The sequence below is a fragment of the Pinus tabuliformis genome, chromosome 8 (assembly GCF_031772625.1).
Source record: "Pinus tabuliformis cultivar Carrire ecotype Pingquan chromosome 8, CPIR1, whole genome shotgun sequence".
In the NCBI taxonomy this organism is placed as follows: Eukaryota; Viridiplantae; Streptophyta; class Pinopsida; order Pinales; family Pinaceae; genus Pinus; species Pinus tabuliformis.
Genome location: NC_142294.1, coordinates 2,063,734,057 through 2,063,878,235, shown reverse-complemented (window position 1 = coordinate 2,063,878,235; position 144,179 = coordinate 2,063,734,057). Strand labels below are relative to the sequence as shown.

The following is a 144,179-nucleotide window of genomic DNA, read 5'->3' as shown; positions in this document are numbered from 1 at the left end:
CACGTGGTTTAAATGGCTCAAAATCAAAATTACACAGTGAAAATCATGAAAACCCTTTAGAAAATGTTGAAGAAGATGAATATTAATATGTGCCCCTAATGGCCCACGGGGTTTGGATTGACGGTGAATGGGTGCGCTGTTAAGGCACTCCTTGCGATAGGTCACCGGTTCAAATCTCCCGTGGGTACGTAGGTTAGTCTTAATATAGAAAAAAAATAAAAATATGTGCCCCTAATGATGCAGGGGTCGTAGGGAGCTTGCACTTAGATCCAAAGCTTTTAAGTCCTGGTTAGATCAACCTTCGTTATTTCAGATTACCCAGATCATACTTTTTTGCAATAAAATGGAAAACAATGTAAACTTTGAAATGAGAACTATAAACTCAAAACGGGAACTCTGGCCAAAAAACCCCTAAAAAACATCAAAAACAGTGCTAAAAACGAAAAATGTGTATACGGGAACGATGTTTTTTTTTAGGGTCAGTTATGAACATGTTTTAAAAATGGTAGTGAAAACGATTTTTTCGTGCAAAAATTGTGCAAAAAACACCCTTAAAGCTAAAAGTGTTGACACTGGAACGATGGTTTTTTTTTTATGGTCAATTTTCAACATTTTTAAAAAATGCGAGTAAAACCGAATTTTTATGTGCAAAAAAATAACTATTTTTGAGGAAAAAACACACTAATGTTTTTGGTAGAAAAACATTTTTCTTTCCTAAGTATAAATTCAACATGTTTTAGCAATGACGATAAAGATAAAATAATGGGATTCGAAACACATTAAAATTTTATTAGTTTTCATCCATGTTGTTAAACATATAATAACATCACACTAAAGATCGCTAAAATTCTAATTGTTTTCAACCATAACATTAAAGATACAAAAAAATTGGAATTTTTTCAACCATAAATTTAGAAAACCATGACATTATGAACAAATGACATGACTAAATTAATCAAATGTCATTATTTGTAGATTGAATGAAACATACATTATATCTCTAATTTATTGTTGCATTGTAGATATTCTAAACAATAAAAATCATCATAAATAAAACATATAATACAACAACATAAAAATGACTTCTAACTTCGGATTTAACACCAGATGGAAATCAAAATTTTTATTTCAAGATATGATGCAAACATCAGTTATATAAATTGTCTTAGACCATTATTCAAACTCACTCATATTTTCTTGCACACCATTAGAATTCACATCTTCAGATGAATGACTAGATGAAGACGAAGATGTTCCATATTCTTCTCTTTCATCAACTAGTGCCCCATCTGAGTCCACATGCATGCCCACCATTTCAGGTTTCAAAATTCTTCTAGATCTACGACTAGTTTCAACAGACTCTCATCTCAACATTGTTCCCTTTGATAACAACCTTTTCGGAATCTCTATCATCTTGAAGCGAAGAGTTCCTCTCTTTGTTAAATTGAAGCCATAAACAAGTATGTCAACATCCTCCAATTTTAAGGGGTCTGTGTGGTGACGATTTATATTTGTACCCTTTCTTTTTCTCTTTCTGCCAATTTTTTATTATCAACCACCATCTCTGGCTTATACACACCATTGAATGGGTGTGTATTTTTGGCATACCAATGTACTTCAACACCTGTAACATCTTCATTTTCTGTAAAGACCTTTATAACCTTAGCAACCCAGAATGGATAACCATTGGGATCTCCATCTACTAGTACTGCGATCATGCAACCCTCCTTAATATCATGTACTGAACCCCTGTAAGGGTATTCCATGGCTTCACATTGTGCACGAGACCTTTTGGAACCAATATACATCTCTCTTTTCTCTGCTTGTGAAGAATTAATAATACCTTGAGATTGTTGTTGTTCAACAATGTTTATTTCCTCATGTTCATTTGACACATTTTGTGGCCAAATAAATGGATTTTTCAAAGGTATATCTTCATTTGTTGTTCTTGAAATGATATCACTTTGATTATTGAAAAATGACTCCCACCAAACTGAATCAACAATGTCAAAGTACTCATATGTATATCTAATGCATTTTTTAATTCTTCTAGGAAATCAGAATAATTTATATCTCTATTTTGTTTGTGTGCATTATGAACTTCATCAAATGATTATAATAATAATATTTTTGATGCAAATATTGGATGATCTAGAATGAACTTCAAAAATTCCAAACCTGATGATCATGCCCATTCTGTTGTAGTTGAATACTTCTTGCCCATATTCGTGTTTTCCCAACAACTTTTTTGATACGAAATTGATGTTGGAAGCTAATGTCATTAAGTTGTTCAATGCATTTCTCCTCACCATGCAATCCGAGAATAAACCTTCACATGTGATCTAAAAATGGGGCACTTAGGCTTCTTGTCTAACTTACAAGAACCTTTGCCACTTCCAAAGGTTAAATATTCCCAAGTCTTTATGATTAAACAATGCAGAATTAAATATGTGCTTGACAATAAGGTGTATGCTTATGTTTGTTTTAAAACTGTCTATGTGTTGTAAATTGATTTTCTTAAACTGATATAAAACATATAACAATGGAAAAATGCAGCGAATGAACATCACACATAAGACAACAAGTTTAATATGGACTTCACCCAAAACTCTTGGGTTACATCTCCTTGAGCTCTAGTCAACTCAACTAGGCTCTCTGGGATTATGGTCTAAGTTCTTTTACAAGCTCCACGCTCAACTCCACTAGTTTACACAGAACACAATGGGTTTAGAACACCATCTTATCCCCGAGCTCTGAAGCTTTCGACTTTCTGGCTCTAAGCTCTCGCTCTAGCTCTCGGCTCTGGCTATAGCTCTGGCTCTGGCTCTAGCCCTAGCTCTTGGCTCTGGGTTGTGGCTCTAGCTCTTAGCTCTGGCTTTGGCTCTGGTTCTAGCTCTGGCTCTTCGGCTCTGGCTTCTTTGGCTCCGACTTTGGCTTTCCGCAACTTTAAGCTCTCTGGATTTTCACTTGACCTCCAAGTGACCCCAAAGACTCCCTCAGCTGCTCTGCGTAGTAGCTTTTCGCTCTCTCTGCTCTCTTGCCCCTGCCTTGCTCTCAATTGAGCTCTCTACCTCCTTTGAGGTACCTTTCTAGTGTTTCAGTTACCCCAATCATTTATTTGTGTATCATCATCTCTCTATGCCTCTGCGGCTTCCTTGCTCCTTGTTAGTTCGACTGGCCATTTGACTCTGCAGCTATGTGGCTTCAAAATGCATCATTGCTTGTAAAAACACTTACTTGCAGCGTGGCATGATGATCGGGAGCGGTTACAGAAGTTTCGGGGCCTTCTCTTAGGTAAAAACCAGAAAACGGAGAAAATTTCATGACACAGAGAATGTCTGCAAAATACACTATCGGGCGTGATTTTCGAACTTGAAATCCCATTCAATCGCCCCTAAAATCCATATTGTGTCTGCCATTAGGCATTATATCACACCGCATTAACGTATTGGGCGAGATCCCAAATACATGGGAAAACATTCAAAAACCCAACAAAATCCTTTTTATCAGACTTCAAATTATATCGAAATTACCCTAATATTGCATCGGGTCTGCCTTTGGCTGCTATCGCAATCCCCACCGTTGATCTGGGTGATCTCCGATCCAATGGTCAATATGCGACTTCGGGTGGCTTAAGGGTACGGAGGTTACCGGCCCAAAAAGGTGGTTTTCCTCTCTCCTCCACTAGCCACGCGTCGTTCATTGTATGGGATCAGGCGGAGCTGGCCCAATACCATTTACTGCTTGAGGCCTGCCCAAAATCCCACTTATAGAACTCAAACTTTGTAAATTGCGCATATAATTCCCCTTCGGGTCTAGCTTTATCTCTTCGGGTGTCTTTCCTTTGTAGTTCGGTTTTTACACCGAAAAGCTAATACACAGAAAATCCCTTTTACTCGAACTCAAATTTTATGAATTGTGCTTATAAAATCCCATCGGGTCCGGCGATCACCGATCACTGATTTAATCCTGGCCATCCATTCCTTTCTCGATCCGACAACTGAGATTCCACGTCGCGATCGCTATCGCATATCGCATCGCATATGGCCTAGGGGTTATGTATATTGTCGATGCTGATCTGTCGATCCAATCATCAGCAATCGGCATATCACATAATTGCAATTACCAAATCCGGGGTCCCGATATTGCATACATGCTTGTCTCCAACCTAATACATCAGATCGACCGATCGGGGGTCTCCCGCCTTCGGCCTAAGTTCTTCCCTTTTTCCTTTTTCCGATGCGATTTCCCATTATAAGGTTTTTTGCCATTTTTAGGGGATTTTGCCTCTTTTTCCAAAGAACAAAGGGCATCTTCTTTCTGCGATAACTTCTGCATCCTAAGTCCATTTTTGCCCATTCAAGTTGTAGTAGATTCAGTTTGAAAAGATCTCTGCCATATGGCTATTTCCAGGAACTTCCTTGGACTTTCATTTTCCTTTGTGAGGAACAATTAGACTTAGGAGTCTATCCAAAATCCATTTTGGATCACGCCTTCCCACTAAAAGAACTTTTGGTCTCCAAAAGACTGATATACTAATCTGAACAGTAAATGAGAGTAACAACACCCTCTTCTTTCAGCCTCCATAGACTTGCCTTGCATAGTGCCTCTGAACCAAAGTATCTAACCACTTTCCTTCTTGTATGTGTTGGTTCTCCTAGGAAGAATTGTCTTCCTTCTTGACCTCATGTAGAACTTCTGTTGAAATGGTCACAAAAGGTAGTTTGAACTTCTCTGCCTTGATCATTGATCCAAGGTGGCTCAAACAAAAGTGAAGTACATCTGCTTCACAAAAATGTTAGGTCCATATAATACTAGTGATTACCCCATTACTATTGTAGTTGTATCCCTTATTAATATTGTTGTGCCCCCATTGTCTCCATATTGTTATTACTGTGCCCCATAGAATCCCTCTATTGTTATTTTTGTGCCTTTATATTATTATTGTTAGGTCGACTGGGTTATATTGTGACTCCTTAGAGTTCTATATATAGAAAGGAGGTTTTTTCATTTGAATCATCAAAGAATCATTCATTTGTGTAATGTAAAGGAGGTTTCCCCCTCGAAGAGGCTGAATTCTAAGGCGTTGATCTATCTTTTCTATCTTTTTGTGAGCTGGTTTCATAACATTTGGTATCAGAGCTTTGGATTCTAGGGTTTCGCTGCTCCAAATAGGTCATCGTGGCATTTTCGCCATAACTGTTTTCTACGACATTTCAAAAGCGCAAAAAAACCCATTTGAGACAAAATCGCACTGAACCTTGGGTCCAAATTTCAGAGCTTTTCGCGCTATATTTGTGGAGATATGATCTGAGGAAGTTGGTTTTTTTGCAGACTCCTAAATTACATTCCAAACAGGTGACTTGAGGAAAATCGTCATAACTTTCTCTCTGAGCCTCGGATTGAAATTTCATAAAAAGGTACAGAAATAGGACAGACTTTAGTTTCTCGTATATATTTTTTAGAGCCAAAGGTTGAAACAGGGACACATGGCACATCGTACAAGTTCGCTCTACTGAACTAGTCTATAATCAGGTCACTGTGGGAGATTTGGCATAACTCTTCCTTGGAGAATCCAATTTGGATCAGACTGGTGGCATTGGAAAGAGGACATAGAGGGCTACTGTAGGTCGCAATTTCAGAACTAGATGATCCGAAATTACAGAGATACATCAGAGGCAATATCGAGCTCCTACAAAGTGAAAAAAGGTGTGTAGATTTTTTTAAATTTTTGCTTAAGCTTGGTTTGAAAAATTATTTTGAAGGAATTCAAAGGGCATATTAGAGCATTATTATCAGTAACTGATGCCCTGAGGAAAGAAAATGCAAACACCTAGTAAGCAACCTGAAAGCTCTAGCATGACTCATGAAGAAGAGGAAGAAATGCTACATGATATATCAAAATTACAAGACCAAGTGCAACACATGTCACTCTCACAAAAGCTAACAGAAGCTAAGATAAATGGCATGGAATCTAAGATGAAGGGCGTGGAAGCTAAGATGAATGGCGTGGAAGCTAAGATGGGCGATTTGAAGATAGATTTGAAGACAGGCATGGCAGATTGAAGACAAATTTGACAAATTTTCTACAAGAAATACTTACTAATGGTGAAAGGGTAGTAAAGGAAATTCATGATGCGAACAAAAGAAATGTTAATCATGATTTCATAGAATCTAATGTTGGATCGAAGACCCACCATATTACAAAAATTGATATGAGGAAGTTTGATGGCAAGGATCCCGCAACATGGATGTTACAGATGGAGCAATTTTTCGATCTCAATAATGTGCAAACCACACAAACGGTACATATTGCAACTTTATATTTGTAACCAAATTAGTTTGTATGGTATCAATGGCTTTGCTCTCATAAAAAAATTATCACTTGGGAAATTTTTACGGAAGAATTGACAGCACATTATGATGATACAAAAAACAACACTTTTTTAGCCAATTGATAAGTCTCAAACAAAAGGGTTCAATAATGGAGCACATTGAGGAGTTCCAAAAATTGAACATAAGGGTAAAAAATATTCCAGATGAGCATAGGATTGATGTGTTCATAGGGACTTTAAAGGATAATATCTAACATGATGTTTGCCTTCGGGAACCCGATTCATTATAGAAGGCATTCAAGTTAGCAAGAAAAATGGAAAGCAAAATTATGGCAACCAGGAAGCATACCACTCACAACTATAAAGATGGAAGTGTTGTTGCCCCTAGTCTTCCACAACCTATAAGGTTGACACCGCAACAATTGGAAGAAAAAAGAGCAAAAGGGCTTTGTTACAGTTGTGATAGCAAATACACTAAAGGTCATAAGTGTGCTGAGAAGAAATTATTCTACATAGATTGTGAAGAGGAAGAAGAAAATGAGCAAGAAAGGTCAAAAGAAGAGGATATACTCCAAGAACAAAGCCTAGATAAAGAAGAAATGAATCTGATCATATCTTGTAATGCATTGGCTGGAATTACCACTCCTCAAACCATCAAGTTAGAAGGACAAATCAAGAAGAAAAAGGTAATAGTGTTGACTGATTCATGAAGTACCCACAATTTTATTCACTGTAAGATAGCAAAAGAATTGAATTGCTTCCTATATCCAGCACCAGAGTGTCAAGTGATTGTTGCGAATGGAAGAACGATAAATTTCTCTGGAAAGTGCCATAATATCAAGCTATCCATGGGAGAATATGTATTGACTAGCCCAATGCTTTCCATTCCAATGGGAGGTGTTGATGTTGTATTAGGAGTCCAATGGCTACAATCCTTGGGTACAATAGCTTTTAATTTTCAAGAACTTTTTATGAAATTTTCTGCAGAAGGAAAGGAAGTTGAATTAAAGGGTATTGCAGGGAAACCAGGAAAGATAATCAGCTCTAACAGTATGACAAAGCTTCTAAAAAAGGAACAAAGGGGTGTAATTGCACAATTATGTTCGCTAGATGTTTCCACATCGAAATCATCTATTTCTCCCGATCTCCAAAAAGTCTTGGACAATCATTCCAAGGTATTTGAGACTCCCAAAGGTCTCCCACCTATTCATGATCATGATCATGCTATTCATCTGATTCCAGGAAGTGTTCCTCCAAACATCAGGCCGTACAGATATCCCTATGCCCAAAAGAGTGAAATTGAACGTATGGTTGTAGAAATGCTAGAGGTCAGTATAATTCAACCTAGTCAAAGTTCTTTCTCTGCTCCAGTAGTATTGGTGCACAAGAAGGATGGATCATGGCACATGTGTCCGGATTATAGGGAGCTCAACAAGTTCACTATCAAAGATAAGTTTCCCATTCCTGTCATTGATGAATTACTGGATGAATTGCATGGATCAATTTACTTCACCAAGTTGGATCTTCATTCAGGATATCATCAAATCAGAATGAAGACTGAAGACATTCGGAAAACAACATTTAGAACTCATGAGGGTCATTATGAATTTTTGGTCATGCCTTTTGGCCTTACCAATGCACCTTCTACATTTCAAGGTTTGATGAATTCCATTTTCAAACCCTTCTTTAGAAAGTTTGTGTTAGTATTTTTTGATGATATACTAATCTACAACAAGTCTTGGAAGGATCATGTTGAACATGTTGACAGGGTGCTACAACTATTGGAGGAGAAACAATTATATGCAAAAAGATCCAATTGTTTCTTTGGAGTACAAGAGGTGGAATATCTAGGTCATATTCTATCTCATGAAGGATTTAAGGTAGACCCTAGCAAAATTAAAGCCATTAAGGAATGGAAAATCCCCACATCCATAAAGCATCTGCGAGGATTTCTCGGGTTGACAGGGTATTATCGCAAGTTTGTTAAGAATTATGGGAGAATAACAGCACCTCTAACAACATTATTGAAGAAAGATGCATTTTCATGGACTCTAGAAGCAACAAAGGCCTTCTAACATCTTAAAGAGGCAATGTGCCAAGCACCAGTCTTAGCTACACCGGACTTCACAAAAACCTTTATTGTGGAATGTGATGCTTTAGGAAATGGAATTGGTGTTGTTTTAATGCAAGATGAAAGACCCATTGCTTTTGAAAGTTGTCCAATCAAGGGAAAATTTTTACACAAAGTTATTTATGAGAAGGAAATGTTGGCAATACTACATGCACTTAAGAAATGGCGACCCTACCTAATGGGAAGACACTTCAAGGTAAAAACGGATCATGATAGCCTTAAATACTTTTTAGAACAAATATTATCCTCTGAAGAGCAACAAAAGTGGGTCACAAAGATGTTGGGTTATGACTTTGAAATCATCTACAAAAAAGGGAAGCAAAATGTGGTGGCAGATGCACTCTCAAGAAAGGATGAGGATGTGGAAGCATTTTTTTGCGCCATTTCTATTATCCAACTAGATTGGATAAATGAAGCAAGGGAGGAATGGAAGAATGATGAGGAAGTGTGGGCACTTATTCAAAAGTTACAACAAGATTCCAGTACATCTGATACATTTAGCTAGCAAAATGATTCGTTATGGTACAAAGATCGCTTATATCTCTGTAAGAATTCCCAACTCAAACGAAAGATTCTTATGGAATTGCACACTTCTCTGTTAGGAGGGCACTCAGGATTTTTAAAAACTTACCACAAGGTTAAGAAGGAATTTTTTTGGGATGGCCTTAAATCGGATATTCAAAAGTTTGTGGTGGAATGTTTGGTTTGCCAACAAAATAAAGTTCAAACAATTAAGACCTCGAGTCTATTACAACCTTTATCCATTCCAAGCCAACGTTGGGAGGAGGTTTCAATGGATTTTATCACAGGCCTACCCAAGTCTGAGGGAAAGAGTGTCATCATGGTGGTAGTTGACAGACTTGCCAAGTATGCACACTTTTGTGCATTATCGCATCTATTTAAAGCCAGTACAGTTTCTACTGCATTTATGGAAACAATTCAAAAGCTACATGGAAACCCAAATATTATTGTAAGTGACAAAGATCCCATTTTCACTGGAAATTTTTGGATAGAATTATTTTCTTGTCTCGGTACTCAGTTAGCTCATAGCTCATCTTATCATCCTCAATATGATGGGTAAACTGAGATAGTAAACAAATGTTTGGAAGGATATCTTCATTTCTTTGTATCTGATAAATAGACACAATGGGTCAAATGGTTGCCTCTGGCTGAATGGTGGTATAACACTTCCTTCCATACAGCAACAAAAATGACCCCATTTATGGCACTTTATGGATATCAGCCACCATCCATCACATCATATTTAAGAGAAAATTCTAAGGTTCAAGCAGTGGAACATCACATCGAGCATCAACAACAAGTCCTCCAACTCTTAAAGGATAACCTCGTGTTGGCGCAGAATAGAATGAAACAACAGGCAAATCAACATCGCAACGAAAGAAGTTTTGATGTAGGTGATTGGGTATTCCTACGGCTACAACCATATAAACAAATGTCCCTCAAGCACGCTAAGAAGGATAATAAATTATCACCAAAGTATTAGGGTCCGTACAAGGTGTTGCAAAAGATTGGTACTATGGCATACAAATTAGAGCTTCCTGCAGCTTCTCGAGTGCACCCAGTTTTCCATGTTTCATGTTTAAAGAAGGTTATAGGCGACAAGCTCCCAGTTCAAACAATATTGCTAGAACTTGACGAGGAAGGAAAAATTATATTGGAACCAAAAGCAGTCACAGAAACAAGAACTCGATAGCTACGAAATCGATCAATTTTAGAGTATCTCATCAAGTGGAAGAACTTATCCATTGAAGATTCCACATGGGAGGATGAGAATTTTATACAGAAGCATCCAGAACTACTCAAGTGTTGAGGACAACACTTTTTTGAAGGAGAGGGGCATGTTAGGTCCCTATAATACTAGTGACTACCCCATTACTATTGTAGTTTTATCCCTTATTAATATTATTGTGCCCCTATTATCCCCATATTGTTATTATTGTGTCCCATAGAATCCCTCTATTGTTATTTTTGTGCCTTTATATTATTATTGTTAGGTCGGCTGGGTTATATTGTGACTCCTTAGAATCCTATATATAGAAAGGAGGTTTTGTCATTTGAATCATCAAAGAATCATTCATTTGTGTAATGTAAAGGAGGTTGCCCCCTCGAAGAGGCTGAATTCTAAAGCGTTGATCTATCTTTTCTATCTTTTTGTGAACTGGTTTCATAACAAAAACTTTCATTTGTACCTGTTTGACAAGTCGTCAACAACAACTATTAACAACAACAGAAATACAAACAACAACTGGATGGCCTAAACTCCTGCTTCAACAAAAGAAACAGATTTCACATCTTGTGAACACCTCCATGTCTTACATCTGCATACAAATGATGGACTAGATACCAAGCCCACAAAACATGCCTTTAAAACAAATGACCCTTCAAGTCAAGCATGTAGAAAAAGACCATTAGGAATCCTTTTCAAAAGATGAAACACTTCATCATTATCTCCATCTTGGAGACCAAGTTAACTTCTCCCAAGTCAACATTGCATCACATGCATGTCAAAGCAATCAACCTTGCAAGTTAATTACACATACATGTTCAAATACAAGGAAATCATCAACATCCTCGTGTTCATGCATCTCATGCACATGCATGCATTTCATCCTTCAACTTTCACTTAAGCACACTGTACTTTCGAAGCTGAAATGAAATATAATGTTGTAGCAACAAAGTGAGTCTCCTACTCAACTTCTTCATTCACCTTCTTGGTAAAATCTTGCAACTTGCATTCCATTAACAAAGAAATGCAAATAGATGCATCAATAGACATGCAATCTTAATCGGATAAGAACTCTAACTGTTTCTTACCAATCCCTTTCAAAGGTACTACCTTTGTTTGCACATCAGCATCATCATGTGAATCATCCTGAAACACATCAATCATGGAATCTTTACTTCCATTTCTGCCATCCTCTCTTTCCACTTTCTTCAGATTTTGTGGAAGCGGTGTTGGATTCAAAGTCCAACACCTTTAAGCAAGATGCCCTTGCTTATGGCAGTAAGTGCACTACATGTGCATCCTCTTGACAACATGATTTGCCTTGTCCAATGGACCTTTGGCTTCTTGCTTCTTTTCCTTCAAAAGTTTCTTGTATGTGGCCATTCTCTTCCAACATCTAGAAACATTATAGTTATCCAAACCACAAAATGAACATGCAATTCTTTTCCCATATCTATGTGGAAATTTATCATGCTTTGCAAAATCAAAAGGAAGATGATTAGAACTAGATTTATACCTTTCCCTTTCACCTTTATTTCCTTCATGAGGAGGTGAACTGAATGAAGAAGTGGCTCCCTTTGGAACACCATCACTCTCTTCAAGGCTGTTAGAGTTTCCACAACTATCTGGTTCAAGTGTGTGCTTCTGAACACCTGCATCCTGCAAATGATGTTTCAAGCTATTGCATTCATCCTGAATACAATCTTCACACTCTTGAGGTAGAGGACTTGGAATGAAACTCCTTGGAACTGTTTCAATGGCCTTCATGGTAGCTTTGGAACTCTCTCCATAAGACTGTCCATAGCCAAGACCCAAATACTTAGGCCTTTCCTCAGCCATTATTGGTTCAACAATACCTTGTGCATGCTTACCCAAGCCTTTTCCCTCATAACCCATCTTGGACATTAGCTTGGAACCTATGCCTTTGGTATGCTTTTCAAAAGAACCAATATAAACATTCTTAAAAGAATTTGAAGACAAACTTGAATGGTTTACCTCTTCTTCAAGCTGATACTTGACTAAGGCTTCTTGGGCAACAAAGAGCTGTGTCTCCAACTCATGCATCCTTCTCAGGTTCATATATGCAATATGAAGTTGCCTCTCCATTTCCTGTATTTTATCAGAAAGAAACTGCTTCTCTTCCTCCACAGAATTCAACTGCTCTCTAAGTACGTTGCTCTTCCTTCCATCCTCATACATTTCTCTCACCATGTCCATCATGATGAACAAGTCTTGCTTCATGTCTTCATCAAAGGCTCTTGTGATGAAGGGGGAATTTGAGGACTCACTTGTAGAATTTGTCATTATGCCAATGAATAAAAGAACTTCAAACAAGATTAACAAAGAGCTTTATTCAACAACCTTTTGCAACAAACCTCTTGTGCTTCAAGGATTGCTTTGAGGTCCTTTGGGATAAGAAGAATGCCTTTAGCCCTTCTTCCTTCTTGTCCTTCCTGGACTGAGCTATCAATAGCTTTCCCTTCAGCTCTGCAAGTCAAATAATAGTCAGTCTGCAAACAAGCATACAATCAACCTCTGACTATTTAAAAACCTTTCAGACAAGCAATCTTTGCTCTGTCAATCAAGCATTCTGATATAACCTTCTTGAAGGTGAGGTTAATCAATCTCAAGCTCTAATACCACCTGATCTGAAAATGGGGCACTTAGGCTTCTTGTCTAACTTACAAGAACCTCTCTCACTTCCAAAGCTTAAATATTCCCAAGTCTTTATGATTAACCAATGCGGAATTAAATATGTGCTTGACAATAAGGTGTACGCTTATGTTTGTTTTAAAACTGCCTATGTGCTGTAAATTGATTTGATTAAAATGATATAAAACATATAACAGTGGAACAATGTAGCAAATGAACATCACACATAAGACAACAAGTTTAATATGGAATTCACCCAAAACTCTTGGGCTACTTCCCTGTTAAGAAACCAGCTCAAGAAAAGATAGAAAAGATAGATCAACACCTTAGAATTCAGCCTCTTTGAGGGGGAAACCTCCTTTACATTACATAAATGAACAATCCTTGGATGATTCAAATGACAAAACCTCCTTTCTATATATAGGAGTATAAGGATTCACAATATAACCCAGCCGACCTAACAATAATAATATAAAGCCACAAAAATAACAATAGAGGGATTCTATGGGGCACAGTAATAACAATATGGGGATAATAGGGGCACAACAATATTAATAAGGGATGCAACTACAATAGTAATGGGGTAATCACTAGTATTATAGGGACCCAACATGCCCCTCTCCTTCAAAAAAGTGTTGTCCTCAATGCTTGAGTAGTTCTGGATGCTTCTGTATAAAATCCTCATCCTCCCATGTGGAATCTTCAGCGGATAAGTTCTTCCACTTGATAAGATACTTCGAAATAGATCGATTTCGTAGCTATCGAGTTCTTGTTTCTGTCACTGCTTCCGGTTCCAATATAATTTTTCCTTCCTCGTCAAGTTCTGGCAATATTGTTTGAATTGGGAGCTTGTCGCCTATAACCTTCTTTAAACATGAAACATGGAAAACTAGGTGCAATCGAGAAGCTGCAGGAAGCTCCAATTTGTATGCCATAGTACCAATCTTTTGCAACACCTTTTACGGACCATAATACTTTGTTGATAATTTATTATCCTTCTTAGCTTGCTTGAGGGACATTTATTTATATGGTTGTAGCCGTAGGAATACCCAATCACCTACATCAAAACTTCTTTCGTTGCGATGTTGATCTGCCTGTTGTTTCATTCTATTCTGTGCCAACACAAGGTTATCCTTTAAGAGTTGGAGGACTTGTTGTTGATGTTCAATGTGATGTTCCACTGCTTGAACCTTAGAATTTTCTCTTAAATATGATGTGATGGATGGTGGTTGATATCCATAAAGTGCCATAAATGGGGTCATTTTTGTTGCTGTATGGAAGGAAGTGTTATACCACCATTCAGCCAAAGGCAACCATTTGACCCATTGTGTCTGTTTATCAGATACAAAGCAAAGAAGATATCCTTCCAAACATTTGTTTACTATCTCAGTTTGCCCATCAGATTGAGGATGATAAGATGAGCTATGAGCTAACTGAGTACCAAGACAAGAAAATAATTCTGTCCAAAATTTTCCAGTGAAAATGGGATCTCTGTCACTTACAATAATCTTTGGGTTTCCATGTAGCTTTTGAATTGTTTCCATAAATGCAGTAGAAACTGTACTGGCTTTAAATGGATGTGATAATGCACAAAAGTGTGCATACTTGGTAAGTCTGTCAACTACCACCATGATGACACTCTTTCCCTCAAACTTGGGTAAACCTGTGATAAAATCCATTGAAACCTCCTCCCAACGTTGGCTTGGAATGGATAAAGGTTGTAATAGACCCAGTGTCTTAATTGTTTCAACTTTATTTTGTTGGCAAACCAAACATTCCGCCACAAATTTTTGAATATCCAATTTAAGGCCATCCCAAAAAAATTCCTTCTTAACCTTGTGGTTGAGTGCCCTCCTAAGGGAGAAGTGTGCAATTCCATAAGAATCTTTTGTTTTAGTTGGGAATTCTTACAGAGGTATAAGCGATCTTTGTACCATAAAGAATCATTTTTCCAGCTAAATGTATCAGACGTACTGGAATCTTGTTGTAAATTTCGAATAAGTGCCCACACTTCTTCATCATTCTTCCATTCCTCCCTTGCTTCATTTATCCAATCTGGTTGGATAATAGAAATGGCACACAACAATGCTTCCACATCCTCATCCTTTCTTGAGAGTGCATCTGCCACCACATTTTGCTTCCCTTTTTTGTAGATGATTTCAAAGTCATAACCCAACATCTTTGTGACCCACTTTTGTTGCTCTTCAGAGGATAATATTTGTTCTAAAAAGTATTTAAGGCTATCATGATCCGTTTTTACCTTGAAGTGTCTTCCCATTAGGTAGGGTCGCCATTTCTTAAGTGCATGGAGTATTGCCAACATTTCCTTCTCATAAATAGCTTTGTGTAAAAACTTTCCCTTGATTGGACGACTTTCAAAAGCAATGGGTCTTTCATCTTGCATTAAAACAACACCAATTCCATTTCCTGAAGCATCACATTCCACAATAAAGGTTTTTGTGAAGTCCGGTGTAGCTAAGACCGGTGCTTGGCACATTGCCTCTTTAAGATGTTCGAAGGCCTTTGTTGCTTCTGGAGTCCATGAAAATGCATCTTTCTTCAATAATGTTGTTAGAGGTGCTGCTATTCTCCCATAATTCTTAACAAACTTGCGATAATACCCTGTCAACCCGAGAAATCCTCGTAGATGCTTTATGGATGTGGGGATTTTCCATTCCTTAATGGCTTTAATTTTGCTAGGGTCTACCTTAACTCCTTCATGAGATACAATATGACCCAAATATTCCACCTCTTGTACTCCAAAGAAACATTTGGATCTTTTTGCATATAATTGTTTCTCCTCCAATAGTTGTAGCACCCTGTCAACATGTTCAACATGATCCTTCCAAGACTTGCTGTAGATTAGTATATCATCAAAAAATACTAACACAAATTTTCTAAGGAATGGTTTGAAAATGGAATTCATCAAACCTTGAAATGTTGAAGGTGCATTGGTAAGGCCAAAAGGCATGACCAAAAATTCATAATGACCCTCATGAGTTCTAAATGCTGTTTTCGGAATGTCTTCAGTCTTCATTCTGATTTGATGATATCCTGAACGAAGATCCAACTTGGTGAAGTAAATTGATCCATGCAATTCATCCAGTAATTCATCAATGACAGGAATGGGAAACTTATCTTTAATAGTGAGCTTGTTGAGCTCCCTATAATCCGGACACATGCGCCATGATCCATCCTTCTTGTGCACTAATACTACTGGAGTAGAGAAAGAACTTTGACTTGGTTGAATTATACCAATCTCTAGCATTTCTGCAACCATACGTTCAATTTCACTCTTTTGGGCATATGGATATCTGTACGGCCTGATGTTTGGAGGAACACTTCCTGGAATCATATGAATAGCATGATCATGATCACGAATAGGTGGGAGACCTTTGGGAGTCTCAAATACCTTGGAATGATTGTCCAAGACTTTTTGGAGATCTGGAGAAATAGATGATTGCAATGTGGAAACATCTAGCGAACATAATTGTGCAATTACACCCCTTTGTTCCTTTTTTAGAAGCTTTGTCATACCGTTAGAGCTGATTATCTTTCCTGGTTTCCTGCAATACCCCTTAATTCAACTTCCTTTCCTTCCACAGAAAATTTCATGAAAAGTTCTTGAAAATTAAAAGCTATTGTACCCAAGGATTGTAGCCATTGGACTCCTAGTACAACATCAACACCTCCCATTGGAATGGAAAGCATTGGGCTAGTCAATACATATTCTCCCATGGATAGCTTGATATTATGGCACTTTCCAGAGCAATTTATTGTTCCTCCATTTGCAACCATCACCTGACACTCTGGTGCTGGATATAAGAAGCAATTCAATTCTTTTGCTACCTTACAATGAATAAAATTGTGGGTACTTCCTGAATCAATCAACACTATTACCTTTTTCTTCTTAATTTGTCCTTCTATCTTGATGGTTTGAGGAGTGGTAATTCCCGCCAATGCATTACAAGATATGGTCGGATTCATTTCTTCTTTATCTAGGCTTTGTTCCTGGAGTATATCCTTTTCTTTTGACCTTTCTTGCTCCTTTTCTTCTTCCTCTTCAAATCTATGTAGAATAATTTCTTCTCAGCACACTTATGACCTTTAGTGTATTTGCTATCACAACTGTAACAAAGCCCTTTTGCTCTTTTTTCTTCCAATTGTTGTGGTGTCAACCTTATAGGTTGTGGAAGACTAGGGGCAACAACACTTCCATCTTTATAGTTGTGATTGGTATGCTTCCTGGTTGCCATAATTTTGCTTTCCATTTTTCTTGCTAACCTGAATGCCTTCTCTAATGAATCAGGTTCCCAAAGGCGAACATCATGTTGGATATTATCCTTTAAAGTCCCTATGAACACATCAATCCTATGCTCCTCTGGAATATTTTTTACCCTTATGTTCAATTTTTGGAACTCCTCAATGTGCTCCATTATTGAACCCTTTTGTTTGAGACTTATCAATTGGCTAAAAAAAGTGTTGCTTTTTGTATCCTCATAATGTGCTGTCAATTCTTCCGTAAAAATTGCCCAAGTGATAATTTGCTTATGAGAGCAAAGCCATTGATACCATACAAACTGATTTGGTTCCAAATATAAAGTTGCAATACGTATATTTTGTGTGTTTTTCACATTATTGAGATCGAAAAATTGCTCCATCTGTAATATCCATGTTGCGTGATCCTTGCCATCAAACTTCCTCATATCGATTTTTGGAATATGGTGGGTCTTCGATTCCACATTAGAGTCTAAGAAATCATGATTAACATTTCTTTTGTTTGCATCATGAGTTTCCTTTACTACCTTTTCACCATTAGTAAGTATTTCTTGTAGAAAATTTGTCAAATCTGTCTTCAAATCTACCATGTCTGTCTTCAAATCTGCCATGTCTCTCTTCAAATTTGTCTTCAAATCGTCCATCTTAGCTTCCACACCCTTTATCTTAGATTCCACGCCATTTATCTTAGCTTCTGTTAGCTTTTGTGAGAGTGACATTTGTTGCACTTGTTCTTGTAATTTTGATATATCATGTAGCATTTCTTCCTCTTCTTCATGAGTCATGCTAGAGCTTTCAGGTTGCTTACTAGGTGTTTGCATTTTCTTTCCTGGGGCATCAGTTACCGATAATAATGCTCTACTATGCCCTTTGAATTCCTTCAAAATAAATTTTCAAACCAAGCTTAAGCAAAAATTTAAAAAAATCTACACACCTTTTTTCACTTTGTAGGAGCTCGATATTGCCTCTGATGTATCTCTGTACTTTCTGATCATCCAGTTCTGAAATTGTGACCTATAGTAGCCCTCCGTGTCCTCTTTCCAATGCCACCAGTCTGACCCAAATTGGATTCTCCAAGGAAGAGTTATAAGAAATCTCCCACAGTGACTTGATTATAGACTAGTTCAGTAGAGCAAACTTGTAGGACGTGCCACGAGTCATTGTTTCAACCTTTGGCTCTCAAAAATATCTACAAGAAACTAAAGTCCGTCCTCTTTCTGTAACTTCTTACCAAATTTCAATCCGATGCTCAGAGAGAAAGTTATGATGATTTTCCCTAGGTCACCTGTTTGGAATGTAATTCAGGAGTCTGCAAAAAGACCAACTTCCTCAGATCATATCTCCGCAAATATAGTGTAAAAAGCTCTGAAATTCAGACCCGAGATTCAATGCGATGTCTTCTCAAATGGGTTTTTTTTTAGCTTCTGAAACATCGCAGAAAAAAAGTTATAGCGAAAATGCCACAATGACCTGTTTGGAGCAGCGAAACCCTAGAATCCAAAGCTCTGATACCAAATGTTATGAAACTAGCTCAAGAAAAGATAGAAAAGATAGATCAACGCCTTAGAATTCAGCCTCTTCGAGGGAGCAACCTCCTTTACATTACATAAATGAAAAATTCTTGGATGATTCAAATGACAAAACCTCCTTTCTATATATAGGAGTATAAGGATTCACAATATAACCCAATCGACCTAACAATAATAATATAAAGCCACAAAAATAACAATAGAGGGATTCTATGGGGCACAGTAATAACAATATGGGGATAATAGGGGCACAAAATTATTAATAACGGATGCAACTACAATAGTAATGGGGTAATCACTAGTATTATAGGGACCCAAAAGTCCCCTTAAGCTCTAGTCAGCTCAATTAGGCTCTCTGGGATTATGGTCTAAGTTATTTTACAAGCTCCATGCTAAACTCCACTGGTTTACATAGAACACAATGGGTTCAGAACAACATCTTATCCCCTGGCTCTGAAGCTCTCGACTTTCTGGCTCTAGGCTCTCGCTTTGGCTCTCGGCTCGTGGCTCTAGCTCTGGCTCTGGCTCTTGGCTCTGGCTCTGGCTCTAGCTCTGGCTCTTCGGCTCTAGCTTCTTTGGCTTTGGCTTTGGCTTTCTACAACTTTCAGCTCTGTGGATTTTCACTTGACCTCCAAGTGACCCCAAAGACTCCCTCAGCTGCTCTGCATAGTAGCTTTTCACTCTCTTTGCTCTCTTTCCCTTGCCTTGCTCTCAATTGAGCTCTCTACCTTCTTTGAGTTACTTTTCCAGCTTTTTGGCTCCCTCAACCATTTCTCTGTGTATCATCATCTCTCTGTGCCTTTGCGGCTTCCTTGCTCCTTGTCAGTTCGACTGGCCATCTGGCTCTGTGGCTTCAAAATGCATCATTGCTTGTAAAAACGCTTTCTTGCAGTGTGGCATGATGATCAGGAGCGGTTACAGAGGTTTTGGGGCCTTCTCTTAGGAAAAAACCCGAAAATGGAGAAAAATTCATTACACAGAGAATGTCTACAAAATAGACTATTGGGCGTGATTTTCGGACTTGAAATCCCATTCAATTTCCCCTAAAATCCCTATTAGGTCCGCCATTAGGCGTTATATTGCATCACATTAACGTATTGGGCGAGATCCCAAATACACAGGAAAACATTCAAAAACCCGTCAAAATCCTTTTTATTGGACTTCAAATTATATAGAAATTGCCCTAATATCGCATTGGGTCCGCCTTTGGCTACTATTGCAATCCCCACTATTGAGCTGGGTGATCTCTGATCCAACAGTCAATATTCGACTTCGAGTGGCTTAAGGGTACGGAGGTTACTGGCCCGAAAAGGTGGTTTTCCTCTCTCTTTTGCTAGCCACATGTCGTTCATTGTATGGGATCGGGCGGAGCCAGCCCAATGCCATTTACCGCTTGAGGCCTGCTCGAAATCCTGCTTACGGAACTCAAACTTTGTAAATCACACCTATAATTCCCCTTCAAGTCCGGCTTTATCGCTTCGTGCATCTTTCCTTTGTATTTTGGTTTTTACACCGAAAAGCGTTAATACACAGAAGATCCCTTTTATTGGAACTCGAATTTTATGAATTGCGCTTATAAAATCCCATCGGGTCTGGCGATCGCCGATCACCGATTTAATCTTGGCCGTTTGTTCCTTTCTCGATTCGATAGCTGAGATTATACATTGTGATCACTATCGCATATCGCATCGTATACGGTCCAGGGGTTCTATATATTGCCGATGCCAATCCACCGATCCGATCATCGGCAATCAACATATCGCATAATCGAAATCGCCAAGTCCAGGGTCCTGATATCGTATACATGCCTGTCTCTGACCTGATACATCAGATCGGCCGATCATGGGTCTCCCGCCTTTGGCCTAAGTCCTTCCCTTTTGCCTTTTTCCAATGCGATTTCCCATTGTAAGGGTTTTTTTGCCATTTTTAGGGGATTTTGCCTCTTTTTCTGAAGAACAAGGGCATCTTCTTTCTGTGATAACTTCTGCATCCTAAGTCCATTTTTGCCCATTCAAGTTGTAGTTGAATACTTCTTGCCCCATATTAGTGTTTTCCTAACAATTTTTTTGATACGAAATTGATGTTGGAAGCTAATGTCATTAAGTTGTTCAATGCATTTCTCCTCACCATGCGATCCCAGAATAAACCTTCGCATGTCAATAGTTTCTTCCAACACATCAAAAGTAGGCTCTGACATGTATGATTTCTTAATACATTCAATTAATGATGGCAAGATCCAAACTTCCTTCCTCCTCAATGTGACTGAAAAACGACTGAACATCTAATCAATATGGTCATGAGTGTGCCAAAAAAAAAACGAAACCAACCTTTACCTTCTGAAAAATTCTCAATTCAACAAGCATGTTTAGATATCCAAAAACAACCTGATTTTTGTTCTCACGGCAAGTGTTGTCCAATTGTAGATACAAAACTTTAGGAAGATTACCATATCAATGAGAAAGCACATCATGAATTATGGTTATTGTCAGATTTGCATCATTATGAATATTTGGAGCTATGAAGTACACCCTTGGCAACATTTTCCCATTGAAGACCATACAACCGACCAAGTGATACTGAATAAAATTTCCCTCCTGTAAATTTTTGGGTATGTGAACAAAATGTGGTAAAAGTGTTTTCTTTTGGTCCATACCATCAATTATCAAACCCAAATATTTATTTGGATTATCATAACACTTATTTCAATGCTTGTACAACTTTTTCCTTTCACTTGTTTGTGGTTCGTGATGCTCCTGAAGTTCTTTGACAATGGAATCTACACAACATAAAAGAAAGTCATTAAGAAATATGCTTTCATAGTTGATGACTATACAATTTTAAAAGTTAAAGTTTTGAATGCTTACCTCTTTTTGACCCTTCACATTTATCCCTTTTTTATTTAAGAGAAGCACATGTACTGCAAATCCCCATCTTTTTCTTCTTAGGAATACATAAATTGTTGAATTCTTTCTTCCATATCTTCACAAAATATTGATATGTAATAAACCGATCATGTCCCTCAGAACCTTCTGCATATTCCTTGTACAAGTTGTAGATTTATCGTCCTGAAAAATTATCTGGAATATGTATTGTGTCTCTATTTTTCATACACTCTCCATGCTTTGAAAAGAAATCGTTCAACCATGATATTGCAGCATTTGATAATGGCCCAAACTGTCTTTTATGACGTACTTCTAAATAAAATGTAGGATCCTTTTCCAAATTTTCTTGGATTATTGAGAGATGAAAATTACCCATCGAATGAAACATTTTGAAAGCCTTTCTACAGATAAATAAAGACACAATATGATAATCATAACCTGACAATGTAGATTGCATGCACCCAACTAAATATGAATTTTTCATGATTTTATTCATTGACAAATATCTCTTCTTTTTCTCTAATGAAAATTTGAAATCCATATGTTTCAAGCAATCTTTTTGACAACATTCACTTGAAATGAGAGTGCCGACAGAACTTCTTCTCATCAGATTTTCTGTTCTACCCCTTTTATAACTAGAACATATTGGATTGATACGAAAAGGTCTGCTCCTACTCCTTGATACAATATTTCCTGGCAACATCTCCATCGTTGGATCATCATTTGTATAATCATTTTCATCATCATTCTGAGGAATGTTATCCTCACTATGATCAGCTATGCTTTTGAAATACTGACTTGGAGGATATTCTTCATCTTCCCCTTCTTCAGTGCTACTGTCATAGTCCTTGGAATTAGGATTAAATGGAAAATTTGACTCGATGTGTATTGGATATTCTTCCTCATGTGCATTGTCAGTGCTGCTCTCATAGTCCATAGAATTAGGACTACATTGAAAATGTGGTTGTTTACTTGCTGAAAATTCTACATCCTGTCCTTTGTCTCTACTACTCTCATAGTCCTTAAGATTAGGACTAAATGCTTCATCATGTCCTTCATCGCTACTGCTCTCATAGTCCTTAGGATTAGGACTAAGTGGAAATTGCGACTCTTTATTTATCTAAAAATCTTCATCATGTTCTTCATCACTGCTGCTCTCATAGTCCATAGGATTACGACTAAGTGGACACCGTGACACTATTCATTTGAAATTCTTCATCATGTTCTTCATCACTATTGCTTTCATAGTCCATAGGATTAGGACTAAGTGGACACTGTGACACTATTCATTTGAAATTCTTCATCATGCTCTTCATCACTACTGCACTCATAGTCCATAGGATTAGGAATAAGTGGACACTGTGACACTTCATTCTTTTGAAATTCTTCATCATAGCTACTTTCATAATCCATAGGATTTGGACTAAGTGGACATTGTGACACTCTCTTCAGTTGAAATTCTTCATCATGCTCTTCATTACTGCTACTCTCATAGTCCATAGGATTAGGACTAAGTGGACATCGTGACACTCCATTCGTTTGAAATTCTTCATCATTCTCTTCATCATTGTTGCTCTCATATTCCATAGGATTAGGACTAAGTGGACACTTTGACACTCCATTCTTTTGAAATTCATCATCATGCTCTTCATCACTGTTGCTCTCATAGTCCATAGGATTAGGACTAAGTGGACACCGTGACACTCCATTCTTTTGAAATTCATTATCATGCTCTTCATCACTACTTCTCTCATAGTCCATAGGATTAGGACTAAGTGGACACCATGACACTCCATTCTTTGGAATTCTTCATCGTGCTCTTCATCACTGTTTCTTTCATAATCCATAGGATTAGGACTAAGTGGAAACCGTGACTCTTTATTTATTTGAAATTCTTTATCCCGTCTTTCATCAATGCTTCTTTCATAGTCCTTAGGATTAAGACTAAGTGGAAGAATTGACTCTATTCATAGTGGAAGAATTTCCGTTGTATTCATTAATATGAATAGAGTTGTTACGTGATGAAGATGTTGATGCTTCACAAAGCGAAACTTCACTATCAAAAGAAGCCATGCCTTTCAAATAGAAGAGGTTGAATGATATAAATGAAAACTCTCCTAATGATAATATATAACTTAAAGAATGAACATTTCCCTCCAAAAAATTTCGCCAAAAAATTTCCCTCCAAAAATTTCGTTTCATGTATTTCCTTCAATTATTTTCTTCTACAATTTATTGAAAAATTTTAACTAATTTTTTTTTATGAAATAAATCTTTAAAATTAAATTGTAAATTAAATCTTTTACATAAATTTCTCATGTGGTTAATTATGTGTTTCTTATTGATCTAGTTCAAGTTCCCAACAAAGAAATATTTGATAAGTCAAAATGTTTTGAATACAATTATTATGTGCTTGGGGGGGGGACCATTCTGTAGAAGCTCAAAGATAATTTATGGATGAATATCCCAATAACCCACGTTTTGAAACAATGACATGTATCATTTATGTTGGTTTAGCAGATACAGAAGCAAAGTTAGTGACATGGGATCATAATTCAAATAATGAATATAGGATGTCTATGACTTTCATTCAAAGGGTTAGATTTATTCATAGTGAATTTGAAGAAAAATGTGGTGGGGATAAGATAAATGTTACTGTATATTTCCGAAAGGAATGTTGTATGGAAATAGGCTATCAAATTGAGGAGAAAATCAATTCAAAAGGCGGTAGAATAAATACTGATTTATTCAGAGGTATTGATAACATTTTCCAGTTGGCATTTAGAACTGGAGAGATATGGGAATTGATTAATGATATTTTTAGCATGTGGGAGAACATTGGCATTAAAAACCAGAAGGTCAAAATGTAAAAAACCATTGATATGTAGCAATAGTAAATTAGGTCCTGAAATGAAGCAATTTCTAGAAGATATGACTATCACACATTGGAGAGCATTGCAAGGAGTGAAGGATGAAAAACTTATCAAAGAAATATTATCTCGTGTGAGGTCAGGGGAATTATCATTGGAGGAAATGTTCGAGGAATTTCAAAAGTAAGTTTGTTGAATTATTTTTACTTATTTATAGATTATAATTTTCTTTTAAATATAACATATTGTTCTTGGTAGTATTTGTTATACATATCATTATATTAACTTTTTTTACTTTATCTATGCAGTCACAAAGTTTACATTAAAATACAAGAACAAATGGTTACATTGTTGAATGAAGATAGTTGGGATGATGTTATACGTAACTATCCATATTCAAGTTCTACATCAACATTGAGAAAATTTATCTTGCATTTAAAAAGGTATGTTGATTTATACATTCATTTTTATTCATCTGTATACTATTTTTATTTTTTAACTTACACATATATTTGTTTATTTTTATTAAAGATGAGGAATGATGCAAATGGAGCACCAGATGTTAGGATATTCCGACACATAGGAAATAGTTAAGTACAACTTGGTCTAGTATAGAGTTAGGTAAAGTGTGTTTCTTTACCTTGTATATTTTGTAACTTACAATCCAACGATCACGATATGTAGTGATCCGACGGTTCATTCTCTCCTCGGTATTACCGACACTTGATCCGTGGCTTGACACCCGATTGGTCCATGATTTCTATTTAAAGCGCATGGAGGGTCATTTGTAGGGTAATCCGTCTATGAGAGAAGCTTATGTAAATTTTCATTCTTTTATTAATAAATTGCCTGAAGTGGCCGCGTTGGCTCAGGCCATGGACTGTTTCCCTCTTTGAGGGTTTTAACCACGTCAAAAATACTGATGTATTGATTTGCGATTTGGTTGTGAGCGGTGTCCTTTGGTGTTCTGTCTGAGGAACTTACCCTGTAAATTCCTACATGGTATCAGAGCTATTTGAGGGCCGCGTCCGTTGGTGATCCAAATCTGAAGCCGGTAGAACTGCATCCGACTGCCGTTTCCTAGATCTACTGTTTCTGACTGCTTTCGGGCCGAGAGGACTGCTCTGTTGTGTTGGGAGCATCTGTTCCAGTGAGGAACCCCTTTCGTTTCACGCGAAAAGGTTTCTGGTAGCCCTAGCTGCATCATTTTTAAGATCTGGAGGTATACAGTGTTTATTTGCAGTTTACAGTTATTTTCTTTCTATTTATTTCGGTTTCGGTTTATTTAGCTTTTTTATTACCGGATCTATACCTTTCATTTCTGCGTATGCTCTTTTCCCTGCGACTCTGTGCAATCTGGGCAAATAAAAAACAGAAAGGAAGGATTTTTCTCATGCGTATGCTCTTTTCCCTGCGCCTTAGTGTGATCTCGGAAAATCAGAAACATTGAGGAAAATATTTAGTTTCCGGCTAAAGCTAACTTTGAGCCGCAAGGTTTATTTTTGAAAATATTTAGTTTTTCGGCTAAAGCTAACTTCGAGCCGCAAGGTTCGTTTTTTTTTGTATGTCCGTGTTGGGTTTTGTGTTTTTTGTTTTGTAGGGAAAAAGAGCCTTCTCAAAGCAAGCACGCAACCCAAAGCATCAACCCCCCCCCCCCTCTCTCTCTCTCAAATTTTTTGTATAGCTCAATTGGTTCAAAGCTATTCTAAGAGAGTATAGGTCTTGGGTTCAAGTCTCCATTTTTTGGGGGCGGATTTTTTCATTTCCGCACATTCCCACACTTCGTCGGCGACTTCATCAACTTTTTTCAAAAAGCCATAACTTCTTCATTCGGAAGCCGTTTTCAGAGCCGTTTTTTTTTAAACCAGCCTAATTTTTCGAGATCTATCCATTGGAACACTTATTTTCAGCATCTTTAGCTTCAGTTTCCGTTGAAATGGAAAGTCAATACCAAGTTACCCTTGATAGTACCAACTACTTCCAATGGTTGTCCTACATTGAGGATTTACTTAGAAGTAAAGGTCTCTACAGAATAACCTCAGGCCAAGAAAAGAAACCAAAGGATGAAGATAAGGCTGCTAAATGGAAAAATAGGCAAGATCAAGCACGTGGATTGATAGGGATGTCTATTTCTCCAGATCTTAGATTCCATATTGCAGAACTTGATACTCCTGATGAAGCAATGAAACAAATCAATAAAGTTTTTGGGATTAAAAATGAACTTAGAGCCCATCAACTTGAAAATGAGTTGCTTACATTGGACCCTAATAATTTTTCTTGCATTGAAGATTTCTTGTCCAAGTTCAAGACCCTTAGATATCTCTTGGAAGGTGTTAAAGTTAAGAAAGAAGATAGTAACCTTATCTATTCCATTCTTACTAAGTTGGGCCCAGCCTACTCTGTGTTTGTTTCCACCTTCCATTCTACAAGAGAAGCCTTCATTTCTCAAGGAACAGACTACAAGTCCCCTTCCTTTGACTCTTTTTGTGATTCTTTAATAAGTGAACAAGAAAAACTCTTACACCTTGGTCTTCTTAATCTTGGAAACTCTTCCAAGAAAGCGTTAGCCGCCCAGCAACAACCAAATTCAAAGAATCCTAAGAAGTCATATCCTAAAAAGAATGGTCCTAAACCAAACAAGGGTCCTAAGCAATCTCAGCCTCAAAATGAAAAATCATTTCAACAAAATGATAAGACAAATAAAAACAAATGGAAGAAGACTGATAGACATTGCAACTTTTGTAATCGAGATGGCCACTTAGAATCCAAATGCTTTAAGAAGATGGAAGCCTTGGAAGCAGCGATGAAGAAACATAACATCCATTTGGGGCAATCTTCAACTTCAACTTTATCTTCAGGAATGGCACTTTCTGCATGTGGTTGTCAAGCATCTCGGTCTGGCTATGCACTAAATGTATCTTCTTCTTCTCATTCTCATGAGTGGCTCATTGATTCTGGAGCTTCTTATCACATGGCCAAAAACAAAGCCATGTTTTCTTCTTTAAATGATTGTAACACCAAAAATATATATGTTGGTGATGATAGATCTCTTAGTGTTGTAGGGACTGGAATTGTTCATCTAGACAATGGTCAGTTTAATGATGTATTATGTGTTCCAACCTTATCCTGCAACCTTCTATCTGTATATCAGATAACTCATTCAGGTGAAGGTAAAATCGTTGAATTTTCACCTCATGATGTTGTAATCAAGGACCTAAGAGATCCTAAAATTTTTTTAGCTACTGGCATTGCTGATGATTCTACAAGGTTGTATAAGTTTCACAACTTTGGGTCATCAAATCTTCCCTCAGTATTTGTTGCTCATAACGATGAAGTGAGCAAACTTTGGCATGAGCGATTTGGTCACTTAAACTATCGCTCCCTTCAGCACCTATGTAAAGAAAATATGGTGACAGGTCTTCCTATGGTATCTTGCAGAGATGGTGTTTGTTCCGGATGTGTACTCGGAAAACATCATCGGGACAGTTTTGAAAAACGTGCCTCTTGGCACGCCTCAGCCCCTCTACAGCTTGTGCATAGTGATTTATGTGGTCCACTTCCAGTTGTGTCATTCTCTGGCTGCAAGTATTTCTTAACTTTCATTGATGATTTCTCCAGACGCACTTGGGTATACTTCTTAAAACTCAAGAGTGAAGTATTTAACACATTTTTGGCCTTCAAGGCCTTTGTTGAAAAACAATCTGGACATCAAATTCTTAAGCTAAGATCTGATAATGGCGGAGAATATGTTAAAAACACATTCATCAACTTTTGCACTGAGAATGGAATTCAAATGCAACATACTGTTCCATATACTCCACAACAAAATGGTGTAGTTGAAAGGAAGAATCACACCTTAAAGGAAATGGCTAATTGTATGCTACAATCTAAAGGACTTGGTCTTAGTTTTTGGGCAGAAGCAATTAACTGTGCAAATTACATAATAAATCACACTCCTACTAAGGCTTTAAAGAATATCACTCCAGAAGAAGCATGGAGCTCAATCAAACCAGATGTAAGTCACTTTCGTGTTTTTGGAAGTGAAGCGTGGGCCCATATTCTAGATGAAAAGCATAAAGCTTTAGAACCTAAGAGTGAAAAATGTACTTTTGTTGGATATTCTGAAGATGTCAAAGGCTATAGACTTATTCCATTAAAGTCCAAAAATGTTATCATTAGAAGAGATGTAAAATTTGATGAAAATATATCGGTCTGCGAGCCTAGTCCGGCGGATATGCCACCTCTCCCTATCTCTTCTACTTTTGAAAACATTTCTTCTTCAGATGATGAAAGTGAGGATGGCAATCCTCCCCCACCATCTCAGGATCCTCCTTCAGCTCCTCAGCTTCCAAAATGGGTTCGTGCTACTCGAGATGTAGCAGGTGATCTTGCCGGTGATCCTACAGATCAACGACGCACACGTTCTTAGTTTGACAGAGCCTCTTCTTTACTGGCTCAAGCTCCAGTAAATTATGATCCTGACACTTTTGCAGAAGCTTCAGGCCATCCAGATTGGGAAGCAGCTATGAATGAAGAATATCATTCATTATTGGCAAATGATACATGGGATCTTGTTCCTCTACCAAAGGGACGAAAACTTGTTAGATGCAAATGGGTTTACAGAACCAAGTATGGACCAGATGGGAAAGTTGATAAACATAAAGCTCGTCTTGTTGCTAAAGGTTTTTCACAGGTTGAAGGCATTGACTACGCTGAAACCTTCTCCCCTGTTGCCAAAATGAACTCTATCCGCCTTGTTCTTTCCCTTGCTGCCTCGTTCAAATGGGAAGTCCATCAGATGGATGTTAAATCTGCCTTCTTGCATGGGGACTTGCATGAAGAAATCTACATGGAACAACCCATTGGCTTCATAAAAACAGACTCCAGCCTTGTATGTCGGCTTAAGAAATCCCTTTATGGTCTCAAGCAAGCTCCTCGAGCTTGGTATGCCAAAATGGATAGCTTTCTTTCTGGCTTTTCTAGGTGTCATTCTGACAATACTGTCTACACCAAGAAATTGGGCAAGTCTCTTATCATTCTTGTTCTTTATGTTGATGATCTTATCCTTACCGGTAGTGATCCCAACCTTATAAACCATGTGAAGTCCAGCCTTAAAAAGAAATTTGAAATGACAGACTTAGGACACTTACATTATTTTCTCGGTCTTCAAGTCTTGCAATCCAAGGAGGGTATTTCCCTTTCCCAGTCCAAGTATGCCTGTGATATTCTACGCCATTTTCACATGGAAGACTGTAAGCCAGTCCCTTCTCCCTTCCAGTATGGAGTCAAACTTTCAGTCACTTGTACTTCTCCTGAAGTTGATGCTACCTTATACCGTCAACTTGTAGGAAAACTTCTGTATCTAACCCATACTCGACCTGACCTTTCCTTTGCCGTTGGCCTTGTTGCTCGGTTTATGCAAAACCCACGTGAAAGTCATTGGAAAGCAGCTAAAAGAATACTTCGTTATGTTCGAGGTACATTTCAGTTTGGGATTCATTACAGTGCCGAAGCATCTCCTCTATTGGTTGGTTTCACTGATTCCGATTGGGCTGGTGACCCTGATGATCGGAAGTCTACTGCCGGTTATGTGTTCACTCTTGGTTCAGGACCTATTACATGGGCTTGCAAGAAACAAGGTGCCATTTCTCTTTCATCAGCAGAAGCAGAGTATCGTGGTGCCGTAGAAGCTAGTAAGGAATCCTTGTGGCTTCGTCAGATCCTGTCAGAGTTTGGCTTTCAGCAGCAGCATCCGACTACACTTTGGTGCGATAATCAAAGTGTCATTCAACTATGCAAAGATCCAGTCCAACATCAGCGCAACAAACACATTGAACTGCACATGCACTTCATCAGAAAGCTCATTCATGACCATGTTCTTGAAGTGCAATATTGTTCAACAGATGATCAAGTTGCAGACATCTTCACAAAGGCTCTCACAGAGGCGAAGTTCACTAAACTTCGATTTATGGTTGGAGTTCAGGAAGTTGTCACTAAGGGGGGATAGGCTCTAGTGCCTCCTTCCTTCTCCTATTGTGTCATATTTGTAAATCCTTCAATCCTATCCCAAGTTGTTCTTAAGGGGGGATGTTAGGATATTCTGACACATAGGAAATAGTTAAGTACAACTTGGTCTAGTATAGAGTTAGGTAAAGTGTGTTTCTTTACCTTGTACATTTTGTAACTTACAATCCAACGGTCACGATATGTAGTGATCCGACGGTTCATTCTCTCCTCGGTATTACCGACACTTGATCCGTGGCTTGACACCCGATTGGTCCATGATTTCTATTTAAAGCGCATGGAGGGTCATTTGTAGGGTAATCCGTCTATGAGAGAAGCTTATGTAAATTTTCATTCTTTTATTAATAAATTGCCTGAAGTGGCCGCGTTGGCTCAGGCCGTGGACTGTTTCCCTCTTTGAGGGTTTTAACCACGTCAAAAATACTGGTGTATTGATCTGCGATCTGGTTGTGAGCGGTGTCCTTTGGTGTTCTGTTTGAGGAACTTACCCTGTAAATTCCTACACCAGATAGTTTCAAAACCTTTATTGAAAAAATTAAGATCGAAATATTGAAGAAGTAATGTCCTAAGAATGTTGAACTTGATCCAACTCTTACTCATTTCATTTGGAATGGGCTTGACACTATTCAATATCAAGTAATACAAGGCAACTGTGAAGACATTGCTAAAATCATATCTAAAATTGATTATGCCCTAGTTATTGTAGATATTCCCCATGGTTTCAATATTCCAAACATTGACTATGATAGTGACCCTTATACTTATCAAGCTCTTAGTAAATTGGTTGCGGGATTTCTCGAAGCCACATCATCACCATTATGGAGATTTGTGACATTTCATTTAGACACACAATTGGCAATGTTATTGTCAAGCTTCAAGGGGAAAACAAACTCAAGGATGCATCTTACATGGTAAGACATTGAAAATGTATATTTGATTAATGTTAAAAAATTCATTTATGTACAAGCTAATTGAACTTTTACTATTTTAGGTTACAGGCAAAAGTCAATCTTCTTAACTGTGAAGATCAACAATTTATAAATGATTGTGAGTTCATCCATATTGATAGTTGGGCAAAAGACGATAGCTATATGTCTATGATTTTTAATCGGGTAGATGGAAAGAGTCATAGTCAAGTATTGGATTATGATGCTGTTGTGAGAAAACTAACATATGAAGACAAAAAAGAAAAAAGAGAGATAGTTAACATTTATCAAAAAACACGGTTATTGATTAACTATCTTATAGACATATGTTCAAATGAAGGAGATTAGGTTCTGGATTTATTTTCTGGCTTAGGTAAGTTTTATTATATGGAATTGAATTTCAATATCTTATTTCTTAATTTATATGTCATTGTACTAATTTACTTCATTATTTATTTTGCGCTTGATAATTAGGTACAACATGTAGCCTTCAAAAAGGAAGAAAATGCATTGCCATTGAAAAAGATCCAATACAGTGAAATTTTATTAAGCAAAGAATTAATGCCCTTCAATTTCTTCCAAATGCAATGCAAGAAAGTGGGTTGAAGAAAGGGGACTTTAGTGAATCACGTGTGGCAAAAAAGGCAAAGGAACCCTAACCACCATTACATGGAATGATTGGAAAGGCATACATTGAGAGATTTTCAGACATCAAAGATACATTAGAAGAGGGAAATGAGCAAAATGAAGCAGAAAATATTGTGGAAGAAGACAATGATGAAACTCTAGAGGATGAAGAGTTTGGATTATGTGATATTGTTGTTTAAATTTAAGTTATGCTTGGAAATCAAGATCATTTTTTGTAACTATTAATTAGTTATACTTGTAATGTTTTGACTTTGACATTTATGAGAAGAATAAGCATTCATTTAATGTTGTTATGTGTTCAATATTTGTACTATGTGATTTTCGCATTGATTTTTATGTTAATCATTATTTTTTGAAAAAAACGGTGATTATTATTATTTTTTTGACATTAAATTCATAAAAAAAACTATTATTTAATGATTTTTAGTTAAAATTTTCCTATAAAATTGTGATTTTGACATGTCATTTCTAGCAAAAACTTACAAAAAATTATCAAAATGTGTAATTTTTTAGTTATATTTATGTTGAAAATGGTTATTTTTATGTCAATTGTTAAAAATTATTGTTTTTTAGAGACAATTATTTCATGTGCATTGAAAAATTAATTAACGATGTATAAATATGTAGAATATCGAAACTTCAAAATATCGACCTTCTTCTTTAAATATGCAAAACAATAAAAACCTCACTACAAAAAAAATAAAAAATAAAATAAAAACAAGAAAATATGAAGAAGAAGACCACTTCAAAAATTGTTAAATTTAGAAAATAATTATTTACATTTCATATATTATAAATTTTAAAGTCAAAAAATAGGTCTTTTAAAAAAAGGGCCTGATGCAGAATCACCACTTTTTTAAATCAGCGTGCAAATCAATAACATTCTAAAATGTAATGTACATAAAAAAATTTAAAGTGCCAAAAACTATGCTCTAAAAAAAATATGTGTGCTCTGCATCGCCCCTTTTCAAAATCGGGTCACTTTTTTGCTATCCCTATGAAACGGGTAACAATATTAGTTCCCGTTTCAAAGTTTACATTCTTGGAAGCATAGGACATTCAAACGAATAAAAATGGTAGTGTAAGTCCATCAAACCCTAAAATCATTGAAAGAAATCTCACTTTGAAGCTAGAACCAAAATTTAAGTCAACTTCAGAGCTGAACGGTTCTGGAAAAAGATCACATGGTTTAAATGGCCCAGAATCAAAATTGCACAGTGAAAAGCACGAAAACCCTTTAGAAAATGTCGAAGAAGATTAAGATTAATATGTACCCTTAATGGTGTAGGGGTCATAGGGAGCTTTCACTTCGATCCAAATCTTTTAAGTCTTGGTCAGATCAACCTTCGTTATTTCAAAGTACCCAAATCATATTTTTTTGCAATAAAATGGAACCATAAGACGTTCGAACGGACAAAATGGCAGTGTAAGTCCATCAAACTGTAAAATCCTTGAAATAAATCTCACTTTGAAGGTAGAACCAAAATGCAAGTCAACTTTAGAGCCGAACAGTTCTGGAAAAAGATCACATGGTTTAAATGGCTCAGAGTAAAAAATGCACAGCGAAAATCAAGAAAACCCATTAGAAACGTTGAAGAAGATGAAGATTAATATGTGCCCCTAATGATGTAGGTTTCGTAGGGAGTTTGCACTTCAATCCAAAACTTTTAGGTCCTGGTCAGATCAACCTTCATTATTTTAGAGTACCCAGATCATATTGTTTTGCAATAAAATGGAAGCATAAGACGTTCGAACGGACAAAAATGGCAGTGCAAGTCCATCAAACTCTAAAATCCTTGAAAGAAATCTCACTTTGAAGCTAGAACCAAAATGCAAGTCAACTTTAGAGCCGAACGGTTCTGGAAAAAGATCACATGGTGTAAATGGCTCAGAATCAAAATTGCACAGTGAAAATCACGAAAACCCTTTAGAAAACGTCAAAGAAGATGGAGATTAGTATGTGCCCCTAATGATGTAGGGGTCTTAGGGAGCTTGCACTTCGATCCAAAGATTTTAAGTCCTGATCAGATCAACCTTCGTTATTTTAGAGTACCCGAATCATATTTTTTTGCAACAAAATGGAAGCATAGGATGTTTGAACGGACAAAAATGGTAGTGTAAGTCCATCAAACCCTAAAATCCTTGAAAGAAATCTCACTTTGAAGCTAGAACCAAAATGTAATTAAACTTCAAAGCTGAACAGTTCTGGAAAGAGATCACATGGTTTAAATGGCCCAGAATCAAAATTTCACAGTGAAAATCACGAAAACCCTCTAGAAAACGTCGAAGAAGATGAAGATTAATATGTGCCCCTAATGATGTAGGGGTCGTAGGGAGCTTGCACTTCGATCCAAATCTTTTAAGTCCTAGTCAGATCAACCTTCGTTATTTCAGAGTACCCGGATCATATTTTTTTGCAATAAAATGGAAGCATATGACATTCTAATGGACAAAAATGGTAGTGTAAGTCCATCAAACCATAAAATCCTTGAAATAAATCTCACTTTGAAGCTAGAACCAAAATGAAAGTCAAGTTTAGAGTTGAACGGTTCTGGAGAAAGATCATATGGTTTAAATGGCTCAGAGTCAAAATTGCACAGCGAAAATCATGAAAACCCGTTAGAAAAAGTTGAAGAAGATGAAGATTAATATGTGCCCCTAATGGTGCAGGGGTCATAGGGAGCTTGCACTTCGATCCAAAGCTTTTAAGTCCTGGTCAGATCAACCTTCGTTATTTTACAGTACCCATATCACATTTTTTTGCAATAAAATTGAAGCATAAGACGTTCGAACAGACAAAAATGGCAATGAAAGTCCATCAAATCCTAAAATCCTTGAAAGAAATCTCACTTTGAAACTAGAACCAAAATCCCAGTCAACTTCACAGCCGAACGGTTCTAGAAAAAGATCACATGGTTTAAATGGCTCAAAATCAAAATTGCACAGGGAAAATCACGAAAACCCTTTAGAAAACGTCATAGAAAATGAAGATTAATATGTGCCCCTAATGATGTAGAGGTTGTAGGGAGCTTGCACTTCGATCCAAAGCTTTTAAGTCCTGGTCAGATTAACCTTCGTTATTTCATAGTACCAAGATCATATTTTTTTGCAACAAAATGGAAGCATAGGACGTTCGAACGGACAAAAATGGTAGCGTAAGTCCATCAAACCCTAAAATCCTTGAAAGCAATCTCACTTTGAAGCTAGAACTAAAATGCAAGTCAACTTCAGAGCTGAACAGTTCTGGAAAAAGATCACATGGTTTAAATGGCTCAGAATCAAAATTGCACAGCGAAAATCACGAAAATCCTTTAGAAAATGTCGAAGAAGATGAATATTAATATGTGCCCCTGATGATGCAGGGGTTGTAGGGATCTTGTACTTCGATCCAAAGATTTTAAGTCCTGGGCAGATCAACCTTCATTATTTCAGAGTACTGAAATCATATTTTTTTGCAATAAAATGGAAGCATAAGACGTTCGAACGGACAAAAATAGCAGTGTAAGTCCATCAAACCCTAAAATCCTTGAAAGAAATCTCACTTTGAAGCTAGAACCAAAATGCAAGTCAACTTCAGAGCCGAACTGTTCTAGAAAAAGATCACATGGTTTAAATGGCTCAGAACCAAAATTCCACAATGAAAATCATGAAAACCGTTTAGAAAACATTGAAGAAGATGAAGATTAATGTAACACCCTCCTCTCACATCTACCCAAGCAATCGGTTAGCCAGGGTAAACATGCAACAAGAGGCAACTATGATATGATTCGACCTCCTAAGTCACCTTAAGGGAGTGGAACAGATGGAAACACACTATACAAACATCCAACATCATCAACAAAACCCTCAGAAGGACAAGTCAGCCACTCAGACAGCTTGTCCTTGGGTCCCACTATTGTTTTAGGTCTCTTGGGCCATAGTTGCTCTCATGCTATCGACAAGGGAGCGACCAACAACCTAGATTCACTCTCACAGGCCTGCCTGCCAGTGACTATGTACCAAAATTGCTAGTGTTGTGCCAGTGACTCCGCGATTTGAGCCACTTTTTCAGGCCCAGAGCCTAGGTCATTGCCAAAAAATGATCCATCTCTTCAAGTAAAGTAATAGGGAAATGAAAGTACTAAAGCAAATACTTGTTCAAGACCTTGACTATATCCCTACTAACCATGACAGGCATTTCGTCAAACATATCATCGACATGTAATCTACATGTGTAAATAACAGAGTTAAGTGTAGGCATCTCATACTTATCTCAGAATCATTATGAACCATTGTTCCCTTATTCCATTTGTTGCATTATCATCTATTAGGTCATAGACACATTATCCATTCATAGACAAGTAAAAACATGCTGAGAGCCATACATAACTGTTGTCATAAAATGTGCATATAACCAACATAATAGGGGTAGAAATACAAGAAACATATGAGCCATCAAATCCATAAATACATTAGTACCTTTACACATGAAAATCAAGGGAAAAGGATTTCTCGTTGATGAATGCAATGAACTAACCAGAGATGGGACTACCACGTTCCACTTGACCGTAGAATGGCTGATCCAAATCTCTCTTCAGCCATTCACACCCTTTCCATATTCCAAGCATGAATGTGGGATCTCATAGAACACATCAAGAAAAGCTCATCTAGGGCTTCCAAAGGCCATCCATCTCAAATAGTGATTCCACCTCAAGGTGAGACATCACAAAACCATAATCAGATTGGTCTCCATCCAAGTCTTCTAGGGCTTCCAGAGCTTTTGTTCCAACCAAGGCTTCTAGGACTAGTAACTCAACCCACAGTTGTCGTCGGGCTTCCATAGCATTTGTCCAACCAAGGCTTCCAAGATTAGTAACTAAAACCACCAAGTGCTTCCAGATCATTTGTCCAACCAAGGCTTCCAAGACTAGTAACTCAACCCACCAAAGGCTTCCAAAGTGTTTGTCCAACCAAGGCCTCCAGGACTAGTAACTCAACCCAAGCTGTTACAGGGCTTCCAGGAAGTAATAACTTAACACAAGTTAAGGAATCATGAGAACCAACCAAAAACAAATCATGAAAGTAAACCCACAATGACCATGACTATCCAGGAAATGGCAAGGCTAGGCAACCCCCTGTTAATCCAAGAAACCTCCATGCCAATGATAGATCATGACCAAGAATCCACATGCATATGCCATGCATGTCCAAACTAGTGATGAAATCATGCATGTAACTCGGTACCTGCAAGAAAATCTGATGTAGTTGTTGATGTCAATGCCTTCTTGCACTTCCTTTGCCTTCTTGCTCCAAGAATCCAAGTATGTCACACCATCCAAGAGTGCTCCAAGAAAAATCTAAGTATCCAAGAGTATGAAAGAGAGAGAGAGAAAAATGAGAGAGCCCCAACACTGAACTGACAAAAGGTTACCAACTGGTCCTTAAAAGCCTTTTTATGAATGAGGCCTCTATTTTCTTCATTTTCCATTATTTTCCTTCATTTCCTCCTCGCATGCAACATGTGAACTTTCACCTCCCTTTTCTCATTTCCATTATTTTCATAAATGAATGTGCCAAAAATGTCTTTTTGCCTTTTAATGCCTTAGTCATTGTTTAGTCAATTTAGTGTCCTAAATTGCTTGCATGAATTATCAACCGAGGTTTGTAGACTGATGAAGTGTGATGCACTATATGTGCTTAGTTAACTTTTCTCTTACTTCGTTGTTTTGTATTTTATGTTTGTTTTGGGGGGTTTATGTGTTTTTTTTATGTCTAAGAATATATAGTCTATGAGAGATTTACATGGATCTAACGAGTTTTTAAAGAAAGGATAGGTTCCTAAGTTAGTCTAAACTCCTAAAATGGACTAAGAATCATTTTTAACCAGTTAGGACCTAATAAGAGAAACATAGCATCTAGCTTATCTACCATTTAGTCTTAATCTACCATTTAGTCCTAATCCATGGATCTAATTTTTACAACCAAAAGTAATACTGATGCAGAAGGTAATTCAATAATTGCATTCATTAGCCATTCAACTATTCAATTTTGGAACATGATAGAATCAATCTCCTTGAAATGATCGTTTGGAATGTCAAGTGATGCAACTAAGTAATGACCTGAAAACAGAAAAGAAAAGATGAGAGTTTGTAATACTAACAATATGTTGAATAAGCTCAATCACTACATGAACTAGATATTTAACCAATTAAGTTATAATTGTCATCATTTCGAAATGGTTGTGAAAACATCTATTAACACAAGTTAAATGATAGTTCTATGTTAAAATGAGTAATCAAAAATAGTGAGAAGCTAAGAAATTGTGTATTCCATTTTTCGTTCAATCATTTCTCATAAATATCTCAGAAGAATAAGACTTGTACAGTTTAAGAGAAATTCTTCGGCGTAAATCACAAGATAAATCATTTGTCGACGCGTTTCGAACCAACTAGTGTGGTTCATCGTCAGGACAAGTTGAAGAAACAAATCCAGCTTAGCATGTTAAATAGTTTGAGCAGAGCCTCCAATGGCTATCTTGACTAACGGCTAATTTTGACTTTAGGACCAGAGTCATAAAAGTTATTATAATTTAATGGAAATAAGTTATAATAGGTGACCAATAAAATAATTTAAAAGGTGTTAAAGGTTAGTTAAAAAGGTATTTAAAAATTATAAGCTATTTAGTATTTAAATGGGAATTAGTTAAATAGAGGACCTTTTATTATAATATATGTATAAATTATATGTATATATATAAAATAATATACATAAAAGTTAGTTTGAATTAATAAAAATATTGGAAAAATAAATAAATAAATAAATACATAAAAATACTATATATAGTTTAATTAAGAAAGTTATAGAAAGTACTAATATTGGAAAAAAATAAAAAATAAAAAATAAAATAAAATAAATTAAAATGAATACATAAATAAATAAATAAAAAATAATGATAATAATAATAATAATACTAATGATAATAATAATAATCATAAATATAATAATTAACTAACGAGGAAAAAATAATAATAATAATAATAATAATAATAAAAATAGAAAAGAAAATAAAGAAATAAATAAATAGAAAGGAAAAAAGAAAAAAAAGCAAAAAGAAAAAAGAAAAAAATGAAATACAAAATAATAAAAATAAAAAATAAATAAATCAAGCGAGTGACACAATCTAAAAATAAGAAGGATAAGAACAGGATCAAAAGAAAACTCCAGAGTCAAAAGGAGAAACCCTAGGAGGAAGGACAAGACAAGTCTCCAACGAAAAAGATCCGCTAAACTAAGGGAAACAACGAAAGCAAGAAAAAACAAGACTAAGAAGAAAGGGCCGGGATCCAGCAGCTACTGATCTTCCAGCCATCATCTCTATTGAGATTGCTCGGCCTTCTTTCAATTTCAATAGCTTCCTTGAATTTACGGTGATGGAACTGCGCAACCTTGGCAATAACCTTGGCCTCCTCAATACACACCTGATGCTTGGTCTTTTCCGCATGCTCTGCTAATGCTAAAGACTTGGTTCTCCCATGTCTTAGGTCAGCTGCATGTTCGCTGATCCTTTGATGGATGGAGCGCCCTGTTTCCCCGATATAGGGGGTCCCACAAGAACAAGGGATCAAGTAGACACCCTTCATATCCTTAGGGTCAATGGGATCTTTCACCGATCGGAGGGATTTGCGAATAGTGTTGAGGGGCCTGAAGGTTGAGGGAATATCATACTTCTTAAGAATCCGAGCAATCTTGTCCGTGGTTCCCTGGATATAGGGAAGATGGACACCTAGCCGGTGCTCTTTAGGTTCTTTTTTGATTAACGAGTTTTTAGAGGCTTTAAGGAAAGCCTTCTGACCTAGGCACCTACTATAGCCATTCTCCACAAAGACATTAAGGAGATGGGATTTCTCCTTATCGAAGCTCTCCCTATTAGAAATTCTCAGGGCACGAGTAGCGAGGGTGTTAAGAACACCCAACTTTTGAGCAGGGAAATGATGGGAATCGACATGAAGATACTGCTCAGTATGCGTTTTCTTCCAGAATACTGAGTGGGAGAGAACCATCCTTATTCTTCGATATAAGAATATCCAAGAAAGGGAGGCAACCATTGAAGGGTGTCTAGGATATGAAGGGTGTCTACTTGATCCCTTGTTCTTGTGGGACCCCCTATATCAGGGAAACAGGGTACTCCATCCATCAAAGGATCAGCAAACATGCAACTGACCTAAGACATGGGAGAACTAAGTCTTCAACATTAGCAGAGCATGCGAAAAAGACTAAGCATCAGGTGTATATTGAGGCCAAGGTTATTGCCAAGGTTGCGCAGTTCCATCACCGTAAATTCAGGGAAGCTATTGAAATTGAAAGAAGGCCGAGCAATCTCAATAGATATGATGGCTGGAAGATCTGTAGCTGCTGGATCCCGGCCCTCTTTTCTTAGTCTCGTTTTTTCTTGCTTTCGTTGTTTCCCTTAGTTTAGCGGATCTTTTTGGTTGGAGTCTTGTCTTGTCCATCCTCCTAGGGTTTCTCCTTTTGACTCTGGAGTTTTCTTTTGATCCTGTTCTTATCCTTCTTCTTTTTAGATTGTGTCGCTCGCTTGATTTATTTATTTTTTATTTTTATTATTTTGTATTTCATTTTTTTCCCTTTCTATTTATTTATTTCTTTATTTTATTTTCTATTATTATTATTATTATTTTTATTTTTTTTCCTCGTTAGTTAATTATTATATTTATTATTATTATTATTAATATTTATTTATTCATTTTAATTAATTTTATTTTATTTATTTATTTACTTATTTATTTATTTTATTTATTTATTTATTTTTATTTTTTCCAATATTAGTACTTTTTATAACTTTCTTAATTAAACTATATATAGTATTTTTTTTTTCCAGTATTTTTATTAATTCAAACTAACTTTTATGTATCTAGATATATATATATATATATATATATATATATATATATATATATATACATATAATTTATACATATATTATAATAAAAGGTCCTCTATTTAACTAATTCCCATTTAAATACTAAATAGCTTATAATTTTTAATACCTTTTTAACTAACCTTTAACACCTTTTAAATTATTTTGGTCACCTATTATAACTTATTTCCATTAAATTATAATAACTTTTATGACTCTGGTCCTAAAGTCAAAATTAGTCGTTAGTCAAGATAGCCGTTGGAGGCTCTGCTCAGACTATTTAACATGCTAAGTTGGATATGTTTCTTCAACTTATCTTGACGATGAACCACATTATTTGGTTCAAAACGCGTCGACAAATGATTTATCTTGTGATTTACGCCGAAGAATTTCTCTTAAACTTAATATGGATCACAGAAGCCTCAATTCAACACTTGTACAGTTGTGATTTTTATTTTCACACTTTGGTTACAAAATGAAATGAAACAAAACTAAAGAAAATGAACTTGCAGAAAAACAGAGTAATAGAAATTAAAATGAAAACAACAAGTAAAAACCTCCTTCAGTGTAGGGGGCCTCTGCAACTGATGTGGCTGGATAACAACTAATTAAAGATGCACTTTTAAACCACCATTGACAAAAAAAAGTTTGTATTATCAACAAAATGAAGTCTAAATAGAGTTTTTAACAAAAAGCTTGTAATCCTTCCTTAGCTTCTAACTACTTCTCGGTCTCATTTAACTGATTTTTATAGAAAGAACATCACTGTTTAAGAGAAAATCTTGTTACAGGTGGCTTAATCTGAATCTATCATGATTGTTTATAGAAAGACATGCTACAAATGGCTTAGTTCGAATTGTAATAAGACTGTTAAACTTCTGAACAACTACAAGTGGCCTGATATGCATTAACTCCTCAACTCCTGATCAGCTACAAGTGGCTTACTCCGCATTAACTCTTCAACAGAACTATTAGACTCCTGATCAACTACAAAGTATCAAGAGTCCTACTGCTACTAGATAATGTATTTGACTTCATCTTTAACCAATACTTTAGGCATTCTTTTCTATCGATCTGGATCGAGTGAGTAGGATAGAATCCATGTAGAGATGATTCTGGAGATGCCCATGTGGCCCAATTCTTCATTTGACACATGTAACATGTCAAACCATGAGAGTAGCTATGGAACCCACAGTTAGCTATAGAATAGACTACATTTCGTAGCTAATTTGCAAAAATCTATTAAAATAGCAAGAACATGAAAATATAATATGGTGATCATTTTAATGCTTTCCTAAAACAAAATCTAGCATTTATCATTGATTGGATTTGTAGTCTTGTGAGAAATCAAGAGAAAAAGGTGAGAACAAATGTCATTGGGAAGGTAATTATGAGGTTTAGCATACCCCCACTGCAAAATCATTGCATGCCCTCATGCAATTTGCAAAAAATGTGAATTTTTCTTCTCTAATGCATTTTCTCAGACACTTCTGCTAGTACATCCAATTTTCTTCTTTTGCTCTTCTTTGAAGTGACTGTCATTCTGGGTTTCCTCATAAGAAGCCTGTATTTGAGGTTGATGATTGTTCTGTTCAGACTTCTATTCTTCCTCTTCAACTTCCTATTTTTCTTATACCACAGCCCTAGATGCAGAATGGTATTATCATGAATAGCCTTGTCCAATTTACTTTGTTCCCTCAAGGTTTCATTCTCCTTCTTGATATGTCTATTCAATATCTCTAATTCATAGATTTCCTATTTGAGAGAGTCAATTAGAGGTTCTTGTGGATTGACAGAGGGTTTTGGATTCATTGAGGCACTTTTCTTCTCCATTGATTCTATATAATCATATATTTGTTGTTGTACTAGGTCTATGCCTGGAGATCCTCTGCTTGGGCTACCTTCAAAATGATGGTCAAGAGAGTTTTGAGGACTGTGTGTAGAAGAGATGTTAACAGGAGAAATTTCTGGGGTTTCCTCTTCTAAGTTTATGAACTTTGTCCCTTTTGACGGTGTTTTCTTTACCAACCCTCAGAGTCTAGAGCTTCTTCTAGGTTGTGGATGACTTACATCCTCTTTCTCTGTGATCTTTTTCTCTTTTCTTATCTTTCCTCTTTCTCTGATTTGTTTCTTGATTTCTGTCAGTTCTTCAGATATTAATTTTTCATCATATTTCTATGATGAAGACTCAGGTTTGTCTTCAATGACTATACCAATCTTCTTTCTTCTGCTTTTTCTAACATTATCTTCTTTGGGTGACTCTGGTGCTTCTTGAAAATGATTTCTAATGAGGAAATCCTCCTAGGTATCTCCTATGCCTTTTAAATGAAACTCAATCAATATCTTTACCAACCCATGATGGTACATGGTTGTGTCTATGAATTCTATTTTCTTCTGCACATTTGAAGCCATCCTTCTTAAACTATTTAGCAGGAAGAAAGGAAGATTGATTTCTCCATTTTCTAGAAAATTCATCAATAAACGTATATGGTAGACATACATGCACCCGAATCTCCCCTCATAGGTGATAAATTTCTGTAATATCAAAAGCATGCTTCTCCATTTACTTTTAAGAGCTGAAATGGGAATTCCTTTTCTAAAAATAGAGACATCCATACCTGGGTTCCTGAGGATTACTTTCCATGATTCACTGTGGAATTCCTTGTTTTTGAACCATCTTTCACCATGTCTTGGAAGTTCTGTAGCCTCTGTTATGAAGGATTTTGTTACTGCAAACTTAATATCTCCAATTTCTACCTCTGTACCATCAAAAGATCTAGCAAAAGATTTTGTGATTTCTTTATGAAAACCATCAAATTTTTCGATGAATTTGAGCCATCCAGCCTTCTGCAGCATTTCCTTGAGTTGTGGGTATCCTTCCATATATTTTGCTCCTATTGGTTCTGACCTGACAATGAGTCCCATGTCTTCTGTTTCGCAAGATTCCTTAACCTTCAGAATTACCCCTCCTGGTTTATGAAATGGATTGACTGTGAGTATGGTGAAAAGAACTATGGGTTTGCGTGGAATAAGTAGATGGTGAGGGTTTTGGAGAGACGTGGACAAATATGTCATGTCGTGGTCATGACCGTTAAAAACAATGAGGGAGTTTAATTATGGACCGTTGTATGACGGAGGACGGATGGTGTGGTGGATATGTAGTATGATAGAGATGGGAATCAAATCAAATGATGATTTGTCATGGAGGCATATGAATGCCCATATTATACATATTCTATGTTCTAACCTTGCTATTTTAAAATAATTTTTTGCACTTTTACCTCTTGGAACTTAACCTTCTTGTTTGTTGTTTTTCTTTGATGTTGATCCGCAGATCCCCTTCTTAGCATATCAGTCTTCAAAAAAAAATCTTCAATTCCTGCAATCAACATTTATTTGGAATAGAGCTAAGGAATGGAGTTATGGCTGCAGAATCAAACTGGTTGCGAAATGGAGTTAGCTGCAGAATCAAACTGGTTGCGAAATGGAATTAGCTGCAGAACATGATAAAGATGAAATATGGCTATGGAACATGGATGTGAAATAAAATGAAAATGGAGTGTAATGAAAGGAAAATGGAATTTAACAATGAAATGGAATGAAAGTGAAGTGAGATGAAATGAATTTGTAGATTAGGCACTGCAAATGAATGTAGCTTTATGTCACTACTTATTACAGAAAGAGAAATAGGAAATATAGGATGTCAGAAATCTCTGATTTTCACCCTGTATTTCCTGTATAAGTAAGCCAATGAACAATTGGTTTTCAAACTTATACATTTTATTTATATCTATATATATATATATATATATATATATATATAGGAAAACTAAGTTAGTGGAGAAGAAGAATTCTTCTTCACCAACTTCATCTCAATGTTATCTTGGAAAATTCTGACAAAATCCTCCTTTGAAATTGGCTTATGATATATCTTTAACCGATGACCATTTACAAGAAGAGGTACCTTTTTCTCATCTATTGTCCTTATTCTCACTACTCCATTGTTAAAGACTTCTTCAATCTCATATGGCCCAAGCCAATGAGTCTGAAACTTCCCTTGAAAATCTTTGAATTTTGAATCGAACAAAAGTGCCCAATCTCCTGCTTGAAACTTCTTCTCCTTGATATACTTATCACGCCATTTAGCTCTTTGTTGTTGGACAAAACTTGTTCAAGAACTGCATCTTTCATAATTTCATCAACCTCATTGAGTTGCTCTAATCTATGTTTCTGTGCTTTTGATGAATCCAGTCCCAATTGGACTACCATCTTGAAGGTTCTGATTTGAAACTCTATAGGGAATAGGACTTGCTTCCCATAAATAAGCTCATAGGGAGTATGTCCTGTTGTGTTCCTCCATGTAGTTCTGTAGGCCCATAAGGCTTTATGAAGCCTTTCTACCCAATCTCTTCTATGTATATGTACAATCTTAGTGAGAATTCCTTCTATCACTTTATTGGTAGATTCAACTTGACCGTTTGCTTGTGGATGGTAAGGAGTAGACTTCCTATGTTTTATCTTGTATTCTTCTACAAGTCTTTCCACCATTTTAGATGTAAATTGAGATCCTTTATCTGTCACTTTTTCTTGGAACACCAAAATGAGTGAAGATGTCCTCAAAAATGAAATTAACTACAAATTTCTCATTAGAAAAAGGTAATGCTTTAGCTTCTACCCATTTAGTGACATAATCAGTGCATACCAAAATATACTTCTTTTGTTTAGATGGAGGATTAATTGGTCCAAAAAAATCCAAGGCCCATTTTTCAAAAGGTTCAATGAGTACCTGAGTTTGTAGTGGCATTTCATCTGAAGGAGCAGGTTTCCCTACCCTTTGACAACTGTCACACCTTTTGACATACCCTTTGGCATCTTTGAAGATGGAGGGCCAATAATATCCTAAATGAAGGATTTTATATGTTGTCCTTTTGTCAGCAAAGTGTCCACCACAAGGTTCATCATGGCATGCCTTAAGAATTTCAGGCATTTCATCCTCTCGAACACATCTTCTTATCATGAGATCTAGACCTGTTTTATACAATTCATTAGTAATCCATGAGTAATTTTCATTTGTTTGAATGATTTTTCTTTTCACCTTAGGAAATAGATGTGAAGGTAATTTTCCTATGACTAAATAATTAGCAATATCTACAAACCAAGGAGTTTGAGTAGTTACTGCAAAAAGATATTCATCAGGAAATTTATCTTCAACTGGAGTGTTATCTTTGATATTTTGAATTCTAGACAAGAAATCAGCAACTGTATTTTGTTTTCCATGTCTATCTAACACAATGATGTTGAAATCTTGCAAGAGTAATAACCATCTTGTAACTCTGCCATTAGTAATCAGTTTATTCATTAAGTATCTAATTGCAGAGTGATCTGTATGAACAAAGGTTTCATAGCCTATTATATAATGTCTGAACTTGTTGATAGCATGAACAACAACTAAGAATTCCTTTTCAGTTACAGTGTAATTTAACTCAGTGGGAGTCAAATTCTTGCTTGTGTAGTAGATGACATAAGGGATCAAATCATTTTGTCCTAATACAACTCGCAGAGCTATATCTGAAGCATCTGTTGAAATATGAAAAGATAGTTCCCAATTTGGACCTCTTAAGATGGGTGCCTAAGAAATTTTTGCTTTCAAGGTCTCAAATGCCAACTAGCAATCAAGATTCCATTTGAATTCAGAATCCTTGGTGAGAAATTTGAATAATGGTGATACTAGTTTAGTGAAATTTTCTATAAACCTTCTATAATATCCTGTGAATCCTAGAAAACATATAACATCCTTTTGACAACTTGGAATTGAAAACTTAGAGATGACTTCAAATTTAGATTTATCAACTTTAATTCCATCTCCTGAAATGTGATGTCCTAAAACAATCCCTTCTGTAAACATCATAAAATAAATTTCATGGCTTAGTGAAAGGTTTGCTTCCTTACATCTTTTAAGAACTTTTTCCAAATTTTTTAATGCTTCCTCAAATGTATTCCCATAAACTATAATGTCATCCATATATACCTCTACACAATCATGTATCAGTTCAGAAAAAATTCTAAGTACTCTTTGAAATGTTGTAGGTGCATTGCATAATCCAAAAGGGAGTACTTGGTAGGCATAAGTTCCCCACGGGCAGGTGAATGTGGTTTTATCTTGATCTTCAGGTGCTACCTGAATCTGATTGAAACCACTAAAACCATCCAAGAATGAGAAGTACTTTTTACCTGCTAATGTATCTAACACTTGATCTATAAAGGGCAAAGGAAAATGATCTTTTAGGGTAGCTTTATTCAATTCTTGCTAATCAATACATACCCTCCATTTACCATTCCTTTTAGGCTCAATCACTAGAGGATAAACCCACTGGCTATTTGAAATTGGGTAGATAAATTTGACATTCAACAATTTCTGCAACTCTTCTTTCATAATTTCCCTAAGATTTATTTTCATCCTTATTTGAGGTTGTCTGATAGGTTTACAATTTTCCTCAATGTAGATGTGATGTATACAAGCATTAGGACTAATTCCTTTCATGTCAGTGTATTCCCATGCATATGCAGAAGAATTTTGTTGTAAAGTTTTGATTAGCTTTTCTTGTTGTAATTTTTCCAAGTTATTGTTTATGTTCAATGTTTTCCCTAGAAAGATTTCAACTGTAGAGCTACCAAATTCTTCCATAGAATAAAGAGACATCTGCCTAGATGACAAATATTCAATATTAGATCTTTCTTGAAACTGATCATGTTCATATTCTGGAGATGATTCAAAATTTTCCATTGTATTCAAGATTTGACTATCTTCACTAATGGTTGAAATAGTAAAGAGAGGTTGAATATCGTTTTCATCATAAATCCATTCTTTGCCATCTGTCTCTGTGATTGTTTTTGCTGAAGGATATAAAGTGAATTTCTTAGTTGAATTACCATCAGAGATATACATATGACTAGATCTACAACTAATGAATGCATCAGCTGTAGCCAGCCAAGGTATTCCTAATATAAGTGGATGTCCTCCTAGATTTCTCTTTGGGGTTAGGATCATAAAATCAACAGGGTACTCCCAAGAGTCTAAGGACATTGAAATATCTTCTAACACACCATCTGGTTTGATTATAGATCTATCTGCCAATTGCAGTAATGTAGGTGTATAAAGAAGATTGGGAAGTTTGAGCTGTTCCATGGTATTTTTGCTCATAATGTTTATTACTGCTCCTAAGTCAATCAATGTATTTGGGGTTTCAACTCCATTGATATGTGTTTTTACAACTGGACTTCATCGATCTACATATTTTTGTATAGCAATTTTTCCCATCATTATGTCTGCTATTTTTCCTGCTAGGTGAATTCTTTTTACTTCTTTTATTTTTCTTCATGCTCAACTCTTTTATTATTTTAGCTATAATTGGAATCTCTTTAATGGCTTGTAACAGAGGAATTTTGATACAGACATTTTTCAATTCATCTAGAAAATCATAATTAGGAAACATAATATGCTTTTCTACCCCTCTTTCAACTTGTAATCTTTCTGGAAAAGGAGGTGTAGAAGTAGATACTGGTTTTTGCTCTATGATAGGAGTTAAGTTTATTGGTTCTTTTTGTTTTTCATTTTCAGTGTTATGGTTTTGAGGAGATGTTCCTTCAAAACTTTTATTTTGTTGTAGAGAATCTTCCTCAGAATTGTCTTGTTCTTGAATAACCACAGAAGGTTTTTTCTTTTCTAATATCCTACCAGATCTCAATTGGACATCATTGAGATCTAATGGAGTGATCATGTAAGTTGGAAATTGTTGTCCTTCCACCATATAGGTATTCTGAGGATTTTTATTGTTGGGGTTAGGTAATGGTTGGGTAGGTAACTGATTTGGTCTCTGTGGAAATGGTAGTGAAAGTTGAGGGTTTTGGTTTTGAAGTTGGGGCTGTTGATTTTGTTGAGGAATTTGTTGGGGAGGATAGTTTGGATATGATGGAGGATATTGATAGTATGGAGAGAATATTCCATAAGGATTTTTCATTCCTTGAGCCCAAGGTTGGGTTTGAGACTGAGATTGAGGCCAAGGTTGTTGCCAAGAATTCCAATTTGGAGGGGGCTACATATACATTTGGTTGTTAAAACCTTGATTTTGCTGCCCTTGCCAAGGTCTTCTAGAGACAAAGCAAAGAGACTCTGTTGGATTTGAAACTGTTTCTTCTTGAAAAACAACCTTAAGACCAGGGATTGAAGGACAACTTTTGGTCTCATGATTTTTTGAACAAATCACACAAGTCTCTATGACTTTTACATCTAAAGGGCATTCTCTTAAAGCATGCTTCTTTCTGCATTTGGGACAGAAAATAGCCAGAGCATCAGTTTCGGTTTTCTGCTTGTTTTGTAACTTAAGGGTGTCTATCTATTCACTAAGGCTCCCTAGAATATCTGTTTTAAATTCATCAAGCATGTTTCCAATTTCTGCCCTACTCACTGATCCAGTTGCAGATTTATTCACCCTAACAAGAGAAGGATCTCTTGGACCTTTCCCAGTTTTGGATTTTCCTCTTGAGAGATGAACACATAATTCTCCTATGTCACTTAATGGGAGTTGAGAGATATCTCCCTTCCCCATCATGTTAAGGATATCTGTCCACTCATCTCTAATGTCTTTTAATAGAAGAGATTTTAAAGTATCTTGATCTAGGTTATCCATTTTCGCTCTTTTTAAGTTATAGTTGAATCTCTCAATTAAATCCTCTAAATTCTCATCCTCTCTTTGCATCATTTTTAACACTTCATCCTTGTGATTGATAGGTATGCAATAATCAAAATACATGTCCAAAAACACTTTCTTCATGACATTCCATGTTCTAATGGACTGAGTGACCAACCCTATAAACCACTTTAAAGCAGCTCCTTTCAACATTGAAGGGAACAATTTGAGTTTTTGAGAGTCTTGTAAATAATCATAAGTTTTGCACAAGACTTCAAATTCAAATAAGAAGGTTTCAGGGACTTCACTTTTTAAATTTTGAATGTTTGGGAGGATAGAAGGTGAGATGTTTTTCATTGCGGCATTTGTTTCTTCATCAACTATAGGGAATCCAAAAGAATTATCAACTTCCCTATTTCCTCTACCTCCTCCATTATTTCCTTTGCCTTCTCCATTATTTCCTCTACCTCCTCCTCCTCCAAATAGAGTGAATTCTCCATCCTCTCCTTCTTCTGACATTATAGTTTCTTTAGAGTCAATACAAGATTCAAACTACAAGGTTGATTGCTCTTACTTTGGTTCCTCTATTAATGGTATGTGGGAGAGGGGTTCTACTTCTTCTTCTTCACTAGGTATTCTTAATTCTTCAACTAAAATATTTTCCCCTGTGGAGGTGAAAAAAGTTGTTTCTTCTATTGGAGATCCAAGATTTTCCTCCTCTAGGACTGCCTCAGTAGATGAAGTAGGAGATCCTCTTGATTGAATTTTTGACCTTAGAACTTCAGGAGGTCTATGGATATGAATATAAGCTTGAGATGGAGGTGTATCTCTTCTTAGTCTTAGTGGAGTAGGTGGTGTTGTAGGAATTGAACTCATGCCTCTAGCTATAAATCTACCCCTAGAGCCTCTTTCTATACGCATGCCATTTTTTTTTTAATGTAATAGATAAGGTTACCTAATTACACTTCCTGAGGAACGACGCCAAAATGTTTAGTCAATTTAGTGCCCTAAATTGCTTGCATGAATTATCAATCAAGGTTTGTAGACTGATGAAGTGTGATGCATTATATATGCTTAGTTAAGTTTTCTCTTACTTCGTTGTTTTGTATTTTATGTTTGTTTTGGGGGGTTTCTGTTTTTTGATGTCTAAGAATATACAGTCTATGAGAAATTTACATGGATCTAATGAGTTTTTAAAGAAAGGATAGTTTCCTAAGTTAGTATAAACTCCTAAAATGGACTAAGAATCATTCTTAACCAGTTAGGACCTAATAAGAGAAACAAAGAATCTAGCTTATCTACCATTTAGTCTTAATTTACCATTTAGTCCTAATCTAACATTTAGTCATAATCCATGAATATATCTTTTACAACCAAAAGTAATACTGATGCAGAAGGTAATTCAATAATTGCATTCATTAGCCATTCAACCATTCAATTTTGGAACATGATAGAATCAATCTCCTTGAAATGATCTTTTGGAATGTCAAGTGATGCAACTAAGTAATGACCTAAAAACAGAAAAGAAAAGATGACAATTTGTAATACTAACAATATGCTGAGTAAGCTCAATCACTGCATGAACTAGATATTCAACAAATTAAGTTAGAATTGTCATCATTTCGAAATGGTTGTGAGAACATCTATTAATACAGTTAATTGATAGTTCTATGCTAAAATGAGTAATAAAAAACAATGAGAAGCTAAGAAACTGTGTATTCCATTTTTCATTCAATCATTTCTCATACAATATCTCAGAAGAATAAGACTTGCACAATTGTGATTTTTATCCTCACACTTTGGTTACAAACTGAAATGAAACAAAACTAAAGAAAATGAACTTGCAAAAAAACAGAGTAATAGAAATTAAAATGAAAACAACAAGTAAAAACCTCCTTCAGTGCAGGGGCCCTCTGCAATTGATGTGGCTGGATAATAGCTAATTAAAGATGCACTTTTAAACCACCATTGACAAAACAGAGTTTGTATTATCAACAAAACGACGTCTGAACAAAGTTTTTAACAAAAAGCTTGTAATCCTTCCTTAGCTTCTAACTACTTCTTGGTCTCATTTAACTGATATTTATAGAAAAAACAACATAATTGTTTAAGAGAAAATCTTGTTACAGGTGGCTTAATCTCAATCTATCATGACTATTTATAGAAATACATTCTACAAATGGCTTAGTTCGAATTGTAATGAGACTATTAGACTTCCCAACAGCTATAGGTGGCCTGATATGCATTAACTCCTCAACTCCTGATCAGCTACAAGTGGCTTACTCCACATTAACTCTTCAATAGAACTGTTAGACTCCTGATCAACTACGAAGTATCAAGAGTCCTACTACTACTAGATAATGTATTTGACTCCATCTTTGACCAAGACTTTAGGCATGCTTTTCTGTCGATCTGGATTGAGTGAGTAGGATAGAATCCATGTAGAGATGATTCTAGAGATGCCCATGTGGCCCAGTTCTTCATTTGACACCTGTAACCTGTCAAACCATGAGAGTAGCTACAGAACCCACAGTTAGGTACAGAATAGGCTGCATTCCGCAACTAATTTCAAAAATCTATTAAAATAGAAAGAACATGAAAATATAATATGGTGATCATTTTAGTGCTTTCCTAAGACAAAATCTAGCATTTATCATTGATTGGAGTTGTAGTCTTGAAAGAAATCAAGAGAAAAAGGTGAGAACAAATGTCAAGGGGAAGGTAATTATGAGGTTCAACAGTCATTGCCTTTGCCAATTTCCTTAGCCATAAAAGATCAAATGAACACCCCCTAGGATGTCTTGCCCAACATTTAGCTTGGAATAAGTGTCTCATTCATCCGTGGTTATTGTTTTTAACTTTATTACATGGAATTTTTACCATGGATGTTACAAAACCCTCCCCCTTGGGGGACACTATCCTCGGTGTTCAATCATACATATACTTCAGCAACCTGCTGAAAGAAGACATACTACTCATGGAGCTTTATGACACAGCTCGATGCAATATTTACAATGAAATATCTGCTCAAGAGAAAAAAACATCATGACAACATGACAACTTACAGCGTAGTGGAGCTTTACAACACAACTCATTACGATATTTACAATGATCATCTTGTTGAGTGCCAACTCATATAACATCACAACATCATGATAACATAACCACATGATAACATTATAACATATCTCAATACAGTATTTACGTCCATACACAAGTGTACATATAGTAACATCATCAAAATATAGATACCAAAACATATGTCAAATTATATACCAACACCATGTCTAAGCATATATCAAAACATCATATAGCATATATCAAACCATCATAAATCATATATCAACAACCATAAAGTAAATACCAAACCATCATAAAGCACATACCAAACCACCATAAAGCATAAGCAAATACCAAACCACCATGCCAAGTTGCTTTGCCTCAACCGGAAAACAAGGAAGGATGCATAGCCCATATCTGATCCGCCATCTCCCATGTAGCTTCATCGGGCCCAAAGTACTTCCATTGCACTTTAACTTGCTCTATTACTCAATTCCAGAGCATTAGCACCTTTTTATGCAATATACATTGAGGCTCTGGTTGGAATTCTCCCTATGATTCCACCTACAATACAAACCATTCAATCATATGATCAACATCCTTAACATACTTCTTAAGCAAAGATACATGGAAAACATCATGAGTTTCATTGTCGGAGGCAGTACAATTCAATAGGCTACTGGCCCAATCCGCTAAATAATACCGAAGGGTCCACAAAATCGCAGTGCCTGTAGAAAATCTGCTGTGTAGGTTAACATGATAATGTAATATAAATCAAAGCAGAATACTATAACCTACTTCTACTATAAATTTGCAAAATCTTAAAGATCAAGCTGAACAATATAACCAGAAGAAGAAGAATCAATGCACATGAAACACATGAAAATACTTTGGGGAAAGCCTCAGCGAAAAACCCCACTATTTGTATTATCATACAAGGTGGAAATACATAGGAATCATACAAAGCCTTAGCTCTCACAGCTAGCCAGATCTCAGTACAATCCTCATAGATGCTCACAGGAAATCCTGGCTTCTCTCAAGCCTTCCTCTTTGCCCTCCAAGCTCCTATTTCCTTGCACTGTTCCTTTGGGATGATTCACCTACAACCCAATGGAACACTCTCTCACACACTGTTAGAACTGCACAATCCTCAAGGAATGATGCTTGACTGCATGCATGAGTTTTCTTTATAAGAAAACACATGCAATTGATAGTACACTACCCTTGACATTAATCTCATCTGGGTCTTTCTCAGCATAGACATGCATGAGTTTCTAATGAGAGAATCTTTAGTTAACTGGAGTACACTAGTTGAGTGCATGCATGCATCAACTGACTGTTAACTCACCATTAGTTCCTCAAACATTTTGGAACTAATTTAACTGGACTTAACTCAGGAAACTGAGTTAACTAATTACAACTCAAATATAACTCAATCTTATCTCCTTAATTTAAGGGATAACTCTTACATGACTTCAAAAATACTTCTAACTTGAAGTTCTCCGAATAATTAATTCAAAATGAATTAATCAATTATTTCCAAGTAGCTATTAAGACTAAATTCTATTTTAATTCACAATTTAATTCAAGGACAAATTAAATTGGAATATTCTTATTGCCACATTTCAACACTCCCTCTCAACAAGAAAGGGATTATCTGCCACCCCGATCCTGTCTCTATGGAACTCGAATTTACACTTTGACAATGCCTTTGTCAAAATGTTAGCATCTTGCTCCTTTGTCGAAATATACTGCAACAACATGATCCTCCTCGCTACATAGTTTCTGAGATTATGATACCGGATTTCAATGTGCTTGGACCTATCATGCAATACTGGATTCTTAGAGAGTTTGATACAACTCCGATTATCACAATAGATCACAGTTGGATCCATCCTCTAATGAAACAAACCAACTAGGATTTTCTGCATCCAGATGGCCTCACATGCTGCCTAAATTGCAGCCGTGTATTTAGCCTCTACCGAGCTGAGTGCAACCGACCTCTGTTTCCCGTTGTACCAAGAAACTGCTGCTGACCCAAGGTTGAAAATCCCTCCTGATGTGCTCTTCCGATTTGATGGACTCCCTGCCCAATCTGCATTAGTGAAGCCTTGTAGATTCACTCCCTCTATCCGTCTGTACCATAATCCATACTGAGATGTGCCTCTGAGGTATCTCAATACATGCTTTTCCGCCTTCCAAAACATCTTGGTAGGCTGAACCATTGCTTGACTCAACTAGTTCACTGCATAGCACAAATATGGTCATGTGTTCACTAAGTACATCAGTGAATACACAAGCTGCCTGTACACAGTAGCCTCCACTACTTTTCCTGAAGTAGAATCCTCCTTCCTCCAGTTACCAGCTAGAGGACTATGCATGGGCTTGCAGTTCTCCATGTAGAATCTCTTGAGTATCTCGTTGGCATACTTTCCCTGAGACACAAAAAACTCCCCATCCTTCTACAACACTTCCATGCCATGGAAGTAATGCATGAAACCCATGTCTTTCATCTCGAATTATCTTACAAGGTCCTCCTTGCAAGACACGATCAACTGATCATCACTAGTCAATATGAGATCATCAACATAAAGTATGATGATCAACAGCTTACCTTTCACTACGATGCTATACAGGTTCGCATCCACTTCACTTTTTGTGAAGCCCAACCCAGTGAAGTAGTTGTCTATCCTAGTGTACCAAGCACGAGGTGCTTGCTTCAACCCGTACAACGATCTCTTGAGTCGGCACACATGCGACTCACGATCGAAGGTCTCAAAACCTTCCGGGTGCTCTATGTACACCTCTTCCTCAATCTCGTCATTGAGGAATGTAGTCTTCATATCCATATGATGGATCTTCCAACCCATCTATGTTGATAGTGCCAACATACATTTGATAGATGAGTACCTTGCTACAGGAGCAAAAGTCTCATCATAGTCAATCCCCTCGACTTGTGAAAAGCCATGGGTAAAAAATCTTGCCTTATGCTTCTCCACACTACCATCAACAGCTTATTTTACCTTGTAAATCCAATGGGAACTCACAACTGACTTGTTCTCTGGTCTCAAAACCATGTCCCAAACACTGTTACGAACTATGGAGTCATACTCCTCCACCATAGCATCAACCCAATTCGGTTGTTGCATTGCTTCCTCAAAGGAAGATGGCTCGGTCTCAACACATTTCCCAGCAAGGGCCATGTATCCAGTGTACCTCTCAGGTGACCTCCTCTGTCTGCGCTGAGAAGATGGTGCTCCCACATTCTCTCTCGCATCCTGCGATAATTTGTCAGCTTCTCTTGTGCGCTTCCATCCAACTCTGGAAGACTCTGCTTGAGTGGATGTCTCCACTCTTGGAACCTCTGCATGTGGCTGATCCACATCAGTTTGAGGCTCCTCCTCCTTAGGAACCAAAAATTCCTCCATAGCCTGTAGTTGGAGCTCCCTCTCAAGGGAAACTCACATGGCCTTCTTCTCATCAAACTTGAGATCTCTGCGAACCACTATCCTCTGACTAGTAGCCAAGTACACCCGATAGTTGTGAGGTGTATCAGTGTACCCCACAAGTATCCCCAACTCTACTGTCGACTCAAGATTCTTCCGTGCATCCTTTGTCACATGGCAATATGACTGATGAGCCAAAGATCCTGAAGTGACCCACATCTGGTCTCTTACCAGAGAAAGCTTCCTCTGGTGTCTTCATCCTAAGTATGTGATGCAGGCTTCTATTCTGCAAATAGACCGTTGTGTTGCATGCCACATCCCACAAGTGAAGTGGTAGGCCTTGGTCATGCAGCATTGCACGTGCTGCCCCTACAACAATTCTGTTCTTCCTCTCGGCCACCCCATTCTATTGTGGGTTATGAGGTGCCGTCAACTCTCGTTTAATTCCTTCCGCTGCATAGAAGTCCTTAAACTCTTGAGAGACATATTCTCCTCTATTGTCACTTCTCAAGGCCTTGATCTTCTTCCTTGACTCTTTCTAGACCAAAGCTTTGAAGTCACAAAAATTTGTGAAAGTTCGATCCTTCTTCTGCATGAAATAAATCCAGCGTTTACAAGAATAGTCATCAATGAAAATCACAAAATTCCTTTGCTTTGCTGTGGATGCCGTCGAGAATGGTCCACACACATTAGTATGAAATCGCTCTAAGATAGCCTTCGCTCGACTGTCTCGATCATGAAAGGAATACTTGGTGTACTTTCCCAAGGTACAACCTTTGCATGCTTCAAATTGCTCAAGTTTACCTTTGGGAAGTCTTGTAGATATCTGCTGCATTATCTTCAAAGCCGCATGATGCAAATGGCCCAAATGCCTGTGCCACAACTCCCCAATGTCTTGGCTTTGCACCAATTCTGCTTTCGTACTCAATGCTGCATAATCATCTACCTCTAGTTTATAGATATTCTTCACCCGAATCCCTATCATCTTGGTCTGACCCATGGCTACGTGTCTTAGGAATGCCTTTCCTTTACTAAAGACAACATCGTAGCCTTTGTCCTCCAACATCGCAACTGATACCAAGTTCTTCTTCAGTCCAGGCACATACATCACATTTGTTAAGGTGATAGGAGGTCCATGATCCCTCTGAAAAGCAACCATGCCCACTCCTAAAACACTATACCTTTCGTCATCACCCATATCTATGTGCATCTTGAGGTCTTTCTCCTCCAAGGCACTGAATAAACTTTTATCGCTGGTCATGTGGAATGAGGCTCCACTGTTAAGATGCCAAACACAACCCATCATCGATGACACCATGCATGCGATGAAGGTAAAGTCCATTTCAAACTGAGAGGCTAATGCCTCACCTTCCGATCCTACCGAGGATCCCTTCTTGGACTTCTTTGATGGGTAATTAGTCACATAATGTCCCATCTTGTGACAATTAAAGAATCTCACTTTAGACTTGTCACCCTTCTTCCCTCCATGAGAAGAATTCGATTTGGAATGGGACGCCTTCCCCTTCCCTTTCCTTGCCTTACTTGCTAAGGCCATATTTTCTTCATCATCATTCTTGGATGAAGAACCATCTCGTGTGCTCCTCCTGATCTCCTCCTGCATGAGATCCAACCATAGTCGTTCCCAATCTGACAGTTTCTCCCTTCCATTCACAGAGTCCTGGTAGCTATTCCAACTCTTTGGAAGGCCAAGGAGAGAGAGGATTACCATATCATCATCGACAATAGTTATTCCCACACTACTAAGCTCATCTCTGCAGGTGTTGAGCTTGTTCAGATATGTGGAAATAGTATCACCCTTCTCCATCTTGATTCTTCGAAGCTTGTTCTTGAGCGCCAATTTCCTTTGGTCGCTACTGTTCTGGTAGAGGTCCTTCAATGTCTTCCACATTGAAAATGGAGTATCCTTCCCATGGTGACTTGAGATAATATGGTCTCGAACTCCCTCAAGGATGGTCCATCTCGCCTTCGCCACACACTTCTTCCACTCAGCCAACTCTTGTGCATTAGTTGAAGCTGACTTTGGGATTTCTTGATCAATGAAATCCTTCAAGCCATTGTCTTCTAATACAACCTCCGTTCTATCTTTCCATGCTATGTAATTCGAGCTACCTTCCAAGGCATGCTCGAGTCTCAAGCCATAGAACGCCATTGGCCAACCTTGAAGTATGATATGAATTCAATTTGCACCTGCAACCCCAAACTTCAAACTTCGAATTCTCTTCTTAGTATATTGTTCACAAATAACATGTAGAAATTTCCACAAATCCAGTTCTGATACCATTTAGAAAATCTGCTGTGTAGGCTAACCCGATAATGCAATATAAATCAAAGCATAATACTATAACCTACTTCTACTATCAATTTGCGGATGCTTAAAGATCGAGCTGAACAATATAACCAGAAGAAGAAGAATCAATGCACATGAAACACATAAAAATACTTTGGAGAAAGCCTCAGCTAAAAACCCCACTATCTGTATTATCATACAAGGTGGAGATACATAGGAATCATACAAATCCTTAGCTCTCACAGCTAGCCAGCTCTTAGTACAATCCTCACAGATGCTCACAGGAAATTCTGGCTTCTCTCAAGCCTTCCTCTTTGCCCTCCAAGCTCCTATTTCCTTACGTTGTTCCTCTGGGATGATTCACCTTCAACCAAGTGGAACACTCTCTCACACACTATCAAAACTGAGTAATCCTCAAGGAATGATGCTTGACTGCATGCATGAGTTTTCTTTATAAGAAAACACATGCAACTGATAGTACACTACCCTTGACTTTAATCTCAATTGGGTCTTTCTCAGAATAGACATGCATGAGTTTCTGATGAGGGAATCTTCAGTTAACTGGAGTACACTAGTTGAGTGCATGCATGCATCAACTGACTGTTAACTCACCATTAGTTCCTCAAATAGTTTGGAACTAATTTAACTGGACTTAACTTAGTCAACTGAGTTAACTAATTACAACTCAAATATAACTCAATCTTATCTCCTTAATTTAAGGCTTATCTCCTTAATTTAAGGGATAACTCTTGCATGACTTCAGAAAGACTTCTAACTTGAATTTCTACAACTAATTAATTCGAAATGAATTAATCAATTATGTCCAAGTAATTGTTAAGACTAAATTCGATTTTAATTCACAATTTAATTCAAGGACAAATTAAATTGGAATATTCTTGTTGCCACATTTCAACAATGCCAACTTGGCACATGAGCCAATCAGCAAGGAGGTCTTCTTTGATTTGATGTGCGAGTAAACCTATTCCCCAACCTAGAACTCCTTGAGCAACCTGTTCCTATCTGCATAACTCTTTTGCCTATCTTGTGTTACCTTGATATTCTTCTTGATCACCTGCATATCATGTTCCATGTCTTCCAACATATCTGGTCCAATCAATATCGTGCTAATCGGATCACTCCAACTAATGGGAGTGTTAAAACTCCACCCATACAATGTATCATAGGGACTCATCCTGAGTGACTCCTGATAACCGTTGTTTGTTGCAAACTCAACCAAAGGGAGATATTCTTCCCACTTCCATTGCTGATGCATCACAGACATCCTCAACATGTCCTCTAATATCCGGTTGACCCTCTCTATCTTTCCATCCACCTACAGATGATAAGTTGTGCTGAAGGCTAACTTTGTGCCCAAACCTGAAAATAACTCCTTCCAAAACTTGGAAGTGAACTTTGAATCCCTGTCTGATACAATCTTCTTTGGAACACCATGTAGTCTAACCATGTCTCAGATGAATACATGTGCTACATCACTAGCCGAGTATGTAAACTTCACTGGAACAAAGTGTGCAACCTTTTTTAACTTGTCTGCAATGACCATGATGGAATCGTGCTGCTTCACTATCTTCGACAACCCTGTGATGAAATCCATGGAAATGACCTTCCGTTTCAACTTCGGAATAGCAATCGACTGTAGCAGTCCACTTGGATGTTTGCAGTCTACCTTCACTTGTTGACAATCGAAACATCTAGCCACTAACTATGCTACATGCTTCTTCAGGTTCAACCAATAGTAATACCACTTCACCGTTGTGAGTGTCTTCTGATAACCTGGGTAACCCAAATAGGGTTTCACATGAAACTACCTCGAGATCACCTTCTTGAGCTCGTTTCTTTCCAGTACATATATCCTGTCTCGAAACCTGAATAATCCCTCTGTTGTAAGACAATAGCCCAAGTCCTGTGCACCTACACCTATACCTATACATGTACCATCTCCTATACTTGTACCTATACCTATACCACCACATGTACCTGTTCCTATACCTGTACCTGTACTCTGCTACAACCTGTGCACAATCTCCATATATCTGGCATCATGCTATCCTGGCCGAAAGATCATGTCTTGTAATTTCGTCCCATAGGAGCTCATAGCTAATGAGTGATGTACCTGTATCCATCAACTAAGAGCATCTGGCACCTTGTTATGTTTACCTTTGATGTACCTGATCTCGAAGTCAAACTTGCTGATTGTGGCCAACCATTTAGCTTGACTGGCATTCAGATTCGACTGGTCAAATAAATACCTCTACCCAATGTGATCTCTCATAAGCACAAACTGCTTGCAAAGAAGATAGTGCCTCCACATCTTCAATGCATATATAATTGTTGCTAACTCAAGATCATGTGTCTGGTAGTTATGCTTGTGCTCATTTAGTTTCCGGGACTCATAACTATTGAGGGAATAAGTCCCCTAGGGCTTTGGGTCAGAACCCTAGCAGAGCAGGTGTATTCTACAACAAGGAACAATCATTCAACTCAGGCAACATGCTTAAATAAACTAACTATGCGAGGATAAACATACCCATATGTCCTTCGTTTGGGTAGTTCTAGCCAGGGTGCAAACCCTTTACAACTCCTAACGATCTTCGAACCTGCAAATCAGCCAATTCGAATACACATAGCATCATATAGATAAAGCATTATAGTGAAATCAACTTTATATCATATAAGTAGATGGTTAGTTATACATTGAAATAGTCATTCATATATAAACCATAACAATAACATTAGATGCATAGACAAAGTTGATATTAGGAACAAGACAATGTTTCTTTTATTGTAGAAAACTATAATAAAAACATGGAAAGAGTTCACCTAAGTCTTCCTCTTCCGGCTCCAAGCGGAACTGTCCTCTAGGTTTGTCCAGTCCCAGTCTTCAACAGCCTCCTTCCATAACCAATACCATGATATCTCCAAGCATATGAGAGAACATCAAAACTCAAGGAAACAAGGGTTTCCTGAACTTGGGGAAGTGCTTGAAGCACAAGGATTCTTCAGACTTGATCAAGGGATAATCTCAGTATAGTAATTCTATCTCTTCTCTCCTCCCTAAGGCCTTCCCATTGAAGTCTTTTTATACTTCTCCCAAATTAGTTTTTTAGTTGGGAAACAGTTGGGAATAGTTGGGCCATGGGCACTAATAGGTAATCAACAGGTAAGACCCATGATCTCCGCCCATAATTAAGGAGATTTAATTTTTTTTAGTGTTTTAACACATATACGTGGGTTGGGTAAAGATTGACCTGCGTGTACATGCTTTTAACACATGGCAAGGTAGCGTACAGGGAGTAAAACACTGTTTTTAAAATATTTGGACCAAGTCTGGAAGGAGGGGTTGCCCTAGGCCATAAATCAAGCATCACAAATACAAAGGGTGATATTTGGAGCTATAACAATAGCATACCACCTGTCCATCCTACATAAGGACTCCACCAAGTCCTCTCTTGCAAGAATCTATACATACTATGAACTCTTTGTCTGGATCTATAATCTATAGCACTGGTGCATGTGTTAGCAACTTCTTAAGCTGCTTAAAGCTAGCCTCACACTCTTAAGCCCATTCGAACTTCTTACCTTTCTTTTGCAAGGATGCAATGGGATAAGAAATATGTGAGAAGTTCTTGATGAACCTCCTATGATAGCCTCCCAAACCCATGAAAGATCTCACCTCATCCACACTCTTAGGAGATACCCACTCCATGATGGCCCTATCTTCTCTATATCTACTACAATGCCCTTCTTGGAGACAACATGTCCCAAGTAGTGCACCTCAGTCTAAAAGAAACTACACTTGCTTAGCTTATCATACAACTGATGCTCCCTCAGCAAATTCAACACTGCAGCTAAATGCTCAGCATGTAAATCTGGGTACTTGTTCAACACATCTGTCTCCTCAACCTCCTTACCCTTATCACTAGAAATATGTACTGCAAATAGCTTGCATCCTTTCCTGCGGCTACGCTTTGCTTGCATAGTTTTCAACATCCTAACTGATGTGGCTTTCTTCTTACCCTACAAGACTCTCAGTTCTCCATTGGCATCAACACATTCAATGGCCTTGTCATAGTAGTCAACCTTGTTTCTATGTAGAGACAACCAATCCATGTCTAATAACATATCGCATGAACCCAACGTTAAAACATTCAAATGTGCTGCCATAGGCATACCATTTAAGTCAAATGCACAAGCTTTTAACTAATGATGAACTCACTTCTTAGTACCTATAGCCAACTGCGCTAACCAATACTTTGCATGAAACTACTTATTCGACCCACACTTATCCACCAATTTAGGACTAAAATAGATATAATTAGATCTAGGGTCAATCAAAATAGAAACAAATTGATCCAAAATATTACCATCCATCTCAATGATAGATGCCCGATGTTCTGCTTTCTCATTATCCATGACTACATAGATATGAGGAATACTCTGGCCTACATCTCCAACAGTCTGCACCTCCTATGCACTTTATATCTAAGGTCTACCACCCTGATTCTGTGGACAATGTCTCTTGCGATGATCTTTGCCACAAGTCCAACACTCTATGGGCTTCCTGCCTCCATCCTTGTTCTTCTCTTCAACTCAGTGGGCCTCTCCTCTATCTGATGCATTGAACCTCTTAGGTGGTGCAACATTTTGCGTGTTATCTATACCCTATGGCCTTGCTCGCTTTTTATCCAATTTTCCTTTGTTCTTTACATTACCTCTCTAGTCTGGGTTAGTATCAGTTCTACGCTTCGATTGTTCATAACAATACTTTAGCTTTCAAATGGCCTCCTCCAATTATCTAGGCTCATTGAATTTAATCCTTTCTTTGAATGCAACTATTAATCCACTAATGAATCTTTGAATCTTAGTATTCAGCTCTGTGAGGTAAGGCACATACCTCGGTAACTTCAAGAACCTACAAGTGTACTCATCATCGGTCATAGAACCCATCTTTAGTTCATAAAATAAATTTGCTCTATCATCAAAGAACCTTTATGACAAGTATTTCTTCTTAAATAGACACTCAAACTCACTCCAAGACAAATCTTCCTCATGAATACACCTGACATTCTTTACATATTCCCACCAGCTGTTTTCTTTACCTTTGAGACTGAAGGTGGCTACTCTAGCTTTCATGTTCTCTGAATAATAATCATACAACCTAAAGAACTTCTTCATGCCAAGAAGCCATGCCTCTACATCTTGTGGTTTCTTCATTTCCTCATCAAAGTAGGTGGCTTCGCTTTCTTAAATTCATCCGGAAAATACCCTCTATCACTCCTCCTATAAGGATGATATTGATGACAATCATAGTGCCTATATGAATCAGAACTAGAATAATACCTGTGTCTATCCCTTTTCCTCTCTGGAGTGTCCAATAATCTACAATCTCGAATGGTGTTAGATCTATCTGATGTGTGTATACTCAAGACATGTTTCCATATTCCCCATTAGTTTTGTTCTCCTGCGCATGAATGACCCGAAGCAACCCCTGTCGCTGCAAATACGACAAGATCTGAAGTATTAATGTATTTACTTCAACCAATTTTCCTGTGACTGTATGATTATGTCATTATCTTCCTTACAACTCCTTATCTCTTCCTTTAAGCTTATCAATGTCACTGCCAAATCGGAGGAGTTCCAAACACCATACTTCTCTTCGAATTCATAGGGAGAGTCTCTGTAGTCAACCATCTTGCTAGCTATCACAATAAATCATGTACCTTAGAATAACTTTGGGAGGATGCCTTGTTTGCAAGATTACCAAATCAACGTGATACATGTATAACATAATCATAACAGTATATAGACATAAGTGAGTAAATGTATCAACTCATAAACATTACTCTAACTAGGACCCAGTAATCAATGCAAGGCCATATCTACAATGCATGTTATAACCTCATGCATGACAACAACCATTAATCCATTGTACACATTGCCACATGCAACCAGCAGTATGCATAAGCAATGCCAAACCAACTACAAATACGCATAACCGCATGTAGTCAAACATAATCGATCAGTTCTTGTAATCAACCTACAATTTTGATGCATGTAATCAAAATATTCAAAAATGTAACCTAACATACAATGATGTAATTAGGTATCATGAAATAAACATGTAAGCGGCATATAATCCATACACAGTCAATCACATACTCATTTCAAATATACTTCATGAAACCCATAACCAATTCTCCATGAACCATACTACAACCCTAATCCAACATCAAGCAATTGCAAAAAGTATATAAGTGTAAGAGACACACATGCAATTGACATGCATGCATGTTGGGCATGGAATCCCCCCAAGACATGTTTTGGGGCTTAAAGCCCAAGTTTTGACCAAGTCCTTTGTAAAGACTCCTGCGATTTGTGGGCACAGAGTGCGAAGTAATAACAGAGTCACAAGGTTGTTTGCCCTTGTTTTTTGTAATGTAATGTCAGCTTGATAGACCTACCCATGGTTCGTGGACCATGGGATTGTATAAATAGAGCGAGGCTCTAAGTGTAAAAGAGGAAGGAAAAAATGAATAGAATAGAAGCATGATGAGTCTAAGAGGTTGAGTCGAAGTGAAAAGTGTGTCTTGGGTCGTAGAGTAGGAGAAGGCTTTGCAGCTGAGTACGCAGAGGCATAGTAGTCCGCAGGGCACGTCAAGTTTGTAACCATGGGAAGAATTAATAAAGAGAATTTTACCATACTTCTGTGTATCTTTTCTTGCTTTGTGTATTATTTGGTATAATTTGCAAGTTTACTATTTATTTGATACGCGAACTTATATGTATGTGTTGTATAAATAAATAGAACACAAGGCTTCTACTTACGTGAGGATAAATAACTAATAAGGTAGGTAGGATCTCGGGTGTGATTTAGGGAGATAGTGTAGAACGTTGCTCCAGCAGTGTGGAAGCCCCACAGCCCCTGGTTAGGGCTATGTGAAGGCGAGTATATCAGGGCGCGAAGGCCAAGGAAGTGTGAGAAGCAACCTGTGCGTAGGGACTAGCAGTTGGACCAAATCAATGCCTCAAACATCTCAAGGGTGCGGAAACCTAGTTCTAGCGCCCCCCCATACTACTTCAGGTGAGACCTCAGTCCGCGCTCCGCAGACTGTTGCAAAAAGGGCTAGTAGCACAGGGATTTGTTTGGCTAATTAACTCCAAACCTAGGTCAGGCCCCAATAAGCCAACAAATGTTTCCATTGCCGAGACCAGGATCTACATAGAGATGTCTGATGTCGTATCACTGGAATCCACCAAAGAAAGGAATTGAAAATTTGTTGGATAGTAATATTCACGAATTCGCGGCGTAGGAAAACAGGAATCCACGACTATCAAAAGAAGAGTGGTTGGACTACTACTTATCCAGAGATCCATGAAATTTTCTTCACATCTTTCCCTACTGAGCTATACGAGTAGATCGCGAAGCTAGCAGATAGCCAAGGAAGGTGAAAACTCAACAAACCTATTGTGTGGACTCCAGAATTGGTGCGCAGATTGGAAGAATTGGAGGATAAGATCGTTGGCGCTGTTGATCACTGGCTCGATCGAATTATAGGAGGATTCATCACCAAGTTCATGGTAGATACTTCAGTTAGCTATAGCGAGGCAGAATGATGCTTCATCAAAGGACTGCGAGGTAAGTACGATAAATCTTTGAACACTTGGATTAAAATACTACTATGTGAAAAACGGTTTATGCGAATAAATTGATGTTGGGGCTACGCGAAGTGGGAGAATCTACAGAAACGAAGGTAGTACAAAACTAGAAGCTAGCCCCTTGATTTCACCTCCACGAGGGGGCATGGAAGAGCTCGCGAAGGTCTTGCTATCACCTGGATTGAACCTCAAGCTAAATCAAGGCAATGCCTAGGTAACCACAAACCATGCTTAGCCAAGTAGCTAGCCCTACTAGGCCAGGAGAGGGCTCTCTCCATAATGATCTCAGCCAAGATGACTGGATCAAGTAAAGGATTTTAGTCTAGGTATAGTAGCACGAAGTATTGATTTGATTTTGTAGGGGTTTTTCCGGATTAGGAGGAGTTGGACAATTTAGGTCTAGGGAATTAGGTCAGAATTGTAGGGTCTTCAATGGGGCAAGGTAGGAATAGGATTTAGCACTCAAGAGCTTGATGGGGTGAGATGTTTTAGACTGGTGGGAAGCTAAGAAAGGAATGTGAAACCATGGATCCTTCGTATACTGCAGAAAACATGAAATGGTGAATGGTTTCCCAAGGCAGAGCACTGATACAATGAATTTCGCCTATCAACTTGAAAAAATTCAACTAGAAGCAATGAAATGATTAATGGAATACATAAAACATATTAACACATGATCACAGAAGAAGAAACTATGCTAAAACTCATACCACATGGATCCCATAAAAATAGCTGCAATTCTTATTAATCTCCTGCCAAACTGCTTACAAAAGGTGTACAATCAAGGTCTGAGCATCCAGCTGAGTCCAACCCTTTACAATGAGAAAGAATAAGAAGATATAGACATGATTTCAACCTCCTCCCATCCTCAGGGGTCGAATCCCTAATATGAGGAGCTAATCTAACTAATACTGAACAAGAAATTGGAATATAGGCAACTCAACAACTTGCCTCTAAAAGTGAAAAAATGATTCATTTGAGTTCAAACTGACTTCTAAAGCAATGAATCTACCCACTATTACTATTTATCTATCATAATTACATGCCATGTAATAATTTACAATGGTGAATCATCATCCATGAGAGAGAATCCAAGAACCTAGTCAAAAACTGGAAAAATATGCCTCATGAGCAAAATCTGCCCTACGCGCAGCGCCACTTTCAGGTCCATTTTGGAGGCCTTCCTGGCATCCAAATTGAGCCCATGATAGCTCATTGGAAAGGTCTTCAAGTATAATTTCCAAAACACCTAGAATATCTTCATTTGAAGCTCATTTGATTACTCAAAACTTGATTCTCCCAAGGTTGCTTCTATGTGTCCAAAAAGTGGCAGAAAGGTCATTTTTAGGGTGTTTTTGACCTTTTGGTGGACTAGTTCTACCCCAAAAACTTTGAAACTTGTTAAGGTGCACATCCTCATTACTCTGAATCCAAAAATTTAAACCATTTCTTCATTGAGTGCCCCTAGTAAAAGCACAGCGCCAGTGGCACTACGCGTCTAGGCCGTTTTCCTGTGTGTAGAATTTCAAAAATTGGCAAATAGAAAAATTTCCTCCAAAGTTGCCCAAATTGGTGAGAAGCACCATAATAATGTGTCCTGATGAGCCAAGGAAGCTTCAACAAGCATCCTAAGCCTATCCTCCTCCTTTTTGCCTTTCAAGGCCCGCCTTAGCCTAGTTTTCATTTTGTTGACTCTCATATTGCAAATCTTGTTTCGGGTCCTATAATAGGGATAGGGTTTAGGATTGTAGTGAGTGATAGGAGGAATTATGATAGTTTAGGGTTTTTAGGCATACAAGGGATATTTTTAGGGTTTCATGTTTATCAAGGAAAATGATGATTATGATGTGGATATGCAAATAAAAACCAAAGTGAGGGATGTCAAATTACTTGTAGGCTAGTGAGAGAGAGAAAATTTGGAGTTTGTTGGAAGTTTTGAGGATTTTCTAGCCTTCCTGCTCAACATGCAGTGCCGGTTTTAATGCGTAGCGCTAGTGTAAAATTTCATTGGGGAAAGTTTCTAGACGCGCATCGCTGGTCTCAATGCACAACGCCTAGCCTTCAACGCGCAGCGCCAACCTGTTTGCCTCAGAAGCGCAGCGTCGCTTTGCCAATGCACAGTGCCACTACTCCACTTCTCTAGAAGTGCAGCGCCACCCTCCAGAAGTGCAACGCCAAGCTTCTTTCGCCTAAAACTCACTCAAGCTTGCCTCTTCTTCTCACTTTTTTTAACTCCTTGCTTGCCAATGAGAATAATGAACTTGGAAATGAAATGTGGGAGCTTAAATAGGAGTAGATTTTGATTTTTCATTTGAAAAACCACTTTCTAATGTTTCTTGTCCTTCTTGAAAACTTTGTTTTAATGCCTTTTTCTTCTTTGTGCCTTTGCAAGTGGATAAATGCTCAATTTGAATTGATTTTTGCAGTGTTTCTTTGCCATGCAGCAAGGAGAGATGCTCTGGTGCAGCTGGGAACATTTATTAAATATAATGACTTAAAATTACATATGAAATACAAATAAACTCAAAATACTCTGTTTTTCACCTCAAAAACATGTTTTTGAGGTGAAAATTACATTAGGTTAAAAGATAATTTTTTAGTGGCTATGACCTACAAGCCATCATGCTTGACTTATTCATCATCCTCATACCCTTTCTGACCTTTATTTACACTAAAAATCAGGCATCTTGACCTTGGCGATGAAACCCTAAGACCTAATGAAACATGCCCTATGACCTAATGGAAACCCTAATGAAAACATGCCAAGTGACCTAATGAAGGCATGATTGCAGATTGACCATGAAACCATGACTGAAGACAACCTAAAGAAGGGTCAGCAAGTATACTCTATGAGGGAAAAATTGGATTTTCAGAAGAGAAGACAACCATCAGTGGATCAACTTGACATGACCTAATGAAATGATGTGAAAATTTCAGTATGGGACCCCTAAAATGACAATGCAAAGAGAAAATTTTGATCCTTGATGGAAGTATGCAGATACTGACACTAACATTGGCCTTATTGGGGATGGCAGCTCCTTGGAGGTGTCAAGAACATCGTAGACCAAGTGCCTCATCCATTAGGCAATACGGTCAAAACAACAAAAAATGAAAAATGACTCAATACAAACTGAAAACTGACTCACAACCAAACTGACTCTAAACTTGACTAAAAACCAAATCAATCAAACTTGACACTAATCATTCAAACTTTATAACCTTCACTTCGGGCCCGAAGCTTGGATGATAGTGTACTTGAAAACTTGCAAGGAAAATCAAACTGATATATACAATGAAGGTGAAGTAACTTCAGGGAACAACCTCAAAAGTAGTAGTGCTTCAGGAGCCTACCATTCACTGGCCCTCTTGAACAATCCTGACCATCCATTTCCTTAAGCAAAAATGCATTCTGTCCTCGATAAGCTGAGATCTTATACGGTCCTTTCCATAAATTTTCAAAGTTACCATGCTTTCCTTTTCCCTCATTCCGTGCATCCCACCGCAACACTACATCCTCCAGCTGAAACTTTTCTACTTTGGTTTTGCAGTCATAAATCTTCTTGATCTTGTCTTGCAACCAGAAAGTGTTTTGGGAAACCTCTTCTCTTGTCTGCTAAAGGTGAATCATTTGATTAATTATGTGCTGAAGATCATCCTCTTCGCTGCCAGCTTCCTGTAACAGTCTCATGATCGAGACTGCAAGTGATGTAGGAAATACTGTATTAGTACCATAAACCAACTCAAAAGGTGACATACCTATGGATTTCTCGCTACTCACTCCGTCGGCCCACAAGGCATTAACAAGTTTCCGATGCCAATTCTTCTTGTTTGTCTCCAACATTTTCTTGATGATGTTCACCAAGGACCTATTTGATGATTCAACCAATCCATTGCCTTACGGGTTGTATGCCGTGGAATGACCCAATGTAATATTGTACTTGTTGAAAAACTCAACCATCTTCTTGGACTTAAATGTTGCTACATTATCTGTTATAATCTTGTGAGGGCACCCAAAACGAGACAAGATATTAGATTCTAAAAATTGGATAATTACCATGTTCGTGGCTTGCCTTGTCAGAATGGCCTCAATCCACTTGGTGAAGTAATCAGTAGCTGTCAAGATCCATTTGTGTTGTGCTGATGATGTAGGATGGATTTCCCCTATGAAATCAAGTCCCCATTGCTGGAAAGGTGCATTTACTTCGACTGGTTTCAAAGGAAGAGGAAGCAACTTCCTTTTTCCTTGAAAAACTTGGCATTCATGGCAGCCCATCACTGTTTTATACAAATCTGAAAACAAAGTCGTCCAATAATATCCTACTCTCAATACTTCGTTAGCTATTGTTTTTCAAAACAAATGACCGCCACAATCACCTCTATGAAAGTCACTCATTACCTGCTGAACTTCATCTTCAACCAAACAATTAAGAAGAACTCCTCCTGGATCTTTCCAATAAAGAGCACTATTTAAAATGCAGAATTTTGCAGACTTGAGTTTAAGTGATCTACCTTTACTTATTGACATTCCAGAAGGTGGCAAAAGATGCTGAAGAACATAAAATATATCAAAATACCAAGGTGATTTGAGAAACATTTCTGATACCTGAATGAGTGACCCACCATCTTGATCCTCTGACATTGCCGTAATAAGATTTATGTCTAGAGCATGTAGATTTGATTCTTCCATCAGCTTTGCGAAACCTTGTCCTTTGATAAGTTTGGTAGGCTTAATCTCAAGATCATACTCCAACATTGCTGCTATCCACTTACCTCTTCATCCCTCCGGATCCGTTTGCATGAGAACATCTTTGACTACTGCATTAGGAACATATGCTATAGTATGTGAATGCAAAATGTATACTTTGAAATCCTTCAATGCCTTTATAAGAGCTAGTTCTTGTTTTTCAATGATATTGTACCGCAAGGAAGCATCTCGAATAGTCTTACTGAAAAAAGAAATGGGTTGCTCCACCCGATCTCTCTTTTGCATCAATACTGCAGCCATGGTGTGCTCAAATGCGAATGAAAATATAATAAAATCATGAGTATAATCAGGACTAATCAAGACTGGGGTTGTAGTTAAAGAAAACTTTACCAAGTTGAATGACTTCATGGCATCCTCGGTCCATTTCACTGTGTTGTCCTTCTTCAACATATTAGTTATTTCACGTAAATGCTCAGCCAAATTGGGTATAAATCTGTGTAATAAATTCATCTTACCGTTGAAAGCTTGAATCTCATTTTTATTGCGCGGAAAATCTATCTGCTGAATGGCCTCCACCCTTGAAGGATCAATGCGAATACCATCTTTAGAAATGATATGACCAAGGAGCTTACCCTCGTCCATGGAAAAAAGACTCTTCTTTGGGTTGAGAGAAATCCTGAACTTCCTACATTTCTGAAAGACAATCCTCAAGTGGTGCAAGTGCTCATCATCAGAACCAGAAAATACTGTCAAATCATCTAAATAAACAACCAAGAAAAAATCCTTCTCATTAGCAAAAGCTATGTCCATCGCTCGCTAAAAAGTGGCTCCAACATTCTTCAAGCCAAATGGCATTTTGACATAATCAAAATTTCCCCAAGGTGTTGTGAATGCAGTTTTGTCTTGGTCTTTTTCATGCACCAAGATTTGATTATAGCCTGAATAACCATCAAGTAGTGACATTCCTGATGCTCCAAATACTCTCTGCAAAATATGGTCCATCTTAGGAAGTGGGTAATTATCCTTTAATGACACCTTGTTGAGGTTCCAGAAATCTATGCACAATCTTATCTCTCCTGTCTTCTTTCGTACGGGGACCATATTTGAAATCCAATAAGAAAATCTAATTGGAACAATGATACCAGCTTTAAAAAATCTATTTACCTCTTTCTCAATGGATGGCAACAACTTTGGATTGATTCTTCTCAACTTCTGTCTAAAAGGCTTTTGGTCCAACTTGATAGGAATAGTATGTTGAATGATATCCTTGTCATACACCTTCAAATATGAATAATCCCAAGCAAAGACATCAGAAAATTCAGAAAGTAATCTAACATACTTAGCCTTTACTTCGGGAGACAATGCTTTTGATAACTTTACAAGCTTGGGCTTATCAGCTGTCCCAAGATTTACATCTTCAACTCCTTTGTCTATAGGAACCAAGCTTAGTTTTCTTGCCACATCATCCTGATAAAAAATCTCCTCTAAAGGTATGAGACCTCTAGGAATAATGTTATCCTTCAGCTGTAAAACCTCCATCTGATTTACCTCAATCTCTTGGTCATCAGAATCACAATCATCATCAATGGAAGAATTTTTAAACTTTCCTTCATTCTGCAAAAAGGCATTAATTTCATTATCATCCCAAAACACTTGCCAATACCTTAAATTATCAGGGACAACAGGTATATGTTTGACATGAATTTCAAATTTGTTTCTAGAATTCATTGGAATCTTCAAATTGCTAGCTGTAGTGGTGAGTGTATTTGCAATGATGTTTTCAGTTCGAGGTACTGCTGTCAAGGTATATTCAGGAAACATCTTCAAAATATCCAGGATTGCATTTCTATAGGCCCTCATTTGCAGATGCTTTGCTTGATATTCTCCTTTTACCTGTTTGATCACCAGCTCTGAATCACCATAAACTGAAATCCTTTTTGCATTGAGCTTCTTCAAAATTTTAAGAGTTGTAATCAAAGCCTCATACTCCGCTTCATTATTAGAGCAATCAAAAGCTAACTTGTAGGAACATACTCTAACATTGCTTGGGACTTTGGCAGGCTGGAAAGCAGGGCTTTGAATCCAAATTCCAATACCGGCACCGTCCTTACCTACAGTGCCATCGAATTCCATGCTCCAAAGGCCGGCTTCATCTTCCAAATGCTGAAATTTTGCTTCTTTCTCAACTTTACCTTGGCTGATCACTTCATTTCTCTACTCTTTATTGACCTTTTGTTGCTGTGTAGGCTCCTAAGAAGAACTTGCTATTTTTTCTTTTTCTTGACTAAGGACTGCTCTAAAATTCTCGGAAATTTCTAGTACATCATCTACTTCTACACGCTGAATATCTACATCATTCAATCCACTATTAGAGTACAAAACAAAGGACTCTAAATCAGTATGTACAACATTTATTGGATGATTCACAGGCTTCTCTTTGCTAGTGATCACGTACTTCATTTTCTTTTCCCGGTACAGCTTCCTCAATTGATCGAAAAATGGGATGGTAGCATAAGAGAAGTCAAGTTGTAAAGTGCATTTGAGCTTAGAACCCCACAATCTAGATAAGAGCATACCAAATCAAGGGGTATATCAGCAACTACCACATCCATCAAAACATTTTTGGCTGGGATTTGATCTAAATAAACCACCAGATCTTTGACGAGACCAATGTAACAAACTCTACCAGAGTCAAAGGAGTACAAATCATGATATTTATAGCTGATATCTAGGCCCAATTTTTCCATAATGGCTTTAGGCATCAGATTATGAGAAGCTCTAGAATCTAACATAGCATTATGGAGAATGTACTCATGCAGTCTAAGACTCAGATAAAAGGGAGGGACTTCACTATCTTTACGCTGACCTTCTATAGCTGGACCAAAAATGAGTTCGGGATGATCATCCTCGACATTCACCATGTCTGACAAAGGATCAATTTGCAATATTCTAGATACATGGTGTTTATAATTGCTATTCTTAACCAGCTTAATCAAAGGAATGGACACTTTTAACTTAGAAACTTCACTTTCTAAATTAAAGGATGAAACTTTTTCTACCTCTTTGACACCAATGTCCTTCTTATCCGATTGCTATTTAGTTGCACTATCTTTTTGCTGATTGTTCTTCTCGTTTGTGAAGCTTGTTGATGGCACTTTGCTGGGACTCAGATCAACAAGATCTTTCCCTTTCTTTTGAATGTTTGAGGAATCATTCTTGGATTGCACATCTTTTCTTTTCTGAATGGGATTGACTGGTACATCTCTGCTCCTTAAAGAGTATTGCCTCTGCTGTGAAGACAAAGCATTCATATAACCACGTTGATAATCATCAGATTCAGCCTCCAAAACCACATCATTTGCTAAGATGTAATCTTCATCCCTTTGTATGTCTAGAACTTCTGCATATTCTTCATCTTTGGTCAAAAATATAGGCATACCATCAGCAGTGAAAAAGTGATTTGTTTCAATTACTGGATCTTCATCATCTTCTTCTTCCATACCTTGAACATAATTCTGTTGTAAGGGAGTTCTGATCTGCTGTTGTTGTGCTGGTTGTTCTGGGGCCTTTTGTTCTCTCTGCTTGATTCAGAATTGGGGTTGCTGCTGTCCTCTAAAATTTGGATTCCGGATTGTTGGTTCAGGTCTATCACTGATGGTTAACCGGTCAACCATCCTTTCCATTGTTCGAATCAATGTATCCATCTTTGCATCTGAAGTAGATGCTTCTTCTTTTATGGTCACTCTTTTCTCTGATCTCATTCTTGCTCTTTTGGCTAGCAAGTTTGCTTCTACACTCACTACATTCTTTTGCATGTCTTCTAGTGTGGTAGGATCTCGTTCCCGCAATTGATATGCCATATTAGCATCAAAACCATCTGGAAATTTGAGCAAATCCAATCCCTCTGGTGGTTTAATGTTGGCCAGAATAACATTGTATACTGCATTAAACCTCACACAATAGTCTTGCACACTTTCACCTACATTTCTTTTGATGTTCTCATACTTGGACAAAATCTGAAGTGGATTCTTCTTCACCTCCCACCGATCCAGGAATTGCCTATGGAGGATTGGTAAAGTGGTGATAGAAGTAGCTGGTAAAGCTCTAAACCATTTTCGAACTTCACCTCCAAAGCTTTGTACAAACAATCTCATTGACACATCTTCAATTTCTACTTCATGGAGGTCAAATAAATCATTCATTATATCAACATGTTGCTGAGATGTAATAGTTTGAGTGGCATCAAAGAAAGGTATCTTGGTTTGATAATTAGCAGGCATGGAACCAAGATTCTGAGGTAAAAAAAGGGGTGCATACCAGGCAGCCATAACTCGAGGTGGATTTAAAACAAGGATTGGGATACTAGGGGTTGATGGAGTAGTTGATGGAGAACTGGGAGTAATAGGTGATTGATGAAGAATGATAGGTTGATGGGGAAGTGAAGGTATGAATGGATGCGGGGAATGAATTTCAGAGGTTAAAGGGAATACTGATGAAATGAGGGTAGTAGACACTGGTCTAGAAAGCTCAAGGATCTTAGCAGTAGTGAGGGATGATTGAGGGGAATTTAGGATATACTCATCAATTGACCGGTTTGCCTTTTGGACTTTGTGATCTGAAATGAACTCCAGATCTAGAACTATATCATCAAGTGCACTTTCAAACCTGGTTCTAAATAGGGAAAGGTCAAATGCCAAATCAAAGGGGAGATCTTCTAAAAACAACCACTCATCAAGGCATGAATCTACTCTTATTGAAGGTGTGGGATTGACTGAAGTTTCTTGCCTTTTGAGTCTTCTTGAAATCAAGTTAGGATTATCCACTACTGGGGCTGGATTTGGATCTGGATTGGCCCTAGTGTACTTTCTCAAAGCCAGTGTGCGCAAATTTCAAAGTTTATATATCGCTTTACAACTTTCCAATTTAGCCTAGTAAATTCTAAAACTCATCAGCCATAAGCTTAAGAATTCAAATGAAAGATATTACCGGGGTGATTAGTCTTCCCTCCCTAGTATGGTCGCCACTATGTTATCAACTGGATTGAACCTCACGTTGAAGGAAGGCAATGCTAGGGTAACCACAAACCACACTTAGCCAAGTAGCTAGCCTTACTAGGCTAGGAAAGGGCTCTCTTTGTAATGATCTTAGCCAAGATGACACGATCAGGTAAAGGATTTTAGGCTAGGTATAGTAGCATGAAGTATTGATTGGATTTTGTAGGGGTTTTACTGGATCAGGAGGAGCTAGACAGTTTAGGTCTAGGGAATTAGGTCAGATTTGCAGGGTGTTCAATGGGGCAAGGTAGGCATAGGCTTTAACACTCAAGAGATTGATGGGGTGAGATGTTTTAGAATAGTGAGAAGCTAAGAAAGGCATGTAAAACCATGGATCCTTCTTAGATTGTAGAAAACATGAAATGGTGAATGGTTTCCCAAGGCAGAGCACTGATACAATGGGTTCCGCCTATCAACTTGAAAACATTCAACTAGAAGCAATGAAATGATTAATGGAATACATAAAACATATTAACACATGATCACAGAATAAGAAACTATGCTAAAACTCATACCACATGGATCCCATAAAAATAGCTGCAATTCTTATTAATCTCCTGCTAAACTGCTTACAAAAGGTGTACAATCAAGGTCTGAGCATCCAGCTGAGTCCAACCCTTTACAATGAGAAAGAAGAAGAAGATATAGACATGATTTCAACCTCCTCCCATCCTCAAGGGTCGAATCCCTAAGATGAGGAGCTAATCTAACTAATACTGAACAAGAAACAGGAATATAGGCAACTCAACAGCTTGCCTCTAAAAGTGAAAAACTGATTCATTTGAGCCCAAACTGACTTCTAAAGTAATGAATCTACCCTTTATTACTATTTATCTATCATAATTAAATGCCATGTCATCACTTACAATGGTGAAACATCATCCATGAGAGAGAATCCAAGAACCTAGTAAAAAACTGGAAAAATATGCCTCCTGAGCAAAATCTGCCCTACGTGCAGCGCCACTAGCCCAATGCGCAGTGCCACTTTCAGGTCCATTTTGGAGGCCTTCCCAGCATCCAAATTGAGCCCATGATAGCTCACTGGAAAGGTCTTCAAGTATAATTTCCAAAAAACCTATAATTTCGGCATTTGAAGCTCATTTTACCCTTCCAAACGTGATTCTCTCAAGGCTGCTTTTGTGTGTCCAAAAAGTGGCAGAAAGGTCATTTTTAGGGTGTTTTTTGACCTTTTGGTGGACCAGTTCTACCCCAAAAACTTTGAAACTTGCTAGGGTGCATGTACTCATCACTCTGAATCCAAAAATTCAAACCATTTCTTCATTGAGTGCCCTAGGAAAAGCGCAGCACCGGTGGCGCTGCACATCTAGGTTGTCTTCCTGTGTGTAGAATTTCAAAAATTGGCAAATGGAAAAATTTCCTCCAAAGTTGCCCAAAATTGGTGAGAAGCACCATCATCAAGTGTCTTGATGAGACAAGGAAGCTTCAACAAGCATCCTAAGCCTATCCTCCTCCTTTTTTCCTTTCAAGGCCCGCCTTAGCCTAGTTTTCATTTTCTTGACCCTCATATTGCAAATGTTGTTTCAGGTCCTATAGTGATAGGCCATGTGTTTGATCACCTGATTGTCTCTATTGGCCTTTTGTAGCAGCTTCTCAAGGTGCAAGTTGACTCTCTCAAGCCAAGTTTCTCTATCCTCTTCAATCTCCTTCTCAATAGGAGTCAAAGGGACTTGTGCCTCTTTGCCACTTTGTTGTTTCATCCTGAGAATTTCTAGCTCCATGAGGACTTGTTTGTCACTCAATTACTTTTTTTCTTGCTCGAAATATGTGATGAAATATTTGGCCCTCTCCAGATTGTCCTCCAAAGCTTTTACTTGAGCTTTCCTCCCTTGTATGATGATGTCTTTGATGGTTTCTTCATCCTGATCTTCTAAGTCAGTGATTTCAACTCCATGATGGGTATACCGCTGCTGTAGATCATCATGCTCAGTCAAGTCAAAGTCCATTTCCTCCTCATTATCAATACTCTGCTCTGGCATCTTTTCCTTCCCTTTGTGCAGCTGCTGCACCTGTACCTGCTGTGTTGATGAAGAAGGCAAAGCCCCTTCCACATCCTGCGGAGATAGCATTTGCCTATGAGTTGATGAAGAAGCAAGGTCCCTTCCACCTCCCATGGAGAAAACACTTTCCTATCGGCTGCAAATAATCTCCTAGTGCCCCTCTGATAGGTCATGTAAATGGGCACCTTAGCAATTCTAGTCTCTTTGGCCTCCTTGTTCACTCGAACACTGCTAGAAGGTCCTCTTGTTTCTTGAGACACTGGTGGAGGAATTTGAGGAGCCCTGAAGATATCATCAGAAATAAAAGTCTCCCAAGAGATGTTGAGATGACTGAGATGATGAAGCACAATGATCTTGATCAAGGAGTAGTGATAGAGACTGCTCATCTGCTAAGGGTATGGCTTCTTCTAGACAAGATGAGCCATCTTCTCAATATTCCTAAACAAGAAGTATGGGAGGTTTAACATCCTCACCCTGGTAAAATGCATGAGGTGCCTGATGTGATAGGTGTACAGCCTGGAGAATCTTCCCTCAGAAGTGAAGTACTTCATGATGATTTTCATCATGGGGACATATTTGTCCTCGAGAAATCTCAGAGGAAAAAGTCTTTTCACCTCATTTCTGTACTAGGGTTTGATATAAGGCTCATAGTAGTGTTCATCTAGGTCCTGGGCCTTATACCACCTCTCCCACACATTCAGAATCCTGGTGGCATCTGAGATGATAGAAGGTGAAACTGTGAATGTTACCCCAACAAGAGTCACCCTGTTGTCCCGAAGATGAGCTACAAAAAGTCTAGTGAGCTCAGGGTGATGCTGAACTCTCTCTACCTGCTCACAGAACGCATAGCAGCCAAGGTATCTGAGACATGTGGCAACCAACTGAGAAGCCTCCAATTCCCTAAGGTTTGATGGCTCTTCTCTGATAATCCTACTTCCCTTATGTGGTTTTCTTTGTTGCCTAGCTCTGTTTGTTGAAGTGTCACTGCCTGTGTTTGCTTCCTCCTCATAGTCTCGGTCCATGTTTGCAAGATTGAGGTTGTATGAAGGGAATGAGGGAAAGTGTTTTTAGGAATGAGGGGATGAAAGGTGAGCTTGTGGCTAGGAAATAAATGAAGGAGTAGGAAATGAGAGGGAGGGCTTGTTTTGAGAAATTTCCCTTAGGGAAAAGGGATAAAAGGGATGGGAAATATGAAATAGGGATAAAGGGACAAAGGGATAGGGGATAGGGAAATAGGGATAAGGTTTAGGATTGTAGTGAGTGATAGGAGGAACAATGATAGTTTAGGGTTTTTAGGCATACAAGGGAGATTTTTAGGGTTTCATGTTTATCAAGGAAAATGATGATTATGATGTGGATATGCAAACAAAAACCAAAGTGAGGGATGTCAACTTACTTGTAGGCAGGTGAGAGAGAGAAAATTTGGAGTTTGTTGGAAGTTTTGAGGCTTTTCTAGCCTTCCTGCTTAATGCGCAGTGCCAGTGCCCAAACGGGCAGTGCCGGTGCCCAGACGAGCAACGCCGATCTCAACGCACAATGCCAGTGTAAAATTTCACTAGGGAAAGTTTCCAAACATGCAGCGCCAGTCTCAATGCGTAGCGCCTAGCCTTCAATGCGTAGTGCCAACCTGTTTTCCTCAGAAGTGCAGCGCCACTCTGCCAATGTGTAGTGCCACTGCTCCACTTCTCCAGAAGCGCAGTGCCACCCTCCAGAGGTGCAGTGGCAAGCTTCTTTTTCCTAAAACTAACTCAAGCTTTCCTTTTCTTCTCACTTTTTTTAACTCCTTGGTTGCCAATGAGAATTACATTAGGTTAAAAGATAATTTTTCAGTGGCTATGACCTACAAGCCATTATGCTTGACTTATTCATCATTCTCATACCGTTTCTGACCTTTATTTACACAAAATATTAGGCATATTGACCTTGGTGATGAAACTCTAAGACCTAATGAAAACATTCCTTATGACCTAATGGAAACCCTAATGAAAACATGCCAAGTGACCTAATGAAGGCATGATTGCATATTGACCATGAAAGCATGACCAAAGACAACCTGAAGAAGGGTTAAAAAGTATACTCTATGAGGAAAAAATTGGATTTTCAAAAGAGAAGACAACCATCAGTGGATCAACTTGACATGACCTAATGAAATGATGTGAAAATTTCAATATGGGACCCCTAAAATGACAAAGCAAAGAGTAAATTTTGATCCTTGATGGAAGTATGCAGATACTGACACTAATAGGTCTCACCAAGAAGTGTGATCAATTTGATCAGGCAGAGGATTCCGCGCATACCACCCCCACCCACATCACCACCAGTTTCACCGTCTTCACCCCCATCTTCACCCATACCACCTTTGTGACTACCGCTAGTAAATATGGCGAGTACGATAAAGTTGCCAGTGTTCAAGGGAGTAGAGAATGAAGATCCAGACTAGTTTTGGTTCGTGGTAAAATTTGTATGGGAAGCGCAGGGAGTTACGGACGACAATATAAAGAAAGCAACGTTTGTTAGCGCTCTATAGGATTGCGCGCTTACCTAGTACATCAAGAATTCCAATGACAATCTGAATGTAGGAATCGTGGATATTCAAACTGCACTAAACAAAGAATTTAGCAGGCTGAAGTTAGAAGCTCAGTCAAACATGAGGTTCAAGGAAATTACAATGCTACTAAGTGAGACCCCTTGGGAGTTGGATCAGAGACTGAAGTGCACAATTCATGAAGCTAACATGACATTGACAAATGGACAACACTGCAAATGTTTTGTAGCATCGTTAATGCCACATCTAAGGAACACGCCGTCACAATAGAGGCTAACAACTCAAGTTGAGGCCTTGGAGGTCGCGATGAGATTGCATGAGACCTCGATACATGATCCTAACCTGGGGGTTTAGCAGATTCACATGCAATTGAAAACCTTGTGCCTTGAGATGCAGATTTTGAAATAAGATAGGATGGTTCACCCAGAAGTGCACGATGAGGTATGGTGCATAAAGTGCAAGGGTCAGGGACATGACAAGGACCACTGCTTGATGTTCACGAATTACCCTGCGAGAGGAGGACCAATGCCATTGAGACTGGAGGCACAAGCAGGACCCAGCGTAGTGCGTACATTATGGTGTGTGATTTGTCAAATAGGAGGAAAGCATGCTACAAACAACTGCCATTTATTGCAGAAGTACACACAGAATTCATAGCAGTTGTTCTGTAATTTTTGTAGATTAGTGGGACATGATGAGTACACCTGTAGAAGTTATGAGCTCATGATTGATTAGACTCCTACCTACAGAGTTCAGGCCGAAACACGGGCCCTTGACCATAACGTAGGGATGGTGTGAACCAGCTTTCAGGGGCGCAGATGAGGCCGAGGTGGAGGAAGGCCTGAAAAAGGTTGAGGAAAGTTGATATGTTATAATTGTGGAGGGCTAGGACATTATGCTCACAATTGTACAAATCCAACGTGACCGTCATGCTTGTATTGTACATTGTTTGATGATGAGATGGAGTATTGTCCCACACTAATAGCGTGGCTACATGATAAAGGAGCGCTCCAACATCCCCCAACTTAGAACCTGCAAATGATGAGTTCTGAGCCACGCAAGGAAGACCCTAATGTTAATATTTTGCTCCGAAGTGGAATTACAACAGGGGATGACAAAGGCAAGCAGCTTGAAGAAAGTACTTGGGTTCACAAGGCTCCAACGAAGGAACTAGAGTTTGATTTGGAGCGTGCTAAGGAAACCTTCATGGAAGCCAAGAAGAGCTTCGATGATGACTCCACTTCAGGAAGTAAAGACAGACCGAAATTGGAAATGGACCCATCGATGCTCACAATGTTCCTAGAAACATGCATGAAGCTGCTGCACAACAAGAAGGCTATAAAGGGGCTACACGAACTCATAAATAGATGCACTAGGACCGCACTAGGAGAACCTCACATAGTCCGGAAGCTCAAAAAGCACGCGACGCGAACGGGAAGGGAAATGAGATTGACCACGCAGATTGGGGAAAATGAGATGAACCAAGTGATTATGGACGTAGGATCAGAAGCGAACGTTCTGCTGAAGCAGACCTGGGAGCGCACGGGAAGGCCTATGCTACAATGGTCTCCTATCCAACAGTAAATGACGAACCAACGAAAGATCCTACCTATGGGGAGCTTGTAGGGAATCACAGTAGATATCGAAGGAACAAGAGTGCTAGAAGATTTTGAAGTGATAGGGATTGTTGATGACAAAAATTACTACTTCGCGCTATTAGGAATAGATTGGGCCACTTACATGAATGGGGTGATAAATCTGAAGAAGCGCAAGATGATCTTTGAGAAAAGTCTCTACACGTAGTTGTACCTTTGGACCCTGCAGAAGGATCGTGCTACACAGAGCTAGTGCGTGACTATGAAAGCGACAACGACTTGGATTACATCTACAAGATAACCATGCGAGAGAAAGAATGGGTAAACCCAAACTGTGGATGGAAAAATATCATGGGAGTGTGAAAGCTCCTGCACATCGGATTCTGACGAGGATATAGAAAGATGGCAGAACGGTTACATGAGGTAACCACGCTGAACTATAACATGATGACGAAATTGCTGTGCTGCATATCAACGGAGGTAAGGGATCTGCCTACATATGATGGGTTAAGTAAGGTGTATGACTTCCTGAATAGATTTGAAAGAGAAGTGTCGGAAAACAACGTTTCAAAGCTTTGAAATGGGTACTGCACGCTACGCCCGCAAGGTGGTGGGGTACTCACCAAAGAAGCTTTGAGGACTAGCATGAATGCATGAGGATGATGTGCATGTGGTTTGGGAAGTCACAGATGTGATTAACATACAAGATTTCCGAATGAAATGGTCCGCGCACCCACCTGTCCAGATGGATACAAGCATATGGTACGAAACCTGCATGGATGCACACAGTCTTTGCATTAGGAGACACGATCAGTAAGCATGTACGAGCAAGGAAATGGCGTGAACGTCCCCTCTAGTTGGAAGCACGGAGTATGGAAAGACCAAGTGCACCGAAGGTTATCCACGCAGAATCCTTTGACAAAGTATGTGAAGCATTGAACAAGGTACACAGTGCGCGACAGACTGATTGGGACATGCGCGTACCAACGGTTCTATGGGCTTATAGGATCACGTACAAGAAACTGATGGTGCAGGCACCTCCAAGGCTGGAGTATGGATCGAATGTTGTAATCCCCATAGAGCATAAAATGCCTAGTCCATGCATGGAAGCACCGACAGATACAACGGTTCACGAAGCCTTGGAAGAAGGGATCACGCAGTTGAACGAAGCAGAAAACTTGGGACTTGACGAGGAAATCTGACAGGGTGACCTTAGGCTCCAAGAACTTATGAATGATAGGGTGTGGTTAAGGGAGAAAAGTGCTTTGCTGGAAGCGGAAGCCAAGAAGCTAGAGGACGGGATCAAGAAGGATTTTCTCGATAAAGAACCTAGGATGACAAAGCAAGGTGCGCACGATCACATTGACGAATTTGGGGACTATCGCAAAGAATTGATCAACTTGATGCCTTGGATTGAACCACATATTACCAATCAAATCAACCATGGTGGCGTGATGCCGATGATAAAGTGTGCAATGCAGCCAATAACAATAAAAGGTGGGTATTTTCTGGGGAAATGATTGGATGACCAGATGAAACCCTATACAGTTGGCGCGACCACCTAACTAGCCGTGGGAAGTACAGTCTTAGCGCTCCTGGTAGCTGAAAGGAGGTGCAAGACTATAAACTACTCTGCCCGGGAGTTGCGCGATGTTGGAGATGCGCGCAGAAGAAAGAGTCACAAGGTCTGCGATCACACAAGGGGGGCCAAGTTGCCACACGAGTTGGCCGAAAAGTGATTGTTGGAGTCACTATTCACAATGGGATGCTCGACTTGAGACCAAATGGAGCAGGCGACAGGTATTTAAGACGCGATTTATGGGTAAGATTTGCGAAAATCAGCCACCAAGGGAGCATTAATGAACCAGATTTGGGGGGAACAGTCGAATTCAAATTCAAAAGGCACTATAAATTACAAAGGACTGCCAAACAAACAAAATTTGGTCATTTGCTAATTGAGTTGTTGTATACCCCGCGTAGCTTGAGAAGAGCCCTTTTTAACCTGTGCAGAGTGTTGATTGAGCTCTTGATTACGCGAGTAATACATTTATGGTCGGACACGATGGCAACATCTGAGGAAGTTATGTAAATTGCAGAGATGATGCCAAAGAGGCCGTGCAGACCCTGAATGTGGGGGATGCCCCTGAAGGCGTCGGGATTGTGGTGGATATCCATAAATCACCACGCACAACAAGGCTAAAGAAAGACAAATAGTCGATGGTTCCCATACGTGTGTCTTCGTGAAACTCGCTGCACACCAGGCTAACAATGGAGCAGAAAGGGAAAGCTGTTAACATAGAAACCAACAAGGAGGAGGAAGACCTGGAGGAACTTATCATTTAAGAAGATGAGGACGAAGGCATGGAGGAAGAAATTGAGCCTGCGCACCCTCCAACAAAGCTGCCCACCTATATCCCCCCACAAAAGGGGAAGGCTAAAGTGCCCAAGGATCTTGACGAGAGCAAGAGCTCTCTCTAGACCCTGCTCCTCCTAGACGACATCATTTTTGAGGGCATGCACCTGGGATGGGTGCCTAGCTTGAAATTTGAAAATTGGGATCTTGTCGACCACGAGAAATTCCCTCACTTAGAAACCATGCATCTCATGAAGCCTAATCAAAACACCGCGGCGAGGGTTACCGATTAGAGCCGCGAAAGTGGTTACGTAGAGTGGAGAAGGCAGGGTTACTAAACCTACTCTGGGTGCCGCATTTCCACCACACCCCAATAAAAATTTTAGTCATCAGGCAGTTGCTCTGCACGGTGCATGGTGGGTGTTTGTGGCTGAAGGAGCCCATCCCCATCACAAACCACTTAATTCACCGCATTACCTGGCTCCCATGCAAAGGTGAGGACCCCGTAGATATCTTGGAGGGGAAGAGTAGTGACTTGGCCATCACAGAGGTCATGAAGAACAAATATAAATTGGAGCAGAAAAAAAGGGGCTATGCCATATCCAACATCAAGAACAAAGCAATAAGAGTGGCGACCCAAATACTAGCAACTAAGGTTATGTGCAAGTGTCGTGCAGACAAGGTACCCGCACTAGTGGTAGAACTTGCTGAGCAATGCATGGAGGAGGTCCAGTTTAACTGGTCCGAGTTCCTCTGCAAGGAGTTCCTGGAAAATTGCTGCAAGGCTCAGGAACAAGGCAAAACGTTCCACTATGCATGGCTTCTGCTATCCATAGTGCTCATAGCAGGGAAATTGTCAGAGGATAGTTAGTTCCCCATAATTGACAGGGATCTGTCAGAGGCCGCGAAGTACGCTTTGCTCTGGGCCACAAAGGATGTGAACCGCATTCGTGACAGTAAGATGTTCTAGGTGTTCATGGAAATGAACATCAGAATGGGGATTAACCGCAAGCCGCGGTTGTCACCCACTGTCTACAATAGCCTGCAAAGTTTTTCAGAGTTTAAAGCGAACCTCCACAACATCTATATCAGAGCACGCAAGGACCCGGCCAAGCAATGGAGAGAGATACCCTTTGTAGCCACGTATGATGTAATCTTTGATGTACTAGAGACATAGCCACCAGAATGGTGTGCCCCAGACATCGCAACAATGGAGAATTCTGCAGCACAAAAGAAGAATGAGGAGGCAAAACTTTGCATGGCACAGTTGGCAGAGAAGAGAAGGCAGGAGGCAGCGGCAACAAAAGTGCATAAGGCGCGAGACGCTGCACAGACAACAACAGAATAGAAAGAGGTCGTAGCAACAACAGTAGCGCAAGAGGCAGCTAAGAAGATGCGTGAGGGCCAAAAGTCACCTTCGCATGAGCAGGAAGCAGAGGAAGAGGAGGGAGGCGCAGACCCACAAACCGCGTCAACATATCTGAAGCACCAGTGCCTGAGCGAGTGGATGGGGCCACACAAGAATGTCAAGTCATCAAAGTTGTCTATTGACCCGATCACCCTTTCTGAGGGTGATCTACATGACATCGGTGAGATGGTGCACGATGTCACCTTCGACGCCCTCCAAAATTTTGCGCAAGAGAACCAAATTGTGTTGGGGGCCCTCAGAGCACAGCTGCAGGAGTTTCAGGTGTGCACTCCTCAGGCTGGTACCCTTTCGACCAGCTTCGCAGTAGATACAACTGCAACAGAGTAGATGCTACGTGCTCGGACGAGAAATACAATAGTGTTGCTGGAAGGGGCGCTGGTGACAACAAATGAGTCTGAGAGGCCTATGATTAGCGCACTGAAGGGTATCGGGATCAACATGGTTGCACTCCTGCGGGGAACGTTATACGTTATGCAGGATGGGATTACTACAGAACTATGGGCTAGGGAGAGTTGCACACTGCAAGTAATAAGCGAGCAAAAGATTAACATGGAGCAGTTGAGCTTGCAGCGTGACGAAGTGGTGTCACAGAATAAGCAATTGGTACAGGTACTGGAAGAAGCCTATCAAAGGGTCCTTAAGTTGGCCATCCCAACAGACACACCAGCAGAGGCGCGCATCCATAGGCTAGTAGCAGGGGTGCGCGAGGCGTGGGATGAAATGACTAAGGTTCAGCTGGAGCTGAACCTTCAGATATCAGATCTGTGGTTGAAGGCGCAACCATCCACCCCTCCGGAATTAAGAGAATAGTGTGCCAGCGCTATTGCATCAGGGCTGGAAGAGCTTGGTAGTGAAGTAAGGGACTACACCAGAATTTTGGAGGAGCCATTTGAGGTCCTCACGAATCTATAGGAGGACCCCAACATCCAGCGCTTAGAGACATAGGCGCATGAGCTCTAGCAGCAGTACGACAATGTCAAAGGGACTGCGTAGATGGTGGCCCTCACTTAGAGGCTTGTGCGCATGCAATACTCTAAAGTGCTAAAAGAGTAGGTGGATGCAGGATGACACAAAGAAGTAGTCCTGAAGGCACGTGTTCAACCTTGGATCGACGAGGTCTTCACCATCACAACAAAAATTGAAGGCAAGCTCGTACAAATGCAGGGGACGCAGGAACAGAAGTAGGGAAGCAGTTTCGACACTGCGGTCTCGGAACAGCGGGTACAAGAGATTCAGCAGGCAACCGCTCAGTGTGCTACCGACCTTGTAGCGATTTGTGCATAGTTGGAGGCACTCCGCGTGAAGATCTCCGCATCGACAGAGTAACTCGAGGGCGAGTCACGATTTTTGTGTTGGGGGCCTGTTGGGCATGGAATACCCCCAAGGCATGTTTTGGAGCTTAAAGCCGAGTTTTGACGAAGTCCTTTGTAAAGACTCTGTGATTTGTGGGTGCGGAGCGCGAAGTCATAATAGAGTCACAGGGTTGTGTGCCCTTGTTTTTTGTAATGTAATGTCGGCTTGATAAATAGAGCAAGGCTCTAAATGTAAAAGAGGAAGGAAAAAAGGAATAGAATAGAAGCATGATGAGTCTAAGAGGTTGAGTCGAAGTGAAAAGTGTGTCTTGGGTCATAGAGTAGGAGAAGGATCTGCAGCTGAGTGCACAGAGGCCTAGTCGTCTGCAGCTGAGTGCATGGACCCTTGCAGCTGAGTGCGCAGGGCAGGTCGAGTCTGTAATTGTGGGAAGAATTAATAAAGAGAAGTTTACCATATTTATGTGTATCTTTTCTTGCTTTGTGTATTATTGGGTATAATTTGCAAGATTACTGTTTATTTGCTGCGTGAACTTATATGTATGTGCTGTATAAATAAATATAACACAAGGCTTCTACTTATGCAAGGATAACTAACTAAGAAGGTAAGTAAGATATTGGGTGTGATTTAGGGAGATAGTGCAGAATGCTGCTCCAGCAGCGCGGAAGCCCCATAGTCCTTGGTTAGGGCTGTGCGAAGGCGAGTATATCAGTGCGCGAAGGCCAAGGAAGTGCACGAAGCAACCTACACGCAGGGACTAGAAGTTGGACCAAATCAACCCCTCAAACATCTCAACGGTGCAGAAACCTGGCTCCAACGCCCCCCCATACTACTTTGGGTGAGACATCAGTCCACACTCCGCAGACTGTTGCCGAAAGGGCCAATAGCATAGGGATTTGTTTGGCTATTTAACTCCAAACCTAGGTCAGGCCCCAACAGGCCAACAATGCATGACCAACACATAGCCCATCCAATCCGAGGGGTGGACCATGCTCTGATACCACTTTGTAACACCCTCCTCCCACATCTGACCAAGAAACTGGCCAACTGGGCTAAACATTCAATGAGAGGCCACTATGATATGATTCGACCTTCTAAGTCACCTTAAGGAAGTGGAACCGACAAAAACACACCATACAGACATCCAACATCATCAACAGAACCCTTAGAGGATACGTTAGCCACTGAGATATCCTATCCGTGGTTCCAACTGTTGTTTTAGGTCTCTTGGTCCATAGTCGCTCTCATACTATGGGCAAGGGAGCGACTAGCAACCTAAAATTGCTCCCACAGGACTTCCTGCTAGCTTCTATGGACCAAAATTTCCAGTGTTGTGCCAATGACTCTAGGATTTGAGCTACTTTTTCAGGCCCAAAGTCGGGGTCACTGCCTAGAACTAATCCATCTCTTCAATCCAGTAAAGTAACATGGAAATGAAAGTACTAAAGGAAATACTTGTTCAATACCTTGACTAGATCCCTACTAGCCATGACAGCCATTTCGTCAAACATATCATCAACATGTAATCTATAGCTGTAGATAACATAGTTAAGTGTATGGATCTCATACTTATCTGATAATTGCTATGAACCATTGTTCACTTATGTCATTTGCTGCATTATCATCTATTAGGTCATAGACACATTATCCATTCACATACAAGTAAAAACATCTTGAGAGCCATACATAACTGTTGTCATAAAATGTGCATATAACCAACATAATAGGGGAGGAAAAACAATAAACATATCAACCATCAAATCCATAAATACATTAGTACCTTTACACATAAAAATCAAGGGAAAATATTTCTCATTAATGAATGCAACAAACCAACCGAAGATGGGACTACCATGTTCCACCTGACCATAGAATGGCTAAGCCAAATATCTCTTCATCCATTCACCCCCTTGCCATATTCTAAGCACGAATGTGGGATCTCATAGAACACATCAATCAAAAATCATCTAGGGCTTCCAGAGGCCATCCATCTCAACCCATCAAACAATGATTCCACCTTAAGGTCAGACATCACAAAACCATCATCAGATTGGTCTCCTTCCAAGCCTTCCAGGAATTCCAGAGCATTTGTTCCAACCAAGGCTTCTAGGACTAGTAACTCAACCCACAGGTGTCGCTATGCTTCCAGAGCATTTGTCCAACCAAGATTTCCAGGACTAGTAACTCAACCCAAGCTTCTACAGGGCTTCCAGAGCATTTGTCCAATGAAAGCTTCCAGGAACTAATAATGTAACCCATGCTAAGGAATTATGAGAACCAACCAAAAAAAAATCATGAAAGAAAACGCACAATCACCATGGCTATCCAGGAAATGGAAAGGCTAGGCCACCTCCATGTCAATGATATATCATAACCAAGAATCCACATGCATATGCCATGCATGTCCAAACTAGTGAAGAAATCATACATGCAACTTGGTACCAGCAAGAAAATATGATGTAGTTGTTGATGCTGATGCCTTCTTTCTATTTCTTGCTCTTCCTTTTCCTTCTTGCTCCAAGAATCCAAGTATGTCACACCATCCAAGAGTGCTCCAAGAAAACTCTAAGTATCCAAGAGTATGAGAGAGAGAGAGAGAGAAAAATGATAGAGCTCCAACATTGAACTAAAAAAAGGTTACCAACTGATCCCCATAAGGATTTTTATGAATGAGGCCTCTATTTTCTTCACTTTCCATTATTTTCCTTCTCACATGCAACCTGTGACCTTTCACCTCCCTTTTCTCCTAATTTCCATTACTTTCATAAATAAATGTGCCAAAAATGTCTTTTTTCCTTTTAATGCCTTAGCCATTGCCTTTGCCAATTTCCTTAGTCATAAACAACCAAATGAACACCCCCTAGGATGTCTTGGCCAACATTCAGGTTGGAATAAGTGTCACATTCATCCATGGTTATTGTTTTTAACTTTATTACATGTAATTTTCACCATGACTATTACAATTAAGTAGATCATATCCCTGTCAAGAAGCAAAGAATGATGGAAGCTCAACAAATTCTACAGAGAAATGGCAAGGGATCTCTTTCAGAATATGAAAAACATGCCAAGGAAGTTGAGTTAAAAACTTTGGCTTGTAAAGGCTTCAGATTTGAAGAAAGATTTGCCTAAAATCAGTCCTATGGAGAAACTTGTACAACAGGAGAAGGATATGATTGAGTGACTTTTAGATAGGAAGATGTTGATGTTGGAAATAATACTTGGGGGGGGGGGGGGGGGGTGAATTAGTATTATCAAGTTAACAATATTTCATTTCCATAAACATATTTATATACGCTACTTCTGTTAATGCAACTTGCATGTATACGCAACTGTGTTTAGAGCAACTAGCGTATACCTTACAAACTTATACTTTAGTTAGTTGATCTTTAATTTGTGTATCAGAACCATATAAACAGTAACCAGGTGCAGTAAACAGAACAGGCAAACAGGCAATCACACACATGAACACAAGATATAAGGTGGAAACCTAATGTGGATGAAAACCACCTGCTGCAATCATCTCTATCTTTCTTTAATAAGAAACTTATTTTTACAAATTTTGTACTGGTGCAGTCTTATACTAGTACGCAGGCTTCTACCTGCAGAAGGCTACAACCTTCTCTCGTTCTCCAGCTTTTCCTGGAAGGGAGCTACAACCCCCTTAGCTCTTGTACTAGCTGATGTGTTTACTAGTACGTAGGTGCTGACCTATAGAAGGCTACAACCTTCTCTTTTCTTCCAGGGACCACGTTTCATAAATTTTCAGACTCGATCCAACAATAACATCAATCAAACATCAAATATATCTGCATCAACCAATCTCCTTTGTACCAACCAAAACGGAATCAAAAATCACTTTTTTGAATGCTGTAACCAGAATACAATAACAGTAACCAGAACTCAATCTAGAACCCAGAACACTACAACAGTAAACAGAAGTAGCTAAAACATATTTTATGAGGTGTACGCTACTTCAATGTGTCGAACCTGCGTGCATACACACTTTTCTCAAGGCGGACCTACATATACGCAGTTTTGAAATTCCAAACAAGCATGTATACGTGCCTTTGCTATATTGAACCTATGTACATATCTGTAAAATATGATTTAACCTTTTCCATTATTCAGACATTAGTTATACCCAGATCATCAGATTTACAGATTATGACATGCACCAATTATTCAGATAAAAGATCAAAACCACACAAAGATACTTCTCTTCAAGCCTTAAGATCTTGACCCATCAATAGAACTTATCCTTCTTCAAGTGCTCAGGTTCCTCCTTGATTCAAATCCAACTATGCACCATAACCCAATGACCAGTATTCTAGATCTTGCTCTTCATTAGATATTCAATACTTGAGTACCTTTGCCTAATGATCTCCTCCTCCTTTTATAGTCTTAGGCCTTACTCAATACCATGGTCCAAAACCACTTAGAAACAATACCTTGGACCAATTACCTGGGGTCAACACTTCAGACAAGATACCTTGGACCAATACCATGGGTCAAAATACCATGGTCCAAATATCATGGACCAAAACCAAATTCTCTAACATGTACGTGCCTTTCCTTGCGTGAAAGTTTGTATATGCACATACGCACCTTTTGGTCGGCGAACCCGCGTGTATAAGTGGCTTGGTCAAGGGGAACCTCCGTATATCTCTTTTTCCTTCATTCTGTAAGCGTGAACTGTGATCTGTCATCTATGTGAGTTGCCATCAAGGACAACACCTGTGTCATAGCGCCAAACCTGTGTCATAATGCCAACAATATCCCCCTTTGGACTTGATGGCAACCCCAAGTCACTCTCCCCCTTTGTCATCAAGAGAAAAGGGTTATGCTCCCCGTGAGTAAATGCTGAATTCTTTGATATGCTGAAGTGTGCTATTCACGCTCCCCCTGACTGTAAGCAAGGTCTGCAAAAAGATGTTCTATAAGAAGAACATGACTCTATACATCATAAATGACCTTCCTATCACCAAAGACTCATACATACATCCATCTCCCAACCAAGTGGGGATATACCAAGATTGACTCATCCACCAAACCAAGTGGGGATACATTAAAAATTTATACATGATAAAACAAGAACATTACATCATCCATCCCAGGCACAGTGGGGAAACAAAATAGGTTGTTACATGACCTTGATAATGAAAGATATACATAACATAGAGACAAAATATCTAAAACAAGAATATGATAGTCATCAGCAACTATCATCAGCAGCATCTGTCAATCACCATCTAGACCAACAACCATGATCTCCCTCTGCACCTGTTCGACCTGAATCAAAAACAACTGTGAAATTGTACCAAGATATTCTAAGATAATGCCAACAATGCATTATTAGAAGAATATGCTCCCCCCAAAATTGTGCCAGATGATCACTGTTAGACCCATATCAGACTCATTTCATCCTAAGTCTAGCCCACTGGTATTCTTCAAACCAACATATACGCAGCTGTATCCATAGCAACCGACGTATGTACGTGGATACGCTTCTTGAAACTTGCGTACAACCACTGTTCTATAAAACAGATAAGTGTCAACGGCAAGATGATACATCAACTACTCCCAGCTTCTGTCTGAGGTATTCAAATGTCTCTCTAGGTAGTGGTTTGGTGAATATATCAGCAACCTGTTCCTTGGAGGAAACATACTCCAATTTGACCTTTTGTTCAAGCACTTGATCCCGGAGAAAGTGATATTTTTTAGGTATGTGCTTGGTCTTGGAATGCATGACTGGATTCTTTGAAATACTAATTGGACTGGTATTATCACATAGAATGGAGATGGGTGGAGTACATGTGATCTGAATGTCTTGCAATGTTTGCATCATCCAAAGGAGTTGCGTGCAACAAGATGTAGCAGCCACATATTCTGCTTTAGCTATAGATAATGCAATTGAACTTTGTTTCTTGTTGAACCAAGACACTAATCTGGAACTCATATAGAATGCACCACCACTAGTGCTTTTTCCGTCATCCACGCTTCCTGCCCAATCTGCATCTGTATATGCATGAAGTGTAAGATCTGTATCTCTAGGATACCATAAACCAAAGTTTTGTGTTCCTTGAAGATATTTGAAAATCTGTTTCACTACCTGTCACACGGAATTGGTCAAGGGTGCGGACACAGCTGACCTTCCTAGAAGTCTAAGACATTCTAATGACAAACAAGACAAAATGGAGTGATCTTTCTCTAAATACACCTTTTACAACATGAAAACTACAAGTGTTTAGGCTTACCTTATTCCAAAACGCTGTTGTTGAAGTCCGTTCTTGACGATCCGGATGAGCTCCTCCTTCAAGTCAATTCCTGCAACCACAAACAATCAAACAATTACCAAGCACTTGCATTTCATATAATAAAACATATATTCAACATGCAGACCAAGGAACACATGAAATAACTCATTAACACAAGCTATTGAGAAAAATAAACCAGTTTGTATTAATAACGAAACAAAGAAACTCTTACAACCTGGCCTTGGTGTTGTGCAAGTTCCTCCCAGGGTCCATCAAGGGTTTTCCTCTACTTTGACAAAGCTCACCCACTTCCAAGTAGAATCAAGCAAAGACAATCTCTCCTCACAAAGGTTCTAAATGGAAGACCTAAATCCTGCAGCATTTACCCAAAGAAAATGTATAGCTCCAACCTCCCCTCCCTCTGGCTCAATGCCTTTATTTATAGTGCTATAAAGAGGTTATTCAGGTCCACCATCAATGGGATAATCCCCCTCTTTGGGTGGGATAGCTCCCATATTGATGGGATAAGTTCCTCCTTAATAGGGATACATGAACCAACTGGAGGCGCATCCATTTCATCAAACCGACCTCTAGAAAGTTCTAGAAGTAACCACAAGTAACTTTTTCAAGATAAAACTCGCGCATTTTGCCTTTTACAGAGGGACGCACCTGTCCCTTAACATACAGAGCGTCCATGGACGCAGCTTTTGTGAACATGGTCAGCGTCCCCGCAGGTAAGGCTTGAGAGAACCTGCGACCCCAGAGATAAACATAGTTTTTACAAGACTTTCTCTCTTCTTTGAGTTTGAGATGGATAACAGAGGCATGAGACTTGCCTAAGAGGGTAGCATGACTGTTGATTTGAGCCATACTAACTGTAAGTAGTCAAGGTGACATTTTTTAGTGTAACAGATTGCCCCCTAAAGTGCGAAGCCTGGAATAGAGTAGGGTTTTGTAATTCTAGGAAGGGTGAAGCGCTTTATCATTTCAAGGATTGTCTTGTGGATGGCCTGGTTGGAACCTGCAATTTTCAACACAAAATACATGGATAAGATTATATCATCACTGAGGTAGGCATTCCCATACTCAGATTCAAAACTTTAACTAATGGACTAACTATTCTGATACAGGAATGATCTTGCAGTACATCATTTTTATAGACTTTTGTAGACACAGTATGGACGCAGCCATCTGTTTATGATTAGTCCACATAGATAATGAATACAAAACTCCTCGCAGCCTGGATGGTAGAAACTAGATCCAGGGTCTTCACTTCTACTTCCCGAATTGGTACGATTCTAGCCATGTGATTAAATGATTCGATGTCGAACATGTTAGAAACCACTTGATTACCAGTCGATGATGCAAACTGTTAACAAGCGTGAGAGAAACCACCAGTAATGTCAATGGTTCTCAAAGTACCAAGCACAACCCGTGAAATGTGAATAGATGTTTTGATGTCGAACACTTCACGGAATCCTTTGATCGAAAGTCAATGATGTAAACTGACATCAAAGGCGAGAAACCTGCCATTGATGCATGCAGACTTCAAGGTACTGTCGATTCCTAAGTCATCTTTCTAGATAATGTGTCGATGTCGATAGAAAGCGACCCGTTGCAGGCAAGCCCACAACACGAAATCATTGTTCAAGTTGAAGAAATGTTGCTGTAAGGACTGACTCAGGGATGGTCAAATGGATGACAAGTATTTTGCAGATGAAAGTTTTTCTTGCAGACCTCTTGAACACATAACGACACAACAGATGGCTTGGTGACGAATAACTCAAAGTTAATCCCCGGAACCCGGTTAAAGACTTTCAAAGTGGTTTGGTCAACTGTGAGGTAAAAGATTTCCCAACCCAGGTGAATGAAAAGTGTCGTGTTCAAGAGCGGTAATAAAGTTTCTTTTGAGACAAAAGGTGACAAATAGGTTCATTCTTCTCTCTTTTCCCCCACCATTTCTGGCAAGTACCTCTTTATTTTTAACAAGCTTGAGGAGGATAACATATGCTTGATTATAAGCTCATCCTTCGGACGAGTCCAACCTAGTTTAAATTCGAACCCTAGGAAGGAGTGGTTCGTTCCTGTTTGTAATTGAACAAGTCCTCTACTGTAAAAGTTTAACGAGCCCAGTATAGGAGAAACTCGACGTTTTTCAATTTTAGAGAGTCTGAAAAACTTAAGAAGACTCCACGTTGAACTTTTTCGTACATTTTTGTCCCTCAAGCCCGAAAAAGTATAAAATAATACCTGGGGGAACCGCTTGATCTTGCGACCAAGGAGTGCTTTCATAATAGTGTCGTTGACCTGAAAAGTAAAAAGTGATCAAGGACACGTCGTTTTATTTCCTTATCGAGTTTGAAATGACAAAAACCCGGCAATCTTTTCCTGATTTTGCGGTCAGAAAAGAGCTAAAAGGGGACCGTCTTTTAATTCCGTTTTAACGAGTGTAAAAGAAACGCTCGGCGATCTTTTCATGTTTTAGGAGTCAGAAAAGGGCTTAAAAGATGACTCTGAGGTTTCACTTTTTCGTAAGTTTTAACGAGTTCGAAAAAGGGATAAAAATGTACTCATGGTTTTCACTTTTTCGTAAATTTTAATGAGTTCGAAAAAGGGATAAAAATGTACTCATATGACCGACTTTCAATTTAATTTACGAGCAGGAAAAGACGGAAAGAACTCGGAATTTTCATTTGTTTTACGAGAATGAAAAATAGCAAAATAATCTCAAGATTTTCATGAGTTTAACGAGTCTTGAAAATAACTGAAATTGACTCGAGATAGGTTTCATTTTTACAAAAGCTTGAAACAGATCAAAACTATGCTTCAAAGTAGTTTCATTTTTACTCAAGCTTGAAACAGAGAGAAAACTGTGCTTGATGCCCCCTAAGCGTAACTGCTAGAGCGCATGCCCCCTAGCTTCCTTTCATTCAACCAGTTGGATGAAATGAAGGTTGAGTTACGAGATCATTCGAAAGACTCGACCTAAAACTGTAAGAAAATTATGCAAAAACTGAAATAACTAACCTAAATACTTAACATCTATGAGGTCTAGTCAATCTCTCGACTCAAGTAGAGGAGGATTTGTTTCATTTTTTAACGAGCTTGACACAGGAAAAGAACTATGCTCGGATTCGGTTTCATGTTTACGCAAGCTTGAAACGAAAAACTATGCTTGTTATAAGTTCACATGCCCCCAGCATAATGACGCAAATCAAGGTACATGCCCCCCAAGCTTCATTGCATTCAATGAGGTGGATGGAATGAAGCTTTACTTTCAAGATCTTGGAAAGACTTGTGGGAGTTGTTTCATTTTTTAAACGAGCTTGACACAAGATAAGGAACTATGCTCGTAACTACTCTCTACAGTCTACCTAACAAAAACTTAACTCTAAAAACCTTGATTCATTTTTTAACGAGCTTGACACAAGACAAGGAACTATGCTCTAAAATCCTTGATTCATTTTTTAATGAGCTTGACACAAGACAAGGAACTATGCTCATGACTACTCTCTACAATCTACCTACTTAACCTACCCTTGTTTCATTTTTTAACGAGCTTGACACAAGACAAGGAACTATGCTCAAAAAGTTTGCATGTCCCCAGCATAATGACGCAAAGAGAGGTACATGCCCCCCAGGCTTCATTGCATTCAACCGGCTGGATGAAATGAAGGTTTACTTTCAATATTTAACTTGAAAAGGGAGTTGTTTCATTTTTAAGGAGGTTGACACAAGAAAAGAACTATCCTCAAAACTGATTCATTTTTTAACGAGGTTGACTCAGTAACAGGAACTTGCCTCGTACACACTGATTCATTTTTTAATGAGGTTGACTCAATAAAAGGAGCTTTCCTCACACACACTGATTCATTTTTTAATGAGGTTGACACAGTAAAAGGAACTTTCCTCACAATCCTACTTTCTACAATCTACCTACATATCCTAAAATCTACCTGATTCATGTTTTAATGAGGTTGACTCAGTAAAAGAACTATCCTCATACACTGATTCATTTTTTAACGAGGTTGACACAGTAAAAGGAACTTTCCTCGCACACACTGATTCATTTTTTAATGAGGTTGACATAGTAAAAGGAACTTTCCTCACAATCCTACTTTCTACAATCTACCTGACCTAAAAACTAGCTGATTCATTTTTTAATGAGGTTGACTCAGTAAAAGAACTGTCCTCATGACAGCCTGTTTCATTTTTTAACGAGGTTGATACAAGAAAAAACTATCCTCGTAACATTGATCATGGCTTCCAACTGGAGGAAAGACATGTCAATGGACACACCTTGATCATGGCTTCCAAGAGGTCTTCATCCGAAGGAAGAATACTTCTTGGGAAGGAACACATGTCAAGGGACTCAAAAGGGATAAGAACATCGTGTTCAAGTAATCCCATAGAGTTTTCCATGTCAATTACCAGAGCTAAATCAAAGGAAGATGAGCAAACAGTGAGAGGCTCACTTACATCGGTAACTGAAATCATGGGACCGGTTGCCACATAATTAACCCGTGGCAGGGTAGATACCACTTTAGAATCAGGAACATTTAGGGGTGTCATATTATTGGTAGTTGAAAAAAACTAGGGAACGAAAGCTGGTCTACAGTCACAACACTGCCATTGTGAGGGAAAGACATCACGCGAAAGAGTGTCGATACGACAGCTTTCATTGCATAAACATAGTCTCGCCCAAGGAGTAAATTGAAATCCAAGGGACCTCGAACTACCATAAGATCAACACAAACAGTTTTACCTTCCAAGGTAATAGAAAACTTAGGAAGGATCCCTAAAGGTTCACTAATTGTTCTGTTAAAAGCTTTCAGATTCTGCGTAATAGGCGCAAGCTGAGGGGAACCCAAAGCTTTCCAAACAGCTGAGGATAAAATACTAACAGAAGCACCTTCATCTACCTGAGTACGATGTATGTCCCTACCACCAACCTTGACAATGATTTGGAAAGGGATGGAGGAAGGAAGATGAGGTTCTGTCAGTCTATTCCAATCAAAGGAAAAGACCTCAGTACTTGGAGGGGGTTCTGTAGAAACAGGTGAAATGCCCCCCGGCATAGAAGAATCCGATGTAACAAGAAGAACATCAGCGGTATGAAATTTACTCTCGAAAAGGAGAGTGTGATCGACCGAATGTGAAATTGAATCGACCACTTGATCAACTAATGGATCATCAACCTAAGTGACATGAGTTTCACTCTCCAATGAGAGAGTGTGATCGACTGTACTTGAATTTAGATCAATCACTCCGTCAGTTGACGGTAGGTTGGGAGAAAGTTTACGGTAACCAGTTGGAAATTCTTGCTGTGGAACAGTAAGGTTTTCCAACAATGTTGAGGCTTCATCCATGTGAGGGCAAATGTGAGTTTGATGACTCCCTTTGCATAACTTACAAGGAAACCTAACTTTACCCTTTTTCCCAGGAACCTGACTATCACTGGTTGATGGATCAATGGAAAGTTGATGAGATTTTTCTGACCATACTTCCAAGACCTTTGGAATACCAGGACAATTGACAAGGAAGTGGTCACCCTTACAAAGTCTGCAAGGGTATTTGGGTTTACGATGCATGTCGGAGTTTTCCTCAACACAACTAACACTTACAGCCATGGTTGGTTGGTTGACATCTTTCTTATCTTGCTTCTTCTTCTTCTTTTTCTTCTTCCCTTTCTTTTTCTTCTTAGCCTCCTGGTTACTAGCATCAAGGCTTTTACCAGGCGAAGAGGAAGAAATGGAGGAAGAAAAATTAGGCGAAGAAGGTAAAGGGTCAACAGAAGGTTGGTGATGTTGAGATGGTGAACTCGGTTGAGGTGAAGCATCTGGTTGAGGTGGAACAATTGGAGTACTTTGGGCCAACGAAGTTGAAAATAACCATATCGGTAAACCTATTGTAAATCCAGGTAATGACAAAGTAGCCATATAAGGAGGACCAACATTTCCAAAGTAAGGAAAAGTACTAGGATTCTCATTAGGAGGGGTTCCTAGGTTGATAAATTCCGGAACATTTGCCATTATATTCAACTTCAGTGAATTTTATTAACAATTTAAAACTAAAATTAACAATTCACAATTCACACTTAACAACTAAAATTCACAATTCACACCTATGGTCTCTAAAAGTAAAAACAAACAAATTAACACGCGCTATCAAATCTAGGAGTCAAACCATACACAAACAGTAGCCTTCCGGACCGAAAACACTAGTTGGTGATGAAGCCCAACATCGCCGAATTCAGTACAGAAGTGGTGGGTGGAACAGTTACCCCGGCAACCTGCTTAATGAATAGACCGGACCAAGTTCCTCCACTTTAACCGTCTCGAAGTGAAGTGAACCCCCCGGAAAATCCAAGTGAGTATAACCGACGTCTGCTCCAGGTACAGTGGGACCTTCCCTCCACCGTCACCTCGGTAGAACCCTAAAGATTATGGTCACTAAGGTCACCAACAGTAACAAATACACCTGGGGGAACAGTCTAAACTCCGACAGCACGCAAGGGCAGAGTAGCAAGCTCAATCCCCTTACCGGCTCCTTGACAACAATCCAAGGTTTACCGATAAGTGACCCCTGGCTCCTCGACAATGGTTAATCCGAGGTTTACCGTTTGTAATACGTACTGTCTGGCGTCGTTCCCAACGAGGGGGGAATGATCCCCTCACTGGTTCGGACACGAGCTCGTGCTTCTCCTTTAAGAGGAGCTTTCCCAGAGTGCAATTGAAACAATTGGATTTATTCTACTCAAGATAAACTATCTGTTTGGTTTTGTAGTCTTGGAGAGTTAAGTACTTACCTACTCCAAGACCCTAGCCTAAGCTATGTTGGTGTTTCAGAGCCCTAGAAATGTAAAAATTACTAGATGAATTTTAATTAAGCGCTGTGTTATTAAGGCTGTTATTACTCAAATGGGTAAATGGAGATGAAACCAATGGTGTTATGACCCGACTCAACTGAATGCAATCGAATATGATAATGCAATCCTTTCAATTCGATGAATCCTAACTAGAGTAAGGAGAGAGTTTCCATTCACTTCCGACAATGCAAAAAATTGATGCACTAATTTTATCAAGAAAAACTAATGCAAATCAATTCCAAACCATTTTTTATTTTTATTTTTTGTGTAAATTCAAATCAAAGAAAGCTGATCTAAATCTACAATAGATTTTTCAGAATGTAAACCATGCAATTGTAATCTAAGCACAATTCACTCGAAAAGTATGCAAATGTAATCTATGCACATTTTTCAATAATATTCTGAAAATGAGAATTCTAATTGTGCAAATGTGATCTATGCAAAAGAATTCTCAAACACAAGACGATTCTAATGTGATCTAAGAACCAATCAAGTGCAAATTGAGAAAATTGGGTGAGAGTTCCAAAGATCAAAACATAAAAACACTCAAAGGCGATTAACACTCATACACAATTTAGCCCCCCCCGGCGAATGAGGGGGAATTTTTTTTGCAAAAACAGAAGCAAAAAGATGCAAAATTGTGAAAGAACTGAGAGAAACCTCTAAGTAATGACCAAAGGAAAACAAATTAAGAATTTCTCAAACAAGAGACTCAAAACACCCAATTGATGAAAGCTAAAAGCAGGAATGCTAATGAAACAAGTTCAGGTGAAAATTTTTGACAGGGTACTAAAGGATCTGGGCAGAAAACACTAAGAAAAAACAAAATCTAAAAGCAATTAAAGCAAAAATGGAGTTTTCCTAAATTTTTACAGGAAGACGCAGGCAACCCGTTAGAACAGGCGCGGGCCCGCTCTGTGCAAACGGCAACAGCGCGTCCAAAGACGCACTGTGCAGTACTCAGAGGGTGCGTCCTTCTGGAAAAGTTAAGAAAAACCAAATCTAACTAAATCTAAAGCTAAGCCACCCAAATACTAATTCTCACAGTCAAAAACCAGAAAATAAAAATGATTTTCTCAGAGCAAAGTTCACACAAAGGAAAAGACTTTCACATTAATGGATTCCCCAGCGGAGTCGCCAATTTGTCACACGGAATTGGTCAAGGGTGCGGACACAGCTGACCTTCCTAGAAGTCTAAGACATTCTAATGACAAACAAGACAAAATGGAGTGATCTTTCTCTAAATACACCTTTTACAACATGAAAACTACAAGTGTTTAGGCTTACCTTATTCCAAAACGCTGTTGTTGAAGTCCGTTCTTGACGATCCGGATGAGCTCCTCCTTCAAGTCAATTCCTGCAACCACAAACAATCAAACAATTACCAAGCACTTGCATTTCATATAATAAAACATATATTCAACATGCAGACCAAGGAACACATGAAATAACTCATTAACACAAGCTATTGAGAAAAATAAACCAGTTTGTATTAATAACGAAACAAAGAAACTCTTACAACCTGGCCTTGGTGTTGTGCAAGTTCCTCCCAGGGTCCATCAAGGGTTTTCCTCTACTTTGACAAAGCTCACCCACTTCCAAGTAGAATCAAGCAAAGACAATCTCTCCTCACAAAGGTTCTAAATGGAAGACCTAAATCCTGCAACATTTACCCAAAGAAAATGTATAGCTCCAACCTCCCCTCCCTCTGGCTCAATGCCTTTATTTATAGTGCTGTAAAGAGGTTATTCAGGTCCACCATCAATGGGATAATCCCCCTCTTTGGGTGGGATAGCTCCCATATTGATGGGATAAGTTCCTCCTTAATAGGGATACATGAACCAACTGGAGGCGCATCCATTTCATCAAACCGACCTCTAGAAAGTTCTAGAAGTAACCACAAGTAACTTTTTCAAGATAAAACTCGCGCATTTTGCCTTTTACAGAGGGACGCACCTGTCCCTTAACATACAGAGCGTCCATGGACGCAGCTTTTGTGAACATGGTCAGCGTCCCCGCAGGTAAGGCTTGAGAGAACCTGCGACCCCAGAGATAAACATAGTTTTTACAAGACTTTCTCTCTTCTTTGAGTTTGAGATGGATAACAGAGGCATGAGACTTGCCTAAGAGGGTAGCATGACTGTTGATTTGAGCCATACTAACTGTAAGTAGTCAAGGTGACATTTTTTAGTGTAACACTACCTGAAGGTGTGATTCCTTTGGATTTGCTTGGAATCTTCCAACTATTCCCATTGCATGCATGATGTCTGGTCAGGTACTTGTTAGATAAAGAAAACTACCAATCATGGATCTGTAGGTTGGTTGATGGACTGCTGCTGATTCATCATTTGAGCTGAGGCTGCATCCTGTTACCATAGGGGTACATACTGGTTTAGAATCTTCCATGCCATATTTCTTCAAGATCTGCTTGAGGTACTTGGTTTGTGATAGAAAAATACCATCTTTATTTTGTTGAACTTGTAAACCAAGAAAATATGTGAGCTCACCAAGCAGGGAAATTTCAAATTCTTTCTGCATTACTAAAGCAAAGTTTTGACTCATGGCTTCTTCGTTGCTACCAAAAATGATATCATCAACATACACAACAAGTATTAGCAATTTATCATTGTCAATTTTTATATATAGATTGCTATCAGCTGATCCTTTTGAAAAACCTTGTTGATGAAGGTATTTGTTAAGACGATAATACCAGGCCCTTGGAGCTTGTTTTAGACCATAGAGATCCTTTCTGAGTCTGCATACAAGTTTTGGATCATTTCCAAGGATGAATCCGTCTGGTTGCTCAATATATACTTCTTCTTCTAGGTATCCATTAAGAAAGGAAGACTTCACATCCATTTGATATACTTTGAACTTCTGAAAGCTAGAAATAGCAAGGAACATTCTTATGGCTTCAAGTATAGCAACAGGTGCAACATTTTCTTCAAAGTCTATACCTTCTTGTTGAGCATACCCTTTACAAACAAGTCTAGCCTTGTTTCTAATAACTTCTCCATTTTCATTCAACTTGTTTTTGAATATCCATTTGGTTCCTATGACATTCTTATCATTAGGTCTAGGAACCAATTCCCAAGTATTATTATTTTTAATCTGCTCAAGTTCTTCATTCATGGCCTTGACCCAACATTCATCTTTGCATGCTTCATTTACATTTTGCGGTTTGACGGAGGAAAGCAATGCTAGATAGCTTGAAGCTTCTGTAATAGTTCTTCTTGTTTGCACACCTGCCTCTTTCTGCCCCAAAATTTGAGTCTCTGGATGATTCTTCTGAACATACCTGGATGGAGTCTTTTCTTCTACCCTTATCTATTCTTCTGGTGCCTCATTGGTTTCTTCTTCAGAATTAGTCTGATTTGATGTGGAAGGATAGTCCTCATATTCTTCATAATCTTCAGTTTTTACCTGCTTTGGATTTTTGCCTACTTCATCAACCACAACATCAATACTTTCAAAAATTTTCCCAAGTCTTTTATTATAACACTTATATCCTTTACTTTGGGAAGAGTAACCAAGGAGAATGCCTTCATCTGCTCTAGGTTCAAACTTGCCAAGTTTTTCATCAGTCCTTTTGATGTAACATTTGCTTCCAAAAACTTTGAAGTATTTTACAGTAGGAGTCTTACCATACCAAAGTTCATGTGGAGTTTGAGTGCTGTTTACCCGGATGTTTGTTTTGTTGAGAATAGTGACGGCAGCAAATGCAGCTTCACCCCAGAAGGTTGCAGGAGTTCCAGACTCATCTAGCATAGCATGTGCCATTTGTTGAATAGTTCTATTCATCCTTTCTACCACTCCATTTTGCTAAGGAGTTCTTGTGGTAGAGAATTCCCTTCTTATTCCATGTTCTTCACAGAAGTCAAAGAATTCATCCGAGGTAAATTCCCCTCCTCGATCTGATCTAAGACATTTGATTTTGCGATCTGATTCATTTTCAACTAAAGCTTTGAAGGCTTTGAACTTTTCAAATGCTTCATCTTTATGCTTTAGAAGTCCTATCCAACACATTCTTGAAAAATCGTCAATGAACAATATAAAATATTCTTCTCCATGAGGTGACTTCCACATAAGTCAGTATGAACAAGTTCAAGAGGCTTACTAGCTGATCCTTCCTTTTCAGGAAAATGTGTTATGGTTTGCTTACCAAATTGACATGATTTGCATATTGTATTTTCTGGAATGCGGATATCTGGAAGATCACGAACCGCCTAGTATCTGCATGCTTTTCTTATTTGAGGGAAGCTTAGATGCCCCAGTCTTCTGTGCCATAGCCAGTGTTCATCATTTTTTCTTAGATAGCATTGTTGTTGTCCTCCCTTGAGTATGTACAAGTTGTTTGGAGTTCTTACACCTTTGATCACTGTTTCTCTTGTATCAAGCTCATGAACAACACATCCATTTGATCGAAATACTACTTCATTTCCTTGATCACACATTTGACTGACACTTAATAGGTTATGCTTAAGACCATCAACATACATAACATTTCCAACTTTAACCTTTTCTTTTAAGAGAATAGAGCCTTTACCTTTTATGACAACAGGAGTGTCATTTCCAAAAGAGACCTTCTTTTCCTTTTCTAAGGCATTATATGACTGAAGTTTTTCTTTGTCACCTGTCATGTGTTTTGAGCATCCATTGTCGATATACCACTGATTTTCTTGTCCTTCTGCATACAAGGCTATTCCACATCTTTCTGTTTGTGGTTCTTTCTTTCTCCATGTTTTGGGACCCAATGAAGCTTGCTCCTTCTGAGATGTTTGCCGAAATTTACTCCTGCATTTAGAATCTTTGTGACCAAAGTTGTTACAGATAGAGAATTCTATTTCATTTTCAAGAGCAGAAAAGTTATTGTAGGTTCTCTTCATGATCCAAGTCACATTCCTTTGATTTCATGCTTCTCTAGTCATGATGGTCTTGTAAGCAACACATTGAGTAGCTTTGTGTCCAAAGTTATGACATGAAAAACATTGGCCATTAAAGAAATTCTTGCGATTATCGAATCTACTGACCTGATGATTGTAGTTTCCATTCATTCTTGAAGCAAATTGAGAATGATTTACATGTGGTTGGTTATAGCTTCTGTTCATCCTTGAAGTAGATTGAACCCAATTTACCCGGTGATCTGCTTTATGGCTTTGCTAACAATTGTCAACTTGTTCACTTCTCCTTGCTGCATCAAGATAGCTTTTGGAGGTTGATGGCTTCTGTGCTTGAGATGCTTCCTCAGTATATCCAAGACTTGTCTTTATCAGAGGAGAACGCTGCACTTTGATAATTTCATCTAAATTTTTTGATCCTTTAGCAAACCTGAGATTGAGAGCTTTTGTTTTCTCAATATCTTTTCTTAGACCCACAATTTCACATTCTAATTTTTCATTATGTTTTTCCCTTTCGGCAAGTTGGAATGTCAGAGTATCTATAATTATACTCTTTTCTTCTAAATAGATTTTAAGTTTAGAAATTTCTTCATAGAGACCATCTTCATCTAAAGCATCCAAGAAATCATCATCTTCAAAAGCCATCAAAAGTCTATAGTCATTACCATGTTCATCTTCATCACTATTTGATAAACCATCGCTATCTTCATGCGTATAGTAGCTCTTCTTACTTACATTCTGTTTTCTATTCCATTTTGTTGGTTCCTTACCTTTATCAAGATTATCTTTATGAGGACATTTGGCTGCATAATGACTGACTCTTCCAAAAGCAAAGCATTTGAAAGGTAGTTTACCCCGTTGAAGGTTCTTGACAAAGTTTGCTTCTTCCTCTCCTTCTGAAATGTGTCCCGATTTATTGAGCTCTTCTCTTCCTGAAGCCTTGAATGTGGCTTCTCTCATATTTGATGGACCTCCTTTTCTCATTTCAATAGCAGTTAGGATTCTGTGCAACTGTTTCATAGTCATACTCTGAAGATCCTACTTTTCTTCTATGGCAAAAACTTTTGATTCAAACTTAGAAGACAAGGATCTTAAAACCTTTTCAAGTAAAGTAACTTCTTTATCTCTTCACCCAAGTTTTTCATGCGATTAACAATCTCATCTATACGTAGGAAGTAATAAGCTATACTTTCATCATTGTGAATTTTGAGGGTTTCATATTGAATTCTAAGAGATTGTAGTTTTGCACGTTTTACCTTATTGTCTCCTTCATAGCTTAGGATGATCTCATCCCATATTTCTTTGGTGGTTTTGAGCTGCATAACCTTGACAAATTTTGATTTTGACAGACTCCCCAATAGTGTACTGATAGCCTTGGCATTTGTTTCATATTGCTTTTTACCTGTCGTATCTGTAGGAATTGCTGATGGAAATGTATATCCTCCTTCCACGATTTCCCAAACATCTATTCCAAGAGATTGAAGATAGGTTATGGTTCTTACCTTCCAATAGACGAAGTTGCTCCCATCAAAGATTGGTGATCTAATGGATCCTTCTCTTTCGTAGCTGCCCATGATGATAGATCTTCCATCAAGCGATCAAGTTTCTTTTGAAGGACCTGCTCTGATACCAATTGTTGGAAATAATACTGAGAGGGGGTGGGTGAATCAGTATTAGCAAGTTAACAATATTTCATTTCCATAAACATATTTATATACGCTACTTCTGTTAATGCAACTTATGTTTATACGTAATTGTGTTTAGAGCAACCACCGTATACCTTGAAAACTTATAATTTAGTTGGTTGATATTTAATCTGTGTATAAGAACCATACAAACAGTAACCAGGTGCAGTAAATAGAACAGGCAATCACACACATGAACACAAGATATAAGGTGGAAACCCAATGTAGGTGAAAACCACCTTCTACAATCGTCTCTATCTTTCTTTAATAAGAAACTTCTTTTTACAAATTTTGTACTGGTGCAGTCTTATACCAGTACGCAGGCTTCTACCTGCAAAAGGCTACAACCTTCTCTTGTTCTCCAGCTTTTCCTGGAAGGGAGCCACAACCCCCTTAGATCTTGTACTTGCTGATGTGTTTACTAGTACGTAGGTGTTGACCTACAGAAGGCTAAAACCTTCTCTTTTCTTCCAGGGACCACGTTTCATAATTTTTCAGACTGGATCCATCAATAACATCAATCAAACATCAAATAGATCTGCATCAACCAATCTCCTTTGTACCAACCAAAACTGAATCAAACAATCACTTTTCCAAATGCTGTAACCAGAATACAATAACAGTAACTAGAACTCAATCCAGAACCCAGAACACTGCAACAATAAACAGAAGTAGCTAAAACATATTTTATGAGGTGTACGCTACTTCAATGTGTCGAACCTGTGTACATACACACTTTTCTCAAGGCAGACCTGCGTATACGCAGTTTTGAAATGTCAAACCAGCATGTATACATGCCTTTTCTATATTGAACCTCTGTACAGATATGTAAAAGATGATTTAACCTTTTCCACTATTCAGACATCAGTTATACTCGGATCATCAGATTTACAGATTATGACATGCGCCAATTATTCAGATTAAAGATCAAAACCACACAAAGATACTTCTCTTCAAGCCTTAAGATCTTGACCCATCAATAGAACTTATCCTTCTTCAAGCACTTAGGTTCCTCCTTGATTCAGATCCAGCTATGCACCATAACCCAATGACCATTATTCTAGATCTTGCTCTTCATTAGATATTTAATACTTGAGTGCCTTTGCCTAATGACCTCCTCCTCCTTTTATAGTCTTAGGCCTTACTCAATATCATGGTCCAAAACCACTTAGAAACAATACCTTGGACCAACTACATGGGGTCAACACTCCGGACAAGATACCTTGGACCAATACCATGGGTCAAAATACCATGGTCCAAATACCACAGACCAAAACCAAATTCTCCAACATGTATGCGCCTTCCCTTGCGTGAAAGTGCATGCATACGCATATGCGCCTTTTGGTCGGCGAACCCACATGTATACGCGTCTTGGTTAAGGGGAACCTACGTATATCTCTTTTTCCTTCGTTCTGTGAGCCTGAACTGTGATCTGTCATCTGTGTGAGTTGCCATCAAGGACAACACCTGTGTCATAGCACCAAATCTGTGTCATAATTCAAACAGTTGATATCTGTGAGGGAATTAGCCAAGGGAATGTTGTTTCAAAAGCCTATCTTGTATCAAGAATATAGACCATTTGTCTCTTCCTCTCTAGGATCACTAAAGGCGTAACCTGGGCATCAATCACCTCTGAATATGGAGGATATAGAACTGAATAAACGAAATCAATGACTACCTAATTTTATCTGGTTGGGTCTTTACCTTGAACTAGTCGGGATGTCAAATGAAATGATGTTGGTTATGATTCTTGTTGACACCTAATCCTTGTGATTAGGTGAATTTATGTAAATAGTTAAATTAGAAATGTGAATAGTCATCGGGAGATGAACTGAACAATCTCTCCCTGTTGTATATAACAAAGACCTACCTGATGGAATAAGACACACAAATCATTTTTGCCTTCTGGAGTTACTGCCTAGCCTGACATGGTATCAGAGCCAACACCATTTTTTTAGCTTCCGTCTGCTTTGTAACTCCCTTCTGCATATTCTGCCTATATTCTGCCCATATTATGTAGGCTGACATCTCTGTCAAACACCTCGGCCTCTCCATCCGCTCCACTTACCATTTAATTTGTATACGCCTTTCAGTCGTGGTTATAATAGCATTGGTAATAGATCCCTGGCATGAAAGGCCTGAACCCTTAGTGTTCCATAAAAAAAAGATACGATGCAACCTCTCCGCCATTATCCATTTCTTTGACAGGCTCCCTAAAGTTTTTATCATCATCGGCGAGCATAAATGTTTCTCTGTTCTTCCAGTCTGCGTGCACAACTGATAAACAAGCTGTCCATCGGCCTGAGCTCTCTGTCCACAATTCTCATGGCTCTCCTTCTTCCCCTCTTCTGAAGAAGAGTCTGTTTCTTCTTTCGGAGGTTTCCCTGAGGAAGTCCGTCCCTGAGCGGAGAATTAGAAATTCGGGTTCCAACCGTGAGAGAGGGTATTCGAATGTATTATTGGAAGACTAAACTTTCCAGACCATGGCCAGTGGTTGTTCCTAGACTCAGAGGAACACAAACACGAGTGGCACGAGAGACATGAAGATCTGCCAGCACCATGGACAGACTGGTTGAAGAGCCTATTTCCAAGCCACTGAGAACTGCTTCATTTTAAGTATTTATAGAACGCTGCTCTGTTGGAAAACATTGCTGCTCTTGTTTTGAAAAACGCTGGTATTATAACACTGTTTTGGCATTGTATTAACGTTGGTTGACATATAAAGCTGTTTTGGAATATAACGCTAGTTTCAACGATTTTTGACGTTTGTTTTGGCATTGTATTAATGTTGGTTGACATATAACGTTGTTTTGACATATAACTCTGGTCTCAACGATTTCTGAAGTTTTTTTTGGCATATAAAGCTGGTATTTACCTTGAAGTTTTTTTTGCTAAATGCCATATGTACGCTGCTCCATGCGTTGAACTGTATGTTGCTCCATGGGTTGACTGTTTTGGACGCTGGCTATATATATTAAATGGCCTAACTATGACTACAACAAGTATCTAGACCCTTTGAGCTGTAGTAAATAGACCGATGCTTTCCAACTGAATGATAGTGAAAGATATGTGGTGATGGCATTAGGGCTTATGTTGTTTGTTGATGCCATGACATATATTGCATGATTGCAGTTGATTCCATTTTTAGAAAATCATAGCAGATTATTATTAGTGTTTTGCTACGAATACTGTAATTATTTTTTGGGCTCAGTTCAAATTTTTATGATGGAGAAGTTTGTTGAAAAAGTGAAGGGTTTGGAAAAGAAGACAACTCTTCTTGCACACAGAGAGAATAATCTTGCTAAGGATTCTTCCAGGGCAAGAGGTAGAAGAGATTTCAGAGGCAAGAGGGGCAAAAACTCTCAAGGAGAAAAGGCAGATTTTCACTACATTCGCTGCAAAAGAAATGGATCACATGATGCCTCTACATGCAAGCTACCATGGGACAAAATTGAGCAGAAAAGAAACCAATAGAAAGGTAAAACTGATGATACAGACAAAGGTAAAGCACCTAAATCTGCTCACTATGTTGTGGCACAATGTAACATTGGAGTAAATGAAGATTTATTTAATGCTTCACTTGCTTCTTGGAAAAATGATTGGTTGCTTGATTCAGGAGCAACTTGCCACATGACTCATAGAAAAGATTTTTTTGAAGATTTCACTGACAATGTTGATGGAGCAATATAGTTTGCAGATCAATCAAAAATCAAGCCATCAGAGCTTGGCACAATCAGGCTTAAACTGCTTGGTCTTCCAGACTTTCTTCTGCATCATGTTCTATATCTCCCACAGCTCAAGAGAAACTTGCTATCCTTGGTCCACATCCGCTAGCAAGGTCACTCCATTCATATGTTTGATGGCAAGCTTGAGGTAAGAAAAGCATCTGACCACTCACTTGTCATGAGGGGAATAGAAGAAGAAAGGCTTATCAAGCTGCAAGGAACCTCTGCTCATGCACAACATTTCTCATACAATTCTCATCATGAATAAGGTACACTTCCATCAAGTTTATTATGGCATGCTAGATTTGGACATTTGAACTATGATAGTCTCCGCTTGTTGAAGAAAAATGGTGTTGTTGGTTTGCCTACAGTTCCTAGGAAACTTAAGCAATGTGATGCTTGCATTTTAGGAAAGCATAGCAAATAGTCTTTTCATGATTCACATTTAAGAGCACATAGAAAACTTGAACTCATTCATTCAGATTTATGTGGTCCAATGCCTGTTCATTCTGCAAATGGAAATAAATATACCATGACATTTATTAATGACTACACCAGAATGTGTTGGGTTTATTTATTGAAGAACGAATCTGATGCTTTTCAAACATTCAAGAATTTTCATAAATGGATTGAAAATGATGCACAATCTCATATTGGGTATATTCGCACTGATAATGGAAAAGAATACAAATCAAATGAATTTGAAAACTATCTTTGCCAACATGGGATCAAACATCAAACAACTGTGCCTTATAATCCCCAACATAATAGTGTAGCTGAAAGAATGAATAGGACAATCTTAAATATGGTACGATCCATGCTCTTCTTCAAAAATGTAAAGATAATGTTTTGGGCTGATGCTATTCTATGTGCTGCATATATAAAGAATAGATGTCCATTTAATGCTATAAGAAACAAGACTCCATATGAAATGTGGTATGGACATGTTCCTTTGGTAAAGCATCTCAGGGTCTTTGGTTCCACCTGTTATGCCTTGATACCAAAGGTACATAGAAACAAACTTGGTGCTAGAAGTCGTAAGTGTATCTTCCTGGGGTATTCAAACACTTCCAAAGCATACCGTCTCTATGATGAAGTAAATAAGAATTTTGTTGTATCTAGAGATGTAATTTTTCTTGAATCATCCAAAACTGACAATGTTTTTGAGCGGCAACTTGATCGCTTGGATAGATTCGAAAAACCAAAATCATTTCAAGAATTTGATAATCAGATTCCACATCTTGAAGTGGGGATTCCTATACTAGATCAACATGTGGAATCTTCTTCTGAAGAACACTCTCCCCCGCATGAAACTCCAACAATGGATGATGATTTAAGTGATGTAATTGATAGAATTGGGAGACTCAATCTTGATTCAGTCCCAACTCAATCAATGGAGCTTCCTGGACCATCTAAAAAAGGTCTCCCAAAGTGGGTGACAAAGACACTTGAAATTGTTCATCCTGATGAAGTTGGAAAGACAGGAACCAAAAATTCACACTGGCAAAATGGAGGTGATGTAGATGACTCTAATTCACCTATTCATATGGATGTTTCTTATGATTGTGAATTGAACTTGTCTACAGATTTTGAACCAACTTCCTTCAAAGAAGCTGCTTCTCATGATGAATGGAAAGAAGCGATGCAAAAGGAGTATGATGCCCTCATAAAGAACGACACTTGGAAGCTGGTTGATCCTCCATTAGGAACCAAACCAATTGGCTGCAAGTGGGTCTACAAGAACAATTATAAAGCTGATGTCTCACTTGACAAGCACAAAGCTAGGCTTGTGGCAAAAGGTTTTGCACAGAAGGAAGGGGTCGATTATGAGGAGACTTTTGCCCCCACAGCAAAATGGGCTACCGTCCGGACACTCTTTGCACTAGCAGCTTAGAACGGTTGGAAATTCCATCAAATGGATGTAAAAATTGCTTTCTTGAATGGAGATCTAAAAGAGAATGTTTTTATGTCCCATCCTGAAGGATTTGATGTGAAAGGACATGAAAATAAAGTATGCAAACTTGTGAAGTCCTTGTATGGCCTCAAACAAGCACCGCGAGCCTGGTATGAAAAACTAACTGAGCATCTTCTGAAACTCAATTTCAAACATTTTGATCTTGATGATGCAACTTTATTTGTCAAGAAAGCTGGCAAAACAGTTGTATATCTTGTGGTATATGTAGATGATCTTTTGATGACAGGGAACAATGAAAGCTACATTGCATCCATAAAGAAGGAATTGGGGAAAAGTTTTGAAATGACTGATTTGGGCTATGTTCATTACTATCTTGGCATTGAAGTAACCCAACATCCAAAATCCATATTTCTTTCTCAAAAGAAATACATTGGAGATCTATTGAACAGGTTTGGCATGACAAAGTGCAATCCTCTTACTACTCCAATGGAACAAAACTTAAAGCTCACATCTATTGAAGGAAAAGAATTTGAGGATGCAACAAAGTATAGACAGCTTGTAGGAAGTCTCAACTACCTAACTACTACCAGACTAGACATTTTGTTTACTGTTGGAATCCTCTCCAGGTTTATGCAAAAGCCTTGTGAGGGACATTGGTCTGCTGCAAAAAGAGTTCTAAGGTACTTGAAGGGAACTCAAGACTTTGGAATCAAGTATACACAGGTGGATGACTTCAGCTTGATTGGATACTCTGATTCAGACTTCGATGGAGACAAAGAAACTGGGGTATCAACTTCAGGATATGCTATGAGTCTTGGATTAGGAGTTGTCTCCTGGAGATCACACAAACAATCAGTTCTAGCAGATTCCACAACAGAAGCAGAATACGTGGCAGCAGCTGAAGCAACAAAAGAAATTGTGTGGCTCAGGAAAATTCTTGAATATTTGCAGGTAAAACAAGTACAATCAACTCCACTCATGATTGACAATACCTCTGCAATAAAGTTGGCCAAGAACACAAAATTCCATGATCGAACGAAGCACATCAATACTAAATATCATCTGATTTGACATCATGTTGAGGACAAAACAATCCATCTCCGTCATTATTCCAAAAATGAGAAAATTGCAGACATCTTCACCAAAGCGCTTGGAAGAGAAAAGCTTGAACGATTCAGAATGATGCTTGGACTCACCAACATCCCTTCAGATTAAGGGGGGGAATGTTGAAACCTAATCCTTGTGATTGGGTGAATTTATGTAAATAATTAAATTAGAAATGTGAACAGTAATCGAGAGATGAACTGAACAGTCTCTCCCTGTTGTATATAACAAAGACCTACCTGACGAAATAAGACACACAAATCATTTTTGCCTTCTGGAGTTACTACCTGGCCTGACAATTCTGGTCCAACTTTTGCATCTGTACCTATAGTTTCTCTTGCATCTTGGTCTGAAAATCGATTTGGAAGATGAATCAACGAGATCAACTTATGCTTAATCAATTACTTAACTGATGGATGAACCAACTCAGTAAATTTATAGCTCTTCTACTAATGTTTATGTTGCATTAGGGGCTCCTCAAGCTCTATGAGGTAAGTGTGAGAGTTTGATGGAGACATTAGGTGGGCATCATGCAAGGGAAGCCATTGTATGAGGTACATATGCATATTACTTGTTTTAATTTTAATTTTGTTTTTTAATTTATTATTTTATTTTGATGTATTTTTTAAATTTTAATTGGGTTTTTATTGCTCTGTATTTCGGTTTTAAGTAGCTTATGGAATTTGAGTCACTTTTCCTCGGTCTACCAATTTTAATGGTGCCCAGGGTTGTAGAATGACTCAAAAAGGTCAAATCGTTGTGTGGTATATCGAAATCCCAATTTAAGGCCATCACTAATCGCCCATGGATCATGGCTAAAATGTAGCCACCCATAGTTTGGCTACTTGTAAACATGTAAGAACCTTATAATTTGAAGTAGGTTTTTCCTTTGTAAAATGATGAGGGAGAAGAAAAGTTTGATGGAGGTTCTGCTAATTAACCAAGGTGAGATACAAGTCTTGGAATTTGTCTAGCTTGGGCATCGAGAGGCTTTGTAGTTTCATATGTAGGGATATACTCTCCTCAATCATACTCGATTATTCCATTTGTGTCGCAAATTACAATGGTCAATGCCACCATCAACAACAATACCTCCACTGCTCGAAAGGTTTGCCACTTCAATTATTTATTTTCCTATTTTTCAAATATAATCATTGATTTATTGACTTTTAATGTTTTATATAGTTGGTATTTAGGGGCTGACAAAGGTAGCTTGAAAAAAGCTTCCGAAGGAGTTGGTGGAGTGGCAAGTTAACCCCACAATCGAATTCAAGCACAAAGTCGCAAAGAATCTGTAAAGTTTTCTGCTCCTTTTTAACACCGCAAGTATAATTTTTTTTCTCTGTATGTATGGATGTGATTGAGTTTTTAAACATATGCATCTATTCAAGTGGATTATTGAAGTGAATGGTGTGTTGGGGACTTTTTATTCCAGTGAGTCCTATCAACTACAAGTTGATGTTCTGGAGCATTATCCCATGGAAGCCCCTCAGATTATGGTTATTCCGTCTTATTTTGTGTCATTTATATTTATTTCATGGCATCTTGATTTGTGTTCGCAGTTGAATTTTCTATGCACTGCAATTTATTTTCCTCTCCCTTGATCCTTTGTATCCTCACATATATAACAATGGCCATAACTGTCTAGGTATGATATTCCTCTTCATTTTTTTATCTTTGAGTATTATTTCTTGCATGTTGACTTTTTTGGATTGAATTAAAATACATAACATAAAAATTAAGGTGTAATTAGAAATATTCTCATAACATTTTAAAGATACCACTAAACTCTTTAGGGTTTTGTCAATCTTAGGGTAGTTTTACGCTTCTCATTAAATAAAGATGTTTTTCTTTTTTGAATTATCTTAAATTTTGATGTAGGAGCATCTAGCTAAGGGCACCATGACCAGGTGTTGGTCTTTGCCAAGGTGGAAAGATTTATCAGTGTTTGGTTTCTTTATGTTTAATTAGTCAAAGCAGAATGTAGGGACTTGTTTTTTTTTAATTTCATTATTAGTTAGGGAACAATATAGTTAGTTAGGGTCACTGTCAAAATTGTCTGTCTTTTAGTGAGTAATTCATCTTATAACTGTTTCTTCCATTTAGAAAAAAAAAAACATCTATATCAATTGTAAAATCTTGCAGCGCAAGAAGAACCGAATGAGTTAACAATTATGTAACTAATAAAAGAAACAACTGAAGCGTAACTGTGCACAGTTCAGGTAACTGTGGGCAAACAGTACAAATACGAAATGTAAATCATTCTGAGGGGTTCAACATATGAGAACAGAAATAGAATACAAAGAATAATTTTCTTTCATTCGAGTCCATCTGTAACAGTCATTGAAATGTTTATCTACTTTTTCCCAATCATTGAATAGACTAAAATAAGCAGATACTGTGCATGCATATCCTTTTCATTTATTTTATTTCCTAAAGAACAGAAGGCAGACAAGGAAAATTGCATGTGAAATTCCAGTACAAAGGCTGGAAAACAACAAACAGAGTCCACAACCAAAAGAACCAGGCACATTTCAGACAGTTCAACCAAGAACAGGTATATAAATGATGAGTAACAAAATCTAAGATAGAGGTAACAAGTATAACCGAATACACTGTATTTCTTTTCATTCCAATATATATATATATATATTTGTATACATATGACAGTCCAGGGATAATCCATCAAACAGCGACAAAACCAAATGAACCAGAAGAACCCTAGGCGAGGGTTTTGTACGGCCTAACTCCTACACAATATTTTACAATTACAGAACTACGGAATACAACCAAGGGTTTGTACCAAACTCCAAAACAGTGTTTTACAATTAAAAAATTTTGAAATACAAATGAGGGTTTGTACCAAACTAATCGAGGTCACATAGCGATGATAGAGGAATATAAGCGAACAAGAACTGAGACTCTACCCAACAAAACCGATAGAGACTAACAACAAAAACAAGTTGATAGTAGTGGCAGAGCCTACCGAAAGAGATCCGAAGCGTTTACTCTAACCACGCTAAAGAATGAACCCCCAACCTGTGTAATCAAAACAGGGAAACATTTTCAGCCCAAATGAAGAGTAAGGGATAGCGAGAAGCAAATGAAGCATATGTAATTATCTACACAGTGAACGAATCGATTACCTAGAGGTTTAGTCGCGTGGGAGAAATGTAAACCCACCGAGCCACAGTCCATGGTGACATCCTGAGACCAGGAGCTGTTCTTGTTAGAGCCGAGGGAAGACAGAGAGGGCAAATAAATCATGGAGAGATAGCTTACCTGAAGAGAACTGTAAGCAGAGGAGGTCACCGCGACTGTGACCTGTAGCATGCAAACCCATTAGTCAAATTGAACAAGCAGGAGAACCACAATAAAAATGAAGACAACAGAGCAAATACAAGTTGAGCAACCGAACAGACAATTACAGTGGTCATTCTCTTACACAGACGAGCGAAACCATTACACTGTTCCAAGGAACTGAGCAAGGAAGCCACCAAGACAAGCAGCACAACCCATAGCTGGGTGCGCATAGAGCCGTGGCTTACATCCATACATTTGCAGCACGAAACCTCGCCTCCAGACCAAACCCTCAGCGCAACGAAATTGCAAAAACAAAAATGAAGAAATGACATAGAGGCAGGGTTTTGGCATAGAGCAAAGAGTGGGAAATGATAACCGAGGCATGTACTGCCAACACTACAGTAATAAAGTCCAACATAAATGCCATCCAATGCAAATCTAGAACCATCTCACGATTAACCTCTAATCACCGGAGTTAAAACCCAAATCATTGTTTAATTATATAATTGTTGATTAAGCAATCATATTATTGTTAACTATCAGCGTGTGGAATTGCGGGCTAGTCCCATCATAGTGGTATCATAGCAGAATTTAGTGTTTTTCCTGAAAAAATGGAAGTTGGAAGATGAGGACGTGGAAGAGGTGCTCGGTGAGCAGCAGATGAAGGATTGCGAGAGGAGATCAAGATCCTTACTACCTGTTTGGAGGCAGTTGAAGCAGGAAGGAGAAGGGATCTAGAGGTAGGAGATGACAGTGAAGAAGAAGCCATAGTGACAACAGATGGATTGGATGAAGAAGGGAAATTTAGCTACATAGATTTGCAATTTCACAGATCACATCATTTTTCTTTCTCCAGTTTATAAAAATTCGAGAACACATCAAAGCCTTTTATTTAAGAGGCTATATAATTGATTTTGCAAGGTAATTATGCCAACAATCTTGTGAAGTAGCACTATTCACGGTGGCCTCTGATTGTCAAGTCACAAAATTTATTTTTTTACAGAATGCAAGTTAGATGAAGCTTTTTGAAAAAGAGTATACTTCAGGACCCTTTAACATCCAAGTACTTAGTCAAGAGGTGTGCACGAAAATAAAGAGTGTGTACTGCCTATGTAACCTATGGTTTTTTTAAATCAAGAGATTAGCCTCTTGGGTTATTGTGAGGGGGGATTGTATGAAAATGAAATTTGCATATTTAGTCAATTTATCTACTATAATGATGGTGTATTTCCTTCAATTGGTATTCCTAGAAAGAAATCAATATTAAAGCTGTCATTTTAATTTTTTCCTTTTTCAAATGTGTCACATTTCAAGATAAATTTGTGGACATATTGTTTTAGTTCACTCTATTAAAGCGAATGATAAACATTGTAATATGTTTGGAGTATCCTTTTATGGACTAGAAAGATAGATCATTCCTTGAGGATTTTGTTTTGGAGGAATGGCAGGGAAAATTTATAGTTGTGAAGCACTCAAGTGGATCCCATGATCTTATGAGTATTAGAACAATGTTTGACTTGAATTTGTTGGAAATAATACTGAGAGGGGGGGGGGGGGTGAATAAGTATTATCAAATTCTTTTCACTATACCTTCCAGATTTATAATTTAACTTATTCTTCAGATGTTGATCATTAATTTGTATGTCAGTACCATATAATAATGCACAGGAACAAGAAAAACAGATAGTCACACCAAAGAACACCAGATATAAGGTGGAAACCCAATGTGGGTGAAAACCACCTGCTGCAATATGTCTCTATCTTCTTTCAATTAGAAACTTCTTTTTACAATGATTCTATACTGGTGCAGTCCTTTACTAGTACGCAGGCTGCAACCTGCAGAGAGCTACAACCCTCTCTCATTTTCCAGACTCTCCTGGAAGGGAGCTACAACCCCCTTAGCTCTTGTACTAGCTGAGCTACTAGTACGTAGGTGTTCACCTACTGAAGGCTTCAACCTTCTCTTTTGTTCCAGGGACCACGTTTCATAAATTTTCATACTGGATCCATGAATATCAAACAAACATCAAGTACATGTGTATCAACCAATCTCCTTTCCACAATCAACTACTGAATCAACCACTATCCTCTCAGAATGCAGTAACCAGAAAACAATACCAGTAACCAGACACCTATTCTGAACCTAGAACACTGCAGTAATAGACAAAAGCTACTAAAATAAGTTTCAAGAAAAGTCTGAAACTTCCCCAATAGAAACCTGCGGATATCCGCACATAGTCTATGTTGAACCTGCAGACCTCCACACCTACACCTGTCGCTGAACTGCGCACCTCCGCACCTGCACCTGTCGCTAAACTGTGCACCTCTGCACCTGCACCCGTGTCTGAACTGCGCTCCTCCGCACCTGCACCCGTGTCTGAACTGCGCACCTCTGCACCTGCACCCGTGTCTGAACTGCGCACCTCTGCACTTGCACCCGTGTCTGAACTGCGCACCTCCGCACTTGCGCTATGGTTCGCCTGCGGTCCTCCGAATGGAGCCAAATTATCAGTCCTCCAATATGCCCCAGACTATCAGATCCATAGATCTGATCATGCGTCAAAGTAGATCTTCCTTCTAGCGCTCAAGCCTCTCCTTGATTTTGCTATCACTCTCCAACCGATCACCAAAATTTCAGATCTTGATTTTCTTTAGATATTTCACATACAAGAGTGCCCAGCCAAATGATCTCCTTTCCTTTTTATAGACTAGCCCTTACTCAAACCATGGTCCAAAACCATAGAATTCCAATACAAGGGACCCAAAACCTGGGTTCAATGCTTTAGAAGCAAAACCACGGACCAAAACCATAGGATCAAAAGCGTCGGACTAAATACCATGGATCACCCGTAAGTTTTCCCACGTGCATGCGCTTTTCTTTGCATGAAAGTCTGTGAACTTTAGGTCCACACCTTTTGTTTGGAACACCTGCGGACATGTCCGCACCTTTTGAACGGAGAACCTGCGGACCAAGCCTAAGACCGCATCTTTGTGAACAGGAACCTACGGGCCTTTCATTTTCTACATTCTTTGTAGTATGATCATCAACTTTTTGCTACTGCCTTGTTGCACTATGATCTATCATCTGTGTGAATTGCCATCAAGGACAATACTTGTATCATAATGCCAACAATCTCCCCCTTTGGACTTGATGGCAACAACACCAAATCACTCTCCCCCTTTGACATCAAGGGCAAAGGGCGAACCAAGATATTCTCTTTCCTTGATAACCATCCCACTGACCATACTCCCCCTGAGAACCTGCTGATACCTCTTCTTCTACTGAAGTGTGCTGAACATGCTCCCCCTGACTGTAAGCAGGGTCTGCAAAAAGATGTTCTACAAGAAAGAACATGATAAGAGACCTTCTTATCACTTAAGACTCGTACATACAACTCCCAATCAAGTGGGAATACATAATAAGCACATTACATTATTCATCCCAGGCATAGTGGGGCAAACAAGATAGGCCGTTACATGACCTTGACAAAAGAAATATAAGACATAGTGACAAAACATTAGCAGCATTATTCAGATCAGCATCCATGTTCTTCTTTTGTACTTGCTCCTCCAAGATATTCTACCATAATGCCAACAATGCATATTTAGAAGAATATATGCTCCCCCTGAACCTGTGCCAACTGATCTCTGACCAATCCATGTACGCATATACCCCATATGAAATTCGCATACAACAGACAAGATTCAACAGCAAGATGATGCATCAACTACTCCCAGCTTTTGTCTGAGGTATTCAAATGTTTCCCTGGGTAGTGGTTTGGTGAGTATATCAACAACTTGTTCCTTAGAGGGAACATACTCCAACTTGACCTTTTGTTCAAGCACTTGTTCCCGAAGAAAATGATATTTGATAGGTATATGCTTGGTCCTTGAATGCATGATTGGGTTCTTTGAAATGCGGATTGCACTTGTATTATCACATAGGATGGAGATAGGTGGAGTATAAGTGATTTGAAAATCCTGCAAAGTTTGCATCATCCAAAGAAGTTGTGTGCAACAAGATGCAGCAGCCACATACTCTGCTTCAGCTGTAGATAATGCTATTGAACTCTGTTTCTTGCTGAACCAAGATACTAATCTGGAACCCATAAAGAATGCACCACCACTAGTGATTTTTCTGTCATCCACGCTTCCGGCCCAATCTGCATCTGTATAAGCATGAAGTGTGAGATCTGTATCTCTAGGATACCATAAGCCATAGTTTTGAGTTCCTTGAAGATACTTTAATATTCTCTTAACTGCCTGAAGATGAGTTTCCTTTGGATTTTCTTGAAATCTTCCAACTATTCCCACTGCATGCATGATGTCTGGTCGGGTACCTGTCAAATAAAGCAGACTTCCAATCATGGATCTATAGGTTGGTTGATGCACTGCTGCTGACTCATCATTTGCACTGAGGCTGCATCCTGTAACCATAGGGGTACATACTGGTTTTGAATCTTCCATGCCATATTTCTTCAAGATCTGCCTGAGGTACTTGGTTTGAGATAAAAAGATACCACCTTCATTTTGTTGGATTTGTAGACCAAGAAACTATGTCACTTCTCCAAGCAATGACATTTCGAATTCTTTTTGCATTACCAAGGCAAAGTTTTGACTCATAGCTTCTTCATTGTTGCCAAAGATAATATCATCTACATACATAACAAGTATTAGCAATTTGTCATTTTCAACTTTTATATAAAGATTGCTATCTGCTGATCCTTTTGAAAAACCTTGTTGATGAAGGTATTTGTCCAAACGATAGTACCAAGCCCTTAGAGCCTATTTAAGACCATAGAGAGCCTTTTTTAGTCTGCATACAAGATTTGGATCATTCCCAAGGATGAAACCATTTGGTTGCTCAATGTACACTTCTTCTTCTAAGTCTCCATTCAGAAAGGCTGATTTCACATCCATTTGAAATACTTTGAATTTTTGGAAGCTAGAGAGAGCAAGGAACATTCTAATGGCCTCAAGTCTAGCAACGGGAGCAAACATTTCTTCAAAGTCAATTCCTTCTTGTTGAGCATACCCTTTACAAACCAGTCTGGCTTTATTTCTAATAACTTCCCCATTTTCATTCAACTTGTTTTTGAATATCCATTTTGTCCCTATGACATTCTTATCTTTTGGTCTATGAACCAACTCCCAAGTGTTATATTTCTCGATCTGCTCAAGTTCTTCATCCATTGCCTTGACCCAACATTCATCTTTGCATGCCTCTCTTACATTTTGTGGCTCAGTGGAGGAGAGTAATGCCAAGTAGCTTGAAGCTTCTGCAATTGTTCTTCTTGTTTGTATACCAGCCTCTTTCTGCCCCAAAATTTGAGATTCTGGATGATTCTTCTGAACGTACCTGGATGGAGTTTCTTCTATCCTTATTTATTCTTCTGGTGCCTCATGGGTTTCTTCTTCATCATGAATCTGATTTGATGTTGATGGATAGTCCTCATCATCTTCGAAATCTTCAGATATTACCTGCCTAGGAGTGCTTTCTTCTTCATCAACCACTACATCAATACTTTCAACAATTTTTCCAAGCCTTTTATTGTAACACTTGTATGCTTTGCTGTGGGGAGAGTAACCAAGGAGAATGCCTTCATCTTCTCTAGGTTCAAACTTGCCACGATTTTCATCAGTATTTTTGATGTAGCATTTACTTCCAAACATTTTGAAGTATTTTACCGAAGGAGTCTTACCATACCATAGTTCGTGAGGAGTTTGAGTGCTGTTCACCTGAACATTTGTCTTATTGAGAATAACAACTGCAGCAAATGCAGCTTCTCCCCAGAAAGTTGCGGGAGTTCCAGACTCATCCATCATAGCATGAGCCATTTGTTGAACTGTTCTGTTCATCCTTTCCACTACTCCATTTTGTTGAGGAGTCCTTGCAGTAGAGAATTCTCTTCTTATTCCATGTTCTTCACAAAAATCGAAAAATTCATTTGAGGTAAACTCCCCACCTCTATCAGACCTGAGGCATTTAATTTTGTGATCTGATTCGTTTTCAACCAAGGCTTTAAAAGATTTGAACTTTTCGAAGGCTTCATCTTTGTGCTTCATGAGTCATATCCAACACATCCTGGAAAAGTCGTCAATGAATAATATAAAGTATTCTTCTCCTCGAGGTGACCTTTTCCTAGATGGACCACATACATCAGTATGGACTAGTTCAAGCGGCCTGCTAGCTGATCCTTCCTTCTCAGGGAAGTTAGTTCTGGTTTGCTTACCAAACTGACATGATTTGCATATTGTATTGTCTGGAATTTTGATGTCCGGAAGACCACGAATTGCCTGGTATTTGCATGCTTTCCTTATCTGTGAGAAGCTTAGATGCCCCAATCTTCTGTGCCATAGCCAGTGTTCATCATTCTTGCTTAGATAGCATTGATGTTGTCCTTCTTTGAATATGTATAAATTATTTGGAGTTCTTATGCCTTTGATCACTGTTTTTCCTGTATCAAGATCACGAACACTACATCCATTTGATCAAAATATTACCTCAATTCCTTGATCGCACATCTGACTGACACTCAATAGATTATGCTTTAAGCCATCAACATACATGACATTTCCAGCTTTGACCTTTTCCTTTAACTGAACAGAACCTTTACCTTTTATGAGAGCAGGGGTGTCATTTCCAAAAGAGACCTTCTTCTCCTTCTCTAAGGCACTATATGACTGAAGTTTTTATTTATCATTCGTTATATGTTTCGAACATCCACTGTCGATGTACCATTGATTTTCTTGCCCTTCCGCATATAAAGCTATACCACATCTCTCTGGTTGTGGTTCCTTCATTCTCCATGTTTTGGCACTTGAGGCTTGCTCCTTTTGAGTTGTCTGCCAAAACCTGCTCCTGCATTCAGAAGCTTCATGACCGAAATTGTTACAAATAGAACATTCTATTTCATTTTCAAGAGTAGAAAAGTTATTGTAGGTTCTTTTCACAATCCCAGTCATAATCCTTTGTTTTTGAGCTTCTCTAGTCATGATTGTCTTATAGGAAACACATTGAGTTGCTTTGTGGCCAAAGTTATGACAAGAGAAACATTGGCCATTGAAGAAACTCCTGTGATTATCAAATCTACCAGCCAAATGATTGTAGTTTCTATTGACATCCATTCTTGAGACAAATTGAGAAGGTTTTACCTGAGGTTGGTTGTAGCTTCTATTTGTCCTTAAAGTAGATTTCCCCCGATTTACCTAGTAGTCTTTGTTCATTCTCGAGGTAAATTGTCCCTGATTTACCTGGTGATTTCCATTAGGTCTTTGTTCACTTCTCCTTGCTGCATCAAGATAACTTTTGGAGGTAGATGGTTTCTGCACTTGGGTTGTTTCTTCATTATATCCCAGACTTGTCTTGATTAGTGGAGAACACTGTACTTTGATAATCTCATCTAACGTTTCAGATCCTTTAACAAATCTAAGATTAAGGGCTTTAGTTTTCTCAATCTCTTTTCTAAGTCCGACTATTTCACATTCTAACTTTTCATGATGTTTTTCCCTTTCAGCCAGTTGACATTGCAGAGTATCAATAATCATATTTTTCTCTTCTAAACAAATTTTGAGTTTAGAAATCTCTTCATAAAGACCTTCTTCATCTATAGCATCCATGAAATCATCATCTTCAAAAGCCATTAAAAGTCTATAATTATTACCTTGTTCATCTTCATCACTATTTGAAAGTCCATCACTGTCTTCATGAGTGTAATAGCTTTTCTTATTTACATTCTGTTTCTTGTTCCATCTAACATGTTCCTTACCTTTGTCAAACTTATATTTATGAGGACACTTGGCAGCATAGTGACTGACTCTTCCACAAGCAAAGCATTTGAAAGGCAACTTACCTCTAAATCTTCCAGCACCCCGTTGAAGGTTCTTAACAAAATTTGATTCTTCCTCTTCTTCTGACATATGTCCTGACTCATAGTAATCTCCTTTGCCTGAAGCCTTGAATGCAGCTTCTCTCCTATCTGATGGTCCTCCTTTCCTCATTTCGTAAGCAGTTAGAATTCCGTGCAGCTGTGACATGGTAAGGTTTTGTAGATTCTGTTTTTCTTCTATTGCAGAAACTTTTGATTCAAACTTAGAGGACAAAGATCTTAGGACCTTTTCAACCACAACAGCCTCTTTTATTTCTTCACCCAAGTTTTTCATACAATTAACAATCTCATCTATACGTAGGAAATAGTTAGCCACACTTTCATCATTGTACATTATGAGATTTTCATATTGAATTCTGAGGGTTTGAAGTTTTGCTTGTTTTACCTGTTCATCTCCTTCATAGCTCAGAACGATCTTATCCCATATTTCTTTTGCAGATTTGTACTGCATAACCTTGACGAATTCTGATTGAGATAGACATCCTAATAGAGTATTGACAGCCTTTGCATTTGTTTCATATTGCTTCTTACCAGCCGGATCTGTAGGAGTTGCTGAAGGAAAAGTGTACCCTGTATCTATGATATCCCAGACTTCTGTACCAAGAGATTGAAGATAGGCTGTGACTCTTACCTTCCAATAGACGAAGTTGGTCCCATAAAAAATTGGTGGCCTGATCGATGCTTCTCTCTCGTAGTTGCTCATGATGATAGATCTTCCTTCAAGCGATCAAGCTTCTTCTGAAGGACCTGCTCTGATACCAATTGTTGGAAATAATACTGAGAGGGTGGGGCATAGAAAATTTTAGGGGCGAATGTTCACCCTTTGGCGAAATTAAGGGGTTTTAAATTTTTAGTGGGCGAATATTTTGTATCATAGTACATTTTTACAAATCACCTCAAATAGCCCACCTTATTTTAAGGGAGAGGGTAAAAAAGGTAAATTTAGCCCTTGAAATTAGGAGTTACAACCTTCCATTCCCCATTTTCAAGAATAGGTTTTATTTAAGTGAATCCTATGGGCCAAAGGCCCAAATACCATATTTATAAAAGAGGTATGGTAAATTAATAAAAATATAAATAAATGAGAGGTATGGTAAATAAATAAAACATTTTTTATATTTACTCCATAAGTCACCTTATATACATGCAAGGGTGTAAACAAATAAAAATATAAGTAAAGTGGAGGTATGGTAAATAAATAAAATGTCTTTTTATACTTACTCAAAAGGTATGGTAAATAAATAAAAATATAAATAAACTAGACGCATGGTAAATAAATAAAACCTCTTTTTATATTTAGTCCATAACCCTTGTTCTATTTATGAAGGCTCAAGAAAGAGGTTTTATTTAAGTGAATCCTATGGGCCAAATACCATGTTTGTAAAAGAGGTATGGTAAATTAATAAAAATATAAATAAACGAGAAGTATGGTAAACAAATAAAACATTTTTTATATTTACTCCATAAGTCACCTTATATTTACAAACACTCAAAAAATGCGTTATATTTAGGTGAAACCTATGGGCAAAATACTATGGGACAAATACCATGGACTAGATTGTTATTAATACCATGCAAAAAACATTATTAACCCTAATATTAGTATTAATAAAAATAAAAATGGCACATGGTATTGACCCATGGTATTCACCAAAATGGAACATGGTATTGACCCATGGTATTCACCTGGAATGTAGCCTATTTAAATGGGGGAATTAAACCAGCATGGATCCATCTTTACTCTGGATCTACTAACCCCTAAGAGGTATCAAATATCGTGATATGCAAGCTAACATAGAGTGAAAAAATATTTGATCCCATCAAGAGTAAAAATGGATGTTGTAATTTAATGTATGTTAAACATTTTAGCTTGGTTAAAATAAAAAATAAAATAAAAATCAACTATTAATTTTATTAATTTTTATAAATTACTAATAGTAATTTTTAAGCTCCAGGTTTATGATAACCCATGGTATTGACCCATGGTAATACCATGGTATTCATGTGAGCATAGACTATTTAAAGGGGAAATTCTATCATCTTAGATCCATCTTAATTCTGGGTCTACCAAGTTCTCAGAGGGATAAATAGATTTCATCGCCCTAAGAGTGGTAGATGTGGAGTTAAGATGGATATAGGTTGGTTTTTATGATAATGAAGATATAAAATAGACTTAGGAAATTATATTGTAAAAACATCTTAAGGTGAATGGTTAAAGCATAGACATTGGACAAATATATTTGTATACTTCTGTTTTAAATTGAAACAAATCCAGGGCTAAAAGGAATGGATTGATTGCACTAGTCATCCTTCTATAACTTTCCAACATATGCTGGAGTAAACAGATTGTAATTTGGGTAATTTTTCTAATTGCAAACAGGAACATACTTGTGTATTGGCAGGGTGGTTACGAGGTCCCTAGAAGTGATGAATTTGAATTTTTCTTGGTTTTATATATAGTATTAGGTTTTTTCTCATGCTTTCTGTGAATGGCATGGGTGAATTTTATCCTACACCCACTAGGTTATCGATATGTAATTTCGGTAATTTTGATTTCAAAAGATATTTTAAAGAAATGCAATGATTTCATTTGTGTATTCAATAAACACAAGATTTCATAATTGAGTAAAATATTCGCCATGCCTGGTGAGAGATTCGCCAAAAAATTATATATACATATCATATTATTGATAAAATCGCCTTCCATTTTTCCTATATACCATGGAGATTCGCCCATTTATTATACATGTAAATTTAGAGGGGGTTCTTAAAATTTTCCCTGGGGGGGTGAATCAGTATTATCAAATTCTTTTCACTATACCTTCCAGATTTATAATTTAATTTATTCTTCAGATGTTGATCATTAATTTGTATGTCAGTACCATATAATAATGCACAGGAACAAGAAAATAGATAGTCACACCAAAGAACACCAGATATAAGGTGGAAACCCAATGTGGGTGGAAACCACCTGCTGCAATATGTCTCTATCTTCTTTCAATTAGAAACTTCTTTTTACAATGATTCTATACTGGTGCAGTCCTTTACCAGTACGCAGGTCGCAACCTGCAGAGAGCTACAACCCCTCTCTCATTTTCCAGACTCTCCTGGAAGGGATCTACAACCCCCTTAGCTCTTGTACTAGCTGAGCTACTAGTACGTAGGTGTTCACCTACTGAAGGCTTCAACCTTCTCTTTTGTTCCAGGGACCATGTTTCATAAATTTTCAGACTGGATCCATGAACATCAAACAAACATCAAGTACATGTGTATCAACCAATCTCCTTTCCATAATCAACTACTAAATCAACCACTATCCTCTCAGAATGCAGTAATCAGAAAAAAATACCAGTAACCAGACACCTATTCTGAACCCAGAACACTGCAGTAATAGACAAAAGCTACTAAAATAAGCTTCAAGAAAAGTTCGCAACTTCCCCAATAGAAACCTGCGGATATCCGCACTTAGTCTGTGTTGAGCCTGCGGACCTCCGCACCTGCACCTGTCGCTGAACTGCGCACCTCCACACCTGCACCCGTGTCTGAACTGCGCACCTCCGCACCTGCACCCGTGTCTGAACTGCGCACCTTCGCACCTGCACCCGTGTCTGAACTGTGCTCCTCCGCACCTGTACCCATGTCTGAACTGCGCACCTCCGCACTTGCACCTATGTCTGAACTGCGCACCTCTGCACTTGCACCCATGTCTGAACTGCGCACCTCCGCATTTGCGCTGTGGTTCGCCTGCATTCCTCCGAATGGAGCCAAATTATCAATCCTCCAATATGCCCCAGACTGTCAGATCCATAGATCTAATCATGCGTCAAAGTAGATCTTCCTTCTAGTGCTCAGGTCTCTCCTTGATTTTGCTATCACTCTCCAACCGATCACCAAAATTTCAGATCTTGATTTTCTTTAGATATTTCACATACAAGAGTGTCCAGCCAAATGATCTCCTTTCCTTTTTATAGACTAGCCCTTACTCAAACCATGGTCCAAAACCATAGAATTCCAATACAAGGGACCCAAAACCTGGGTTCAATACTTTAGAAGCAAAACCACGGACCAAAACCATAGGATCAAAAACGTCGGACTAAATACCATGGATCACCCGTAAGTTTTCCCACGTGCGTGCGCTTTTCTTTGCATGAAATTCTGTGAACTTTAGGTCCGCTCCTTTCGTCTGGAACACCTGCGGACATGTCCTCACCTTTTGAACGGAGACCTTGCGGACCAAGCCTAAGGCCGCATCTTTGTGAACAGGAACCTGCGGGCCTTTCATTTTCTACATTCTTTGTAGTATGATCATCAACTTTTTGCTATTGCCCTGCTGCACTATGATCTGTCATCTGCGTGAGTTGCCATCAAGGACAATACTTGTATCATAATGGCAATAGAATTGACAAAGAAAAGGTATATTGTTTATGTAATTTTCTAAGCGAGATAACGAGTTTTGAGTAATGGTGGCCAAAATGTTGGTACTATTCCATGAGGCCCCAAAACCCTTGAGGCTTGGGGATAGCTTGAACATTAGGTTAATCCACCTTAAACCCATGAATATATATGAGGTGGTCGATGTATTCAATCTTATAATTGCCAAAGGAGCACATTGATTTCTTGGCAAAGAAAGGCAAGGACACAACCAATGTGTTGGACCATTGCGGAGACAATTATTTTATTGTTGATTGGAAGTGTTCTAACTAGCCTTTTGGAACAGGTAAATATGAATTTTAGAAATAATTTTGTGGTTTGTCTTATAAAATATAAAGTTTGTTTATTTAGGTTTTTTATTTAGAGAGCTCAACTACCACCTAATTGTCTCACTCTAAAAAATAGTCCATTATTTATTTTTTAAATAAAGATCTATTCTATGCCTATTTTTTTGGCATCTCAGAATTGATTTTATGACCATCTTCTCCTCTCTTCAATTTTCATCTTTCTTTCTTAATTGATAAAATTATTAATTGTTTCAATTAGTTTGAGAATTTCACATCCGTTATAGAAACTTCAAATTTTCAAACAATTTTTGTATAACTTTCAGATAGCCAATTAATGAATATTACAAGCTAAATTTATCTTTGCTACGTCTACCTCAACTTAGATGAGGCATATAGATTGGTATATTTGGGTTTTGAGGATGGCATACGAGAGTTTTTAATCATTTCAAATCTCAAATGCATACACTTTTCTCACTCCTCAACTATGCCTAATAATATTCATAATTTTTCAAAAGCGATTTGGTGAAACCTATGACTATAAAAGTAAGCAGGGTTAGTTCAACAAAAATTGGATGTCATATAGGATTATTAGTATGTCAAGTAAGAGGTTGGATTGTTTATTTACAATCACAAATTTCACCAGCATTAGACTGTTTATTTCAAACAATTTGTATAAGTGTTAGATAGAAAAATGATGAATATTGTAAGTTGAATTTATCTATGTTACAGGTGTTGGGAATCACGATTTTTGTTAGATCAAAACCCGCAAGTAGGTGTTAGTCAACGATTGCATTGCTAGAGATAAGGATCCATGAGAGGCGGTTAGTCCATGTCACGAAACACACAAGGAGCATTGGTTTATCCAATGTCCAACAATCTCCCCCCTAATGCGAGCCGATTGTGAATCAAACTCATGACCTATGCTCTGATACCAAATGTTGGGAATCACAATTATTGTTAGATCAAAATCCGTAGGTAGGTGTTAGTAAAGGATCGCATCGCTAGAGATAAGGATCCATGAGAAGCGGTTAGTCCATGTCACGAAACACACGGGGAGTGTTGGTTTGTATAATGTCTATCAGCAGGTGCCTCACCTTCGACGAGTTAGATATATTGGAAGATTTCCATTTCAAGGATGACAGACGAGAGGTTTTTAATAATTTCAAAGCTCAAAGGAAAACACTTCTCTTCTATGAAACTATGCCTAAATGGTTCATAATTTTGCAAGAAGTGCTCTTGTGAAACCCGTGACTGTAAACGTAGGCAAGGCTAGTGCAACAAACCTAGATGTCATGCATGAAGTTGAGTATGTCAAACAAGAGGCAAATATTGTTTATTTAATAGATTGTTTGCAGAAAACGCCCCCTCCTATTCTTATTTTATGTGAGAACAAGGAAGACGTTGACAATATTCATGAATACCTTCTTTTGAAAGGTGTGGAATTTGTGTCAATACATGGAGGAAAGGATGAGGAAGAAAGAGAATATGTAATTCTATCCTTTAAAGCTAGAAAATATGTCTTCGTGGAGATTAATGTTTCTTCAGAAGGGATTTATTTTCTTGGCATTCAACATGTTATCAATTACGATATACCTGCAGAGATAAAGAATTAATTATGTACATAGAATTGGATGAACTAGAAGATGTGGAAAAATTGGAATTGCAACCACCTTCATTAACAAGAATCAAATGGAGATTACACTTATTGATCTCAAGTATATCTTGAAGGAGGAAAAACAAAGGATACCACCATTTCTTGTGACATTTGATGATCCTATGGAAAATGTTGAGGCCATTTGTTGGGGTCCAGGTATGAACAATCTATTCACCCTTTTTCCTACATTAATTTATCTATTCGGGTGCGTATCCTTTCAAGGAAACACACAAAGTATATGCAGGGGCAAGGTTACCATCCATTACGGACCAAGTTTTTGTGATTAATACTCAAAACATTGCTGTAAAACTAAAACTAACTACAGTACTCAAGAAAAGCAATTACAAGAATTAACAATCTGTATCAGCAATTATGAAATAACAAATGACACATAATAGGAAATATGCAGCACTTGATTAGAAGAGCGGGCCCAGCTCTCTGATCAGGGCTGTGCTAATCACAACAAAGAATGGAGCAGCAAAAGAGATGATATATTATTAATCTGGAAAGAGCTATTACAATCTTGATGGGGAGTCCCCCTTTACAGGAATAACCTGTCTTTTATACACAACGAAGGAGAACAACGTATTTCCCCAAAACCTGGTAACCATATACCCAGAAATATACATTAGTTTAGGACGACACTGACATTGAATGAACATGATCAAAGAATGGTCCAAGAATGGTTCAGGGATCTATGACTTGAGCTACACGGCTTCCTTATGGCTGGTCGCTGCTGTGAATTGCGGATATGTTGTAGCATGCTAAAATATCGGTACCTATTCTCTGGAAGTTGCGGTCAAACATGTTTTTTAGTGCTGTGAATAGGAAAAACCCCGTGACTTTACTTCATTAATAAAATATTCCAATAGACAAAAAAAGGGGTAATTACCTTGCGGATTTAGCATAGTAAATATGGATGAATAAGTGAAAAAAGGACAAAAAGAAGGATGGAAATGCAACAGAAAGATAGCCCAATTTGGTGCCTGTTAGGTTCCTATACCAATAGGTGTCATATATCATGATTGACTTGATGAAGCTATATAATATGTTCATACCTTTTCTTGTTGCAAAGGTTTTCCATATTTGTAAAAATTCAAAAAATTAAAAACTGTAAAGAGGATATGCCCTAGAAAAAGAATAAAAGGGTAAAAAGAATAGAGAAAAGGTGAAAAAAGGAAAGAAAATGAACCCCAACAAAAGAAAAGACCATGAAAGTGTGCAAGTCTAAATGCCACTACTATTTAATTTTATGTATAATAAAGATTGTGTGCAACTTGTAACCTATGCCACAATCCATGGTAACCAAATAATTTAATCTTGGTTATTCCATGTTTTCAATTTCATGTCTTAGAAATAGAGAATAAAGATTTGACCAAACAGTTTAATCTTGGAAGATAAGTATATAGGTAGAGTGAAAAAAGGAGCTCAACATTTTAATCTGAGTCCTTGGATGTAATAAGTGTAGACTTATATAGGCATTACCATGTAAAAGAAAAGAAAAGTTTGATGAGGGTTTTCCAGTCTAAGTGCACCCAAATAAAGAAGTAAAAATGATACGTTAAGTAGGTAGCGTAGGTAGATGATGGTTGCAGAATAATATGTGTTGAATGATAAGTTTAAATGTGTAAATATTTTACTTTCATCACAAGGAAAATGGCATGTAGCACATGGAAGACATATCAACACTCAAAGTCAAAAATAATTAACCTCCCTACACATTTCCCCTTAAGTTTCACTAATTTCCCCTAAGTACTAAAGGCACTTACAAAGTTAGAGGGGCTCAGAGCATTTCTCTAACTTTTGGAGGGACTGGACCATCGGCCCAATAATTTGGAATACCTAAAGTACTTAAATCCCCTTCCTCAACAATTACCTCTTCATAAAGTCACTCACTCCCTTTATAAAGCTTTTCCTAAGTAAAATATTATTTTACTTAGGGAAATTAAAACATTCTCCATATAAACCCTCATATTTGTTTAGCCTAAGTTATAAATGTTATATGATGAAATATACTTTCAGAAACGTTTTATCTTAGCACATGTTGAATTTCCACAAAGTCATATTAACTTTTAACTTGTATTATTTAACTCCCGAAAATAAAACACCCATTACCCGTATTATTATTAAAAACCCAATAAATTATATATCCCACCCTTGGTTGCAAAATAACCATAAGAACACCGATAATTGGGATTAATTAGTTAAACCGTAACTAATTAAGAACCCAGACCCCGCCATGTTAAATGAGGATTAATTAGTCACCAAGATTAATTAATAAGTTAGTGACCAATCATATCGCCCCCGATATGAGTAACTCCTTTAATTAATATTGGGCTCGCCCTCCGTTATCCATCAGTCACTTCATCACCCTGATCATCGTCCGATCGGATCCCTCAGATCTGACGGCTATCGCTCGTATCACGTGGGCCTTTTGGTCAACCTTTAGCGTGCAATATGAGCTGTTTCCCAAATAGTGCCTATGCTACATGTCGAAAGATGTGTGGAATCGCGCGGTCCTCCCTAAAAACCACTTCCCTCCCAGAAGTGGTGCAATGAAACCCGCTTACCGCCTCCCATAAATGACAAAATGTCCTGTCATTCAATTGATACCAACTGTCACTGTCGTTAACCCGCCAATATCAACCATTTACCCGTTTAAACACGAAAACCCCAGTTTTGCTCGTTTTCACCTAATTGTGCAGTAAAACCCTATGTAACCCATCTGCGCCACTTGAAGCCTATGTTAACTGATTCAAGCATGGTTTACCTCCCAAAAATCATTTTGGACTCACTCCACAGACCTTTCAAGCTCAAATGAAACCTTTTCGACCTCCCCTGCAACACAATGCTTTCTTAACAGTTTGTTTTGTTTTGCAGGTGATCAGAAGACCACAGCCTTGGATAAATAGTCTTAATACTAGTCGTAAGACCTGTTTACTCCAAGATTGTTATCAAGTCTATTCAAATAGAGATGGAAGATAAAACATACAGTAAAAATACAAGCAAAGGAAACATGAAATTAGACGATTTACTGTTGAAATAGACAGTAAAAACCTAAAATATACAGTGTAGGTAAAAGGACACAGTAAAGAACAATCAAAGTGTATCAGGATTAAAGAGTATCAGATTGAAGACCAAGTCAAGTAAATCAGCTAGGATGAAGATAAACAGTGGGGAAGATAGTCACAAAACAGAGCATACAAATTCATGTCAAAGTGAAGACAGATGAATAAACAGAGCAGTAAAAGTAAAAAGTAAACAGTAAAAAGTAAAAGTAAACATGAAGACATTAAGGGTTAAACAAAGATGAAAAAACTTTCACCAGCTACAATGAATTTTATCCAAAGTAAAAGTGAAAAACAGTTGAAAGGAATTTAAGGTTAAAAGATGAAATCAAAGCAAAAATGGTACATTCTTCAGAAATTTCCTGTTTGAGTCATAGTTTTGTAGAAACTATTGTGGCCAATCCAAGAAGTATTTCATAAAACTGGAGGATTTTTTGGTTCCTAACAGGCTAATCGAAAAAAACCTATCTCAATTTTTACACAGGTATTACCAAAAGGGAGATAAGTGCATGTCTTGACAGCCCATTTTTCAGGTTGTGCAAAGTCCTGTTTTTGACATCATTTTGCAGAGAATATTGTGAATAGTTGGAGCTGAATTTTTGGAAACGAAGAGAGGTTTATCTCAAAAACATTCTTATATACAAAAACCTCTTTCATGTTTTACATATCTATCACGGATTGAGATATACAAGCATATTATTGGACCCTAAGTTTGCATAATTTCTAGGGCAGAATGCACAAAGGAAGGATGCAGTTAGTGACTGGGATGCCTCATCATCAACTAAGGGTTGCTATCAAATTCGACTTTCTCTTCTTCATCACCATAAATCCATAGAAATAGTGCCAAATAGAGTCATTAGTTGTGAAACTCCGCTATAAATATCTGTTAGTGTAAACAGTTGGAGATATTTGTGAAACTAATCTTGATATTTTTTCAAGATATTTCAGTTTACAATTAGTATAAATACTTCTTCATTTGAAATATTTTGTGTGGATTCTAAGAAATTTCTGTAGACTTATTATTTTGGAATAAAGTGCTGTTGGACAATTTTTGTATGGCTGGCTGGATGAAGAAATAGAGCAAAGGACTTTTTACAGGATTCATGTGTCAAACATTGGACAAATAAGTATTCTATATCTCATGTATTATTGGTTTCTGGTTTAGTATTTCAATTGTGTTTCATATCTAAATATTAAAAGGAAAAAGTATATTTCAGAGAATGGTTTAGTGCAATCTGTCTTTAAAATCGTTTTTATTCTAAATGTTTTCTTCTAAGCTATCATAGGCAAGGAATTCTTAATTGCTCCTGCTTCTTAGCATATCATTGTGATCATTTAATAAGAAATTCTTAATTGCTTTTATTAGTGATCACCCAATTTCCCTCTTCTTAAAACGTGTTGAAGGATTCTTAATTACCCTTCTTCCCTTTTAAGTCCATTCCATCCTTTCAAGTTACCATTTTCTCCTTGTTTAGCTATCTTACCCTGTGAAGCCCTCCTTTGTTGAATCATCCAAATCCACTTTATCCATCTGTAGTTGACTCCATAGCCCAATGGCTTGAGATACTCTGTTCTATCCATCTGCTCCTGAATTCCACCACCAAACACAATCGAAACCCCCAAGCTTTCATAACTAGCCTAATATCTCATAAAACTAGGCTGAATCTTAAAGAGAGAGCCCTCTCTGAGTATAGATTGGCTAGATTATGTACTTAAAAGTTGGTTTGTGGTTTCCTCAGAAATTTCTTTCTTTAACCTTGAGAAAATTCTAATTGATAACAGTGCCCAACATCTTCCCCCAACTAGGCTTTTGCATGTCCTCATGCAGTTCGTTGCCTTCATGGATCTAGGTTTCATAGACTGTTGGCTTCCTAAAGCTGAGCGAGATCATACTCTTCGGCCATCTCTGTCCCTAGAACTCTAAAACCTTCTGAGAGGAGGACTTCCTTCCACCAATCAGCCAAAACATTATATGTTGGGGTGTAATTTTCTACTAGGAACCAGATGATGAGGAACTAGAACCAGATCCCCATCCACCGGACCCCACATATTTAGACACACGCCACATACCTGGGCACTTTGGTGAGTGCTTGTTCAAAATTCGGTGCTCCAAATAGTTCCCTGTTTTGAACAGCTGTAGGTGACATCATCCATATTTTCTGACAGCAATCAAGGGCTTCATCTTGAAATGTGACTAATTTTCTGACACAAAGATCAAGGCACGACTTCTGTGTCCTTAGCATCCTTTCCTTGTTTCCCTCAATTCCCAAAAAGGTGTTGTGTTTAGTGAACATGGTTATTGACTTTTCATGTTCTCCTCTTACTATAAATGTCTTTGTAACTTGATTGGATTCAAATGTATTAAAAGCCTTCTGCCAACTGATCTGATTAAAAGTGTAAGAGGTGAGAGCCCTTAAATGAATGTCTCCCACATATGGGACTGGGTTGAATTCTCTGTCTAGGTGCAGTAGATACCCATGCATGTAAAACTCACACATCAAATGCTGAGTTGGCACATCATGGCTCCTCAATATGCGGAGGAATTGTACACCATCCTCTATTTCATAACTGATCTCGTTCTTGATGCTCTCCATGCAAAATAAAAGAAAACGTTCATGCAAGAATAAAGAATAACAAGAAGCATGGCAACAACATGCCATCACCTCTTGTGCTAAGTTAAACATCTACTCCTTATCAGCTTTCAACTCTACCACTTGCTTTTCCAGCTACTCCATCTTGATCTGCTGCTTCGCATGCCTCAACCTCATGACATCTATACGCGCCACATATTCAAAAATGGTTGTGGAGGCTCGTTCCTGAGTTCTTTTGACCTCACTTCGATACCGAGTTGTAATGGATTTCCAAGTATGCACTTCGGTTGTTAAGGCATATTCATAGTCTTCAAACAGTCAGTTGAACTGGTCTGTTTGAGTGGTAGCAGAAGTTGTGGCTATCTGGTCCACCTGAGTCCCTGCTTCCACTACTGTGGCTTTGGACCTTTTGGCCTACTGCTTGTATTTCTTCACCTGCTTCTGCAATTTGTGTACCTGCTTCCTTAATTTCCTAACCTCCATCTTAAGCTGCATTTTTTCTCTAAATTGCAGCTGGTATTTTTGTTTGACAAGTAGTCTTTGCTGTTCACATAGCTCCACCCATTCTTGCTTAACCAAAACTTCCTCAGTTTCGGCAACTGGTTCAGCTGGAGGTAAATCCCTCGGGACAACTTTCACTACGCCGATTGTCGGATTTCATTCCACTACCCGTTCTTCCTCAATTATTTCTTGTTTTATGGCCTTCTCACTTGACCTTACCATTGGCTCATTCGTTGGGACCGCTACACTTGGTCCCTCCTCTTCGCCAACAACTGATTCCTTTTGTTGTGGGATCACCATGACCGGTGGTGCCCTTATGAGATGATCACCTGTTAATATGTCTGCTGGAACCCCTTCGGGTTCTCCTACCTCGGGGATAACTACCTCTTCTCTCCTTTTAGACTCCAGAGTGTTTGTTGCATGGGCAACATCTATCCCACCCAGTTGTGGTCTTCATGATAAATTCAAGGCAGGAGGAATGACGATATCTTCTTCTGTGCACCAAGGGGAATGAGATACCCTTGCTCCTCTTGGGATAGAAGAGAAAAAGGAAAACTGGCAGGGATCTTCAGTGTTTGGTCCTGAGGTTGATGCTGGTTCTTGTGGAGCAGTGCCAACCTCATGCCCTAGTTCTCCCAGAACTTCCTCCATAGGTTCCATGGTTCTCCCAGTTCCGAGCTCTTCTTGTCCTAGTTCATCCTCTTCCATTGGTCCTATGGTTAGGGTGGTCACGACCTCTTCTTCATTCGGGTTGTCTTCCTCCATCGGTTCCACGGTGGCAGGAGGTCCTTGTGGGGTATCTTCAGCCGCAATATTGACCAATTCTCTCGTCCTTGCTTGTTGTGGTACTTGGTTGTTTTCATGTTGTCAATTTGCTCTGCTAGCTCTACAGTCAAGGTTGGTTCTTGTGGAACAACCTCGGCCATGGTACTAGTGGGCCTTTCTATGTTGACTCCTGCGTCCTCCATCGGTTCTGCAATTGCAGCTTGCTCTTGAGGAGTAGCCTCTTCTTCAAACTCTCCAGCTTCCATTTCCATCTCCTCTAGCTCCTCTTGGTCAACATAGTCATCTCCTTCTGCATATTCTTCCTCCACTGCTTCTAGTTCATCTCCCCTGGTGGCCACAACAGCTGTTATCTCTTCCTTCGTGGAATCCCAAAATAGATCCCACCGAATTATAATTCACCTAATTTCATTCATTACGAGCAGCTGGACTAGCCCATGATGGGTAATGACCTCCATCACCTATCACAACCATTGAGCAGAATGTGCCATCAGCTGAAGACTCCTTAGTAAGAAATAAGGCACATTTAATGAAAAGGCCTTTGCTTAGGGGAATCAGAGGTGAGCTAATATCTGGAGATGGTATTTAAACATAGTGGAGTATCTCCCTTCACAAGTTTTATATTTTATGACAAACTCTGCTACCTCTCCCCATGGATGCAGTAATGAGTTTTGGTCGTATCCTCGACACTTCTGGGCGATGCTTTCTCCTGCCTGCAAAAAGGCTTCAAGAAACTCTAGGAGGGAAGTCCTCCTTGAAAACCATCTCTGTCCATTTTGAGGGAGCCTACTAACTTCTACAATGGCTTCCTTCGTAACAGGGACTTCTATCCTGCGGACCCGAGAAATTTCTTCTTCCAGGTTGAGTGTGAATTCTACTGCAATTTCCTTGTTGGACCCCATAAACATGTCAAAGTAGACATTCCAACCTGTGTTTTCAAAGCCCTGCCATGCCTCCCAACTGTTTCGAACTCTTGTTGTATCTTCTGGCTCATGCCGCACAGACCGTCCACCCATCGCTGTAGAGGCAGGATTAGCACAACGAATGCAGTTAACTGGTAGGGGAAAATGACAAGGACCGAAATCGTTGGCAACAGTAATAACGTCATGGTTGCTTCGGGGAAAAGGATGGTACAATACTGGTACGTCTGAAGAAATCTTAGAGAATAATTGCGAGTGAAGGTAGTACAGTTGGACATTTTCAGTGGTTTAATGTGGCGTGTTGGGGAGGTGACCGGTTGTGACTTTTTGCGTACGAATACGCATTCCAATGCATCGAGGTTGTGATTACAAAATGCCATAATCATTAGATTTAGTTTGGTGTGAATTGTGTGACATGAATGCGTTTTCGTTGGTACGCCATTGTTTATTATGGCGGGACCCCCCAACTTAATTATGGCCATCTGCGACACGTATTGATATCTTTTAAAAATATTTTAATTAAATCCGTAAAAGTTAGCGGAGATGTACCTAGGGACCTACCTTGTGGTGGAGTAACAGCAAAACGGAGTAACAGCAATGATGGAGTAACAACAACAGGGAGTAACAACAGTTACAGAGTAACAGTACCAGTGGAGTAACAATAGTTATGGAGTAACAACACCAGCGGAGTAACAACAGTTGCGAAGTAATAACACCGACGGAGTAACAACACTGATAGAGTAATAGCAGTTACGGAGTAACAACACCGGCGGAGTAAAAGTAGTTGCGGAGTAACAGCACTGGCAGAGTAAAAACAATTGTGGAGTAACAACACCGATGGAGTAACAACAGTTGCAGAGTAACAACATCAGCAGAGTAACAGTAGTTGTGGAGTAATAGTACTGGCAGAGTAACAATAGTTGCGGAGTAACAGCAGTTGCGGAGTAACAACACTGGCGGAGTAACAACCCCGCCAGAGTAACGGCACCAGCGGAGTAACAACATTGGTGGAGTAACGGCAGCGGCTGAGTAGTAGCACCAGTGGAGTAACGGCACCAACAGAGTAACAACACTGAGTTTTACATTTCTCCTGGCTATATTCCTTTGTTATTCCTGCAAAATACAAACATGTGAGTAATAAAAATTCGTTTTTTTTTTTTTAAGAGCAGAGTGAGAGTGTCCTGTATACCAACAACCATTAAACCAGATGAATTAGAAATATGTTTGACAAAGGCATCTCTAGAGGCCGGACAATGGTATAGCTTTAGACTGTGTCCATTTACTAAGAACGAAGTATGATTCTCGTCTATTGTAATTAGTCTAACTGTTCCATTGTCAAACACAACATCCACTTCATATGGTCCCATCCAATGACTGTGAAGCTTGCCCTTGAAGTCTTTAAACCGGGAGTCGTAAAGTATTGCCCAATCCCCTACATGAAACACCTTGCTCTTGATAAATTTATCATGCCATTTCATTCTCTGTTGTTGAACAACAATATTTTTCTGGACAGCTACCGATCAAATCTCATCCAACTCATTGAGCTGTTCCAGTCAGTGTTTCTGTGCTTCTGATAAGTCTATGCCTACTTCTAAAGCTGTTCTGAGCGTGCTGATCTCAAATTCTACTGGAGACAAGGGGGATTTCCCATAGACTAACTCAAATGGAGAAAACCCGATTGTGTTCTGCCATGTTGTTCTATATGCCCATAAAGCTTCTAGAAGTTTCTGTGCCCAGTCCCAACGATGACTTGCTACTGTTTTTGTCAAGATATTTTCCAATATCTTGTTTGTACTTTCTACCTGTCCATTCACCTGGGGATGATAAGGGGTTGTTACTCTATGTTTAACCTCATATTTCTGCATCAGCTTCCCTATCATGTGAGATGTGAACTGCGCTCCTCCATCTGACACAATTTCCCTTGGAGTACCATATCGAGCAAAGATTACTTCAAAAAGAAAGTCTGCCACTACTTGCTCTGTTGCTCTCGCAACCACTCTGGCCTCTGTGGAGTACTGAAGAAGGTATGTTTTTATTGATTATTTTGTCATCTTTTCTTTAGAACTTGTAACATCTTTGCATCATGAACTAGGTAGATAATGGGAAATCATGACAAATCTATAAGATTTATATGCAACATGAAAACACTAATAATTGCCATTTCTTATGCAGGAAAAGGGAAAAACTAAAGATTGCCGCTCCAAAGAAAAAGACAGGGCCAAGCTAACTGTTGTCCCTTTGGCGGGGAACCATATGCAAACAAGACGATCTAAATTAAAACATCTCAGCCAAGGAAAGGAAAAGGAGATATCGACTCGGCGCAAGAAAATGACCGGATAACTAAGGATTAACAGCTTGGCGAATCCCTCAGGATCCTTTGATCCTGAGGGATCACTACTTTAACTATTTTCGCATCCTTGATATCTCTACTTCAGCTGTTATAAGTAGGGGCAGCACTGCTAGCCTGGGGATCGACTATTAATTTTTATGTAACTTTGCTCTGTATTTGAAACTTTGATCATCGACTCTCATTGAGAAGTGATCCATTGTAACTCTGTTTTAATGCTTTAATATAAATCTGGTTGTTGTTCCATCTTTGATCCTGGAATAATTTCAAGCGGTGTGTCCCTGGAGGCTAAGGGCCCAGCCCTGGTGGAACACTTGCTCCTGTATCATTATCTTTAGTTCCTGTGTGGTTTTTGTTATTAGCTTTGATCGGTAATCTTGTGTGTTTTTTTATTTTACCATAACTCTGTTATATTTACAATATCATCTCTGTAACAGGAAAGTCGTATTGTTCATTCTGACCTTATAACATATTGTTGTTCCTTTAAGTCATTAATGTAACATTACTGTTCTTTACAGAATGCTATTGTTGTTCAATTACAGAGTAACCGAGCTGTAATATTCTTAAGTTGGTATTACTGTATTCATCTATGGTTTATACTTCATACGATTTCTGTTCAATTGACATTGTTGTTCCATTATGAATTGTGATCGTTATCCTTTCTAACTGAGATCAATATTTGTGGTATCAGACTCAGATTACTGTTTCTCTTAATATCTCTGTGTGCTGTGTGTGTTATTTATTTCGGTACTGTATATTCACAATTGGCTCTAAGCGTTGTTCTATATTTCATTGGTAATTGGTTGCCGTTCCATTTCTATTTGCTGTCTGATTTATCCTTTAAGTAAAGATTGCCATCTGATTTCTGTAGGATACGATTGCTGCACTTGTTCCTGTAGATTAAGGTGTTGCTATTCATCAGACTTAGTTGCTGTTACATTTTCTAGTTGCTGTTCCATTTCCTGTTATTTACGTTATTGGTGTGCAGAATGATCTGAAACTGTAGTGGGCATTGGCATTTGTTGTCTAGTCCCCAGATTGATGATCTGTTCCTTGATTTACATCAGTTTACAAAGGGATGAGTTATTATTACTGGACCCTTGACTGATAAATTGCTTAGTTTTCCGAGTGCATGATTTAGTTTTTGAAATATTTTGCTGTAAGTAGATCTTGTTTCAAGCATCCGTTTACTCTTGTATTTTCTTGAGCTATACTACTAGCATTACTCTGAAAAACGACAACCTCAAACTGAGTACACTCTTTGAGATAACAAATCGTTCCTGGATTGACAAGTTAATGTGAGGTAATTAGAGGTGAAAACGACCCTTTTACGGCTCGACATTTTGGCGCCGTTTCCGGGGAAGAGTGTAGCCATTTGTTCCTTTTTCAAATAGTGTAAGAACCTGTTAGGAAAGAATTGGGTTTTAAAAATGGAAGGTAAGAACCTGCATGTGGAGTATGTAATAACCCTACTCCCCTGCCCGCTTTCCTGTAGATTTGTTGCTGTTTTATTTGGGTAGAACCTAGCAGTTGATTTGTGTGCATGACTAAGCAGAAAAAGCCAGAAAAGAATCCCAAACCTCTACCCAAGCTTGATAAAGCTAAGGGGCCGGTGACCCTTGGCCGATCGACCTTTATAGACGAAATCCTTAAGAAAGCAGAATCTCAGCCTTTAGTAGGACCTAGAAGAGTTCTAGACAGCCTACTAGTTCCCTTCAGGCCACAGGATCACCATCTGTAGCCTTTGCTGAGGTGCATAGCCAAACCGAAGAGCAAGATTTTCAAGAAATTGAAAATTCTAGCCTAAAATCATTGCAGGAAGGGAACCTTAGCAATCTTTGTGAAGGAAGAGGAGAAACAGGAGAAGTTGAAGAACCAACATCTCCTCTTAGGATAATTTAGCCATTAAGCAGCCTAGATAAGGGAAGTGCTGCAAAAATCATTTATAACGAAATTCAAGGACCTAAATCCCCACAGACATTAGGCACTCTCATCATCCCAGATAAAGGAAGTGCTGTCAAGGCCATCCCCATTAGAGCCATTCCCCCTCGACAACCTAGGAATACCCTCCTAGATATCCCAGAAGGCTATTGGCATATATTTGACCAAATGGCCCAGAATCAGCCTAACACCCAAACCTCTACACTACAATACCCCATTTTGGATACTGTAGCTAATGCACCTATGAAAGCAATTCCTCTTCAACATATCCCTACATTCCATGGCCTTACATCAGAAGATCCGGATGCATTCCTATTTGAATTCGATGTGCTGTGTAGAGGATATGACTATACCACCGATCCCCAGAAACTGAAATTATTTCCCTCTACATTAAAATGGGTTGCTTTAAGATGGTTTATGGGATTAGGTGGTGGTGTTATAAATAATTGGGATCGAATGAAAGAGTCTTTTCTAAAAAAATATCAGGACTATTGCAGGTCTCGAGAGTTAAAAGATGAAATATTTTAGATGGTAGCTAAACCAAATGAAAGATTAGAAGAGTATGTTGAACGATTCCAGTATAATCTTCAAAGATCTCCTTATGCATCATTACCTTTACCTGATAATGTATTAAAAACAACATTAATTAGGGGAATGAAGGAACAATGGATTGAGACATTAAACATTATGGGGAAAGGAGATATTTATCAAGAAAATTTTGCTGACATTATTGATTTATGTATCAGGAGCTCGAGAGGCAACACAAGGCTAAAACCAGCAGAACATGATCGATTTGTAAGAGATAATAGAATTTCGGCAGAAGGAGTAACTCATGCAGAAATTGGAAATTTATTAGAAAATTTTAAAACTGACATATTGGGGATGCTGACAACA

The 144,179-nt window shown here is 38.5% G+C and overlaps 1 pseudogene; it reads left to right on the top strand.

Annotated features, from left to right (window-relative positions):
- The first annotated feature begins 130,551 nt into the window (after positions 1-130,551).
- Positions 130,552-131,488, top strand: LOC149244753 (DEAD-box ATP-dependent RNA helicase 35 pseudogene; annotated as a pseudogene).
- Positions 131,489-144,179: the final 12,691 nt, after the last annotated feature.